Consider the following 144,179-nt stretch of genomic DNA (forward strand, 5'->3'; position numbering starts at 1 on the left):
TGCTTTATTAAATTGTATTTATGTTGTTTTATCCTATGCTTTATTAAATTGTGTTTATTTTGTTTTATCCTATGCTTTATTAAATTGTATTTATGTTGTTTTAACACATGTTTTATTAAATTGTATTTATGTTGTTTTATCCTATGCTTTATTAAATTGTATTTATGTTGTTTTATCCTATGCTTTATTAAATTTTATTTATGTTGTTTTGTCCTATGCTTTATTAAATTGTATTAATGTTGTTTTAACCCATGCTTCATTAAATTGTATTTATGTTGTTTTATCTTATGCCTTATTAAATTGTATTTATGTTGTTTTGTCCTATGCTTTATTAAATTGTATTTATGTTGTTTTAACCCATGCTTTATTGAATTGCATTTATGTTGTTTTATCTTATGCTTTATTAAATTGTATTTATGTTGTTTTATCCTATGCTTTATTAAATTGTATTTACAGTTATATGAAAAAGTTTGGGCACCCCTATTAATCTTAAGATTAATTTTTTATAAAAATTGGTGTTTTTGCAACAGCTATTTCAGTTTGATATATGTAATAACTGTTGGACACAGTAATGTTTCTGCCTTGAAATGAGTTTTATTGTACTAACAGAAAATGTGCAATCTGCATTCAAACAAAATGTGACAGGTGCATAAGTATGGGCACCCTTATCATTTTCTTGTTTTAAATACTCCTACCTACTTTTTACTGACTTACTAAAGCAGTTTTTTTGGTTTTGTAACCTCATTGAGCTTTGAACTTCATAGTCAGGTATATGCAGTCATGAGAAAAGCTACTTAAAGTGGCCACTTGCAAGTTGTTCTCCTGTTTGAATCTCCTCTGAAGAGTGGCATCATGGGCTCCTCAAAACAACTGTCAAATGATCTGAAAACAAAAATTATTCAACATAGTTGTTCAGGGGAAGGATACAAAAAGCTGTCTCAGAGATTTATCCTGTCAGTTTCCACTGTGAGGAACATAGTAAGAAAATGGAAGAACACCGGGACAGTTCTTGTTAAGGCCAGAAGTGGCAGGCCAAGAAAAACATCAGAAAGGCAGAGAAGAAGAATGGTGAGATCAGTCAAGGACAATCCTCAGACCACCTCCAGAGAGCTGCAGCATCAATTTGCTGCAGACGGTGTCACTGTGCATCGGTCAACTATACAATGCACTTTGCACAAGGAGAAGCTGTATGGGAGAGTGATGCGAAAGAAGCCGTTTCTGCAAGCACGCCACAAACAGAGTCGGCTGAGGTATGCAAAAGCACATTTGGAGAAGCCAACTTCTTTTTGGAAGAAGGTCCTGTGGACTGATGAAACCAAGATTGAGTTGTTTGGTCATACAAAAAGGCGTTATGCATGGCGGCAAAAAAGCACAGCATTCCAAGAAAAACACTTGCTACCCACAGTAAAATTTGGTGGAGGTTCCATCATGCTTTGGGGCTGTGTGGCCAATGCCAGCACTGGGAATCTTGTTAAAGTTGAGGGACGCATGGATTCCACTCAGTATCAGCAGATTCTTGACAATAATGTTCAAGAATCAGTGACAAAGTTGAAGTTACGCAGGGGATGCATCTTTCAGCAAGACAATGATCCAAAACACCGCTCCAAATCTACTCAGGCATTCATGCAGAGGAACAATTACAATGTTCTGGAATGGCCATCCCAGTCCCCAGACCTGAATATCATTGAACATCTGTGGGATCATTTGAAGAGGGCCTTCCATGCTCGGCGACCATCAAACTTAACTGAACTGGAATTGTTTTGTAAAGAGGAATGGTCAAAAATACCTTCATCCAGGATCCAGGAAATCATTAAAAGCAACAGGAAGCGACTAGAGGCTGTTATTTTTGAAAAAGGAGGATCTACTAAATATTAATGTCACTTTTCTGGTGAGGTGCCCATACTTATGCACCTGACAAATTTTGTTTGAATGCAGATTGCACATTTTCTGTTAGTACAATAAACCTCATTTCAAGGCAGAAACATTACTGTGTCCAACAGTTATTACATATATCAAACTGAAATAGCTGCTGCAAAAACACCAATTTTTATAAAACATTAATCTTAAGATTAATAGGGGTGCCCAAACTTTTTCATATAACTGTATGTTGTTTTGTCCTATGCTTTATTAAATTGTATTTATGTTGTTTTAACAATGCTTTATTAAATTGTATTTATGTTGTTTTATCCTATGCTTTATTAAATTGTATTTATGTTGTTTTATCCTATGCTTTATTAATTTGTATTTATGTTGTTTTATCCTATGCTTTATTAAATTGTATTTATGTTGTTTTATCCTATGCTTTATTAAATTGTATTTATGTTGTTTTATCCTATGCTTTATTAAATTGTATTTATGTTGTTTTATTCTATGTTTTATTAAATTGTATTTATGTTGTTTTATCCTATGCTTTATTAAATTGCATCTATGTTGTTTTTTCGTATGCTTTATTAAATTGTATTTATGTTGTTTTATCCTATGATTTATTAAATTGTATTTATGTGGTTTTATCCTATGCTTTATTAAATTGCATTTATGTTGTTTTATCCTATGCTTTATTAAATTGTATTTATGTTGTTTTATCCTATGCTTTATTAAATTGTATTTATGTTGTTTAATCATATGCTTTATTAAATTGTATTTATGTTGTTTTATCCTATGCTTTATTAAATTGTGTTTATGTTGTTTTATCTTATGCTTTATTAAATTGTATTTATGTTGTTTTATCCTATGCTTTATTAAATTGTATTTATATTGTTTTATCCTATGCTTTATTAAACTGCATTTATGTAGTTTTATCCTATGCTTTATTAAATTGTATTTATGTTGTTTTATCCTATGCTTTATTAAATTGTATTTATGTTGTTTTATCCTATGCTTTATTAAATTGTATTTATGTTGTTTTATCGTATGCTTTATTAAATTGTATTTATGTTGTTTTATCCAATGCTTTATTAAATTGTGCTTATGTTGTTTTATCCTATGCTTTATTAAATTGTATTTATGTTGTTTTAACCCATGTTTTATTAAATTGTATTTATGTTGTTTTATCCTATGCTTTATTAAATTGTATATATGTTGTTTTATCCTATGCTTTATTAAATTATATTTATGTTGTTTTAACCTATGCTTTATTAAATTGTATTGATGTTGTTTTATCCTATGCTTTATTAAATTGTATTTATGTTGTTTTATCCTATGCTTTATTAAATTGTATTTATGTTGTTTAATCATATGCTTTATTAAATTGTATTTATGTTGTTTTATCCTATGCTTTATTAAATTGTGTTTATGTTGTTTTATCTTATGCTTTATTAAATTGTATTTATGTTGTTTTATCCTATGCTTTATTAAATTGTATTTATATTGTTTTATCCTATGCTTTATTAAACTGCATTTATGTAGTTTTATCCTTTGCTTTATTAAATTGTATTTATGTTGTTTTATCCTATGCTTTATTAAATTGTATTTATGTTGTTTTATCCTATGCTTTATTAAATTGTATTTATGTTGTTTTATCGTATGCTTTATTAAATTGTATTTATGTTGTTTTATCCAATGCTTTATTAAATTGTGCTTATGTTGTTTTATCCTATGCTTTATTAAATTGTATTTATGTTGTTTTAACCCATGTTTTATTAAATTGTATTTATGTTGTTTTATCCTATGCTTTATTAAATTGTATATATGTTGTTTTATCCTATGCTTTATTAAATTATATTTATGTTGTTTTAACCTATGCTTTATTAAATTGTATTGATGTTGTTTTATCCTATGCTTTATTAAATTGTATTTATGTTGTTTTATCCTATGCTTTATTAAATTGTATTTATGTTGTTTTATCCTATGCTTTATTAAATTGTATTTATGTTGTTTTATCCTATGCTTTATTAAATTGTATTTATGTTGTTTTAACCTATGCTTTATTAAATTATATTTATGTTGTTTTAACCTATGCTTTATTAAATTGTATTAATGTTGTTTTATCCTATGCTTTATTAAATTGTATTTATGTTGCTTTAACCTATGCTTTATTAAATTGTATTTATGTTGTTTTATCCTATGCTTTATTAAATTGTATTTATATTGTTTTATCCTATGCTTATTAAATTGTATTTATATTGTTTTAACTTATGCTTTATTAAATTGTATTTATGTTGTTTTATCCTATGCTTTATTAAATTGTATTTATGTTGTTTTATCCTATGCTTTATTAAATTGTATTTGTTGTTTTATCCTATGCTTTTTTAAATTGTATTTATGTTGTTTTAAACCATGCTTCATTAAATTGTAGTTATGTTGTTTTATCTTATGCTTTATTAAATTGTATTTATGTTGTTTTATCCTATGCTTTATTAAATTGTATTTATGTTGTTTTATCCTATGCTTTATTAAATTGTATTATGTTGTTTTATCGTATGCTTTATTAAATTGTATTTATGTTGTTTTATCCTATGCTTTATTAAATTGTGTTTATGTTGTTTTATCCTATGCTTTATTGAATTGTATTTATTTTGTTTTATCGTATGCTTTATTAAATCTTATTTATGTTGTTTTATCCTATGCTTTATTAAATTGTGTTTATGTTGTTTTATCCTATGCTTTATTAAATTGTATTTATGTTGTTTTAACCTATGCTTTATTAAATTGTATTTATGTTGTTTTATCCTATGCTTTATTAAATTGTATTTATGTTGTTTTCTCCTATGCTTTATTAAATTTTATTTATGTTGTTTTGTCCTATGCTTTATTAAATTGTATTTATGTTGTTTTAACCCATGCTTCATTAAATTGTATTTATGTTGTTTTATCTTATGCTTTATTAAATTGTATTTATGTTGTTTTGTCCTATGCTTTATTAAATTGTATTTATATTGTTTTATCCTATGCTTATTAAATTGTATTTATATTGTTTTAACTTATGCTTTATTAAATTGTATTTATGTTGTTTTATCCTATGCTTTATTAAATTGTATTTATGTTGTTTTATCCTATGCTTTATTAAATTGTATTTGTTGTTTTATCCTATGCTTTTTTAAATTGTATTTATGTTGTTTTAACCCATGCTTCATTAAATTGTAGTTATGTTGTTTTATCTTATGCTTTATTAAATTGTATTTATGTTGTTTTATCCTATGCTTTATTAAATTGTATTTATGTTGTTTTATCCTATGCTTTATTAAATTGTATTATGTTGTTTTATCGTATGCTTTATTAAATTGTATTTATGTTGTTTTATCCTATGCTTTATTAAATTGTGTTTATGTTGTTTTATCCTATGCTTTATTGAATTGTATTTATTTTGTTTTATCGTATGCTTTATTAAATCTTATTTATGTTGTTTTATCCTATGCTTTATTAAATTGTGTTTATGTTGTTTTATCCTATGCTTTATTAAATTGTATTTATGTTGTTTTAACCTATGCTTTATTAAATTGTATTTATGTTGTTTTATCCTATGCTTTATTAAATTGTATTTATGTTGTTTTCTCCTATGCTTTATTAAATTTTATTTATGTTGTTTTGTCCTATGCTTTATTAAATTGTATTTATGTTGTTTTAACCCATGCTTCATTAAATTGTATTTATGTTGTTTTATTCTATGTTTTATTAAATTGTATTTATGTTGTTTTATCCTATGCTTTATTAAATTGCATCTATGTTGTTTTTTCGTATGCTTTATTAAATTGTATTTATGTTGTTTTATCCTATGATTTATTAAATTGTATTTATGTGGTTTTATCCTATGCTTTATTAAATTGCATTTATGTTGTTTTATCCTATGCTTTATTAAATTGTATTTATGTTGTTTTATCCTATGCTTTATTAAATTGTATTTATGTTGTTTAATCATATGCTTTATTAAATTGTATTTATGTTGTTTTATCCTATGCTTTATTAAATTGTGTTTATGTTGTTTTATCTTATGCTTTATTAAATTGTATTTATGTTGTTTTATCCTATGCTTTATTAAATTGTATTTATATTGTTTTATCCTATGCTTTATTAAACTGCATTTATGTAGTTTTATCCTATGCTTTATTAAATTGTATTTATGTTGTTTTATCCTATGCTTTATTAAATTGTATTTATGTTGTTTTATCCTATGCTTTATTAAATTGTATTTATGTTGTTTTATCGTATGCTTTATTAAATTGTATTTATGTTGTTTTATCCAATGCTTTATTAAATTGTGCTTATGTTGTTTTATCCTATGCTTTATTAAATTGTATTTATGTTGTTTTAACCCATGTTTTATTAAATTGTATTTATGTTGTTTTATCCTATGCTTTATTAAATTGTATATATGTTGTTTTATCCTATGCTTTATTAAATTATATTTATGTTGTTTTAACCTATGCTTTATTAAATTGTATTGATGTTGTTTTATCCTATGCTTTATTAAATTGTATTTATGTTGTTTTATCCTATGCTTTATTAAATTGTATTTATGTTGTTTAATCATATGCTTTATTAAATTGTATTTATGTTGTTTTATCCTATGCTTTATTAAATTGTGTTTATGTTGTTTTATCTTATGCTTTATTAAATTGTATTTATGTTGTTTTATCCTATGCTTTATTAAATTGTATTTATATTGTTTTATCCTATGCTTTATTAAACTGCATTTATGTAGTTTTATCCTTTGCTTTATTAAATTGTATTTATGTTGTTTTATCCTATGCTTTATTAAATTGTATTTATGTTGTTTTATCCTATGCTTTATTAAATTGTATTTATGTTGTTTTATCGTATGCTTTATTAAATTGTATTTATGTTGTTTTATCCAATGCTTTATTAAATTGTGCTTATGTTGTTTTATCCTATGCTTTATTAAATTGTATTTATGTTGTTTTAACCCATGTTTTATTAAATTGTATTTATGTTGTTTTATCCTATGCTTTATTAAATTGTATATATGTTGTTTTATCCTATGCTTTATTAAATTATATTTATGTTGTTTTAACCTATGCTTTATTAAATTGTATTGATGTTGTTTTATCCTATGCTTTATTAAATTGTATTTATGTTGTTTTATCCTATGCTTTATTAAATTGTATTTATGTTGTTTTATCCTATGCTTTATTAAATTGTATTTATGTTGTTTTATCCTATGCTTTATTAAATTGTATTTATGTTGTTTTAACCTATGCTTTATTAAATTATATTTATGTTGTTTTAACCTATGCTTTATTAAATTGTATTAATGTTGTTTTATCCTATGCATTATTAAATTGTATTTATGTTGCTTTAACCTATGCTTTATTAAATTGTATTTATGTTGTTTTATCCTATGCTTTATTAAATTGTATTTATATTGTTTTATCCTATGCTTATTAAATTGTATTTATATTGTTTTAACTTATGCTTTATTAAATTGTATTTATGTTGTTTTATCCTATGCTTTATTAAATTGTATTTATGTTGTTTTATCCTATGCTTTATTAAATTGTATTTGTTGTTTTATCCTATGCTTTTTTAAATTGTATTTATGTTGTTTTAAACCATGCTTCATTAAATTGTAGTTATGTTGTTTTATCTTATGCTTTATTAAATTGTATTTATGTTGTTTTATCCTATGCTTTATTAAATTGTATTTATGTTGTTTTATCCTATGCTTTATTAAATTGTATTATGTTGTTTTATCGTATGCTTTATTAAATTGTATTTATGTTGTTTTATCCTATGCTTTATTAAATTGTGTTTATGTTGTTTTATCCTATGCTTTATTGAATTGTATTTATTTTGTTTTATCGTATGCTTTATTAAATCTTATTTATGTTGTTTTATCCTATGCTTTATTAAATTGTGTTTATGTTGTTTTATCCTATGCTTTATTAAATTGTATTTATGTTGTTTTAACCTATGCTTTATTAAATTGTATTTATGTTGTTTTATCCTATGCTTTATTAAATTGTATTTATGTTGTTTTCTCCTATGCTTTATTAAATTTTATTTATGTTGTTTTGTCCTATGCTTTATTAAATTGTATTTATGTTGTTTTAACCCATGCTTCATTAAATTGTATTTATGTTGTTTTATCTTATGCTTTATTAAATTGTATTTATGTTGTTTTGTCCTATGCTTTATTAAATTGTATTTATATTGTTTTATCCTATGCTTATTAAATTGTATTTATATTGTTTTAACTTATGCTTTATTAAATTGTATTGATGTTGTTTTATCCTATGCTTTATTAAATTGTATTTATGTTGTTTTATCCTATGCTTTATTAAATTGTATTTGTTGTTTTATCCTATGCTTTTTTAAATTGTATTTATGTTGTTTTAACCCATGCTTCATTAAATTGTAGTTATGTTGTTTTATCTTATGCTTTATTAAATTGTATTTATGTTGTTTTATCCTATGCTTTATTAAATTGTATTTATGTTGTTTTATCCTATGCTTTATTAAATTGTATTATGTTGTTTTATCGTATGCTTTATTAAATTGTATTTATGTTGTTTTATCCTATGCTTTATTAAATTGTGTTTATGTTGTTTTATCCTATGCTTTATTGAATTGTATTTATTTTGTTTTATCGTATGCTTTATTAAATCTTATTTATGTTGTTTTATCCTATGCTTTATTAAATTGTGTTTATGTTGTTTTATCCTATGCTTTATTAAATTGTATTTATGTTGTTTTAACCTATGCTTTATTAAATTGTATTTATGTTGTTTTATCCTATGCTTTATTAAATTGTATTTATGTTGTTTTCTCCTATGCTTTATTAAATTTTATTTATGTTGTTTTGTCCTATGCTTTATTAAATTGTATTTATGTTGTTTTAACCCATGCTTCATTAAATTGTATTTATGTTGTTTTATCTTATGCTTTATTAAATTGTATTTATGTTGTTTTGTCCTATGCTTTATTAAATTGTATTTATGTTGTTTTAACCCATGCTTTATTAAATTGCATTCATGTTGTTTTATCTTATGCTTTATTAAATTGTATTCATGTTGTTTTATCCTATGCTTTATTAAATTGTATTTATGTTGTTTTGTCCTATGTTTTAATAAATTGTATTTATGTTGTTTTAACCCATGCTTTATTAAATTGTATTTATGTTGTTTTATCCTATGCTTTATTAAATTGTATTTATGTTGTTTTATCCTATGCTTTATTAAACTGTATTCATGTTGTTTTATCCTATGCTTTATTAAATTGTATTTATGTGGTTTTATCGTAAGCTTTATTAAATTGTATTTATGTGGTTTTATCCTCTGCTTTATTAAATTGTATTTATGTGGTTTTATCCTATGCTTTATTAAATTGTATTTATGTTGTTTTATCCTATGCTTTATTAAATTGTATTTATGTTGTTTTATCCTATGATTTATTAAATTGTATTTATGTGGTTTTATCCTATGCTTTATTAAATTGTATTTATGTTGTTTTATCCTCTGCTTTATTAAATTGTATTTATGTGGTTTTATCCTATGCTTTATTAAATTGTATTTATGTTGTTTTATCCTATGCTTTATTAAATTGTATTTATGTGGTTTTATCCTATGCTTTATTACATTGTATTTATGTTGTTTTATCCTATGCTTTATTAAATTGTATTCATGTGGTTTTATCCTATGCTTTATTAAATTGTGTTTATGTTGTTTTATCCTATGCTTTATTAAATTGTATTTATGTTGTTTTAACCCATGTTTTATTAAATTGTATTTATGTTGTTTTATCCTATGCTTTATTAAATTGTATTTATGTTGTTTTATCCTATCATTTATTAAATTTTATTTATGTTGTTTTGTCATATGCTTTATTAAATTGTATTTATGTTGTTTTAACCCATGCTTCATTAAATTGTATTTATGTTGTTTTATCTTATGCTTTATTAAATTGTATTTATGTTGTTTTGTCCTATGCTTTATTAAATTGTATTTATGTTGTTTTAACCATGCTTTATTAAATTGTAATTATGTTGTTTTATCCTATGCTTTATTAAATTGTATTTATGTTGTTTTATCCTATGCTTTATTAAATTGTATTTATGTTGTTTTATCCTATGCTTTATTAAATTGTATTTATGTTGTTTTATCCTATGCTTTATTAAATTGTATTTATGTTGTTTTAACCTCTGCTTTATTAAATTGTATTTATGTTGTTTTAATCTATGCTTTATTAAATTGTATTTATGTTGTTTTATCCTATGCTTTATTAAATTGTATTTATGTTGTTTTAACCCATGCTTTATTAAATTGTATTTATGTTGTTTTATCCTATGCTTTATTAAATTGTATTTATGTTGTTTTATCCTATGCTTTATTAAATTTTATTTATGTTGTTTTGTCCTATGCTTCATTAAATTGTATTTATGTTGTTTTGACCCATGCTTCATTAAATTGTATTTATGTTGTTTTATCTTATGCTTTATTAAATTGTATTTATGTTGTTTTGTCCTATGCTTTATTAAATTGTATTTATGTTGTTTTAACACATGCTTTATTAAATTGCATTTATGTTGTTTTATCTTATGCTTTATTAAATTGTATTTATGTTGTTTTATCCTATGCTTTATTAAATTGTATTTATGTTGTTTTGTACTAAGCTTTAATAAATTGTATTTATGTTGTTTTAACCCATGCTTTATTAAATTGTATTTATGTTGTTTTATCCTATGCTTTATTAAATTGTATTTATGTTGTTTTATCCTATGCTTTATTAAACTGTATTTATGTTGTTTTATCCTATGCTTTATTAAATTGTATTTATGTTGTTTTATCTTATGCTTTATTAAATTGTATTTATGTTGTTTTATCCTATGCTTTATTAAATTGTATTTATGTTGTTTTCACCTATGCTTTATTAAATTGCATTTATGTTGTTTTATCCTATGCTTTATTAAATTGTATTTATGTTGTTTTATCCTATGCTTTATTAAATTGTATTTATGTTGTTTTATCCTATGCTTTATTAAATTGTATTTATGTTGCTTTATCCTATGCTTTATTAAATTGTATTTATGTTGTTTTATCCTATGCTTTATTAAACTGCATTTATGTTGTTTTATGCTATGCTTTATTAAATTGTATTTATGTTGTTTTATCCTATGCTTTATTAAATTGTATTTATGTTGTTTTATCCTATGCTTTATTAAATTGTATATATGTTGTTTTATCCTATGCTTAATTAAATTGTATTTATCTTGTTTTGTCCTATGCTTTATTAAATTATATTTATGTTGTTTTAACCTATGCTTTATTAAATTGTATTTATGATGTTTTATCCTATGCTTTATTAAGTTGTATTTATGTTGTTTTATCCTATCCTTTATTAAATTGTATTTATGTTGTTTTATCCTATGCTTTATTAAATTGTATTTATGTTGTTTTATCCTATGCTTTATTAAATTGTATTTATGTTGTTTTAACCTCTGCTTTATTAAATTGTATTTATGTTGTTTTAATCTATGCTTTATTAAATTGTATTTATGTTGTTTTATCCTATGCTTTATTAAATTGTATTTATGTTGTTTTGTCCTATGCTTTATTAAATTGTATTTATGTTGTTTTAACCCATGCTTCATTAAATTGTATTTATGTTGTTTTATCTTATACTTTATTAAATTGTATTTATGTTGCTTTATTCTATGCTTTATTAAATTGTATTTATGTTGTTTTGTCCTATGCTTTATTAAATTGTATTTATGTTGTTTTAATCCATGCTTTATTAAATTGTATTTATGTTGTTTTATCCTATGCTTTATTAAATTGTATTTATGATGTTTTATCCTATGCTTTATTAAATTGTATTTATGTTGTTTTATCCTATGCTTTATTAAATTGTATTTATGTTGTTTTATCTTATGCTTTATTAAATTGGACTTATGTTGTTTTATCCTATGCTTTATTAAATTGTATTTATGTTGCTTTATCCTATGCTTTATTAAACTGCATTTATGTTGTTTTATGCTATGCTTTATTAAATTGTATTTATGTTGTTTTATCCTATGCTTTATTAAATTGTATTTATGTTGTTTTATCCTATGCTTTATTAAATTGTATATATGTTGTTTTATACTATGCTTTATTAAATTGTATTTATCTTGTTTTGTCCTATGCTTTATTAAATTATATTTATGTTGTTTTAACCTATGATTTATTAAATTGTATTTATAATGTTTTATCCTATGCTTTATTAAATTGTATTTATGTTGTTTTATCCTATCCTTTATTAAATTGTATTTATGTTGTTTTATCCTATGCTTTATTAAATTGTATTTATGTTGTTTTATCCTATGCTTTATTAAATTGTATTTATGTTGTTTTAACCTCTGCTTTATTAAATTGTATTTATGTTGTTTTAATCTATGCTTTATTAAATTGTATTTATGTTGTTTTATCCTATGCTTTATTAAATTGTATTTATATTGTTTTAACTTATGCTTTATTAAATTGTATTTATGTTGTTTTATCCTATGCTTTATTAAATTGTATTTATGTTGTTTTATCCTATGCTTTATTAAATTGTATTTATGTTGTTTTGTCCTATGCTTTATTAAATTGTATTTATGTTGTTTTAACCCATGCTTCATTAAATTGTATTTATGTTGTTTTATCTTATACTTTATTAAATTGTATTTATGTTGCTTTATTCTATGCTTTATTAAATTGTATTTATGTTGTTTTATCCTATGCTTTATTAAATTGTATTACTTTGTTTTATAGTATGCTTTATTAAATTGTATTTATGTTGTTTTATCCTATGCTTTATTAAATTGTGTTTATTTTGTTTTATCCTATGCTTTATTAAATTGTATTTATGTTGTTTTAACACATGTTTTATTAAATTGTATTTATGTTGTTTTATCCTATGCTTTATTAAATTGTATTTATGTTGTTTTATCCTATGCTTTATTAAATTTTATTTATGTTGTTTTGTCCTATGCTTTATTAAATTGTATTAATGTTGTTTTAACCCATGCTTCATTAAATTGTATTTATGTTGTTTTATCTTATGCCTTATTAAATTGTATTTATGTTGTTTTGTCCTATGCTTTATTAAATTGTATTTATGTTGTTTTAACCCATGCTTTATTGAATTGCATTTATGTTGTTTTATCTTATGCTTTATTAAATTGTATTTATGTTGTTTTATCCTATGCTTTATTAAATTGTATTTACAGTTATATGAAAAAGTTTGGGCACCCCTATTAATCTTAAGATTAATTTTTTATAAAAATTGGTGTTTTTGCAACAGCTATTTCAGTTTGATATATGTAATAACTGTTGGACACAGTAATGTTTCTGCCTTGAAATGAGTTTTATTGTACTAACAGAAAATGTGCAATCTGCATTCAAACAAAATGTGACAGGTGCATAAGTATGGGCACCCTTATCATTTTCTTGTTTTAAATACTCCTACCTACTTTTTACTGACTTACTAAAGCAGTTTTTTTGGTTTTGTAACCTCATTGAGCTTTGAACTTCATAGTCAGGTATATGCAGTCATGAGAAAAGCTACTTAAAGTGGCCACTTGCAAGTTGTTCTCCTGTTTGAATCTCCTCTGAAGAGTTGCATCATGGGCTCCTCAAAACAACTGTCAAATGATCTGAAAACAAAAATTATTCAACATAGTTGTTCAGGGGAAGGATACAAAAAGCTGTCTCAGAGATTTATCCTGTCAGTTTCCACTGTGAGGAACATAGTAAGAAAATGGAAGAACACCGGGACAGTTCTTGTTAAGGCCAGAAGTGGCAGGCCAAGAAAAACATCAGAAAGGCAGAGAAGAAGAATGGTGAGATCAGTCAAGGACAATCCTCAGACCACCTCCAGAGAGCTGCAGCATCAATTTGCTGCAGACGGTGTCACTGTGCATCGGTCAACTATACAATGCACTTTGCACAAGGAGAAGCTGTATGGGAGAGTGATGCGAAAGAAGCCGTTTCTGCAAGCACGCCACAAACAGAGTCGGCTGAGGTATGCAAAAGCACATTTGGAGAAGCCAACTTCTTTTTGGAAGAAGGTCCTGTGGACTGATGAAACCAAGATTGAGTTGTTTGGTCATACAAAAAGGCGTTATGCATGGCGGCAAAAAAGCACAGCATTCCAAGAAAAACACTTGCTACCCACAGTAAAATTTGGTGGAGGTTCCATCATGCTTTGGGGCTGTGTGGCCAATGCCAGCACTGGGAATCTTGTTAAAGTTGAGGGACGCATGGATTCCACTCAGTATCAGCAGATTCTTGACAATAATGTTCAAGAATCAGTGACAAAGTTGAAGTTACGCAGGGGATGCATCTTTCAGCAAGACAATGATCCAAAACACCGCTCCAAATCTACTCAGGCATTCATGCAGAGGAACAATTACAATGTTCTGGAATGGCCATCCCAGTCCCCAGACCTGAATATCATTGAACATCTGTGGGATCATTTGAAGAGGGCCTTCCATGCTCGGCGACCATCAAACTTAACTGAACTGGAATTGTTTTCTAAAGAGGAATGGTCAAAAATACCTTCATCCAGGATCCAGGAAATCATTAAAAGCAACAGGAAGTGACTAGAGGCTGTTATTTTTGAAAAAGGAGGATCTACTAAATATTAATGTCACTTTTCTGGTGAGGTGCCCATACTTATGCACCTGACAAATTTTGTTTGAATGCAGATTGCACATTTTCTGTTAGTACAATAAACCTCATTTCAAGGCAGAAACATTACTGTGTCCAACAGTTATTACATATATCAAACTGAAATAGCTGCTGCAAAAACACCAATTTTTATAAAACATTAATCTTAAGATTAATAGGGGTGCCCAAACTTTTTCATATAACTGTATGTTGTTTTGTCCTATGCTTTATTAAATTGTATTTATGTTGTTTTAACAATGCTTTATTAAATTGTATTTATGTTGTTTTATCCTATGCTTTATTAAATTGTATTTATGTTGTTTTATCCTATGCTTTATTAATTTGTATTTATGTTGTTTTATCCTATGCTTTATTAAATTGTATTTATGTTGTTTTATCCTATGCTTTATTAAATTGTATTTATGTTGTTTTATCCTATGCTTTATTAAATTGTATTTATGTTGTTTTATTCTATGTTTTATTAAATTGTATTTATGTTGTTTTATCCTATGCTTTATTAAATTGCATCTATGTTGTTTTTTCGTATGCTTTATTAAATTGTATTTATGTTGTTTTATCCTATGATTTATTAAATTGTATTTATGTGGTTTTATCCTATGCTTTATTAAATTGCATTTATGTTGTTTTATCCTATGCTTTATTAAATTGTATTTATGTTGTTTTATCCTATGCTTTATTAAATTGTATTTATGTTGTTTAATCATATGCTTTATTAAATTGTATTTATGTTGTTTTATCCTATGCTTTATTAAATTGTGTTTATGTTGTTTTATCTTATGCTTTATTAAATTGTATTTATGTTGTTTTATCCTATGCTTTATTAAATTGTATTTATATTGTTTTATCCTATGCTTTATTAAACTGCATTTATGTAGTTTTATCCTATGCTTTATTAAATTGTATTTATGTTGTTTTATCCTATGCTTTATTAAATTGTATTTATGTTGTTTTATCCTATGCTTTATTAAATTGTATTTATGTTGTTTTATCGTATGCTTTATTAAATTGTATTTATGTTGTTTTATCCAATGCTTTATTAAATTGTGCTTATGTTGTTTTATCCTATGCTTTATTAAATTGTATTTATGTTGTTTTAACCCATGTTTTATTAAATTGTATTTATGTTGTTTTATCCTATGCTTTATTAAATTGTATATATGTTGTTTTATCCTATGCTTTATTAAATTATATTTATGTTGTTTTAACCTATGCTTTATTAAATTGTATTGATGTTGTTTTATCCTATGCTTTATTAAATTGTATTTATGTTGTTTTATCCTATGCTTTATTAAATTGTATTTATGTTGTTTAATCATATGCTTTATTAAATTGTATTTATGTTGTTTTATCCTATGCTTTATTAAATTGTGTTTATGTTGTTTTATCTTATGCTTTATTAAATTGTATTTATGTTGTTTTATCCTATGCTTTATTAAATTGTATTTATATTGTTTTATCCTATGCTTTATTAAACTGCATTTATGTAGTTTTATCCTTTGCTTTATTAAATTGTATTTATGTTGTTTTATCCTATGCTTTATTAAATTGTATTTATGTTGTTTTATCCTATGCTTTATTAAATTGTATTTATGTTGTTTTATCGTATGCTTTATTAAATTGTATTTATGTTGTTTTATCCAATGCTTTATTAAATTGTGCTTATGTTGTTTTATCCTATGCTTTATTAAATTGTATTTATGTTGTTTTAACCCATGTTTTATTAAATTGTATTTATGTTGTTTTATCCTATGCTTTATTAAATTGTATATATGTTGTTTTATCCTATGCTTTATTAAATTATATTTATGTTGTTTTAACCTATGCTTTATTAAATTGTATTGATGTTGTTTTATCCTATGCTTTATTAAATTGTATTTATGTTGTTTTATCCTATGCTTTATTAAATTGTATTTATGTTGTTTTATCCTATGCTTTATTAAATTGTATTTATGTTGTTTTATCCTATGCTTTATTAAATTGTATTTATGTTGTTTTAACCTATGCTTTATTAAATTATATTTATGTTGTTTTAACCTATGCTTTATTAAATTGTATTAATGTTGTTTTATCCTATGCTTTATTAAATTGTATTTATGTTGCTTTAACCTATGCTTTATTAAATTGTATTTATGTTGTTTTATCCTATGCTTTATTAAATTGTATTTATATTGTTTTATCCTATGCTTATTAAATTGTATTTATATTGTTTTAACTTATGCTTTATTAAATTGTATTTATGTTGTTTTATCCTATGCTTTATTAAATTGTATTTATGTTGTTTTATCCTATGCTTTATTAAATTGTATTTGTTGTTTTATCCTATGCTTTTTTAAATTGTATTTATGTTGTTTTAAACCATGCTTCATTAAATTGTAGTTATGTTGTTTTATCTTATGCTTTATTAAATTGTATTTATGTTGTTTTATCCTATGCTTTATTAAATTGTATTTATGTTGTTTTATCCTATGCTTTATTAAATTGTATTATGTTGTTTTATCGTATGCTTTATTAAATTGTATTTATGTTGTTTTATCCTATGCTTTATTAAATTGTGTTTATGTTGTTTTATCCTATGCTTTATTGAATTGTATTTATTTTGTTTTATCGTATGCTTTATTAAATCTTATTTATGTTGTTTTATCCTATGCTTTATTAAATTGTGTTTATGTTGTTTTATCCTATGCTTTATTAAATTGTATTTATGTTGTTTTAACCTATGCTTTATTAAATTGTATTTATGTTGTTTTATCCTATGCTTTATTAAATTGTATTTATGTTGTTTTCTCCTATGCTTTATTAAATTTTATTTATGTTGTTTTGTCCTATGCTTTATTAAATTGTATTTATGTTGTTTTAACCCATGCTTCATTAAATTGTATTTATGTTGTTTTATCTTATGCTTTATTAAATTGTATTTATGTTGTTTTGTCCTATGCTTTATTAAATTGTATTTATATTGTTTTATCCTATGCTTATTAAATTGTATTTATATTGTTTTAACTTATGCTTTATTAAATTGTATTTATGTTGTTTTATCCTATGCTTTATTAAATTGTATTTATGTTGTTTTATCCTATGCTTTATTAAATTGTATTTGTTGTTTTATCCTATGCTTTTTTAAATTGTATTTATGTTGTTTTAACCCATGCTTCATTAAATTGTAGTTATGTTGTTTTATCTTATGCTTTATTAAATTGTATTTATGTTGTTTTATCCTATGCTTTATTAAATTGTATTTATGTTGTTTTATCCTATGCTTTATTAAATTGTATTATGTTGTTTTATCGTATGCTTTATTAAATTGTATTTATGTTGTTTTATCCTATGCTTTATTAAATTGTGTTTATGTTGTTTTATCCTATGCTTTATTGAATTGTATTTATTTTGTTTTATCGTATGCTTTATTAAATCTTATTTATGTTGTTTTATCCTATGCTTTATTAAATTGTGTTTATGTTGTTTTATCCTATGCTTTATTAAATTGTATTTATGTTGTTTTAACCTATGCTTTATTAAATTGTATTTATGTTGTTTTATCCTATGCTTTATTAAATTGTATTTATGTTGTTTTCTCCTATGCTTTATTAAATTTTATTTATGTTGTTTTGTCCTATGCTTTATTAAATTGTATTTATGTTGTTTTAACCCATGCTTCATTAAATTGTATTTATGTTGTTTTATCTTATGCTTTATTAAATTGTATTTATGTTGTTTTGTCCTATGCTTTATTAAATTGTATTTATGTTGTTTTAACCCATGCTTTATTAAATTGCATTCATGTTGTTTTATCTTATGCTTTATTAAATTGTATTCATGTTGTTTTATCCTATGCTTTATTAAATTGTATTTATGTTGTTTTGTCCTATGTTTTAATAAATTGTATTTATGTTGTTTTAACCCATGCTTTATTAAATTGTATTTATGTTGTTTTATCCTATGCTTTATTAAATTGTATTTATGTTGTTTTATCCTATGCTTTATTAAACTGTATTCATGTTGTTTTATCCTATGCTTTATTAAATTGTATTTATGTGGTTTTATCGTAAGCTTTATTAAATTGTATTTATGTGGTTTTATCCTCTGCTTTATTAAATTGTATTTATGTGGTTTTATCCTATGCTTTATTAAATTGTATTTATGTTGTTTTATCCTATGCTTTATTAAATTGTATTTATGTTGTTTTATCCTATGATTTATTAAATTGTATTTATGTGGTTTTATCCTATGCTTTATTAAATTGTATTTATGTTGTTTTATCCTCTGCTTTATTAAATTGTATTTATGTGGTTTTATCCTATGCTTTATTAAATTGTATTTATGTTGTTTTATCCTATGCTTTATTAAATTGTATTTATGTGGTTTTATCCTATGCTTTATTACATTGTATTTATGTTGTTTTATCCTATGCTTTATTAAATTGTATTCATGTGGTTTTATCCTATGCTTTATTAAATTGTGTTTATGTTGTTTTATCCTATGCTTTATTAAATTGTATTTATGTTGTTTTAACCCATGTTTTATTAAATTGTATTTATGTTGTTTTATCCTATGCTTTATTAAATTGTATTTATGTTGTTTTATCCTATCATTTATTAAATTTTATTTATGTTGTTTTGTCATATGCTTTATTAAATTGTATTTATGTTGTTTTAACCCATGCTTCATTAAATTGTATTTATGTTGTTTTATCTTATGCTTTATTAAATTGTATTTATGTTGTTTTGTCCTATGCTTTATTAAATTGTATTTATGTTGTTTTAACCATGCTTTATTAAATTGTAATTATGTTGTTTTATCCTATGCTTTATTAAATTGTATTTATGTTGTTTTATCCTATGCTTTATTAAATTGTATTTATGTTGTTTTATCCTATGCTTTATTAAATTGTATTTATGTTGTTTTATCCTATGCTTTATTAAATTGTATTTATGTTGTTTTATCCTATGCTTTATTAAATTGTATTTATGTTGTTTTATTCTATGCTTTATTAAATTGTATTTATGTTGTTTTATCCTGTGCTTTATTAAATTGCATCTATGTTGTTTTATCCTATGCTTTATTAAATTGTATTTATGTTGTTTTATCCTATGATTTATTAAATTGTATTTATGTGGTTTTATCCTATGCTTTATTAAATTGCATTTATGTTGTTTTATCCTATGCTTTATTAAATTGTATTTATGTTGTTTTATCCTATGCTTTATTAAATTGTATTTATGTTGTTTAATCATATGCTTTATTAAATTGTATTTATGTTGTTTTATCCTATGCTTTATTAAATTGTGTTTATGTTGTTTTATCCTATGCTTTATTAAATTGTGTTTATGTTGTTTTATCCTATGCTTTATTAAATTGTATTTATATTGTTTTATCCTATGCTTTATTAAACTGCATTTATGGTGTTTTATCCTATGCTTTATTAAATTGTATTTATGTTGTTTTATCCTATGCTTTATTAAATTGTATTTATGTTGTTTTATCCTATGCTTTATTAAATTGTATTTATGTTGTTTTATCCTATGCTTCATTAAATTGTATTTATGTTGTTTTATCTTATGCTTTATTAAATTGTGTTTATGTTGTTTTGTCCTATGCTTTATTAAATTGTATTTATGTTGTTTTAACCCATGCTTTATTAAATTGCATTTATGTTGTTTTATCTTATGCTTTATTAAATTGTATTTATGTTGTTTTATCCTATGCTTTATTAAATTGTATTTATGTTGTTTTGTCCTATGCTTTAATAAATTGTATTTATGTTGTTTTAACCCATGCTTTATTAAATTGTATTTATGTTGTTTTATCCTATGCTTTATTAAATTGTATTTATGTTGTTTTATCCAATGCTTTATTAAATTGTATTTATGTTGTTTTATCTTATGCTTTATTAAATTGTATTTATGTTGTTTTATCCTATGCTTTATTAAATTGTGTTTATGTTGTTTTATCCTATGCTTTATTAAATTGTATTTATGTTGTTTTATCCTATGCTTTATTAAATTGTATTTATATTGTTTTATCCTATGCTTTATTAAACTGCATTTATGGTGTTTTATCCTATGCTTTATTAAATTGTATTTATGTTGTTTTATCCTATGCTTTATTAAATTGTATTTATGTTGTTTTATCCTATCATTTATTAAATTTTATTTATGTTGTTTTGTCCTATGCTTTATTAAATTGTATTTATGTTGTTTTAACCCATGCTTCATTAAATGGTATTTATGTTGTTTTATCTTATGCTTTATTAAATTGTATTTATGTTGTTTTGTCCTATGCTTTATTAAATTGTATTTATGTTGTTTTAACCATGCTTTATTAAATTGTATTTATGTTGTTTTATCCTATGCTTTATTAAATTGTATTTATGTTGTTTTATCCTATGCTTTATTAAATTGTATTTATGTTGTTTTAACCCATGCTTCATTAAATTGTATTTATGTTGTTTTATCTTATGCTTTATTAAATTGTATTTATGTTGTTTTGTCCTATGCTTTATTAAATTGTATTTATGTTGTTTTAACCATGCTTTATTAAATTGTAATTATGTTGTTTTATCCTATGCTTTATTAAATTGTATTTATGTTGTTTTATCCTATGCTTTATTAAATTGTATTTATGTTGTTTTATCCTATGCTTTATTAAATTGTATTTATGTTGTTTTATCCTATGCTTTATTAAATTGTATTTATGTTGTTTTATCCTATGCTTTATTAAATTGTATTTATGTTGTTTTATTCTATGCTTTATTAAATTGTATTTATGTTGTTTTATCCTGTGCTTTATTAAATTGCATCTATGTTGTTTTATCCTATGCTTTATTAAATTGTATTTATGTTGTTTTATCCTATGATTTATTAAATTGTATTTATGTGGTTTTATCCTATGCTTTATTAAATTGCATTTATGTTGTTTTATCCTATGCTTTATTAAATTGTATTTATGTTGTTTTATCCTATGCTTTATTAAATTGTATTTATGTTGTTTAATCATATGCTTTATTAAATTGTATTTATGTTGTTTTATCCTATGCTTTATTAAATTGTGTTTATGTTGTTTTATCCTATGCTTTATTAAATTGTGTTTATGTTGTTTTATCCTATGCTTTATTAAATTGTATTTATATTGTTTTATCCTATGCTTTATTAAACTGCATTTATGGTGTTTTATCCTATGCTTTATTAAATTGTATTCATGTTGTTTTATCCTATGCTTTATTAAATTGTATTTATGTTGTTTTATCCTATGCTTTATTAAATTGTATTTATGTTGTTTTATCCTATGCTTCATTAAATTGTATTTATGTTGTTTTATCTTATGCTTTATTAAATTGTGTTTATGTTGTTTTGTCCTATGCTTTATTAAATTGTATTTATGTTGTTTTAACCCATGCTTTATTAAATTGCATTTATGTTGTTTTATCTTATGCTTTATTAAATTGTATTTATGTTGTTTTATCCTATGCTTTATTAAATTGTATTTATGTTGTTTTGTCCTATGCTTTAATAAATTGTATTTATGTTGTTTTAACCCATGCTTTATTAAATTGTATTTATGTTGTTTTATCCTATGCTTTATTAAATTGTATTTATGTTGTTTTATCCAATGCTTTATTAAATTGTATTTATGTTGTTTTATCTTATGCTTTATTAAATTGTATTTATGTTGTTTTATCCTATGCTTTATTAAATTGTGTTTATGTTGTTTTATCCTATGCTTTATTAAATTGTATTTATGTTGTTTTATCCTATGCTTTATTAAATTGTATTTATATTGTTTTATCCTATGCTTTATTAAACTGCATTTATGGTGTTTTATCCTATGCTTTATTAAATTGTATTTATGTTGTTTTATCCTATGCTTTATTAAATTGTATTTATGTTGTTTTATCCTATCATTTATTAAATTTTATTTATGTTGTTTTGTCCTATGCTTTATTAAATTGTATTTATGTTGTTTTAACCCATGCTTCATTAAATGGTATTTATGTTGTTTTATCTTATGCTTTATTAAATTGTATTTATGTTGTTTTGTCCTATGCTTTATTAAATTGTATTTATGTTGTTTTAACCATGCTTTATTAAATTGTATTTATGTTGTTTTATCCTATGCTTTATTAAATTGTATTTATGTTGTTTTATCCTATGCTTTATTAAATTGTATTTATGTTGTTTTATCCTATGCTTTATTAAATTGTATTTATGTTGTTTTATCCTATGCTTTATTAAATTGTATTTATGTTGTTTTATCCTATGCTTTATTAAATTGTATTTATGTTGTTTTATCCTATGCTTTATTAAATTGTATTTATGTTGTTTTATTCTATGCTTTATTAAATTGTATTTATGTTGTTTTATCCTATGCTTTATTAAATTGCATCTATGTTGTTTTATCCTATGCTTTATTAAATTGTATTTATGTTGTTTTATCATATGCTTTATTAAATTGTATTTATGTTGTTTTATCCTATGCTTTATTAAATTGTGTTTATGTTGTTTTATCCTATGCTTTATTAAATTGTGTTTATGTTGTTTTATCCTATGCTTTATTAAATTGTATTTATATTGTTTTATCCTATGCTTTATTAAACTGCATTTATGGTGTTTTATCCTATGCTTTATTAAATTGTATTTATGTTGTTTTATCCTATGCTTTATTAAATTGTATTTATGTTGTTTTATCCTATGCTTTATTAAATTGTATTTATGTTGTTTTATCCTATGCTTCATTAAATTGTATTTATGTTGTTTTATCTTATGCTTTATTAAATTGTGTTTATGTTGTTTTGTCCTATGCTTTATTAAATTGTATTTATGTTGTTTTAACCCATGCTTTATTAAATTGCATTTATGTTGTTTTATCTTATGCTTTATTAAATTGTATTTATGTTGTTTTATCCTATGCTTTATTAAATTGTATTTATGTTGCTTTGTCCTATGCTTTAATAAATTGTATTTATGTTGTTTTAACCCATGCTTTATTAAATTGTATTTATGTTGTTTTATCCTATGCTTTATTAAATTGTATTTATGTTGTTTTATCCTATGCTTTATTAAATTGTATTTATGTTGTTTTATCTTATGCTTTATTAAATTGTATTTATGTTGTTTTATCCTATGCTTTATTAAATTGTGTTTATGTTGTTTTATCCTATGCTTTATTAAATTGTATTTATGTTGTTTTATCCTATGCTTTATTAAATTGTATTTATATTGTTTTATCCTATGCTTTATTAAACTGCATTTATGGTGTTTTATCCTATGCTTTATTAAATTGTATTTATGTTGTTTTGTCCTATGCTTTATTAAATTGTATTTATGTTGTTTTAACCATGCTTTATTAAATTGTATTTATGTTGTTTTATCCTATGCTTTATTAAATTGTATTTATGTTGTTTTATCCTATGCTTTATTAAATTGTATTTATGTTGTTTTAACCCATGCTTCATTAAATTGTATTTATGTTGTTTTATCTTATGCTTTATTAAATTGTATTTATGTTGTTTTGTCCTATGCTTTATTAAATTGTATTTATGTTGTTTTAACCATGCTTTATTAAATTGTAATTATGTTGTTTTATCCTATGCTTTATTAAATTGTATTTATGTTGTTTTATCCTATGCTTTATTAAATTGTATTTATGTTGTTTTATCCTATGCTTTATTAAATTGTATTTATGTTGTTTTATCCTATGCTTTATTAAATTGTATTTATGTTGTTTTATCCTATGCTTTATTAAATTGTATTTATGTTGTTTTATTCTATGCTTTATTAAATTGTATTTATGTTGTTTTATCCTGAGCTTTATTAAATTGCATCTATGTTGTTTTATCCTATGCTTTATTAAATTGTATTTATGTTGTTTTATCCTATGATTTATTAAATTGTATTTATGTGGTTTTATCCTATGCTTTATTAAATTGCATTTATGTTGTTTTATCCTATGCTTTATTAAATTGTATTTATGTTGTTTTATCCTATGCTTTATTAAATTGTATTTATGTTGTTTAATCATATGCTTTATTAAATTGTATTTATGTTGTTTTATCCTATGCTTTATTAAATTGTGTTTATGTTGTTTTATCCTATGCTTTATTAAATTGTGTTTATGTTGTTTTATCCTATGCTTTATTAAATTGTATTTATATTGTTTTATCCTATGCTTTATTAAACTGCATTTATGGTGTTTTATCCTATGCTTTATTAAATTGTATTTATGTTGTTTTATCCTATGCTTTATTAAATTGTATTTATGTTGTTTTATCCTATGCTTTATTAAATTGTATTTATGTTGTTTTATCCTATGCTTCATTAAATTGTATTTATGTTGTTTTATCTTATGCTTTATTAAATTGTGTTTATGTTGTTTTGTCCTATGCTTTATTAAATTGTATTTATGTTGTTTTAACCCATGCTTTATTAAATTGCATTTATGTTGTTTTATCTTATGCTTTATTAAATTGTATTTATGTTGTTTTATCCTATGCTTTATTAAATTGTATTTATGTTGTTTTGTCATATGCTTTAATAAATTGTATTTATGTTGTTTTAACCCATGCTTTATTAAATTGTATTTATGTTGTTTTATCCTATGCTTTATTAAATTGTATTTATGTTGTTTTATCCAATGCTTTATTAAATTGTATTTATGTTGTTTTATCTTATGCTTTATTAAATTGTATTATGTTGTTTTATCCTATGCTTTATTAAATTGTGTTTATGTTGTTTTATCCTATGCTTTATTAAATTGTATTTATGTTGTTTTATCCTATGCTTTATTAAATTGTATTTATATTGTTTTATCCTATGCTTTATTAAACTGCATTTATGGTGTTTTATCCTATGCTTTATTAAATTGTATTTATGTTGTTTTATCCTATGCTTTATTAAATTGTATTTATGTTGTTTTATCCTATCATTTATTAAATTTTATTTATGTTGTTTTGTCCTATGCTTTATTAAATTGTATTTATGTTGTTTTAACCCATGCTTCATTAAATGGTATTTATGTTGTTTTATCTTATGCTTTATTAAATTGTATTTATGTTGTTTTGTCCTATGCTTTATTAAATTGTATTTATGTTGTTTTAACCATGCTTTATTAAATTGTATTTATGTTGTTTTATCCTATGCTTTATTAAATTGCATTTATGTTGTTTTATCCTATGCTTTATTAAATTGTATTTATGTTGTTTTATCCTATGCTTTATTAAATTGTATTTATGTTGTTTTATCCTATGCTTTATTAAATTGTATTTATGTTGTTTTATCCTATGCTTTATTAAATTGTATTTATGTTGTTTTATCCTATGCTTTATTAAATTGTATTTATGTTGTTTTATTCTATGCTTTATTAAATTGTATTTATGTTGTTTTATCCTATGCTTTATTATATTGCATCTATGTTGTTTTATCCTATGCTTTATTAAATTGTATTTATGTTGTTTTATCATATGCTTTATTAAATTGTATTTATGTTGTTTTATCCTATGCTTTATTAAATTGTGTTTATGTTGTTTTATCCTATGCTTTATTAAATTGTATTTATATTGTTTTATCCTATGCTTTATTAAACTGCATTTATGGTGTTTTATCCTATGCTTTATTAAATTGTATTTATGTTGTTTTATCCTATGCTTTATTAAATTGTATTTATGTTGTTTTATCCTATGCTTTATTAAATTGTATTTATGTTGTTTTATCCTATGCTTCATTAAATTGTATTTATGTTGTTTTATCTTATGCTTTATTAAATTGTGTTTATGTTGTTTTGTCCTATGCTTTATTAAATTGTATTTATGTTGTTTTAACCCATGCTTTATTAAATTGCATTTATGTTGTTTTATCTTATGCTTTATTAAATTGTATTTATGTTGTTTTATCCTATGCTTTATTAAATTGTATTTATGTTGTTTTGTCCTATGCTTTAATAAATTGTATTTATGTTGTTTTAACCCATGCTTTATTAAATTGTATTTATGTTGTTTTATCCTATGCTTTATTAAATTGTGTTTATGTTGTTTTATCCTATGCTTTATTAAATTGTATTTATGTTGTTTTATCTTATGCTTTATTAAATTGTATTTATGTTGTTTTATCCTATGCTTTATTAAATTGTGTTTATGTTGTTTTATCCTATGCTTTATTAAATTGTATTTATGTTGTTTTATCCTATGCTTTATTAAATTGTATTTATATTGTTTTATCCTATGCTTTATTAAACTGCATTTATGGTGTTTTATCCTATGCTTTATTAAATTGTATTTATGTTGTTTTATCCTATGCTTTATTAAATTGTATTTATGTTGTTTTATCCTATCATTTATTAAATTTTATTTATGTTGTTTTGTCCTATGCTTTATTAAATTGTATTTATGTTGTTTTAACCCATGCTTCATTAAATTGTATTTATGTTGTTTTATCTTATGCTTTATTAAATTGTATTTATGTTGTTTTGTCCTATGCTTTATTAAATTGTATTTATGTTGTTTTAACCATGCTTTATTAAATTGTATTTATGTTGTTTTATCCTATGCTTTATTAAATTGTATTTATGTTGTTTTATCCTATGCTTTATTAAATTGTATTTATGTTGTTTTATCCTATGCTTTATTAAATTGTATTTATGTTGTTTTATCCTATGCTTTATTAAATTGTATTTATGTTGTTTTATCCTATGCTTTATTAAATTGTATTTATGTTGTTTTATCCTATTCTTTATTAAATTGTATTTATGTTGTTTTATTCTATGCTTTATTAAATTGTATTTATGTTGTTTTATCCTATGCTTTATTAAATTGCATCTATGTTGTTTTATCCTATGCTTTATTAAATTGTATTTATGTTGTTTTATCATATGCTTTATTAAATTGTATTTATGTTGTTTTATCCTATGCTTTATTAAATTGTGTTTATGTTGTTTTATCCTATGCTTTATTAAATTGTGTTTATGTTGTTTTATCCTATGCTTTATTAAATTGTATTTATATTGTTTTATCCTATGCTTTATTAAACTGCATTTATGGTGTTTTATCCTATGCTTTATTAAATTGTATTTATGTTGTTTTATCCTATGCTTTATTAAATTGTATTTATGTTGTTTTATCCTATGCTTTATTAAATTGTATTTATGTTGTTTTATCCTATGCTTCATTAAATTGTATTTATGTTGTTTTATCTTATGCTTTATTAAATTGTGTTTATGTTGTTTTGTCCTATGCTTTATTAAATTGTATTTATGTTGTTTTAACCCATGCTTTATTAAATTGCATTTATGTTGTTTTATCTTATGCTTTATTAAATTGTATTTATGTTGTTTTATCCTATGCTTTATTAAATTGTATTTATGTTGTTTTGTCCTATGCTTTAATAAATTGTATTTATGTTGTTTTAACCCATGCTTTATTAAATTGTATTTATGTTGTTTTATCCTATGCTTTATTAAATTGTATTTATGTTGTTTTATCCTATGCTTTATTAAATTGTATTTATGTTGTTTTATCTTATGCTTTATTAAATTGTATTTATGTTGTTTTATCCTATGCTTTATTAAATTGTGTTTATGTTGTTTTATCCTATGCTTTATTAAATTGTATTTATGTTGTTTTATCCTATGCTTTATTAAATTGTATTTATATTGTTTTATCCTATGCTTTATTAAACTGCATTTATGGTGTTTTATCCTATGCTTTATTAAATTGTATTTATGTTGTTTTATCCTATGCTTTATTAAATTGTATTTATGTTGTTTTATCCTATCATTTATTAAATTTTATTTATGTTGTTTTGTCCTATGCTTTATTAAATTGTATTTATGTTGTTTTAACCCATGCTTCATTAAATTGTATTTATGTTGTTTTATCTTATGCTTTATTAAATTGTATTTATGTTGTTTTGTCCTATGCTTTATTAAATTGTATTTATGTTGTTTTAACCATGCTTTATTAAATTGTATTTATGTTGTTTTATCCTATGCTTTATTAAATTGTATTTATGTTGTTTTATCCTATGCTTTATTAAATTGTATTCATGTTGTTTTATCCTATGCTTTATTAAATTGTATTTATGTTGTTTTATCCTATGCTTTATTAAATTGTATTTATGTTGTTTTATCCTATGCTTTATTAAATTGTATTTATGTTGTTTTATCCTATGCTTTATTAAATTGTATTTATGTTGTTTTATTCTATGCTTTATTAAATTGTATTTATGTTGTTTTATCCTATGCTTTATTAAATTGCATCTATGTTGTTTTATCCTATGCTTTATTAAATTGTATTTATGTTGTTTTATCCTATGATTTATTAAATTGTATTTATGTGGTTTTAACCTATGCTTTATTAAATTGCATTTATGTTGTTTTATCCTATGCTTTATTAAATTGTATTTATGTTGTTTTATCCTATGCTTTATTAAATTTTATTTATGTTGTTTAATCATATGCTTTATTAAATTGTATTTATGTTGTTTTATCCTATGCTTTATTAAATTGTGTTTATGTTGTTTTATCATATGCTTTATTAAATTGTATTTATATTGTTTTATCCTATGCTTTATTAAACTGCATTTATGGTGTTTTATCCTATGCTTTATTAAATTGTATTTATGTTGTTTTATCCTATGCTTTATTAAATTGTATTTATGTAGTTTTATCCTATGCTTTATTAAATTGTATTTATGTTGTTTTATCCTATGCTTCATTAAATTGTATTTATGTTGTTTTATCTTATGCTTTATTAAATTGTGTTTATGTTGTTTTGTCCTATGCTTTATTAAATTGTATTTATGTTGTTTTAACCCATGCTTTATTAAATTGCATTTATGTTGTTTTATCTTATGCTTTATTAAATTGTATTTATGTTGTTTTATCCTATGCTTTATTAAATTGTATTTATTTTGTTTTGTCCTATGCTTTAATAAATTGTATTTATGTTGTTTTAACCCATGCTTTATTAAATTGTATTTATGTTGTTTTATCCTATGCTTTATTAAATTGTATTTATGTTGTTTTATCCTATGCTTTATTAAATTGTATTTATGTTGTTTTATCTTATGCTTTATTAAATTGTATTTATGTTGTTTTATCCTATGCTTTATTAAATTGTGTTTATGTTGTTTTATCCTATGCTTTATTAAATTGTATTTATGTTGTTTTATCCTATGCTTTATTAAATTGTATTTATATTGTTTTATCCTATGCTTTATTAAACTGCATTTATGGTGTTTTATCCTATGCTTTATTAAATTGTATTTATGTTGTTTTAACCTATGCTTTATTAAATTATATTTATGTTGTTTTAACCTATGCTTTATTAAATTTTATTTATGTTGTTTTGTCCTATGCTTTATTAAATTGTATTTATGTTGTTTTAACCCATGCTTCATTAAATTGTATTTATGTTGTTTTATCTTATGCTTTATTAAATTGTATTTATGTTGTTTTGTCCTATGCTTTATTAAATTGTATTTATGTTGTTTTAACCCATGCTTTATTAAATTGCATTCATGTTGTTTTATCTTATGCTTTATTAAATTGTATTCATGTTGTTTTATCCTATGCTTTATTAAATTGTATTTATGTTGTTTTATCCTATGCTTTATTAAATTGTATTTATGTTGTTTTATCCTATGCTTTATTAAATTGTATTTATGTTGTTTTATCCTATGCTTTATTAAATTGTATTTATGTTGTTTTATCCTATGCTTTATTAAATTGTATTTATGTTGTTTTATTCTATGCTTTATTAAATTGTATTTATGTTGTTTTATCCTATGCTTTATTAAATTGCATCTATGTTGTTTTATCCTATGCTTTATTAAATTGTATTTATGTTGTTTTATCATATGCTTTATTAAATTGTATTTATGTTGTTTTATCCTATGCTTTATTAAATTGTGTTTATGTTGTTTTATCCTATGCTTTATTAAATTGTGTTTATGTTGTTTTATCCTATGCTTTATTAAATTGTATTTATATTGTTTTATCCTATGCTTTATTAAACTGCATTTATGGTGTTTTATCCTATGCTTTATTAAATTGTATTTATGTTGTTTTATCCTATGCTTTATTAAATTGTATTTATGTTGTTTTATCCTATGCTTTATTAAATTGTATTTATGTTGTTTTATCCTATGCTTCATTAAATTGTATTTATGTTGTTTTATCTTATGCTTTATTAAATTGTGTTTATGTTGTTTTGTCCTATGCTTTATTAAATTGTATTTATGTTGTTTTAACCCATGCTTTATTAAATTGCATTTATGTTGTTTTATCTTATGCTTTATTAAATTGTATTTATGTTGTTTTATCCTATGCTTTATTAAATTGTATTTATGTTGTTTTGTCCTATGCTTTAATAAATTGTATTTATGTTGTTTTAACCCATGCTTTATTAAATTGTATTTATGTTGTTTTATCCTATGCTTTATTAAATTGTATTTATGTTGTTTTATCCTATGCTTTATTAAATTGTATTTATGTTGTTTTATCTTATGCTTTATTAAATTGTATTTATGTTGTTTTATCCTATGCTTTATTAAATTGTGTTTATGTTGTTTTATCCTATGCTTTATTAAATTGTATTTATGTTGTTTTATCCTATGCTTTATTAAATTGTATTTATATTGTTTTATCCTATGCTTTATTAAACTGCATTTATGGTGTTTTATCCTATGCTTTATTAAATTGTATTTATGTTGTTTTATCCTATGCTTTATTAAATTGTATTTATGTTGTTTTATCCTATCATTTATTAAATTTTATTTATGTTGTTTTGTCCTATGCTTTATTAAATTGTATTTATGTTGTTTTAACCCATGCTTCATTAAATTGTATTTATGTTGTTTTATCTTATGCTTTATTAAATTGTATTTATGTTGTTTTGTCCTATGCTTTATTAAATTGTATTTATGTTGTTTTAACCATGCTTTATTAAATTGTATTTATGTTGTTTTATCCTATGCTTTATTAAATTGTATTTATGTTGTTTTATCCTATGCTTTATTAAATTGTATTCATGTTGTTTTATCCTATGCTTTATTAAATTGTATTTATGTTGTTTTATCCTATGCTTTATTAAATTGTATTTATGTTGTTTTATCCTATGCTTTATTAAATTGTATTTATGTTGTTTTATCCTATGCTTTATTAAATTGTATTTATGTTGTTTTATTCTATGCTTTATTAAATTGTATTTATGTTGTTTTATCCTATGCTTTATTAAATTGCATCTATGTTGTTTTATCCTATGCTTTATTAAATTGTATTTATGTTGTTTTATCCTATGATTTATTAAATTGTATTTATGTGGTTTTAACCTATGCTTTATTAAATTGCATTTATGTTGTTTTATCCTATGCTTTATTAAATTGTATTTATGTTGTTTTATCCTATGCTTTATTAAATTTTATTTATGTTGTTTAATCATATGCTTTATTAAATTGTATTTATGTTGTTTTATCCTATGCTTTATTAAATTGTGTTTATGTTGTTTTATCCTATGCTTTATTAAATTGTGTTTATGTTGTTTTATCATATGCTTTATTAAATTGTATTTATATTGTTTTATCCTATGCTTTATTAAACTGCATTTATGGTGTTTTATCCTATGCTTTATTAAATTGTATTTATGTTGTTTTATCCTATGCTTTATTAAATTGTATTTATGTAGTTTTATCCTATGCTTTATTAAATTGTATTTATGTTGTTTTATCCTATGCTTCATTAAATTGTATTTATGTTGTTTTATCTTATGCTTTATTAAATTGTGTTTATGTTGTTTTGTCCTATGCTTTATTAAATTGTACTTATGTTGTTTTAACCCATGCTTTATTAAATTGCATTTATGTTGTTTTATCTTATGCTTTATTAAATTGTATTTATGTTGTTTTATCCTATGCTTTATTAAATTGTATTTATTTTGTTTTGTCCTATGCTTTAATAAATTGTATTTATGTTGTTTTAACCCATGCTTTATTAAATTGTATTTATGTTGTTTTATCCTATGCTTTATTAAATTGTATTTATGTTGTTTTATCCTATGCTTTATTAAATTGTATTTATGTTGTTTTATCTTATGCTTTATTAAATTGTATTTATGTTGTTTTATCCTATGCTTTATTAAATTGTGTTTATGTTGTTTTATCCTATGCTTTATTAAATTGTATTTATGTTGTTTTATCCTATGCTTTATTAAATTGTATTTATATTGTTTTATCCTATGCTTTATTAAACTGCATTTATGGTGTTTTATCCTATGCTTTATTAAATTGTATTTATGTTGTTTTAACCTATGCTTTATTAAATTATATTTATGTTGTTTTAACCTATGCTTTATTAAATTTTATTTATGTTGTTTTGTCCTATGCTTTATTAAATTGTATTTATGTTGTTTTAACCCATGCTTCATTAAATTGTATTTATGTTGTTTTATCTTATGCTTTATTAAATTGTATTTATGTTGTTTTGTCCTATGCTTTATTAAATTGTATTTATGTTGTTTTAACCCATGCTTTATTAAATTGCATTCATGTTGTTTTATCTTATGCTTTATTAAATTGTATTCATGTTGTTTTATCCTATGCTTTATTAAATTGTATTTATGTTGTTTTGTCCTATGTTTTAATAAATTGTATTTATGTTGTTTTAACCCATGCTTTATTAAATTGTATTTATGTTGTTTTATCCTATGCTTTATTAAATTGTATTTATGTTGTTTTATCCTATGCTTTATTAAACTGTATTCATGTTGTTTTATCCTATGCTTTATTAAATTGTATTTATGTGGTTTTATCCTAAGCTTTATTAAATTGTATTTATGTTGTTTTATCCTCTGCTTTATTAAATTGTATTTATGTGGTTTTATCCTATGCTTTATTAAATTGTATTTATGTTGTTTTATCCTATGCTTTATTAAATTGTATTTATGTTGTTTTATCCTATGATTTATTAAATTGTATTTATGTGGTTTTATCCTATGCTTTATTAAATTGTATTTATGTTGTTTTATCCTCTGCTTTATTAAATTGTATTTATGTGGTTTTATCCTATGCTTTATTAAATTGTATTTATGTTGTTTTATCCTATGCTTTATTAAATTGTATTTATGTGGTTTTATCCTATGCTTTATTACATTGTATTTATGTTGTTTTATCCTATGCTTTATTAAATTGTATTCATGTGGTTTTATCCTATGCTTTATTAAATTGTGTTTATGTTGTTTTATCCTATGCTTTATTAAATTGTATTTATGTTGTTTTAACCCATGTTTTATTAAATTGTATTTATGTTGTTTTATCCTATGCTTTATTAAATTGTATTTATGTTGTTTTATCCTATCATTTATTAAATTTTATTTATGTTGTTTTGTCATATGCTTTATTAAATTGTATTTATGTTGTTTTAACCCATGCTTCATTAAATTGTATTTATGTTGTTTTATCTTATGCTTTATTAAATTGTATTTATGTTGTTTTGTCCTATGCTTTATTAAATTGTATTTATGTTGTTTTAACCATGCTTTATTAAATTGTAATTATGTTGTTTTATCCTATGCTTTATTAAATTGTATTTATGTTGTTTTATCCTATGCTTTATTAAATTGTATTTATGTTGTTTTATCCTATGCTTTATTAAATTGTATTTATGTTGTTTTATCCTATGCTTTATTAAATTGTATTTATGTTGTTTTATCCTATGCTTTATTAAATTGTATTTATGTTGTTTTATTCTATGCTTTATTAAATTGTATTTATGTTGTTTTATCCTGTGCTTTATTAAATTGCATCTATGTTGTTTTATCCTATGCTTTATTAAATTGTATTTATGTTGTTTTATCCTATGATTTATTAAATTGTATTTATGTGGTTTTATCCTATGCTTTATTAAATTGCATTTATGTTGTTTTATCCTATGCTTTATTAAATTGTATTTATGTTGTTTTATCCTATGCTTTATTAAATTGTATTTATGTTGTTTAATCATATGCTTTATTAAATTGTATTTATGTTGTTTTATCCTATGCTTTATTAAATTGTGTTTATGTTGTTTTATCCTATGCTTTATTAAATTGTGTTTATGTTGTTTTATCCTATGCTTTATTAAATTGTATTTATATTGTTTTATCCTATGCTTTATTAAACTGCATTTATGGTGTTTTATCCTATGCTTTATTAAATTGTATTTATGTTGTTTTATCCTATGCTTTATTAAATTGTATTTATGTTGTTTTATCCTATGCTTTATTAAATTGTATTTATGTTGTTTTATCCTATGCTTCATTAAATTGTATTTATGTTGTTTTATCTTATGCTTTATTAAATTGTGTTTATGTTGTTTTGTCCTATGCTTTATTAAATTGTATTTATGTTGTTTTAACCCATGCTTTATTAAATTGCATTTATGTTGTTTTATCTTATGCTTTATTAAATTGTATTTATGTTGTTTTATCCTATGCTTTATTAAATTGTATTTATGTTGTTTTGTCCTATGCTTTAATAAATTGTATTTATGTTGTTTTAACCCATGCTTTATTAAATTGTATTTATGTTGTTTTATCCTATGCTTTATTAAATTGTATTTATGTTGTTTTATCCAATGCTTTATTAAATTGTATTTATGTTGTTTTATCTTATGCTTTATTAAATTGTATTTATGTTGTTTTATCCTATGCTTTATTAAATTGTGTTTATGTTGTTTTATCCTATGCTTTATTAAATTGTATTTATGTTGTTTTATCCTATGCTTTATTAAATTGTATTTATATTGTTTTATCCTATGCTTTATTAAACTGCATTTATGGTGTTTTATCCTATGCTTTATTAAATTGTATTTATGTTGTTTTATCCTATGCTTTATTAAATTGTATTTATGTTGTTTTATCCTATCATTTATTAAATTTTATTTATGTTGTTTTGTCCTATGCTTTATTAAATTGTATTTATGTTGTTTTAACCCATGCTTCATTAAATGGTATTTATGTTGTTTTATCTTATGCTTTATTAAATTGTATTTATGTTGTTTTGTCCTATGCTTTATTAAATTGTATTTATGTTGTTTTAACCATGCTTTATTAAATTGTATTTATGTTGTTTTATCCTATGCTTTATTAAATTGTATTTATGTTGTTTTATCCTATGCTTTATTAAATTGTATTTATGTTGTTTTAACCCATGCTTCATTAAATTGTATTTATGTTGTTTTATCTTATGCTTTATTAAATTGTATTTATGTTGTTTTGTCCTATGCTTTATTAAATTGTATTTATGTTGTTTTAACCATGCTTTATTAAATTGTAATTATGTTGTTTTATCCTATGCTTTATTAAATTGTATTTATGTTGTTTTATCCTATGCTTTATTAAATTGTATTTATGTTGTTTTATCCTATGCTTTATTAAATTGTATTTATGTTGTTTTATCCTATGCTTTATTAAATTGTATTTATGTTGTTTTATCCTATGCTTTATTAAATTGTATTTATGTTGTTTTATTCTATGCTTTATTAAATTGTATTTATGTTGTTTTATCCTGTGCTTTATTAAATTGCATCTATGTTGTTTTATCCTATGCTTTATTAAATTGTATTTATGTTGTTTTATCCTATGATTTATTAAATTGTATTTATGTGGTTTTATCCTATGCTTTATTAAATTGCATTTATGTTGTTTTATCCTATGCTTTATTAAATTGTATTTATGTTGTTTTATCCTATGCTTTATTAAATTGTATTTATGTTGTTTAATCATATGCTTTATTAAATTGTATTTATGTTGTTTTATCCTATGCTTTATTAAATTGTGTTTATGTTGTTTTATCCTATGCTTTATTAAATTGTGTTTATGTTGTTTTATCCTATGCTTTATTAAATTGTATTTATATTGTTTTATCCTATGCTTTATTAAACTGCATTTATGGTGTTTTATCCTATGCTTTATTAAATTGTATTCATGTTGTTTTATCCTATGCTTTATTAAATTGTATTTATGTTGTTTTATCCTATGCTTTATTAAATTGTATTTATGTTGTTTTATCCTATGCTTCATTAAATTGTATTTATGTTGTTTTATCTTATGCTTTATTAAATTGTGTTTATGTTGTTTTGTCCTATGCTTTATTAAATTGTATTTATGTTGTTTTAACCCATGCTTTATTAAATTGCATTTATGTTGTTTTATCTTATGCTTTATTAAATTGTATTTATGTTGTTTTATCCTATGCTTTATTAAATTGTATTTATGTTGTTTTGTCCTATGCTTTAATAAATTGTATTTATGTTGTTTTAACCCATGCTTTATTAAATTGTATTTATGTTGTTTTATCCTATGCTTTATTAAATTGTATTTATGTTGTTTTATCCAATGCTTTATTAAATTGTATTTATGTTGTTTTATCTTATGCTTTATTAAATTGTATTTATGTTGTTTTATCCTATGCTTTATTAAATTGTGTTTATGTTGTTTTATCCTATGCTTTATTAAATTGTATTTATGTTGTTTTATCCTATGCTTTATTAAATTGTATTTATATTGTTTTATCCTATGCTTTATTAAACTGCATTTATGGTGTTTTATCCTATGCTTTATTAAATTGTATTTATGTTGTTTTATCCTATGCTTTATTAAATTGTATTTATGTTGTTTTATCCTATCATTTATTAAATTTTATTTATGTTGTTTTGTCCTATGCTTTATTAAATTGTATTTATGTTGTTTTAACCCATGCTTCATTAAATGGTATTTATGTTGTTTTATCTTATGCTTTATTAAATTGTATTTATGTTGTTTTGTCCTATGCTTTATTAAATTGTATTTATGTTGTTTTAACCATGCTTTATTAAATTGTATTTATGTTGTTTTATCCTATGCTTTATTAAATTGTATTTATGTTGTTTTATCCTATGCTTTATTAAATTGTATTTATGTTGTTTTATCCTATGCTTTATTAAATTGTATTTATGTTGTTTTATCCTATGCTTTATTAAATTGTATTTATGTTGTTTTATCCTATGCTTTATTAAATTGTATTTATGTTGTTTTATCCTATGCTTTATTAAATTGTATTTATGTTGTTTTATTCTATGCTTTATTAAATTGTATTTATGTTGTTTTATCCTATGCTTTATTAAATTGCATCTATGTTGTTTTATCCTATGCTTTATTAAATTGTATTTATGTTGTTTTATCATATGCTTTATTAAATTGTATTTATGTTGTTTTATCCTATGCTTTATTAAATTGTGTTTATGTTGTTTTATGCTATGCTTTATTAAATTGTGTTTATGTTGTTTTATCCTATGCTTTATTAAATTGTATTTATATTGTTTTATCCTATGCTTTATTAAACTGCATTTATGGTGTTTTATCCTATGCTTTATTAAATTGTATTTATGTTGTTTTATCCTATGCTTTATTAAATTGTATTTATGTTGTTTTATCCTATGCTTTATTAAATTGTATTTATGTTGTTTTATCCTATGCTTCATTAAATTGTATTTATGTTGTTTTATCTTATGCTTTATTAAATTGTGTTTATGTTGTTTTGTCCTATGCTTTATTAAATTGTATTTATGTTGTTTTAACCCATGCTTTATTAAATTGCATTTATGTTGTTTTATCTTATGCTTTATTAAATTGTATTTATGTTGTTTTATCCTATGCTTTATTAAATTGTATTTATGTTGCTTTGTCCTATGCTTTAATAAATTGTATTTATGTTGTTTTAACCCATGCTTTATTAAATTGTATTTATGTTGTTTTATCCTATGCTTTATTAAATTGTATTTATGTTGTTTTATCCTATGCTTTATTAAATTGTATTTATGTTGTTTTATCTTATGCTTTATTAAATTGTATTTATGTTGTTTTATCCTATGCCTTATTAAATTGTGTTTATGTTGTTTTATCCTATGCTTTATTAAATTGTATTTATGTTGTTTTATCCTATGCTTTATTAAATTGTATTTATATTGTTTTATCCTATGCTTTATTAAACTGCATTTATGGTGTTTTATCCTATGCTTTATTAAATTGTATTTATGTTGTTTTGTCCTATGCTTTATTAAATTGTATTTATGTTGTTTTAACCATGCTTTATTAAATTGTATTTATGTTGTTTTATCCTATGCTTTATTAAATTGTATTTATGTTGTTTTATCCTATGCTTTATTAAATTGTATTTATGTTGTTTTAACCCATGCTTCATTAAATTGTATTTATGTTGTTTTATCTTATGCTTTATTAAATTGTATTTATGTTGTTTTGTCCTATGCTTTATTAAATTGTATTTATGTTGTTTTAACCATGCTTTATTAAATTGTAATTATGTTGTTTTATCCTATGCTTTATTAAATTGTATTTATGTTGTTTTATCCTATGCTTTATTAAATTGTATTTATGTTGTTTTATCCTATGCTTTATTAAATTGTATTTATGTTGTTTTATCCTATGCTTTATTAAATTGTATTTATGTTGTTTTATCCTATGCTTTATTAAATTGTATTTATGTTGTTTTATTCTATGCTTTATTAAATTGTATTTATGTTGTTTTATCCTGAGCTTTATTAAATTGCATCTATGTTGTTTTATCCTATGCTTTATTAAATTGTATTTATGTTGTTTTATCCTATGATTTATTAAATTGTATTTATGTGGTTTTATCCTATGCTTTATTAAATTGCATTTATGTTGTTTTATCCTATGCTTTATTAAATTGTATTTATGTTGTTTTATCCTATGCTTTATTAAATTGTATTTATGTTGTTTAATCATATGCTTTATTAAATTGTATTTATGTTGTTTTATCCTATGCTTTATTAAATTGTGTTTATGTTGTTTTATCCTATGCTTTATTAAATTGTGTTTATGTTGTTTTATCCTATGCTTTATTAAATTGTATTTATATTGTTTTATCCTATGCTTTATTAAACTGCATTTATGGTGTTTTATCCTATGCTTTATTAAATTGTATTTATGTTGTTTTATCCTATGCTTTATTAAATTGTATTTATGTTGTTTTATCCTATGCTTTATTAAATTGTATTTATGTTGTTTTATCCTATGCTTCATTAAATTGTATTTATGTTGTTTTATCTTATGCTTTATTAAATTGTGTTTATGTTGTTTTGTCCTATGCTTTATTAAATTGTATTTATGTTGTTTTAACCCATGCTTTATTAAATTGCATTTATGTTGTTTTATCTTATGCTTTATTAAATTGTATTTATGTTGTTTTATCCTATGCTTTATTAAATTGTATTTATGTTGTTTTGTCATATGCTTTAATAAATTGTATTTATGTTGTTTTAACCCATGCTTTATTAAATTGTATTTATGTTGTTTTATCCTATGCTTTATTAAATTGTATTTATGTTGTTTTATCCAATGCTTTATTAAATTGTATTTATGTTGTTTTATCTTATGCTTTATTAAATTGTATTTATGTTGTTTTATCCTATGCTTTATTAAATTGTGTTTATGTTGTTTTATCCTATGCTTTATTAAATTGTATTTATGTTGTTTTATCCTATGCTTTATTAAATTGTATTTATATTGTTTTATCCTATGCTTTATTAAACTGCATTTATGGTGTTTTATCCTATGCTTTATTAAATTGTATTTATGTTGTTTTATCCTATGCTTTATTAAATTGTATTTATGTTGTTTTATCCTATCATTTATTAAATTTTATTTATGTTGTTTTGTCCTATGCTTTATTAAATTGTATTTATGTTGTTTTAACCCATGCTTCATTAAATGGTATTTATGTTGTTTTATCTTATGCTTTATTAAATTGTATTTATGTTGTTTTGTCCTATGCTTTATTAAATTGTATTTATGTTGTTTTAACCATGCTTTATTAAATTGTATTTATGTTGTTTTATCCTATGCTTTATTAAATTGTATTTATGTTGTTTTATCCTATGCTTTATTAAATTGTATTTATGTTGTTTTATCCTATGCTTTATTAAATTGTATTTATGTTGTTTTATCCTATGCTTTATTAAATTGTATTTATGTTGTTTTATCCTATGCTTTATTAAATTGTATTTATGTTGTTTTATCCTATGCTTTATTAAATTGTATTTATGTTGTTTTATTCTATGCTTTATTAAATTGTATTTATGTTGTTTTATCCTATGCTTTATTAAATTGCATCTATGTTGTTTTATCCTATGCTTTATTAAATTGTATTTATGTTGTTTTATCATATGCTTTATTAAATTGTATTTATGTTGTTTTATCCTATGCTTTATTAAATTGTGTTTATGTTGTTTTATCCTATGCTTTATTAAATTGTGTTTATGTTGTTTTATCCTATGCTTTATTAAATTGTATTTATATTGTTTTATCCTATGCTTTATTAAACTGCATTTATGGTGTTTTATCCTATGCTTTATTAAATTGTATTTATGTTGTTTTATCCTATGCTTTATTAAATTGTATTTATGTTGTTTTATCCTATGCTTTATTAAATTGTATTTATGTTGTTTTATCCTATGCTTCATTAAATTGTATTTATGTTGTTTTATCTTATGCTTTATTAAATTGTGTTTATGTTGTTTTGTCCTATGCTTTATTAAATTGTATTTATGTTGTTTTAACCCATGCTTTATTAAATTGCATTTATGTTGTTTTATCTTATGCTTTATTAAATTGTATTTATGTTGTTTTATCCTATGCTTTATTAAATTGTATTTATGTTGTTTTGTCCTATGCTTTAATAAATTGTATTTATGTTGTTTTAACCCATGCTTTATTAAATTGTATTTATGTTGTTTTATCCTATGCTTTATTAAATTGTATTTATGTTGTTTTATCCAATGCTTTATTAAATTGTATTTATGTTGTTTTATCTTATGCTTTATTAAATTGTATTTATGTTGTTTTATCCTATGCTTTATTAAATTGTGTTTATGTTGTTTTATCCTATGCTTTATTAAATTGTATTTATGTTGTTTTATCCTATGCTTTATTAAATTGTATTTATATTGTTTTATCCTATGCTTTATTAAACTGCATTTATGGTGTTTTATCCTATGCTTTATTAAATTGTATTTATGTTGTTTTATCCTATGCTTTATTAAATTGTATTTATGTTGTTTTATCCTATCATTTATTAAATTTTATTTATGTTGTTTTGTCCTATGCTTTATTAAATTGTATTTATGTTGTTTTAACCCATGCTTCATTAAATGGTATTTATGTTGTTTTATCTTATGCTTTATTAAATTGTATTTATGTTGTTTTGTCCTATGCTTTATTAAATTGTATTTATGTTGTTTTAACCATGCTTTATTAAATTGTATTTATGTTGTTTTATCCTATGCTTTATTAAATTGTATTTATGTTGTTTTATCCTATGCTTTATTAAATTGTATTTATGTTGTTTTATCCTATGCTTTATTAAATTGTATTTATGTTGTTTTATCCTATGCTTTATTAAATTGTATTTATGTTTTTTTATCCTATGCTTTATTAAATTGTATTTATGTTGTTTTATCCTATGCTTTATTAAATTGTATTTATGTTGTTTTATTCTATGCTTTATTAAATTGTATTTATGTTGTTTTATCCTATGCTTTATTAAATTGCATCTATGTTGTTTTATCCTATGCTTTATTAAATTGTATTTATGTTGTTTTATCATATGCTTTATTAAATTGTATTTATGTTGTTTTATCCTATGCTTTATTAAATTGTGTTTATGTTGTTTTATGCTATGCTTTATTAAATTGTGTTTATGTTGTTTTATCCTATGCTTTATTAAATTGTATTTATATTGTTTTATCCTATGCTTTATTAAACTGCATTTATGGTGTTTTATCCTATGCTTTATTAAATTGTATTTATGTTGTTTTATCCTATGCTTTATTAAATTGTATTTATGTTGTTTTATCCTATGCTTTATTAAATTGTATTTATGTTGTTTTATCCTATGCTTCATTAAATTGTATTTATGTTGTTTTATCTTATGCTTTATTAAATTGTGTTTATGTTGTTTTGTCCTATGCTTTATTAAATTGTATTTATGTTGTTTTAACCCATGCTTTATTAAATTGCATTTATGTTGTTTTATCTTATGCTTTATTAAATTGTATTTATGTTGTTTTATCCTATGCTTTATTAAATTGTATTTATGTTGCTTTGTCCTATGCTTTAATAAATTGTATTTATGTTGTTTTAACCCATGCTTTATTAAATTGTATTTATGTTGTTTTATCCTATGCTTTATTAAATTGTATTTATGTTGTTTTATCCTATGCTTTATTAAATTGTATTTATGTTGTTTTATCTTATGCTTTATTAAATTGTATTTATGTTGTTTTATCCTATGCCTTATTAAATTGTGTTTATGTTGTTTTATCCTATGCTTTATTAAATTGTATTTATGTTGTTTTATCCTATGCTTTATTAAATTGTATTTATATTGTTTTATCCTATGCTTTATTAAACTGCATTTATGGTGTTTTATCCTATGCTTTATTAAATTGTATTTATGTTGTTTTGTCCTATGCTTTATTAAATTGTATTTATGTTGTTTTAACCATGCTTTATTAAATTGTATTTATGTTGTTTTATCCTATGCTTTATTAAATTGTATTTATGTTGTTTTATCCTATGCTTTATTAAATTGTATTTATGTTGTTTTAACCCATGCTTCATTAAATTGTATTTATGTTGTTTTATCTTATGCTTTATTAAATTGTATTTATGTTGTTTTGTCCTATGCTTTATTAAATTGTATTTATGTTGTTTTAACCATGCTTTATTAAATTGTAATTATGTTGTTTTATCCTATGCTTTATTAAATTGTATTTATGTTGTTTTATCCTATGCTTTATTAAATTGTATTTATGTTGTTTTATCCTATGCTTTATTAAATTGTATTTATGTTGTTTTATCCTATGCTTTATTAAATTGTATTTATGTTGTTTTATCCTATGCTTTATTAAATTGTATTTATGTTGTTTTATTCTATGCTTTATTAAATTGTATTTATGTTGTTTTATCCTGAGCTTTATTAAATTGCATCTATGTTGTTTTATCCTATGCTTTATTAAATTGTATTTATGTTGTTTTATCCTATGATTTATTAAATTGTATTTATGTGGTTTTATCCTATGCTTTATTAAATTGCATTTATGTTGTTTTATCCTATGCTTTATTAAATTGTATTTATGTTGTTTTATCCTATGCTTTATTAAATTGTATTTATGTTGTTTAATCATATGCTTTATTAAATTGTATTTATGTTGTTTTATCCTATGCTTTATTAAATTGTGTTTATGTTGTTTTATCCTATGCTTTATTAAATTGTGTTTATGTTGTTTTATCCTATGCTTTATTAAATTGTATTTATATTGTTTTATCCTATGCTTTATTAAACTGCATTTATGGTGTTTTATCCTATGCTTTATTAAATTGTATTTATGTTGTTTTATCCTATGCTTTATTAAATTGTATTTATGTTGTTTTATCCTATGCTTTATTAAATTGTATTTATGTTGTTTTATCCTATGCTTCATTAAATTGTATTTATGTTGTTTTATCTTATGCTTTATTAAATTGTGTTTATGTTGTTTTGTCCTATGCTTTATTAAATTGTATTTATGTTGTTTTAACCCATGCTTTATTAAATTGCATTTATGTTGTTTTATCTTATGCTTTATTAAATTGTATTTATGTTGTTTTATCCTATGCTTTATTAAATTGTATTTATGTTGTTTTGTCATATGCTTTAATAAATTGTATTTATGTTGTTTTAACCCATGCTTTATTAAATTGTATTTATGTTGTTTTATCCTATGCTTTATTAAATTGTATTTATGTTGTTTTATCCAATGCTTTATTAAATTGTATTTATGTTGTTTTATCTTATGCTTTATTAAATTGTATTTATGTTGTTTTATCCTATGCTTTATTAAATTGTGTTTATGTTGTTTTATCCTATGCTTTATTAAATTGTATTTATGTTGTTTTATCCTATGCTTTATTAAATTGTATTTATATTGTTTTATCCTATGCTTTATTAAACTGCATTTATGGTGTTTTATCCTATGCTTTATTAAATTGTATTTATGTTGTTTTATCCTATGCTTTATTAAATTGTATTTATGTTGTTTTATCCTATCATTTATTAAATTTTATTTATGTTGTTTTGTCCTATGCTTTATTAAATTCTATTTATGTTGTTTTAACCCATGCTTCATTAAATGGTATTTATGTTGTTTTATCTTATGCTTTATTAAATTGTATTTATGTTGTTTTGTCCTATGCTTTATTAAATTGTATTTATGTTGTTTTAACCATGCTTTATTAAATTGTATTTATGTTGTTTTATCCTATGCTTTATTAAATTGTATTTATGTTGTTTTATCCTATGCTTTATTAAATTGTATTTATGTTGTTTTATCCTATGCTTTATTAAATTGTATTTATGTTGTTTTATCCTATGCTTTATTAAATTGTATTTATGTTGTTTTATCCTATGCTTTATTAAATTGTATTTATGTTGTTTTATCCTATGCTTTATTAAATTGTATTTATGTTGTTTTATTCTATGCTTTATTAAATTGTATTTATGTTGTTTTATCCTATGCTTTATTAAATTGCATCTATGTTGTTTTATCCTATGCTTTATTAAATTGTATTTATGTTGTTTTATCATATGCTTTATTAAATTGTATTTATGTTGTTTTATCCTATGCTTTATTAAATTGTGTTTATGTTGTTTTATCCTATGCTTTATTAAATTGTGTTTATGTTGTTTTATCCTATGCTTTATTAAATTGTATTTATATTGTTTTATCCTATGCTTTATTAAACTGCATTTATGGTGTTTTATCCTATGCTTTATTAAATTGTATTTATGTTGTTTTATCCTATGCTTTATTAAATTGTATTTATGTTGTTTTATCCTATGCTTTATTAAATTGTATTTATGTTGTTTTATCCTATGCTTCATTAAATTGTATTTATGTTGTTTTATCTTATGCTTTATTAAATTGTGTTTATGTTGTTTTGTCCTATGCTTTATTAAATTGTATTTATGTTGTTTTAACCCATGCTTTATTAAATTGCATTTATGTTGTTTTATCTTATGCTTTATTAAATTGTATTTATGTTGTTTTATCCTATGCTTTATTAAATTGTATTTATGTTGTTTTGTCCTATGCTTTAATAAATTGTATTTATGTTGTTTTAACCCATGCTTTATTAAATTGTATTTATGTTGTTTTATCCTATGCTTTATTAAATTGTATTTATGTTGTTTTATCCTATGCTTTATTAAATTGTATTTATGTTGTTTTATCTTATGCTTTATTAAATTGTATTTATGTTGTTTTATCCTATGCTTTATTAAATTGTGTTTATGTTGTTTTATCCTATGCTTTATTAAATTGTATTTATGTTGTTTTATCCTATGCTTTATTAAATTGTATTTATATTGTTTTATCCTATGCTTTATTAAACTGCATTTATGGTGTTTTATCCTATGCTTTATTAAATTGTATTTATGTTGTTTTATCCTATGCTTTATTAAATTGTATTTATGTTGTTTTATCCTATCATTTATTAAATTTTATTTATGTTGTTTTGTCCTATGCTTTATTAAATTGTATTTATGTTGTTTTAACCCATGCTTCATTAAATTGTATTTATGTTGTTTTATCTTATGCTTTATTAAATTGTATTTATGTTGTTTTGTCCTATGCTTTATTAAATTGTATTTATGTTGTTTTATCCTATGCTTTATTAAATTGTATTTATGTTGTTTTGTCCTATGCTTTAATAAATTGTATTTATGTTGTTTTAACCCATGCTTTATTAAATTGTATTTATGTTGTTTTATCCTATGCTTTATTAAATTGTATTTATGTTGTTTTATCCTATGCTTTATTAAATTGTATTTATGTTGTTTTATCTTATGCTTTATTAAATTGTATTTATGTTGTTTTATCCTATGCTTTATTAAATTGTGTTTATGTTGTTTTATCCTATGCTTTATTAAATTGTATTTATGTTGTTTTATCCTATGCTTTATTAAATTGTATTTATATTGTTTTATCCTATGCTTTATTAAACTGCATTTATGGTGTTTTATCCTATGCTTTATTAAATTGTATTTATGTTGTTTTATCCTATGCTTTATTAAATTGTATTTATGTTGTTTTATCCTATCATTTATTAAATTTTATTTATGTTGTTTTGTCCTATGCTTTATTAAATTGTATTTATGTTGTTTTAACCCATGCTTCATTAAATTGTATTTATGTTGTTTTATCTTATGCTTTATTAAATTGTATTTATGTTGTTTTGTCCTATGCTTTATTAAATTGTATTTATGTTGTTTTAACCATGCTTTATTAAATTGTATTTATGTTGTTTTATCCTATGCTTTATTAAATTGTATTTATGTTGTTTTATCCTATGCTTTATTAAATTGTATTTATGTTGTTTTATCCTATGCTTTATTAAATTGTATTTATGTTGTTTTATCCTATGCTTTATTAAATTGTATTTATGTTGTTTTATCCTATGCTTTATTAAATTGTATTTATGTTGTTTTATCCTATGCTTTATTAAATTGTATTTATGTTGTTTTATTCTATGCTTTATTAAATTGTATTTATGTTGTTTTATCCTATGCTTTATTAAATTGCATCTATGTTGTTTTATCCTATGCTTTATTAAATTGTATTTATGTTGTTTTATCATATGCTTTATTAAATTGTATTTATGTTGTTTTATCCTATGCTTTATTAAATTGTGTTTATGTTGTTTTATCCTATGCTTTATTAAATTGTGTTTATGTTGTTTTATCCTATGCTTTATTAAATTGTATTTATATTGTTTTATCCTATGCTTTATTAAACTGCATTTATGGTGTTTTATCCTATGCTTTATTAAATTGTATTTATGTTGTTTTATCCTATGCTTTATTAAATTGTATTTATGTTGTTTTATCCTATGCTTTATTAAATTGTATTTATGTTGTTTTATCCTATGCTTCATTAAATTGTATTTATGTTGTTTTATCTTATGCTTTATTAAATTGTGTTTATGTTGTTTTGTCCTATGCTTTATTAAATTGTATTTATGTTGTTTTAACCCATGCTTTATTAAATTGCATTTATGTTGTTTTATCTTATGCTTTATTAAATTGTATTTATGTTGTTTTATCCTATGCTTTATTAAATTGTATTTATGTTGTTTTGTCCTATGCTTTAATAAATTGTATTTATGTTGTTTTAACCCATGCTTTATTAAATTGTATTTATGTTGTTTTATCCTATGCTTTATTAAATTGTATTTATGTTGTTTTATCCTATGCTTTATTAAATTGTATTTATGTTGTTTTATCTTATGCTTTATTAAATTGTATTTATGTTGTTTTATCCTATGCTTTATTAAATTGTGTTTGTGTTGTTTTATCCTATGCTTTATTAAATTGTATTTATGTTGTTTTATCCTATGCTTTATTAAATTGTATTTATATTGTTTTATCCTATGCTTTATTAAACTGCATTTATGGTGTTTTATCCTATGCTTTATTAAATTGTATTTATGTTGTTTTATCCTATGCTTTATTAAATTGTATTTATGTTGTTTTATCCTATGCTTTATTAAATTGTATTTATGTTGTTTTGTCCTATGCTTTATTAAATTGTATTTATGTTGTTTTAACCATGCTTTATTAAATTGTATTTATGTTGTTTTATCCTATGCTTTATTAAATTGTATTTATGTTGTTTTAACCCATGCTTTATTAAATTGCATTTATGTTGTTTTATCTTATGCTTTATTAAATTGTATTTATGTTGTTTTATCCTATGCTTTATTAAATTGTATTTATTTTGTTTTGTCCTATGCTTTAATAAATTGTATTTATGTTGTTTTAACCCATGCTTTATTAAATTGTATTTATGTTGTTTTATCCTATGCTTTATTAAATTGTATTTATGTTGTTTTATCCTATGCTTTATTAAATTGTATTTATGTTGTTTTATCTTATGCTTTATTAAATTGTATTTATGTTGTTTTATCCTATGCTTTATTAAATTGTGTTTATGTTGTTTTATCCTATGCTTTATTAAATTGTATTTATGTTGTTTTATCCTATGCTTTATTAAATTGTATTTATATTGTTTTATCCTATGCTTTATTAAACTGCATTTATGGTGTTTTATCCTATGCTTTATTAAATTGTATTTATGTTGTTTTAACCTATGCTTTATTAAATTATATTTATGTTGTTTTAACCTATGCTTTATTAAATTTTATTTATGTTGTTTTGTCCTATGCTTTATTAAATTGTATTTATGTTGTTTTAACCCATGCTTCATTAAATTGTATTTATGTTGTTTTATCTTATGCTTTATTAAATTATATTTATGTTGTTTTGTCCTATGCTTTATTAAATTGTATTTATGTTGTTTTAACCCATGCTTTATTAAATTGCATTTATGTTGTTTTATCTTATGCTTTATTAAATTGTATTTATGTTGTTTTATCCTATGCTTTATTAAATTGTATTTATGTTGTTTTGTCCTATGCTTTAGTAAATTGTATTTATGTTGTTTTAACCCATGCTTTATTAAATTGTATTTATGTTGTTTTATCCTATGCTTTATTAAATTGTATTTATGTTGTTTTATCCTATGTTTTATTAAACTGTATTTATGTTGTTTTAACCCATGTTTTATTAAATTGTATTTATGTTGTTTTATCCTATGCTTTATTAAATTGTATTTATTTTGTTTTATCCTATGATTTATTAAATGTTATTTATGTTGTTTTGTCCTATGCTTTATTAAATTGTATTTATGTTGTTTTATTCTATGCTTTATTAAATTGTATTTATGTTGTTTTATCCTATGCTTTATTAAATTGCATCTATGTTGTTTTATCCTATGCTTTATTAAATTGTGTTTATGTGGTTTTATCCTATGCTTTATTAAACTGCATTTATGGTGTTTTATCCTATGCTTTATTAAATTGTATTTATGTTGTTTTATCCTATGCTTTATTAAATTGTATTTATGTTGTTTAATCATATGCTTTATTAAATTGTGTTTATGTTGTTTTATCCTATGCTTTATTAAATTGTATTTATGTTGTTTTAACCCATGTTTTATTAAATTGTATTTATGTTGTTTTATCCTATGCTTTATTAAATTGTATTTATGTTGTTTTATCCTATGATTTATTAAATTGTATTTATGTTGTTTTATCCTATGCTTTATTAAATTGTATTTATGTTGTTTTAACCCATGTTTCATTAAATTGTATTTATGTTGTTTTATCTTATGCTTTATTAAATTGTATTTATGTTGTTTTGTCCTATGCTTTATTAAATTGTATTTATGTTGTTTTATCCTATGCTTTATTAAATTGTATTTATGTTGTTTTATCCTATGCTTTATTAAATTGTGTTTATGTTGTTTTATCCTATGCTTTATTAAATTGTATTTATGTTGTTTTATCCTATGCTTTATTAAATTGTATTTATATTGTTTTATCCTATGCTTTATTAAACTGCATTCATGGTGTTTTATCCTATGCTTTATTAAATTGCATTTATGTTGTATTAACCTATGCTTTATTAAATTGTATTTATGTTGTTTTATCCTATGCTTTATTAAATTGTATTTATGTTGTTTTATCCTATGCTTTATTAAATTGTATTTATGTTGTTTTATCCTATGCTTTATTAAATTGTATTTATGTTATTTTATCCTATGCTTTATTAAATTGTATTTATGTTGTTTTATCCTATGCTTTATTAAATTGTATTTATGTTGTTTTATCCTATGCTTTATTAAATTGTATTTATGTTGTTTTGTCCTATGCTTTATTAAATTGTATTTATGTTGTTTTAACCATGCTTTATTAAATTGTATTTATGTTGTTTTATCGTATGCTTTATTAAATTGTATTTATGTTGTTTTATCCTATGCTTTATTAAATTGTATTTATGTTGTTTTATCCTATGCTTTATTAAATTGTATTTATGTTGTTTTATCCTATGCTTTATTAAATTGTATTTATGTTGTTTTATCCTATGCTTTATTAAATTGTATTTATGTTGTTTTATCCTATGCTTTATTAAATTGTATTTATGTTGTTTTATTCTATGCTTTATTAAATTGTATTTATGTTGTTTTATCCTATGCTTTATTAAATTGCATCTATGTTGTTTTATCCTATGCTTTATTAAATTGTATTTATGTTGTTTTATCATATGCTTTATTAAATTGTATTTATGTTGTTTTATCCTATGCTTTATTAAATTGTGTTTATGTTGTTTTATCCTATGCTTTATTAAATTGTGTTTATGTTGTTTTATCCTATGCTTTATTAAATTGTATTTATATTGTTTTATCCTATGCTTTATTAAACTTCATTTATGGTGTTTTATCCTATGCTTTATTAAATTGTATTTATGTTGTTTTATCCTATGCTTTATTAAATTGTATTTATGTTGTTTTATCCTATGCTTTATTAAATTGTATTTATGTTGTTTTATCCTATGCTTCATTAAATTGTATTTATGTTGTTTTATCTTATGCTTTATTAAATTGTGTTTATGTTGTTTTGTCCTATGCTTTATTAAATTGTATTTATGTTGTTTTAACCCATGCTTTATTAAATTGCATTTATGTTGTTTTATCTTATGCTTTATTAAATTGTATTTATGTTGTTTTATCCTATGCTTTATTAAATTGTATTTATGTTGTTTTGTCCTATGCTTTAATAAATTGTATTTATGTTGTTTTAACCCATGCTTTATTAAATTGTATTTATGTTGTTTTATCCTATGCTTTATTAAATTGTATTTATGTTGTTTTATCCTATGCTTTATTAAATTGTATTTATGTTGTTTTATCTTATGCTTTATTAAATTGTATTTATGTTGTTTTATCCTATGCTTTATTAAATTGTGTTTATGTTGTTTTATCCTATGCTTTATTAAATTGTATTTATGTTGTTTTATCCTATGCTTTATTAAATTGTATTTATATTGTTTTATCCTATGCTTTATTAAACTGCATTTATGGTGTTTTATCCTATGCTTTATTAAATTGTATTTATGTTGTTTTATCCTATGCTTTATTAAATTGTATTTATGTTGTTTTATCCTATCATTTATTAAATTTTATTTATGTTGTTTTGTCCTATGCTTTATTAAATTGTATTTATGTTGTTTTAACCCATGCTTCATTAAATTGTATTTATGTTGTTTTATCTTATGCTTTATTAAATTGTATTTATGTTGTTTTGTCCTATGCTTTATTAAATTGTATTTATGTTGTTTTAACCATGCTTTATTAAATTGTATTTATGTTGTTTTATCCTATGCTTTATTAAATTGTATTTATGTTGTTTTATCCTATGCTTTATTAAATTCTATTCATGTTGTTTTATCCTATGCTTTATTAAATTGTATTTATGTTGTTTTATCCTATGCTTTATTAAATTGTATTTATGTTGTTTTATCCTATGCTTTATTAAATTGTATTTATGTTGTTTTATCCTATGCTTTATTAAATTGTATTTATGTTGTTTTATTCTATGCTTTATTAAATTGTATTTATGTTGTTTTATCCTATGCTTTATTAAATTGCATCTATGTTGTTTTATCCTATGCTTTATTAAATTGTATTTATGTTGTTTTATCCTATGATTTATTAAATTGTATTTATGTGGTTTTAACCTATGCTTTATTAAATTGCATTTATGTTGTTTTATCCTATGCTTTATTAAATTGTATTTATGTTGTTTTATCCTATGCTTTATTAAATTTTATTTATGTTGTTTAATCATATGCTTTATTAAATTGTATTTATGTTGTTTTATCCTATGCTTTATTAAATTGTGTTTATGTTGTTTTATCCTATGCTTTATTAAATTGTGTTTATGTTGTTTTATCATATGCTTTATTAAATTGTATTTATATTGTTTTATCCTATGCTTTATTAAACTGCATTTATGGTGTTTTATCCTATGCTTTATTAAATTGTATTTATGTTGTTTTATCCTATGCTTTATTAAATTGTATTTATGTAGTTTTATCCTATGCTTTATTAAATTGTATTTATGTTGTTTTATCCTATGCTTCATTAAATTGTATTTATGTTGTTTTATCTTATGCTTTATTAAATTGTGTTTATGTTGTTTTGTCCTATGCTTTATTAAATTGTATTTATGTTGTTTTAACCCATGCTTTATTAAATTGCATTTATGTTGTTTTATCTTATGCTTTATTAAATTGTATTTATGTTGTTTTATCCTATGCTTTATTAAATTGTATTTATTTTGTTTTGTCCTATGCTTTAATAAATTGTATTTATGTTGTTTTAACCCATGCTTTATTAAATTGTATTTATGTTGTTTTATCCTATGCTTTATTAAATTGTATTTATGTTGTTTTATCCTATGCTTTATTAAATTGTATTTATGTTGTTTTATCTTATGCTTTATTAAATTGTATTTATGTTGTTTTATCCTATGCTTTATTAAATTGTGTTTATGTTGTTTTATCCTATGCTTTATTAAATTGTATTTATGTTGTTTTATCCTATGCTTTATTAAATTGTATTTATATTGTTTTATCCTATGCTTTATTAAACTGCATTTATGGTGTTTTATCCTATGCTTTATTATATTGTATTTATGTTGTTTTAACCTATGCTTTATTAAATTATATTTATGTTGTTTTAACCTATGCTTTATTAAATTTTATTTATGTTGTTTTGTCCTATGCTTTATTAAATTGTATTTATGTTGTTTTAACCCATGCTTCATTAAATTGTATTTATGTTGTTTTATCTTATGCTTTATTAAATTATATTTATGTTGTTTTGTCCTATGCTTTATTAAATTGTATTTATGTTGTTTTAACCCATGCTTTATTAAATTGCATTTATGTTGTTTTATCTTATGCTTTATTAAATTGTATTTATGTTGTTTTATCCTATGCTTTATTAAATTGTATTTATGTTGTTTTGTCCTATGCTTTAGTAAATTGTATTTATGTTGTTTTAACCCATGCTTTATTAAATTGTATTTATGTTGTTTTATCCTATGCTTTATTAAATTGTATTTATGTTGTTTTATCCTATGTTTTATTAAACTGTATTTATGTTGTTTTAACCCATGTTTTATTAAATTGTATTTATGTTGTTTTATCCTATGCTTTATTAAATTGTATTTATTTTGTTTTATCCTATGATTTATTAAATGTTATTTATGTTGTTTTGTCCTATGCTTTATTAAATTGTATTTATGTTGTTTTATTCTATGCTTTATTAAATTGTATTTATGTTGTTTTATCCTATGATTTATTAAATGTTATTTATGTTGTTTTGTCCTATGCTTTATTAAATTGTATTTATGTTGTTTTATTCTATGCTTTATTAAATTGTATTTATGTTGTTTTATCCTATGCTTTATTAAATTGCATCTATGTTGTTTTATCCTATGCTTTATTAAATTGTGTTTAGGTGGTTTTATCCTATGCTTTATTAAACTGCATTTATGGTGTTTTATCCTATGCTTTATTAAATTGTATTTATGTTGTTTTATCCTATGCTTTATTAAATTGTATTTATGTTGTTTAATCATATGCTTTATTAAATTGTGTTTATGTTGTTTTATCCTATGCTTTATTAAATTGTATTTATGTTGTTTTAACCCATGTTTTATTAAATTGTATTTATGTTGTTTTATCCTATGCTTTATTAAATTGTATTTATGTTGTTTTATCCTATGATTTATTAAATTGTATTTATGTTGTTTTATCCTATGCTTTATTAAATTGTATTTATGTTGTTTTAACCCATGTTTCATTAAATTGTATTTATGTTGTTTTATCTTATGCTTTATTAAATTGTATTTATGTTGTTTTGTCCTATGCTTTATTAAATTGTATTTATGTTGTTTTATCCTATGCTTTATTAAATTGTATTTATGTTGTTTTATCCTATGCTTTATTAAATTGTGTTTATGTTGTTTTATCCTATGCTTTATTAAATTGTATTTATGTTGTTTTATCCTATGCTTTATTAAATTGTATTTATATTGTTTTATCCTATGCTTTATTAAACTGCATTCATGGTGTTTTATCCTATGCTTTATTAAATTGCATTTATGTTGTATTAACCTATGCTTTATTAAATTGTATTTATGTTGTTTTATCCTATGCTTTATTAAATTGTATTTATGTTGTTTTATCCTATGCTTTATTAAATTGTATTTATGTTGTTTTATCCTATGCTTTATTAAATTGTATTTATGTTATTTTATCCTATGCTTTATTAAATTGTATTTATGTTGTTTTATCCTATGCTTTATTAAATTGTATTTATGTTGTTTTATCCTATGCTTTATTAAATTGTATTTATGTTGTTTTGTCCTATGCTTTATTAAATTGTATTTATGTTGTTTTAACCATGCTTTATTAAATTGTATTTATGTTGTTTTATCCTATGCTTTATTAAATTGTATTTATGTTGTTTTATCCTATGCTTTATTAAATTGTATTTATGTTGTTTTATCCTATGCTTTATTAAATTGTATTTATGTTGTTTTATCCTATGCTTTATTAAATTGTATTTATGTTGTTTTATCCTATGCTTTATTAAATTGTATTTATGTTGTTTTATCCTATGCTTTATTAAATTGTATTTATGTTGTTTTATTCTATGCTTTATTAAATTGTATTTATGTTGTTTTATCCTATGCTTTATTAAATTGCATCTATGTTGTTTTATCCTATGCTTTATTAAATTGTATTTATGTTGTTTTATCATATGCTTTATTAAATTGTATTTATGTTGTTTTATCCTATGCTTTATTAAATTGTGTTTATGTTGTTTTATCCTATGCTTTATTAAATTGTGTTTATGTTGTTTTATCCTATGCTTTATTAAATTGTATTTATATTGTTTTATCCTATGCTTTATTAAACTTCATTTATGGTGTTTTATCCTATGCTTTATTAAATTGTATTTATGTTGTTTTATCCTATGCTTTATTAAATTGTATTTATGTTGTTTTATCCTATGCTTTATTAAATTGTATTTATGTTGTTTTATCCTATGCTTCATTAAATTGTATTTATGTTGTTTTATCTTATGCTTTATTAAATTGTGTTTATGTTGTTTTGTCCTATGCTTTATTAAATTGTATTTATGTTGTTTTAACCCATGCTTTATTAAATTGCATTTATGTTGTTTTATCTTATGCTTTATTAAATTGTATTTATGTTGTTTTATCCTATGCTTTATTAAATTGTATTTATGTTGTTTTGTCCTATGCTTTAATAAATTGTATTTATGTTGTTTTAACCCATGCTTTATTAAATTGTATTTATGTTGTTTTATCCTATGCTTTATTAAATTGTATTTATGTTGTTTTATCCTATGCTTTATTAAATTGTATTTATGTTGTTTTATCTTATGCTTTATTAAATTGTATTTATGTTGTTTTATCCTATGCTTTATTAAATTGTGTTTATGTTGTTTTATCCTATGCTTTATTAAATTGTATTTATGTTGTTTTATCCTATGCTTTATTAAATTGTATTTATATTGTTTTATCCTATGCTTTATTAAACTGCATTTATGGTGTTTTATCCTATGCTTTATTAAATTGTATTTATGTTGTTTTATCCTATGCTTTATTAAATTGTATTTATGTTGTTTTATCCTATCATTTATTAAATTTTATTTATGTTGTTTTGTCCTATGCTTTATTAAATTGTATTTATGTTGTTTTAACCCATGCTTCATTAAATTGTATTTATGTTGTTTTATCTTATGCTTTATTAAATTGTATTTATGTTGTTTTGTCCTATGCTTTATTAAATTGTATTTATGTTGTTTTAACCATGCTTTATTAAATTGTATTTATGTTGTTTTATCCTATGCTTTATTAAATTGTATTTATGTTGTTTTATCCTATGCTTTATTAAATTCTATTCATGTTGTTTTATCCTATGCTTTATTAAATTGTATTTATGTTGTTTTATCCTATGCTTTATTAAATTGTATTTATGTTGTTTTATCCTATGCTTTATTAAATTGTATTTATGTTGTTTTATCCTATGCTTTATTAAATTGTATTTATGTTGTTTTATTCTATGCTTTATTAAATTGTATTTATGTTGTTTTATCCTATGCTTTATTAAATTGCATCTATGTTGTTTTATCCTATGCTTTATTAAATTGTATTTATGTTGTTTTATCCTATGATTTATTAAATTGTATTTATGTGGTTTTAACCTATGCTTTATTAAATTGCATTTATGTTGTTTTATCCTATGCTTTATTAAATTGTATTTATGTTGTTTTATCCTATGCTTTATTAAATTTTATTTATGTTGTTTAATCATATGCTTTATTAAATTGTATTTATGTTGTTTTATCCTATGCTTTATTAAATTGTGTTTATGTTGTTTTATCCTATGCTTTATTAAATTGTGTTTATGTTGTTTTATCATATGCTTTATTAAATTGTATTTATATTGTTTTATCCTATGCTTTATTAAACTGCATTTATGGTGTTTTATCCTATGCTTTATTAAATTGTATTTATGTTGTTTTATCCTATGCTTTATTAAATTGTATTTATGTAGTTTTATCCTATGCTTTATTAAATTGTATTTATGTTGTTTTATCCTATGCTTCATTAAATTGTATTTATGTTGTTTTATCTTATGCTTTATTAAATTGTGTTTATGTTGTTTTGTCCTATGCTTTATTAAATTGTATTTATGTTGTTTTAACCCATGCTTTATTAAATTGCATTTATGTTGTTTTATCTTATGCTTTATTAAATTGTATTTATGTTGTTTTATCCTATGCTTTATTAAATTGTATTTATTTTGTTTTGTCCTATGCTTTAATAAATTGTATTTATGTTGTTTTAACCCATGCTTTATTAAATTGTATTTATGTTGTTTTATCCTATGCTTTATTAAATTGTATTTATGTTGTTTTATCCTATGCTTTATTAAATTGTATTTATGTTGTTTTATCTTATGCTTTATTAAATTGTATTTATGTTGTTTTATCCTATGCTTTATTAAATTGTGTTTATGTTGTTTTATCCTATGCTTTATTAAATTGTATTTATGTTGTTTTATCCTATGCTTTATTAAATTGTATTTATATTGTTTTATCCTATGCTTTATTAAACTGCATTTATGGTGTTTTATCCTATGCTTTATTATATTGTATTTATGTTGTTTTAACCTATGCTTTATTAAATTATATTTATGTTGTTTTAACCTATGCTTTATTAAATTTTATTTATGTTGTTTTGTCCTATGCTTTATTAAATTGTATTTATGTTGTTTTAACCCATGCTTCATTAAATTGTATTTATGTTGTTTTATCTTATGCTTTATTAAATTATATTTATGTTGTTTTGTCCTATGCTTTATTAAATTGTATTTATGTTGTTTTAACCCATGCTTTATTAAATTGCATTTATGTTGTTTTATCTTATGCTTTATTAAATTGTATTTATGTTGTTTTATCCTATGCTTTATTAAATTGTATTTATGTTGTTTTGTCCTATGCTTTAGTAAATTGTATTTATGTTGTTTTAACCCATGCTTTATTAAATTGTATTTATGTTGTTTTATCCTATGCTTTATTAAATTGTATTTATGTTGTTTTATCCTATGTTTTATTAAACTGTATTTATGTTGTTTTAACCCATGTTTTATTAAATTGTATTTATGTTGTTTTATCCTATGCTTTATTAAATTGTATTTATTTTGTTTTATCCTATGATTTATTAAATGTTATTTATGTTGTTTTGTCCTATGCTTTATTAAATTGTATTTATGTTGTTTTATTCTATGCTTTATTAAATTGTATTTATGTTGTTTTATCCTATGCTTTATTAAATTGCATCTATGTTGTTTTATCCTATGCTTTATTAAATTGTGTTTATGTGGTTTTATCCTATGCTTTATTAAACTGCATTTATGGTGTTTTATCCTATGCTTTATTAAATTGTATTTATGTTGTTTTATCCTATGCTTTATTAAATTGTATTTATGTTGTTTAATCATATGCTTTATTAAATTGTGTTTATGTTGTTTTATCCTATGCTTTATTAAATTGTATTTATGTTGTTTTAACCCATGTTTTATTAAATTGTATTTATGTTGTTTTATCCTATGCTTTATTAAATTGTATTTATGTTGTTTTATCCTATGATTTATTAAATTGTATTTATGTTGTTTTATCCTATGCTTTATTAAATTGTATTTATGTTGTTTTAACCCATGTTTCATTAAATTGTATTTATGTTGTTTTATCTTATGCTTTATTAAATTGTATTTATGTTGTTTTGTCCTATGCTTTATTAAATTGTATTTATGTTGTTTTATCCTATGCTTTATTAAATTGTATTTATGTTGTTTTATCCTATGCTTTATTAAATTGTGTTTATGTTGTTTTATCCTATGCTTTATTAAATTGTATTTATGTTGTTTTATCCTATGCTTTATTAAATTGTATTTATATTGTTTTATCCTATGCTTTATTAAACTGCATTCATGGTGTTTTATCCTATGCTTTATTAAATTGCATTTATGTTGTATTAACCTATGCTTTATTAAATTGTATTTATGTTGTTTTATCCTATGCTTTATTAAATTGTATTTATGTTGTTTTATCCTATGCTTTATTAAATTGTATTTATGTTGTTTTATCCTATGCTTTATTAAATTGTATTTATGTTATTTTATCCTATGCTTTATTAAATTGTATTTATGTTGTTTTATCCTATGCTTTATTAAATTGTATTTATGTTGTTTTATCCTATGCTTTATTAAATTGTATTTATGTTGTTTTATCCTATGCTTTTTTAAATTGTATTTATGCTGTTTTATTCTATGCTTTATTAAATTGTATTTATGTTGTTTTATCCTATGCTTTATTAAATTGCATCTATGTTGTTTTATCCTATGCTTTATTAAATTGTATTTATGTTGTTTTATCCTATGATTTATTAAATTGTATTTATGTGGTTTTATCCTATGCTTTATTAAATTGCATTTATGTTGTTTTATCCTATGCTTTATTAAATTGTATTTATGTTGTTTTATCCTATGCTTTATTAAATTGTATTCATGTTGTTTAATCATATGCTTTATTAAATTGTATTTATGTGGTTTTATCCTATGCTTTATTAAATTGTGTTTATGTTGTTTTATCCTATGCTTTATTAAATTGTATTTATGTTGTTTTATCCTATGCTTAATTAAATTGTATTTATATTGTTTTATCCTATGCTTTATTAAACTGCATTTATGGTGTTTTATCCTATGCTTTATTAAATTGTATTTATGTTGTTTTATCCTATGCTTTATTAAATTGTATTTATGTTGTTTTATCCTATGCTTTATTAAATTGTATTTATGTTGTTTTATCCTATGCTTTATTAAATTGTATTTATGTTGTTTTATCATATGCTTTCTTAAATTGTATTTATGTTGTTTTATCCAATGCTTTATTAAATTGTTTTTATGTTGTTTCATTATATGCTTTATTAAATAGTATTTATGTTGTTTTATCCTATGATTTATTAAATTGTATTTATGTGGTTTTATCCTATGCTTTATTAAATTGCATTTATGTTGTTTTATCCTATGCTTTATTAAATTGTATTTATGTTGTTTTATCCTATGCTTTATTAAATTGTATTTATGTTGTTTAATCATATGCTTTATTAAATTGTATTTATGTTGTTTTATCCTATGCTTTATTAAATTGTGTTTATGTTGTTTTATCCTATGCTTTATTAAATTGTATTTATGTTGTTTTATCCTATGCTTAATTAAATTGTATTTATATTGTTTTATCCTATGCTTTATTAAACTGCATTTATGGTGTTTTATCCTATGCTTTATTCAATTGTATTTATGTTGTTTTATCCTATGCTTTATTAAATTGTATTTATGTTGTTTTATCCTATGCTTTATTAAATTGTATTTATGTTGTTTAATCATATGCTTTATTAAATTGTATTTATGTTGTTTTATCATATGCTTTCTTAAATTGTATTTATGTTGTTTTATCCAATGCTTTATTAAATTGTTTTTATGTTGTTTTATCCTATGCTTTATTAAATAGTATTTATGTTGTTTTAACCCATGTTTTATTAAATTGTATTTATGTTGTTTTATCCTATGCTTTATTAAATTGTATATATGTTGTTTTATCCTATGCTTTATTAAATTATATTTATGTTGTTTTAACCTATGCTTTATTAAATTGTATTTATGTTGTTTTAACCTATGCTTTATTAAATTGTATTTATGTTGTTTTAACCTATGCTTTATTAAATTGTATTTATGTTGTTTTATCCTCTGCTTTATTAAATTGTATTTATGTTGCTTTAACCTATGCTTAATTAAATTGTATTTATGTTGTTTTATCCTATGCTTTATTAAATTGTATTTATGTTGTTTTATCCTATGCTTTATTAAATTGTATTTATATTGTTTTAACTTATGCTTTATTAAATTGTATTTATGTTGTTTTATCCTATGCTTTATTAAATTGCATCTATGTTGTTTTATCCTATGCTTTATTAAATTGTATTTATGTTGCTTTAACCTATGCTTAATTAAATTGTATTTATGTTGTTTTATCCTATGCTTTATTAAATTGTATTTATGTTGTTTTATCCTATGCTTTATTAAATTGTATTTATATTGTTTTAACTTATGCTTTATTAAATTGTATTTATGTTGTTTTATCCTATGCTTTATTAAATTGCATCTATGTTGTTTTATCCTATGCTTTATTAAATTGTATTTATGTTGTTTTATCCTATGATTTATTAAATTGTATTTATGTTGTTTTATCCTATGCTTTATTAAATTGTATTTATGTTGTTTTATCATATGCTTTCTTAAATTGTATTTATGTTGTTTTATCCAATGCTTTATTAAATTGTTTTTATGTTGTTTCATCCTATGCTTTATTAAATAGTATTTATGTTGTTTTATCCTATGATTTATTAAATTGTATTTATGTGGTTTTATCCTATGCTTTATTAAATTGCATTTATGTTGTTTTATCCTATGCTTTATTAAATTGTATTTATGTTGTTTTATCCTATGCTTTATTAAATTGTATTTATGTTGTTTAATCATATGCTTTATTAAATTGTATTTATGTTGTTTTATCCTATGCTTTATTAAATTGTGTTTATGTTGTTTTATCCTATGCTTTATTAAATTGTATTTATGTTGTTTTATCCTATGCTTAATTAAATTGTATTTATATTGTTTTATCCTATGCTTTATTAAACTGCATTTATGGTGTTTTATCCTATGCTTTATTCAATTGTATTTATGTTGTTTTATCCTATGCTTTATTAAATTGTATTTATGTTGTTTTATCCTATGCTTTATTAAATTGTATTTATGTTGTTTAATCATATGCTTTATTAAATTGTATTTATGTTGTTTTATCATATGCTTTCCTAAATTGTATTTATGTTGTTTTATCCAATGGTTTATTAAATTGTTTTTATGTTGTTTTATCCTATGCTTTATTAAATAGTATTTATGTTGTTTTAACCCATGTTTTATTAAATTGTATTTATGTTGTTTTATCCTATGCTTTATTAAATTGTATATATGTTGTTTTATCCTATGCTTTATTAAATTATATTTATGTTGTTTTAACCTATGCTTTATTAAATTGTATTTATGTTGTTTTAACCTATGCTTTATTAAATTGTATTTATGTTGTTTTAACCTATGCTTTATTAAATTGTATTTATGTTGTTTTATCCTATGCTTTATTAAATTGTATTTATGTTGCTTTAACCTATGCTTAATTAAATTGTATTTATGTTGTTTTATCCTATGCTTTATTAAATTGTATTTATGTTGTTTTATCCTATGCTTTATTAAATTGTATTTATATTGTTTTAACTTATGCTTTATTAAATTGTATTTATGTTGTTTTATCCTATGCTTTATTAAATTGCATCTATGTTGTTATATCCTATGCTTTATTAAATTGTATTTATGTTGCTTTAACCTATGCTTAATTAAATTGTATTTATGTTGTTTTATCCTATGCTTTATTAAATTGTATTTATGTTGTTTTATCCTATGCTTTATTAAATTGTATTTATATTGTTTTAACTTATGCTTTATTAAATTGTATTTATGTTGTTTTATCCTATGCTTTATTAAATTGCATCTATGTTGTTTTATCCTATGCTTTATTAAATTGTATTTATGTTGTTTTATCCTATGATTTATTAAATTGTATTTATGTGGTTTTATCCTATGCTTTATTAAATTGTATTTATGTTGTTTTATCCTATGCTTTATTAAATTGTATTTATGTGGTTTTATCCTATGCTTTATTAAATTGTATTTATGTTGTTTTATCCTATGCTTTATTAAATTGTATTTATGTGGTTTTATCCTATGCTTTATTAAATTGTATTTATGTTGTTTTATCCTATGCTTTATTAAATTGTATTTATGTGGTTTTATCCTATGCTTTATTAAATTGTATTCATGTTGTTTTATCCTATGCTTTATTAAATTGTATTTATGTTGTTTTATCCTATGCTTTATTAAATTGTATTTATGTTGTTTTATCCTATGCTTTATTTTAATTGTATTTATGTTGTTTTATCCTATGCTTTATTTAATTGTATTTATGTTGTTTTATCCTATGCTTTATTAAATTGTATTTATGTTGTTTTATCCTATGCTTTATTAAATTGTATTTATGTTGTTTTATCCTATGCTTTATTAAATTGTATTTATGTTGTTTTATCCTATGCTTTATTAAATTGTATTTATGTTGTTTTATCCTATGCTTTATTAAATTGTATTTATGTTGTTTTATTCTATGCTTTATTAAATTGTATTTATGTTTTTTTAACCTATGCATTATTAAATTGTATTTATGTTGGTTTTTTTTTTAAGTATATGGGAATCTAGGACGAAAATTACATAGTAAGGGCTGCAAAGTTATGAGATGATACACTACACTTGGCCCTGTATCTAATTTCAGCATTACTCTAAAAGTATCTAATCGCAGCACATGATACACTCCATGAATCTAACAACTTCATCTTATGATACAGGAAGCAGCACCAGCTAACAGAATTAATGCTGCCAGCTGTCCTCTGACACTGTACTTGTCAGTAACACTTTGCAGTCACTAACAAAATGGCTCCACACTGTGATCCTAAACTTCATCCTTTCTTATCCTTTTCCAAACACTCAGAATGGGAGGAGGGGTGAGGTCCCACACATGTGTGCAGATCCAGCCCACATTCACTGCAATTGTATTGTGAACTGGCACTATACTAGGTTTTTATGGCAAATTTCAGCAGCTGCTCCTCCTAGTGTTAAAAAGAGGAAATATAAAAACTTTTAAAATTATGTTTAATATTTTACTTATTTATAAACAAAAGATAATAATTGAAAAAAAAATTCAGGCTGTATGCACACTATGCCTTTTTTTAAGCATTTCCGCAGCGGCAATTCCGCTGCAGAAACGCTTAAAAACGCTTGGCAGAAGGTCTGCCATGTTCCCCAATGATAATCCGCATGTGCTGTGCACATCCTGCGGAAATTTCCACTGCGGGTTATCATTGCGGAAAAATCCGCAGCACTACCAATTATTTTGCGGAATCGCGGAATTTTCGCTGCCATTAACTTGCATTGGACCGCATGACATCCACATCACTATGTGGCACCCCAGGGGTCTGGTTGCCACAGTAATAGAAATATTATGTCTGAGAGCAAGTGGGAGGTTTCTCTGGTCAGGAGCCCTAAGCATGCAACATGACCCACCCAGACCTGGGAGGGGAGGAATCTGCCCTTATAAACTGGGTCTGGGGCGGGATTAGGGAGTGAAGTCCCAGACAGAGATGCAGTCTGGTCTGGAGGACAGCAGACACAGGGAAAGCAAGAACTAGGAGCTCTGTAGGAGCAGGAGCAGAAGACCAGGGGCTGGAAGCAGAGATATAGCTCGCCCTGGGAGATCAACTTAGTAACCGGACACCGGAGTCCGAGGCTGTGGGGACTGATATACACCCAGCAGCAGAAACCAGCTGGCAGGGGATTCCAGGTCCTCTGGCCATAGAAGCCTGGAGGCTCAGTCACAAAGAAGGGACCAGCGCCGCCATCCAGGAGCGGAGGCTAACAGAAGGCCCCAAGTCACCAGCCATACGGGTGAGCACCACACAGTATTCTCAGAGACGTGGGCTACTTGTAACCGCTTACAGCAAGGTAGCCAGGAAGAATGCAGATAGACGGGGAGGCCTACAACTCCGCCTGGCCAGGGGAGATACTGCTTGCTCACAGACTGACCAGGCCCCTTATACTAGCCAGTACTCCCGGGAGGGTCTGCCTTATAACATCAGTAAAGACCCTGAACTGCAACCACACGTCTCTGTGTTTCATCGCCGCACCAGCACCATTAGTACTGGGATGTTCCCACCATCACTACCATCATTCACTCTAGCTGCCCTGAGGCAATACTTCTCCCGTGGGGAGTCATCCCATTCTTGGCTGCGCATATAACATCAGCCTCAGCGGTCTGCAGCGCAGCGGCGGTCCCCGCTGACCGCAATCCACGGGTGGCGTAGTCGGACAATTACAATACCAATAGACTGCCACTGGCTTGACCACCCTGAGCCACGGACCAGGTCACCGCCACACGGAGACTACAACCCCCAGAATCCTACAACAGGCCCGGTTCCGGGTTCCCAGCACAGGCCCAGGGGGTGAGTCAACTTTGGCGTAGTCGGCAGGATTTCGTGCCCGCAACCACCGGGTACTGCGTGCCTGAAAAAGACTTTTGTAACTTACCTGTGGCGAAGTTTCCCGCCGTCCGGAGTCGTTTACCGCCATCCGGAGCCGATTCCCGCCATCAGATGCCATCTTGGACCGTTTCCCGCCGTCTTCTGCCGTCTTCCTGCCATCCGCAGCTGCTTCCCGCCATCGGACGCCATCTTCAGGACGCCGAGCAGGAAGAAGAGGGGCGTGGACGCCGAAAGCGCGCGAGACCCGAAGCTCCGCCCCACGCTCTGACGCTGTGCAAGGTCCTGGAAGGGAGGAAGAGCGACGCTGACGTCATCGGAGCGCGATGCCAGGTCCTCGACCCCGACGATCGACTGTGGAGCCACGGCCTACGGAAGAAGAGCATCGCAAGGTAGGCCACGGTCCACTAGGGGGGAAGGAGGATGTCGGACACCGAGGGGAGCTCCACCGCCACACCGGCCGCCAGCGCAACCGCTGCTGCGGTCATGCCTTTCACCATGCCCTATATCCCGGGGGCAACCTGGCTACCCCAGTACTCAGGGGAGTCACCTACCCTAAGTGACTTTAGGGAAAGACTGGATAGCCTCTTCCAGGTATACCCCCTCACGGAGGAGCAAAAAGTAAGCATCCTGGTGACCCAGTTAATCGGGGCAGCCCAAAGGGAGGTAAAGTCCTGGCCACCTAGGAGGAAGAGAACTGTCAGAGAAATACTAGCCCGGCTGAAAGAGACACTTGACACCCGCACCTCAGCTGAAATAAAGCTCCGATTTTACGGGTGCAAACAGTGGGCACATGAGAGTATAAGAGACTATGCTCTAAACTTACAAGAGGCCCTGAGAGCCATTAAGCAGGCAGACCCTGACAGCGTGGGAAATGAAGACAAACTGTTGACCGAACAATTTATTGAGGGTCTACTGTGCAATGCCCACCGAACCCAGTTGCGGGCAATGGCCTTACAGGACCCTGACCTGGACTTTGCACAGTTCAAGGACAGAGCCATCCGGGTGCTCCGAGAACCGGCACCAGGTGGCGCTGTGACCCACAGGCACCCTGTTATCACTTACCACCAGGAGACGGCGCCCTTGTCTGCAGGGCCTGTGGGAGCTGATGCGCAGGCTTTAAACAGTGACCCGGCTACAGACCTGCAACATCAGGTCCAAGAGCTGACTAAGAGCGTTGCCGCGCTAACCAGAACTGTGCAGTCTTTACAGGTCTCTTCTCCAGGAAAGATCCAGCTGGCATCCGGACCGAAGGACGTCCCGTGGTGCCGACTGAGGAGGACCCCACTGGCCAGAGGAAGACCCAGCGACAGATACAACGAGGACGGACGACCCATCTGCCGCCGCTGCAATCAACCCGGACATATGGCAAGGTACTGTCATTTAAAAGGGCACAACCTGGGGTAGAGGGCCAACCCCCAGGCATAAGATCATCAGGCCCATCAAACTGGCATGATAAATACGTAGGGGGACGTCCAATCTTGCCTGTGGTACTGGATGGCATTCCTATGAGTGCCCTACTAGACACTGGGTCACAGGTGACCACCATCCCGTACGTGCTCTTTAAGCAGTACTGGAATGACTCGGACATAACCCGCTACCCAGATGACGACCTGAGGCTCAGTCACAAAGAAGGGACCAGCGCCGCCATCCAGGAGCGGAGGCTAACAGAAGGCCCCAAGTCACCAGCCATACGGGTGAGCACCACACGGTATACTCAGGGACGTGGGCTACTTGTAACCCCTTACAGCAAGGTAGCCAGGAAGAGTGCAGATAGACGGGGAGGCCTACAACTCCGCCTGGCCAGGGGAGATCCTGCTTGCTCACAGACTGACCAGGCCCCTTATACTAGCCAGTACTCCCGGGAGGGTCTGCCTTATAACATCAGTAAAGACCCTGAACTGCAACCACACGTCTCTATGTTTCATCGCCGCACCAGCACCATTAGTACTGGGACGCTCCCACCATCACTACCATCATTCACTCTAGCTGCCCTGAGGCAATACTTCTCCCGTGGGGAGTCATCCCATTCTTGGCTGCGCATATAACATCAGCCTCAGCGGTCTGCAGCACAGCGGCGGTCCCCACTGACCGCAATCCACGGGTGGTGTAGTCGGACAATTACAATACCAATAGACTGCCACTGGTTTGACCACCCTGAGCCATGGACCGGGTCACCGCCACACGGAGACTACAACCCCCAGCATCCTACAACAGGCCCGGTTCCAGGTTCCCAGCACAGGCCCAGGGGGCGAGTTAACTTCATATGCACATGCGGATATCATGCGGTTCAATGTGCGGATGGTAACCGGGTTTGGAGAAGAGGAGACTCTCCTCCAGACTCGGGTACCATAGTACCTGTAAAAAAAAAAGAATAAAATAAAAAGTATACATTATACTTACCTTCTGATGGCCCCCGGTGTTCTTATCAGATCCGTTCTGACTTGCCGTCAGCTCGCGATGGGCTTAAAGGACCTGCCATGACGTCATTTAGTCATGTGACAGGTCACGCAACCGCCGTCAGCGGTCGAGTGACCCATCACATGACTAAATGACGTCATGGCAGGTCTTTTAGACCATCGCGAGCTGCCGGCAAGCCAGGACGGATCGGATAAGGACACCGGGGGCCATCAGAAGGTAAGTATAATATTTATTTTTTGCCATTATTTTACGGTCACACTATATAGATCCATGCCGGTTGCATGGATTTATATAGTGTGACCAAGTTGTCAAGCATTTTCCAAGTGATGCTAAAATCGCTTGGAAAGCGCTTGACAACCCGCATGAGGAAATGCATGTGAAAAACGCTTCACATCCGCTTGACCCTGGCAGGAAAAGCATTTTTTTTTCTGCCAGGGAGATGCAGAAACGCTCCGGAAAAATCCAGAGCATTTCGGCATCGTGGGCACATTGTCTTACTTGTATTTAGTTTTAAAAATAATGTATGGCTCTCATGGAACTACATTTTAAAATATGTAGCATTCATGGCTCTCTCCAAAGGTTCTTGACCCCTGCTCTATGCGTTTCTCCTGCAAATCGGCTCATCAGGAGTCACAAACAATATAAATTCCTAAGATGCAAGATGCATAATCAAAAGTCGACTTAGCTTTTGGTGATTGTAATGGCATTCTTGATAGAGTACATTGTGCATGCCCATCTGCAGTATACCAGTGGCGTTATTAATAAAGTGCCTCATGCATCCTCTGGATCAAATGTTCAAATAATGGTGCAGATATCGCCAAATGGCAGTAAAAAGCACTAGACCCCACCCGGCTTTTTTGTGGTCCGTTTATGGGTATTTACTACATGCACAACAACTATGTGCTGTATGTTGAAGGACTATTGTCTAATATAGAATATACAAGAGGTAATAGTGTTCTCAGGATATCACACAGACTTTCCTGGATATTTTTCACCACATCTGCATGTTGCAGGTACAGTGGTGAGTTGGTTGCGGTGTCCGGAATCAGCTGTCTGGTTACTTTTTTTCTGCCCCTCTCACCTCTGTACGGAATCCCATCAACTTCCATCTGCTCAGGGCCTAATGGTATCCTTTGGAGAGAGCCGTCGAGGAGCGGAGGCGCCATTTGCGTTCAAGAGGGTGCCAACCTCCGCTGACTGGTAGGGATAGACCAGTGTAAGGTATCCAACTCCCCCCCATCCACTTGTATTATCCAGTTTTGGTTATATACTGGCTTTTGTTTTTTGAGGGAATTTTGTCTTTGATATTTTTAATTGATACTAATAAATTATAAGTTTTATGTGTATTATCTGTGAGTCTCAAGAACAGGTGAGCCCCAAATTTTGACTGGCACTGTAGGTTACACTCCCAAATATGGCTTTGTGCCACTGCAACATCGCAGCAAAATGCAGTGACATTGAGTACCGCGACAAGCAGAAGTCTAAGGGTATGTGCAGACGTATCTCCCAGCCTGCGGCCCCAATGCTACGGAGGAGCTGATATGCAAATGAGCTTCGCTTTTTTTTTTTACCTACAGACTTTTCTCATAGAGATTAGGTCTATGGGGAAAGTCCACAAGCGGACCCGCATGAGAAATTGACATGCTGCGGTCTGGAAAGACGCGCCGCATGTCAGTTTCCGCGGGTGCACAGAGATGCACAGTGGACATGGGATTTGTACAAATCCCATCCACTATGCTGTAACAGCTGGCAGCTGCGGTTTGATGTTGCATAAGTCCGCAACGTAAAACCCTCAGCAGCTCTGGATCGTCTGCACACACCCTCAGTTAGCCTTTCTGTGACTTGCTCCTTGTGGTATCCTAGGCGCTGCAATGCAATCCCATTGACCTGCATTACGCTGTGATGTACTGTAGTAATGGCACATAGTGATCTCTGGCCGTCTGACCTGGGTCTCGGCCAAAGTCACAGTGTAACTAGCCCCAGTCTTAGGCTAAGTGCCCACGATGCAGAAATGCTGCATATTTTTTCCATTTCTCCCTTGCAGGAAAAACGCATGTGGCTATTACATGCGTTTTTCCCGCCAGGTAGAAGCGTTTGTCAAGCGTTTTTGCATGCATTTCTGCATGCCGGTTATCAAGCATTTTTCCAAGCGATTTTAGCATCACTTGAAAAAGTGCTTGACAACTTTGTCACACTATATAAATCCATGCAACCGGCATGGATTTATGTAGTGTGACCAAGTAATAGTTAAAAAAATGAATAAGAATGGTAAAAAATAAAAAATAAACATTATACTTACCTTCCGATGGCCCGCGGTCTCCTTTTCCGATGCGTCCGGTCTCCCCGGTGTCTCACGGTTGTGTAAAAGGACCTGCCATGACGCCATTGAGTCAAGTGACAGGTCACGCAACCGCCGACGTCAGCGGTCGCGTGACCTGTCACATGACTAAATGACGTCATGTCAGGTCCTCACACCACCACGAGCTGCCCAACACATCGCACGCATCGCTGAGGAGACCGGGGGCCATCGGAAGGTAACTATAATCTTTATTTTTTATTCTTTTTATTTTACAGGTACTATGGTACCCGGGTCTGGATGAGAGTCTCCTCTTCTCCAGACCTGGGTACCATCTGCACATTGAATTGCTTCATATCCGCGTGTGCACATGTAGTGATGAGGATATCAAGCATTTCAATGCAAGTCAATGGCGGCAATTACGCTGCGTGTTCGCAAAATTAATGGACATGCTGCGTATTTTTCTGCAATGATAAAACACAGCGGAAATTTCCGCAGCATGTGCACAGCACATGCGGATTATCATTGGGGACCATGGGGCACGTATTACCGGGACATACTAAACTGCATATTGGGATGATGGGATAATGGGCTGCAATGCTAGACTCGACCACTAGATGGCAGCACATTTTTCAAATGCAGACCAGGAAATGACTTCTGGCCTTTATACTGGATTAGAAGAAGCTGCAGTTTTTAACTCTTGACCTGTAATATAGAAAGAAATCAGAGGGAATTCAATGGAAATACTTAAATGAATCAGAACATCCACAGGGCTGAATTAAAGTTTAATAATAGAACCAGGGAAAAAAGATTGTAACTATTTGGGATTATGTGTAGAATATCAGGGTTACACACGTCTGGTGATATATCTCATCAACAACTCATAGGAATATAGGTATAGTTATTGTTCTGTATGGGGATTATGGCTAAAATATCACAAATACACATGCCCAGGAACATATTTCATCTACATTCAATAGGAATATGGGTATAACTATTGTTCTGTTTGGGGATTATGGGTGAAATATCACAAATACACATGCCCAGGAATATATTTCATCTACATTCAATAGGAATATGTGTATAACTATTGTTCTTTATGGGGATTATGGGTGAAATATCAAAAATACACATGCCCAGGAACATATTTCATCTACATTCAATAGGAATATGTGTATAACTATTGTTCTGTATGGGGATTATGGGTGAAATATCACAAATACACATGCCCAGGAACATATTTCATCTACATTCAATAGGAATATGGGTATAACCATTGTTCTGTATGGGGATTATGGGTGAAATATCACAAATACACATGCCCAGGAACATATTTCATCTACATTCAATAGGAATATGTGTATAACTATTCTTCTGTATGGGGATTATGGGTAAAGTATCACAAATACACATGCCCAGGAACATATTTCATCTACTTCTGATAGAAATAAGGGTATAACTACTGTTCTGTATGGGGATTATGGGTGAAATATCACAAATACACATGCCCAGGAACATATTTCATCTACTTCTGATAGAAATATGGGTATAACTACTGTTCTGTATGGGGATCATGGGTGAAATATCACAAATACACATGCCCAGGAAGATATTTCATCTACTTCTGATAGAAATATGGGTATAACTATTGTTCTGTATGGGGATTATGGGTGAAATATCACAAATACACGTGCCCAAGAACATGTTTCATCTACATTCAAGCATCTGGAGGATGGCGCGGAGCTGAAAATGACAGGTAAGTAAAAAGTACACTGACTCTTTAAACAGATCAAAAACAAGGAAGATTGATATTTTTAGCCTGGAATCCAGAATTTTACAAGTAATTTGTATTCTATGGGCGCTTTAGACTTTCATTATTTTCCAAAAGTGCCCATAAAATACAGTAAAGAGTGTATAAAGGCTCTGAATTGGTATAATGTGTGTTCTGTACATCAGGAACGAATGTGCTGAACATAGGACTTTTTGATGGTGGCACAGCTAAACTGTGCAATCAGGGAGGCAGTGAGGGCAGAGGGAGAGGGGTGGGTAGGTCTGCCCACCGCCAATCCCTATTGCAGTGGAGAGGGAGGATGATATCTGTGACCTATGTCAGGCAGACATCATCCTCCCTTGATGTCCACCCCTCCACATGAGTGTTCCGGCAGAGGTCAGAATTCTCTTGAAGAAGTAGAAGGAAATATGCCACCCACTGGACCGGGGTTTCCGACGCACAGCAGAGGATGATAGTGGCAGCACAGAAACGGACACACACACAAAAAAAAATCTGCCCTGTATAGCGGGGAACAATATGAAAGTTTACATTCCCATTCAAGTGAACCTGGATGGAAAACAGGCACATAAGATTCAATTATGCCTTGCCTACTGACTAAGAAGCAATACCGAGTCCTATATCAGACATGTGAAGGTAAGCAGGATAATTTATTGTTCCACGAAAGCTATTTTGTTGTATTTGTTATGATGGGCTTCGTATTAACCTAGAGACCAGTATACACTAAAATACATGTTCCATTTCCAAATTATTTGGTTAAGATAAACCTATTATTTTATTAAAAGTTGTTTAAAAAAAATTCTATATATCTCCATTAAAAGTTATTGATGTCAACAAACCAAAGTAACCAATAAAACCCTCCAAAAGATCCAACATCCTATAAAGAACAATGTGTTGAGAATAATATCTAAATATATAATTGTCTTATCCCGTCTGTCTGTCTGTCTTTCTGTCTGTCTGTCCAGGAAATCCCGCGTCGCTCATTGGTCCGGGCGCTGTCTGTCCAGGAAATCCCGCGTCGCTCATTGGTCCGACCGTGGCCAATCAGCGAAACGGGATTTCAGAACAAAGATGGCAGCTGTTAGCGGCTCATCTGCCGCATGGAAGTCAGCGGCGATGCAGCCGGGAGATGAGCGGCGCTAACCGCAGAACTACCCCGACCGGCGGCGCCGCTGACCTCCATGCGGCTAACGTCGGGAGACATCCCGACGGCAAGTGTGAACGGAGGACCGGGGAGCGGTGCCACCATTCGGGATGCTTCTGCTGCGAGCAGCCACTCATCTCCCAGCTGCTCGCAGCGGAAGTACCCGCACAAGCAGGGCCGCTCCCCGGTCCTCGCTAATACGACGCTGATTGGTCGCAGCCGCCGGACGCGACCAATCAGCGATATGGCTGGCAAATTTAAACGCCGCTCTGCTGATTGGTCGCGGCCGCCAGCCGCGACCAATCAGCGAGATTGGCGCCAAATTTAAACAACGCTCTGCTGATTGGTTGCGGTCGCCAGCCGCGACCAATTAGCGAGATTGGCGCCAAGTTTAAACACCGCTCTGCTGATTGGTCGCGGCCGTCAGCCGCTACCAATCAGCGAGATTGGCGCCAAATTTAAACACCCCTCTGCTGATGGGTCGCCGTTGCTGGCCGCAACCAATCAGCGATATTGGCACCAAATTTAAACATCCCTCTGCTGATTGGTCGCGACCGCCGGCCGCGACCAATCTGCATTATTGGCGCCAAATTTAAACACCGCTCTGCTGATTGGTCGTGGTTGCCGGCCGCGACCAATCAGCAATATTGGCGCCAAATATAAACACCGCTCTGCTGATTGGTCGCGACCGCCGGCCGCAACCAATCAGCGACATTGGCGCCAAATTTAAACATCGCTCTGCTGATTGGTCGCCCGTCGCAAACAATCAGCATTATTCGCGCCAAATTTAAACCCCGCTCTGCTGATTGGTTGCCACCGCCAACCGCGACCAATCAGCGATATTGGCACCAAATTTAAACACCGTTTTGCTGAGTGGTCACGACTAATCAGCGATTTTATCGCCAAATTTAAACAAGCTCTCCGGTCCTCACTAACACAGTTCGCTGATTGGTCGCGGCCGCCACCCGCAACCAATCACCGATATTGCCGCCAAATTTAAACACTGTTTTGCTGATTGGTCGCGGTTGCCGGCCGCGACCAATCAGCGATTTTGGCGCCAAATTTAAACAACGTTCTGCTGATTGCGCCCGGTCGGCCGCATACATATTCTAGAATACCCGATGCGTTAGAATCGGGCCACCATCTAGTAGGTATATAAGCAAGAAGTATGGTGCAAGACTGCTCATCACTCTGACATGACCAGCCTATCTAATAAGGAGGTGGGAACACTGGGTCAAAGAGCTATGATGCCAGGGCTCACATCTCCCAGGGGTGGGAGAAGTCAATGGACATGTAATCCTGTCAGATGTAAATAGGTTACAGGATCTGTATATCCATGGCATTCCGACCATAACCCCATATAGAATAATAAATATACCCATATTCTTACCGGAAGTTAATGAAATGTTTCAACATGTGAATTCATCATATTTTACCAATAATCAACATATAAAACAATAATTGTACACATATTCTTACCGGGAATTGATCGAATATGACACTGGGCATGTGTATTCATGATATATCACCTATAATACCCACAAAGAACAATTATACCCATATTCCTAGCAGAAGTAAATCATATATGTTACTGGGCATGTATATTCATTGTATTTCAACCATAATTCCCAGTAAAAATATTTATACCCTGTGACGACTTCAGTCTCGGGATCGCCGCCTAGCATCTCCAGGCGGATGGCACTCTTCAATTAAAGGCACTTCACATGGGTTTTAAAGGTAATTCTGTCTCCTGTATTTGTGATATTTCACCCATAATCCCCATACAGAAAAATATTTATACCCATATTCCTATGAGAAGTAGATGAAGTATGTTCCTAGGCATGTGTATTTGTGATATTTCAACCATAATCCCCATACAGAACAATAGTTATACCCATATCCCGAGGAGAAGTAGATGAAATATGTTCCTGGGCATGTGTATTTGTGATATTTCACCCATAATCCCCATACAGAACAATAGTTATACACATATTCCTATTGAATGTAGATGAAATATATTCCTGGGCATGTGTATTTGTGATATTTCACCCATAATCCCCATATAGAACAATAGTTATACCCATATTCCTATTGAATGTAGATGAAATATGTTCCTGGGCATGTGTATTTGTGATATTTTACCCATAATCCCCATACAGAACAATAGTTATACACATATTCCTATTGAATGTAGATGAAATATGTTCCTGGGCATGTGTATTTGTGATATTTTAGCCATAATCCCCATACAGAACAATAGTTATACACATATTCCTATTGAATGTAGATGAAATATGTTCCTGGGCAGGTGTATTTGTGATATTTTAGCCATAATCCCCATACAGAACAATAGTTATACCCATATCCCAATGAGAAGTAGATGAAGTATATTCCTGGGCATGTGTATTTGTGATATTTCACCCATAATCCCCATAAGGAACAATAGTTATACCCATATTCCTATCAGAAGTAGATGAAGTATGTTCCTGGGCATGTGTATTTGTGATATTTCACCCATAATCCCCATATAGAACAATAGTTATACCCATATTCCTATTGAATGTAGATGAAATATGTTCCTGGGCATGTGTATTTGTGATATTTCACCCATAATCCCCATAAGGAACAATAGTTATACCCATATTCCTATCAGAAGTAGATGAAGTATGTTCCTGGGCATGTGTATTTGTGATATTTCACCCATAATCCCCATATAGAACAATAGTTATACCCATATTCCTATTGAATGTAGATGAAATATGTTCCTGAGCATGTTCATTTGTGATATTTCACCCATAATCCCCATAAAGAACAATAGTTATACACATATTCCTATTGAATGTAGATGAAATATATTCCTGGGCATGTGTATTTGTGATAATTCACCCATAATCCCCATATAGAACAATAGTTATACCCATATTCCTATTGAATGTAGATGAAATATGTTCCTGGGCATGTGTATTTGTGATATTTTAGCCATAATCCCCATACAGAACAATAATTATACCTATATTCCTATGAGTTGTTGATGAGATATATCTCCAGACGTGTGTAACCCCAATATTCTACACATAATCCCAAATAGTTACAATCTTTTTTCCCTGGTTCTATTATTAAACTTTAATTCAGCCCTGTGGATGTTCTGATTCATTTAAGTATTTCCATTGAATTCCCTCTGATTTCTTTCTATATTACAGGTCAAGAGTTAAAAACTGCAGCTTCTTCTAATCCAGTATCAAGGCCAGAAGTCATTTCCTGGTCTGCATTTGAAAAATGTGCTGCCATCTACTGGTCGAGTCTAGCATTGCAGCCCATCATCTCATCATCCCAGTATGCAGTTTAGTATGTCCCTGTATTACCAAGCGTTTTTTAAGCGATTTCGATGCGGAAATTCCGTGGCAAAAACGCTTGAAAAACGCATAGTGGGCACGCAGCGTTACAATGTCAGGCAATCTAACAGAACATGCCTCTGTCAAACGCCTTACATACCAATGCATAAAAAATAAAATTACAAAATCGTTATTGCAGTAATCGTTCAGATCTGGAGAATCATGTTTCCAGGTATTTTTTATCACACTAAATGCTCTAAAAACAAAATGGCAGAATTGTATTTTGTTCAAATTACTTGAAAATTGTAAAAAATATGACTCTTGGAAGAGAAGGAAAAAGCAAAAGCGCAAAGAAATAATCACCTGGTGTGGAAAGGAAGCTGCATGCTACATCTAAACACTAATGAGCAAAATCCTGTCAGGTAAAAGTGTCCGAAATGCCACAATTTCCAGCCGCCGCCGCACAGAGATCTCTGCAGAGACAAGGAGGCAGAGAAGGACCCTTGTGCCAAACTGAGTAACTTCTGACATCTTTTATTCACACAAGATCCATTCTAGAGATTTTACAAATGGGGCAAGTAAAATGCTCCAACAACTCTCATTCTATTACACATAACACAGCATGAAATGGGCTAAACAAATACGGGGCCCAACTCAGATTTTTTACAGTAACTCTTCTATTAATCTTACTACATTTAGCATGCACTATGTGTCAAGAGCATTGCATACTCATTTCCACCTTTTCTGTAGTAGTGCAATAAATAAAGTAGAAAAGTACTGAGCATTAGTAGCACCTAGCTATTTCCAGAATCGATCGGATTTGCAGCTCATTTCTTTCTATAATAAATGATAAGGCGCAGGGGCGCCATTTAGCTATCGCTCTTCCCGCCATTTTCTGTGAGTGGGCGGAGCCTTGTGGTTTCTCCTGAGCACGTCTCACTCCCGCCATAATAAAACCTTTCTAATGCACCCACAACTAGTATGAAAGCAGAACCAGCGACAGTAACAGTCTCTACCTCGCGCTGCAGTGTAACCAGCCACTAGTCAGCCATATCCCCGCACATTGCCCAGCTCCTCACCAGCTCCTGTCGGCTCCTTGCTGACAGCTTCCAGACATGGCGAGGAGCTGTGAGGGGAAACCCTTCCGTTACGTCTATCCTCCACTGTGCTAGTCGGTGCTGTGGTGACGACCCCCTCACAGCTCCAGGCTGTATTACAGGGGGGCAGATACTGAACAGTGACACGTGTGAGGGGGGCTGTCCTCTCATCTCTGAGTGCTGCCATAATGGCTTCCTACAGCAGTATGCTGATAGAATATGGAACACAGTGCAGGGGTATAGACACATCCCCCTAAAACTCACTGGTGCTTCTTATTCATCCATTAAAATGTTATTCTCTAATTCTTTTATGGATAAATTACAAAGTGTTTGGGAAAAAACAACTTTGCAACTAGCTTCTTATTAAGGGGATATTCTGAGCAGAACAATAAAAAAGCATTGAGAAAAGCCCCCGAGAATCTAGTGGGGGCATGAGAGAAGTATAGAAATGGTGGTCAGGTGTCCACCCTCTGGTGCTGGCAATACAGGAGAATGGTGACTGTGAAACCCAGCTGTGCTTGATATCACAAATCCTAGAAGGGTGTATTGAAGGATTCCTCCACAAGAGGCCCCCATACCATTCACACATCTCCACCTTCCATCTCAGACCACCAGAGGGAGCTCCTTAGGGAGATATAAAAGGGAAGGTGGAGCCAGGCAGCCGTTAGTCTAGACTGGAATTGACAGAAAGTAAGTCTGTTGAGAGAGTTCCTGCAGTGCAAAAGCCTGAGAGAGGTTAGTCTGCAGTGGAGCACAGTCGAGACTCAGTTGTAGCTCAGAGGAGTGAGCTTTAGGTGTGCCGGCGCCATAAGATCGGTGAAGTGCGGCACGCTGCCGTTAGTGTGAGTAGCCTATTGAGGGTCCGAGTAGGCCAAAGGCGACGAGTAGAGAGTTAGCTCATAGGGGGCAGAGGAGCTTAATTAGCTCACCGCGAAGAAGAAGTAGTTACCAGACACCGGGTCCGAAGCTTGCCGGGATCTCCACGACCCAGCAAGATAAACCGGAATCCCTGGAGAACTACAAGTCCCAGGATCGCTAAAGTGCTGATACGTACCAGAGCCAGGAGACACATAGGCCCCGTAGGTCGGGAGCGTGCACTCCAAGAGAAGGCGATACCACAAGGTCAGCCAGCGCAGGACAGAGACAAAGTTAGGCCTAGCTCCAGGCAGGTCAGAAACTTACTATGCAGAAGCCGGAGGCCCAAAACCTGCTCATTGGGGAGGATCCGGACATACACCTTTCACCCTACCGTGCTCCGGGGAGTGCCTGAAATTCCACCAGTAAAAGGTACTGAAGTAACTATTGTGTCCGTCCCTGTTCTTGCTTTGGCCCTGCGGTGTTTCTTTGTCCTGCATCCCCGTTCCTATACTGCCCTGAGGCCCAGCTCCACCTGTGGGGAGCTATACCATCAAGCTGCCTTATCATCGGCCTCAGTGGACTGCGCAGCGCTGGTGATCCTCACCAGAAGCCACAGGTGGCGTCACAAACTCTTTCTATTATAAACGTTACCTATATCAAACCCCTTTTTTTTAAAAGAGCGGCCCAGGGTACGGGCCCGGGAGCCGACCACCGCGACATCCCTAAAGGCCAGGCTAAAGGCCCGGGTACCGAGTCATCCCCATTCCCCTGAGCTAGTCATGACAGTGTGCGCATTGCACATTGTCGCCAGTCGTCAGTCCCTGTTCACACACAAAGTGACAAGTGCAGGCATTTCTAATCACCCTAGAAATCCCTTGTAATCCCATTCCTGATACAACCATTTCCTTTTTTGTGCTTTTTTTTCTCCCTTTCATCCAAGAGCCATCATTTTTTTATTTTTTTTCAATCCACATAGCTGTATGAGGGCTTGTTTTTTTGCAGGATTTTTTTTTATGGGAATAACATCAATCATTTGACTTTGACCATACATTGTATTGGAGACCGGGGGGAAAAAATCTTAAGTGTAATGAAAATGCAAAAATAAACCTACACAATTCCAACATTGTTTTTAAGGTTTAGTTTTTACAGCTTTCATGTTGCAGTAAAAATGACCTTACGATCCAAGTCAGTATGATTACAGCAATATCAAACTTCCGCAGTTTTTTATTATTATTTTAGTGGTGAAAACAAAAATTCAGAAATTTGTGCAAAAAATAAAACATTTTTTTGTTTGTGTCACCATTTTTCGAGGCCTGTCATCTTTCCGTTTTTCAGTCGATACAGTTGTGTGAGGCCTTGTTTTTTGCATGGCGACCTGAAAATTGTATTAACCCCTTAAGGACCGAGCCATTTTGTAGGTTAATGACCAGGCCATTTTTTTCAATTCCGACCAGTGTCCATTTATGAGGTAATTACTCTGGAACGCTTCAACGGATCCTGCTGATTCTGAAATTGTTTTTTCATGACATATTGTACTTCATGATAATGGTAAAATTTCTTCGATATCACTTGCGTTTATTTGTGAGAAAAAAAAGAGAAATTTGGTGAGAATTTTGAAAATTTTGCAGTTTGCAAACTTTGAATTGTTATGCCCTGAAATCATTTTTTTATTTTCATAAGGGTAACAGATAAAAATGGACCCCAAAATGAATTTGTATTGTACAATTTCTCCTGAGCATGCTGATACCCCATATCTAGCGGAAAACCACTGTTTGGGCGCACGGCAGGGTTCGGAAGGGAAGGAGTGCCATTTGACTTTTTAAATTCAAAATTTGCTGGAATAATCAGCAAACGCCATGTCGCATTTGGAGAGCCCCTGATGTGCCTAAACAGCGGAAACCCCCCACAAGTGACCCCATTTTGGAAACTAGACCCCTCAATGAACTTATCTAAATGTGTGGTGAGCACTTTGAACCCCCAGGTGCTTCACAGGAGTTTATAAAGTGGAGCCATGAAAATATAAAAATCACAAAAATTTTCTTTTAGCCCTAATTTTTTTATTTTCACAAGGGTAAGAGGAGAAAATGGACCCCAAAACTTGTTATGAAATTTATCCTGAGCACGGCTATATCCTATATGTGGATGAAAAACACTGTTTGAGCGCATGGCAGGGTTCGGAAAGGAAGGAGCGCCATTTGACTTTTTGTACGCAAAATTGGCTGGATTTTAGAGCGGACGCCATGTCGCATTTAAAGAGCCCCTGTTGTGCCTAAACAGCGGAAACCCCACCCCCCACAAGTGAACCCATTTTGAAAACTAGACCTCTCAATGAACAAATTTAGATGTGTGGTGAGCACTTTGAACCCCCAGGTGCTTCACAGAAGTTTACAACGTAGAGCCGTGAAAATAAAAAAATCACAAAAATTTTCTTTAAGCGCCAAATTTTTTATTTTCACAAGGGTACTAGGAGAAAAATTGACCTCCTGAGTACGCCAATACCCTACATGTAATTATGAACTACTTTTGAGGCACAGTGCAAAGATCAGAAAGGAAGGAGCACCAATTATAGTGCAGATTTTACTGTTGTAGTTTGCAGGTGACATGACCCACTGGGAGAGCCCCTGAGGTGTCAGACAGCAGATTCCCCCATAAATGACCCCATTTTACAAACTACACCTCTCAATGAAATCATCTAGGGGTGCAGTGATCATACTAACACCAAGGGTGTGTCACAGAATTTTATACCATTGGGCAGTGAGTAAAAATAATTACATTTTTACCGCAAAAAAATTGTTTTAGCCCCAGATTTTACATTTTCACACACTGGGATAATGATTAAAAATGGCACAAAAATTTGTCCCATAATTTCTGCTGAATGTGGCAATACCTCATATGTGACTGTACAGTGCTGCTTAGCCACATGGCGACACTCGGGAGGGACAGAACACTATTTGCCTGCTGGAGCATAGATTTTCCTAGAATAGTTTGCGGACTCCATATAGAAAGCCCTTAAGTGCTAGAAGAGCAGAATCGCCCCTCAAGTGACCCCATTTTGAAAATTATACCCCTGCCAAACATATGGACACTAAATGTGGTTTAGACACACTGCGGTGCTCAGAAGGGAGGGGGGATTTGGATTTGGCAGCGCAGAATTTGCTGAATATCTTTTGGGGGGCGAGGAGCCATTCTGCTTTTCCAGAGCCTTTGTACTACCAGTAACGTGGAAGCCCCCTATATTTCCATTAACACATGACAGACCTGAGTGGGGGCTTTTATGTGAAGCCTTTATTGGAAACATTTTACATAACATTTTAGATCACATTTATCCGGCGCTCTACGCTGAGCACTTACTTTGGGGTTTCCATCTAAATCTCCGAATGACGTGATTCAGATGAAACCCCTGAGGGATCCATTCACTATAATGAGATGAGGCAGCAGAGTTACTCTGGACTCTGTCTAGCCTCTGTTCAGCGTTGTCCTTCTTTTCAGAGGTGCACAAAGTTGTGGCCGACAGCGCATTTATCTACGCCTTAAAACATGGACACCGCCAGATAAGGATTCTCGACCGATGGTGTATAGGCCTGCACTACCCCCATGCTGTTTAACCCCCTAAATGCTGCTATTGATATCGATCGCAACATTTAAGAGGCTGGTAGAGGTTCTGTCAGTGCACTACTGACAGGTATAATGCATTGCAATGCTACTACTAAAAAGTGGAAAAAAACAAGATCAAAAAGATTAATGTAAATAAAAATGGTATAGCTGAAAATGCCATCTTGTCCCGCAAAAATACAAGCCACAATACAGCTCCACCAGTGGAAAAATAAAAAAGCTACAGCTCTCAGAATACAGCAATGTAAAAAAAACAATTCTTTTTTTCCATAAAATAGTTTTTATTGTGCAAAAGCTGCAAACATAAAAAATATAGAACTGTGGTATAACTGTAATCCTACTGACCCAAAGAATAAAGCTTCCTTATCAATTTCATATAATGAGGCAGAAGGAGATACTGTGGACGTTTGTGTCACCCTGGCCTGGATGCCACAAATATAATAAAGCTGTGTCTGAGAGCAAGGGGGAGGTTCTCTAGTCAAGGATCATTAGCATGCAGCACCTCCTGTCCCAGGCCAGTAGGGGGAGCAGGCTGCCCCTATAAAAGCTGGAGCTGGGGGCAGGGTTAGAGAGAACCGGACAACCTGTCTCTGGATTGAGAGGTGTCCCAGAGCAGGGCCTGACAGTTGTGTTGCAGCCTAAGAGGACGTGTGGCAGTAGGAGAGCCACGAGCCAGGGACAAGAGGCGAAGTGAGCCTGTCCTGGCAGATAAAGAAACTGATCTACCAGACTTTGGTGTCTGAGGCTGGAAGGATTCCAAGTCCTACAGCAGATAACCAGTCCGCAGGGGACTGTATGTTCCTTGGCCTAAGAAGCCCGGAGGCTCCGCCACAGCAGAAGGGACCAGCAAAGCCGTACCAGGCCGGGAGTAGAAAGGGACCCAAGTTGCAAGCCATACGGGCGAGAGGACACGGTGAGCTCGGGAACGTGGGCTGTTACACTATAAGGAAGGAAATAGACAGAAGGAGTGCAATGACCGGAGGTCCGAGAGAGATCCAGTGAGTCACAAATTGAGACAGAGACAGAAATAAACAACACTTTCTTTACTAAAACAGGGATTAGGCTAAAATTCAGTATTGAAAGAATCAGTCTCACGTTCTACCTGGGACACTGTCTCTACTAAATACACACAATCAGCAAAAGCTGAAATCAATGTGCCAATCTCAAGGTTTCCAGCTTGTGTGAATTATTCTAGAGATCTGGAACAATTTTACCTAAACACTGTGTCAGTCTAGTGAGGACGGTCTATGGGGACCCCCTGAGATGGCACACTGCATACAATCCTACCACTATGAACAATAATAATGCATGAAACTATATCAATTGCTCTTATACCCTTATTATCAGGATATCCGGATATCTTAAAGTTATGGTACCGTTAACCTCAGATGCAGTCTATCACAGGCCTGTGAATCGCGGTGGCTGCAGCTAGTCCCGGAAAACTTTGGCGCCAAAACAAAAACAAAGTTCACAAAACAGCAAAAATTCCTTGTCTTGTTGGCCGATGCCGAGCCCACACGCCGGGGACTTTAGTCCTGTAGCCTCAGATTAAGGTCTGGAAAGATCTCTTCACAAAGTCTTGTCAATATCCTCTCAGTGGAAATGGCACCAGAAACCTACATTCCTCCCGAAGTCTCTCACTGTTATCCAGGACACCAAACGCGTGCTCAGTCACAGAAATGGATTTCTCAGTCCCTTCATCACTCGACACGTGACTCCTCCAGCACAAAGTCTATAATCCACTCAGCATGGACTTCCACAAAACTCCACAGAGCCACACAGCTTCCCCAACTCAGCACTTGTCCTTAAACAGAGTTAGGGGTAAACAAACTCCACACAGAAGAGTGTAAAGACAGCTTCTTCTTGCAGCTCCTTTTCACAGACTTCCTGTCTAGACTCATACATCAGAGACTCTAAGAATACACACAGTTTCTAGCACTGCCCCTCCTCTGAGCCCAGCCAGGCAAAAGTCACAGGGTCCTAGTGCTCTCCTGCTGTTATCACATTTCACACTCTCACAGGAGCACAGAGAGTACGGTAGGCCTACATCCTCACCTTGACCAGGGCCAGCTTCCCACTTGTTCTCAGACATCCAGGCCCCCTCCTAGCCGGGCCTGTTTCCGGGTCATTTTACCTGTTCTAATAAAGACCCTGAACTGTTTAAGAGGCCTCCGTTTCCTGGCTATCGCGGTCGGAATCATCCCCTCCATCATCCATTATATACTGCCCTGGGGCCATACTCCTCCCGTGGGGAGTTGTACTATTCAGTGCTGCACATTTATATCAGCCCCAGCGGTCTGCACTGCAGCGGCGGTTAGCCCTGACCGCAATCCACGGGTGGCGTAGTCGGACATTACTTAAAACTTATAAAGGACTGCCACTGGTCTGACCACCCTGAGCCACGGACCGGGTTGCCACTACTACCCTCATCGTTTCCCTGTTGCCCGGCTCCGAGTGCCCCACGGCCCAGGGGGCAAGTCACGTTGGCTGACCTATGATTCAGCAGTGTGTCTTTTTAAGCGTACATAAAAGAGCGGTCCGCCACAGTTTTGTGCACCTCTGAAAAGAAGGACAGCGCTGAAAAGAGGCCAGAGGGATTACAGAGTAACTCAGCTGTCTCATTATAGTGATTGGATCCGTCGGGGGTTTCATCTTAATTACATCATTCGGAGATTTAGGCCAAGTTCACATGTTCAGTATTTGGTCAGTATTAAACTGTTTCTCTGATTGTTCCACTCCTGATTTTGGCTTACAAATACTGATGTAAAATAGAAACATGTGCACCACTTCTGAATTTTTCACCCATTTCTGATTTTGGTTTACAAATACTGATGTGAAATACTGACCAAATACTGAATGTGTGAACGTGGTCTTAGATGGAGACCGCGATGTAAGTGCTCAGTGTGGAAAACAGGATAAATGTGATCCAAAATGTTATGTAAAATGTTCCCAATAAAAGCTTCAACTCAATCCACAAAAAAAGAAAGTCCCCACTCAGGACAGTCATCTCTTAACAGAAATATAGGGGTCTTCCACATTACTGGTAACACAAAGAAAAGTGAAATGGCTCCTCGCTCCCTAAAAGAAATCCAGCGAATTCTGAACTCCTAAATCCAAATACCCCCCTCCTTTTTGAGTCCCAGTGTGTCTAAATCACATTTAGCGTCCACATTTTTGGCATTTCTGTAGTGATAAGAGCCCACCTAATTTATGAGTGCATGTCTCCAGAAGCATGAGCTGGGCATAATGTATGGGCACTACAATGTATGAGCACTGCAACGACAGATTTGTAATTTTCACTCGGCAACATCCACTGCTGCTTGTTTCTGGAAAACACCCATTAAGCCAAATTGTCATTACATCTGTAGATATATTCCCAATAAGGTCACTTGAGGGGTGATTCTGCTCTTCTAGCACTTGGGGGCTCTATATATGGAGTCCGCAAACTTTTTTTGGAAAATCTGTGCTCCAGGAGTCAAATATTGCTCAGTCTCTCCCGAGTCTCGCTGTATGGGTAAGCAGTACTGTACAGGCACATATGGGGTATTTTCACATTCAGCAGAAATTGTGAGACACATTTTGGTGCCATTTTACCCTTTTCTCAGTGTGAAAATGAAAAATCTGGGGCTAAAACAATGTTTTTTGAGGCAAAAATGTAATTATTTTTTCTATACTGCACAATGGTATAAAATACTGCGACACACTTATGATGTCCCCAGTTCTGTTTCCTTGGGGCTCTTCCAGTTGGTAATGGCACTCACAAACCATAACAGTAAAATTTGCACTATAATATGGCGCTCCATCCCTTCTGAGCTTTGTACTGTGCCTGAAAAGTATTTCTCGATTCCTAGAGGAAGAAGTCATGATGTTATTGGCTAGCACCACTCCTAGAGGCAGAAGACATGGGGTTACTGGCTAGCATCACTCCTAGAGGCAGAAGACATGGGGTTACTGGCTAGCACTACTCCTAAAGGCAGAAGACATGGGGTTACTGGCTAGCACCATTCCTAGAGGTAGAAGACATGGGGTTACTGGCTAGCACCACTCCTAGTGGCAGAAGACATTGGGTTTCTGGCTAGCGTCCCTCCTAGATGCAGACTACATGTAGTTAATGGCTAGCACCATTCCTAGAGACAGAATACATGTGGATAATGGCTAGCACCACACCTAGAGGCAGAAGACATGGGGATACTGGCTAGAACCACTCCTAGAGGCAGAAGACATGGGATTACTGGCTAGAACCACTGCTATAGGAAGAATACATGTGGTTACTGGCTAGCACCATCCTAGAGGCAGAATACATGGGGTTACAGGCTAGCACTAGTCCTAGAGGCAGAAGACATGGGGTTACTGGCTAGCACCACTCCTAGAGGCAGAAGACATTGGGTTACTGACTAGCATCACTCCGAGAGGCAGAAGACATGTGGTTACTGACTAGCACCACTGCTATAGGAAGAATACATGTGGTTACTTTCTAGCACCATTCCTAGAGGCAGAATACATGGGGTTACTGGCTAGCACCACTCCTAGAGGCAGAAGACATGAGGTTACTGACTAGTGCCATTCCTAGAGGCAGAAGACATGAGTTTACTGGCTAGCACCACTTCTAGAGGAAGAAGTCATGGGGTTATTGGCTAGCACCACTACTAGAGGCAGAAGACATGGGGTTACTGGCTAGCACCACTCCTAAAGGCAGAAGACATGGGTTTACTGGCTAGCACCATTCCTAGAGGTAGAAGACATGGGGTCACTGGCTAGCACCACTCCTAGTGGCAGAAGACATTGGGTTTCTGGCTAGCATCCCTCCTAGATGCAGACTACATGTAGTTAATGGCTAGCACCATTCCTCGAGACAGAATACATGTGGATAATGGTTAGCACCACACCTAGAGGCAGAAGACATGGGGATACTGGCTAGCACCACTCCTAGAGGCAGAAGACATGGGATTACTGGCTAGCACCACTGCTATAGGAAGAATACATGTGGTTACTGGCTAGCACCATCCTAGAGGCAGAATACATGGGGTTAAAGGCTAGCACTACTCCTAGAGGCAGAAGACATGGGGTTACTGGCTAGCACCACTCCTAGAGGCAGAAGACATGGGGTTACTGGCTAGCACCACTCCTAGAGGCAGAAGACATTGGGTTACTGGCTAGCACCACTCCTAGAGGTAGAAGACATTGGGTTACTGACTAGCATCACTCCTAGAGGCAGAAGACATGGGGTTACTGGCTAGCACCACTGCTATAGGAAGAATACATGTGGTTACTTTCTAGCACCATTGCTAGAGGCAGAATACATGGGGTTACAGGCTAGCACTACTCCTAGAGGCAGAAGACATAGGGTTACTAGCTAGCACCACTCCTAGAGGCAGAAGACATGGGGTTAATGGCTGGCACCACTCCTAGTGGCAGAATACATGGGGTTACTGGCTATCATCACTCTAGAACAGAATACATGGGGTTACTGGCTAGCACCACTCCTGGAGGCAGAAGATATGGGGTTACTGGCTAGTATCACTCCTAGAGGCAGAAGATGTGTGCTTACTGGCTAGCACCACTCCTAGGGCAGACGACATGGGGCTACTGGCTAGCACCACTACTATAGGAAGATAACGTGTGGTTACTGGCTAGCACCACTCCTAGTGGCAGAAGACATGGGGTTACTGGCTAGCACCACTCCTAGAGACAGAAGACATGGGGTTACTGGCTAGCACCATTCCTAGATGCGGACTACATGTGGTTACTGGCCAGCACCACTACTATATGCAGACTACATGAGGTTACTGGCTAACCTCACTCATAGAGGCAGAAGACATGAGGTTACTGGCTAGTACCATTCCTAGAGGCAGAAGACATGAGTTTACTGGCTAGCACCACTTCTAGAGGAAGAAGTCATGGGGTTATTGGCTAGCACCACTACTAGAGGCAGAAGACTTGGGGTAACTGGCTAGCATCACTCCTGGAGGCAGAAGACATGAGGTTACTGGCTAGCACCACTCCTAGAGGAAGAATATGTGTGGTTACTGGCTAGCACCATTCCTAAATACAAAAAAATCACTGCACACCCTAAAGTGGTGCTCAAGAAGGGACCGTGCCCTGTCACATGCGAAAATAACCTTGGCACTCGAAAAAATTCTGCTTAAGAAAATTTATTGCAGTCCATATTAATATACAGTGAACATACGTTAACGTTTCGGTCTACACGACCTTCTTCAGTTGACCGCATATTCGTATCAATGATATAAGGGAAGATAAGCTGGAGGAGTCAACTAGGACAGCCTGCTAAGGAGCTCAAAAGGGACTCAGGACCGGCAGCGCGGCATCCACCATCTAGCGGTGGATGCCGCGCTGCGGGTCCTGAGTCCCTTTTGAGCTCCTTAGCAGGCTGTCCTAGTTGACTCCTCCAGCTTATCTTCCCTTATATCATTGATACGAATATACGGTCAACTGAAGAAGGTCGTGTAGACCGAAACGTTAACGTATGTTCACTGTATATTAATATGGACTGCAATAAATTGTCTTAAGCAGAATTTTTTCGAGTGCCAAGGTTATTTTAGCACCATTCCTAAAGGCAGAAGACATGGGGTTACAGGCTAGCACCACTCCTAGAGGCAGATTTCATGGGGTTACTGGCTAGCAAAACTCCTAGAGGTAGAAGACATGGGGTTACTGGCTAGCACCACTCCTAGTGGCAGAAGACATTGGGTTTCTGGCTAGCACCACGCCTAGATGCAGACTACATGTAGTTACTGGCTAGCACCATTCCTAGAGGCAGAATACATGTGGATAATGGCTAGCACCACACCTAGAGGCAGAAGACATGGGGATACTGGCTAGCACCCCACCTAGAGGCATTATACATGGGGATTCTGGCTAGCACCACACCTGGAGTCAGAATAAATGGGGGTACTGGCTAGCACCACTACTAGAGGCAGACTACATGAGGTTACTGGCTAGCAGCACTCCTAGTGGCAGAAGATATGGGGTTACTGGCTAGCACCACTCCTAGAGACAGAAGACATGGGGTTACTGGCTAGCACCACTCCTAGATGCAGACTACATGAGGTTACTGGCTAGCACCACTCCTATTGGCAGAAGACATGGGGTTACTGGTTAGAACCGCTCCTAGAGACATAAGACATGGGGTTACTGGCTAGCACCACTCCTAGATGCAGACTACATGAGGTTACTGGCTAGCCTCACTCCTAGAGGCAGAATACATGAGGTTGGCTAGCACCACTCCTAGAGGCAAAAGACATGAGTTTACTGGCTAGCACCACACCTAGAGGCACATTACAAGGGGTTACTGGCTAGCACCACTCCTAGAGGCAGAAGACATTGGGTTACTGGCTAGCACCACTCCTAGAGGCAGAAGACATTTGGGTTACTGGCTACCACCACTCCTAGAGGCAGAAGACATGGGGTTACTGGCTAGTACCACTCCTAGATGCAGACTACATGAGGTTACTGGCTAGCCTCACTCCTAGAAGCAGAATACATGAGGTTACTGGCTAGCATCACTCCTAGAGGCAAAAGACATGAGTTTACTGGCTAGCACCACACTTAGAGGCACATTACAAGGGGTTACTGGCTAGCACCACTCCTAGAGGCAGAAGTCATTGGGATACTGGCTAGCACCACTCCTAGAGGCAGAAGACATGGGGTTACTGGCTAGCACCACTCCTATAGGCAGAAGACATGGGAATACTGGCTAGCACCACTCCTAGAGGCAGAATACATGGGGGTACTGGCTAGAACCACTCCTAAATACACAGTAATTGTGGTTTTTGGCTAGCACCACTCCTAGATGCAGACAACATGTTGTTACTGGCTAACATCACTCCTAGTGGCAGAATACATGGGGTTACTGGTAGCACCACTCCTAATGGCACAATACATGGGGTTACTGGCAAGCACCACTCCTTGATGCGGACTACATGTGCTTACTGGCTAGCACCACTCCTAGTGGCAGAATACATGGGGTTTCTGGCTAGCATCATTCCTAGAGCACAATACATCGGGGTACTTGCTAGCACCACTCCTACATGCAGACTCCATGTGGTTAATGGTTAGCACCACTCCTAGAGGCAGAATACATGGGGTTACTGGCTATCACCGCTCCTAGAAGTAGACAACATGTGGTTATTGGCTAGCTCCACCCCTAAAGGCAGAAAACATAGGGATACTGGCAGGCAGAAGACATAGAGGCAGAAGACATAGGGATAGTGTCTAGCATCACTCCTAGAGGCAGAAGACATAGGGATACTGGCTAGCATCAATCCTAGAGGCAGAAGATGTGAAGTTACTGGCTAGCAACACTCCTAGTGGCAGAATACATGGGGGTACTGACTAGCACCACTCCTAGAGGCAAAAGACGTGCGGTTACTGGCTAGCACAGTCCTAAAGGTAGAATCCCTGATGTTACTGGCTACCACCATCCATGGAGACAAAGGACCTGTGATTAATAGCTATCACCACTCCTAGAGGCAAGAATACATGTGGTTAATGGCTAGCACCACTCCTAGAGGCAAAACACATGTGGTTACTGGCTAGTATCAGTCCTAGATGCAGAAGACGTGCAGTTACTGGTTAGCACCCCTCCTAGAGGTAGAAGAAATGGTGGTACTGGCTAGCACCACACCTAGAGGCAGAATAAATGGGGGTACTGGCTAGCACCACTCCTAGAAGCAGAAGACATGCGGTTACTGGCAAACACCACTCATAGAAGCAGAATACATGCGGTTACTGGCTAGCACCACTCCTAGAGTCATAATACAAGGGGTTACTTACTAGCATTATCCCTAGAGGAAGAAAACGTGGGGTTACTGGCTAGCACCACTCATAGAGGCAGAAGACATGTGTTACTGGCTAGCACCACTCCTAGAGGAAGCAGTCATGGGGTTACTGGATAGCACCACTCCTAGATGTAGACTACATGTGGTTACTGTCTAGCACCACTCCAGGAGCAAGAAGACATGGGGTTACTGGCTTGCACCACTCCTAGTGGCATTAGACATGGGGTTACTGGCTAGCACCACTCCTAGATGCAGACTACATGTGGTTACTGGCTAGCACCACACCTAGAGGCAGAATGCATTGGATAACAGGCTAGCATGACTCCTACAGTCAGACTACATGTGGTTACAGGCTGGCACCACTCATAGAGGCAGAAGACATGAGGTTACTGGCTAGCACCACTCCTAGAAGCAGAATGCATGTGGTTACTGGTAGTGTTGAGCCTCCCCCGTAATGTTCGGGTTCGGATCAGTTCGTCGAACACCGGTATGTTTGCTGATCTGCTTGTCGAACTGTTCGTCGAACACCGTTAAAACCAATGGCAGGCAAACAAAAACACATAGAAACACATAGAAAACACCTTCAAAGGTGTCCAAAAGCTGACAAACTGCTCAGAAGACACAACTAACACATGGAAAAGTGACAAGTACATATAGTCATTCGAAAAGAAAAGAGGTGGAGGAGTAAAAGGAGGGTGAGACACAGATATAGGCATGTCATGCCCTTCTAAAATCAAGAAAGGCTGGAGTAAAAATCTAAATCAGCCTACCAACACCCAGACGTCGTGACAAGAAAATTAAAAAAAGAAATATCTTTAGGTAGAATGGCGGTTCCATTCAGAACATTTTCCTTACAAGACGTAGTGGTATCCCCGTTGTGAGTTGTGCCAAAAACGGAACCCAATACATTCGGACTAATCCACCATTTGTCATATCCAAGGGGCAGGTCAGTAAACGACAACATCGACGCGGAACCAAGTACAGTAGTATATACTGTACATCCTTTGACAAGTCAATCAGGCGGATCAAGAAGTTGGGAAGGGTCACCCTAATGGCCAAAACAGACATTGATGTGGCGTTCCGGTTACTTAGTACCTGTGCCTCCGAATAGTGTCCACCTATTGGGCTGCTTCTGGGAAGGAGCATACTATATAGATCGCTGTTTGCCCATGGGGTGGTCGAGACCTGCTCACTATTTGAGGCGTTTAGTTGCTTCCTCGAATAGGTTGTAATGGACGTTTCTAAGGGGGCACATATTATCCATTACCTCGACAACTTCTTATGCCTGGGCCCAAAAGATTCGCCACAGTGTGAATACACGCGGTAGACCACCTGTGAGAAGGAGAGAGCTGGAGGGAGAGTGGACACCACAGAGCCAAGGGGTTAGATGGAGAACAGAAGAAGGAAAGAAGGCGAGGGAGGTAAGGGAGTACAGTGGAAGGCCGACCTGAGCTCCCCCACGTTCCTGCTGGGCGGGGAACAGCCCTGGGAAGAAAAGCCGCTTGCGCATCCCTTTGAGGTTACGGGCGCGAGCGGGCAGAGGGACTACGCTGGAGTGCAAAGCCGACACGGCCAGTCCGTTACTGCCCGTGTCACCTCCATGTCGCCGGGTTTGTGCCAGAGCCACGGTGGACCCTGATGGCCAGCCCCCCTCTCCGAATACTGGTGCCTGTCTGCTGGTGGGTCGAGCCCCCCCGCGGTGGGGACGGGTAACATCTGCAGAAGAAAGAACATCTTCCAGCCACACTAAGATGTCTACTTCTTTTCGTGGACAATGTGATACAATCCCTTTCTTACGGACACGCCCATCGCTACAAATTCCAGATGAGGCACAGCAGGTGCTTCAACGGATATCAAGTGCTCCTACAAGTGGGCTCTCCTCCACCTCAACTTCAACATCACAAATACTCCAGTCCTCAGAGGTGTCACCCCAATCGCACTTGCTTCCTCACAGCTCCCAAGTCTCCAGCTGCCCGTGTGAGTATGGCGTAACACAGATGGTTGAGTCTGCACAGCTGTTTACTCTTATATAACCTGGGAAACGGAGGTCTGCTCCAGAGCTTCGGTTAATCCAGAGGAGGAAATGATCTCCACTGATGCCCAGAATATTTATGAGTCGGATCCAGGACCAGATGAAGAAGGTTCTGAGCATAATGTAGACCCTCGTTCCCAAACTGTAACTCCTGTTGGTGGAGACAATGATGAAGACGATGATAAGACTCAAATACCTGATTGGAGCGACAACTTGACTTTTCGGTCAGGGCAGGAAGAGGTTGGCTCTGAGGATGACGGGTGTGAGAACACAGGGTGATGATGACGAGGTTGGAAATCCCACTTACTGTCAACCCACAGTCAGCCAGTCGATGAGGTCAGCAGAGGAGGTGGAGGAGGATGCTATTGACAACGAGGTTAGGTTGCGCCTTCCTGGAGAGAGACACAGTACTGGAAGCACGTCAACAACTGCATCCTCAAACACAACTCTGTCTCTGACCAGAAGTCGTGGTGGCTCTTCAGCTCGCATGGGCTCTAAGCCTTGCATAGTCTGGGCATTTTTTCAGATCGATAAGGATGACCCAACTCGTGTTATCTGTAATATTTGTCACCAAAAGCAAAGTAGAGGCCAAAAAATCCATAGTTTGAGTACTTCATGCATGAACCGTCACATGGATATGAAGCATAAGTTGCAGTGGGAAGCTCACTGTGCTACAATGCGGCCTAGCGGGCCGGGCCAACCACCGTCTGCCCCATCTTGTGCATCCGCGGCCTCTTCATCCTCTGTGGCTGGGGGGACAGCAGTCACACATGTTTTTGGACGCAGACCTGCCACCTCTTTACCCGCAGCAGCCAGTGTGATTGGCAGGTCATCATTTCATTTGGAAGTGGAAACACCAGCTGGTGTTGAGCGCTCTCCAACATCAAGAGCACCACCTTTGGATCAAGGCAACCTAACTTTTCCGCCTGCATCTTCCTCACAGACTGGCAGTTTGCCGGGGACTCCCTACTCAACCCCGTCTAAGCACAACAGCCAGCCCTCGGTCCCTCAGATGTGGACAAGTAAAAGACCATTTCCTCCTAGCCATGACAAAGCTAAGAGGTTGAATTTCACCATCAGCAAGCTGTTGGCTACAGAAATGCTGCCTTTCCGCCTGGTGGACACAGAGGATTTTTGAAACCTTATGTCCGTCGCAGTGCCCCAGTACCAGATGCCCAGTCGGCACTACTTCTCAAAGAAAGGTGTGCCTGCGCTCCACCAGCATGTCGCACACAACATCATCACTTCTTTGAGAAACTCTGTGTGTGACAGGGTGCATTTCACCACAGACACTTGGGACAGGAGTGTTACATGTCGCTGACTGGGCACTGGGTAACTATGATGACAGCAGGACAAGGGGCTGCTGTCCAAGTCTTGCCGTCCCCACGAATTGTGTGTCAATCCTCTTTATCGAGAAGTTCCTCCACTGCTTCTGCCTCCTCAACCTCCTCTTGGTCCTCCACCTGCACCCAAAGCCTGTCTGGTAATGCCACCCGCTTTCTAACTGCGCAGAAGGAATCCTGCACACCTCCTTACTATGCTGGCAGCAGGGCTCAACGGCATCAGGCAGTGTTTACTTTGAAATGTCTGGGAAATGTGAGTCACACAGCTGAGGAGTTGTGGTCAGCTCTGGAGACCCAGTTTCATGAATGGTTGTCTCCACTGGACCTGCAACCAGGGAAGGCCGTGTGCGACAATGCTGCAAACCTGGGTGCGGCCCTTCGCCGGGGCAATGTCACACATGTGCCTTGTATGGCTCACGTGTTGAACCTGGTTGTCCAGCAATTTTTAGCCCACTATCCTGGACTAGATGGCTTTCTGCAGAGGGCACAGTCACTGTGTGCTCACTTCCGCCGTTCGCATCCCGCAGCTCAACGACTTACTTCTCTACAGAAGTCGTTGGGCCTGCCAGTTCACCAGCTGAAATGCGATGTGCCAACATGGTGGAATTCAACTCTGCACATGTTGCAGCGACTGTGGCAGCACCGACAAGCCCTGGTGCAATACATTCTGATGTATAGCCTGGGCCAACGAGATCCAGAGGTGGGGCAAATCACGCTTCAGGAGTGGTCTCAGATCAAGGACCTATGCACCCTTCTGCACAGTTTTGAAATTGCGACGAAGATGTTTAGTGCTGACGATGCCATTATCAGCATGACTATTCCAGTGATTTACATGCTGGAGCACACGTTAAACAGAATTCGGAGTCAGGTGGTGGGACAAGAGGAGGTGGAGGAAGTAGAGGAGGAGTCGTATGCGGAAGGGATAACATCTCCAAGGTCCAGACGGTCGGCAGCACCAAGGCGGCAGGCATGGGAGGGTGGGAGAGAGGGATTAACCAGGGCGCATGTCAGCAGCCAAACTGCTAAGGAAGGTGCAGGAGTTGTGGAAGAAGTGGAGGACGAACTGGCGATGGGCATGTAAGACTCATCAGATGAGGGAGACCTTGATCACATTTCTGTTGTGCGAGGTTGGGGGGAGAGGGCAGAGGAAGGAAGCATGATTCTTACCTCGCTACCAACACAACAAGGACTTGGTCCTCCTGGATGCACAAGACACATGAGTGCCTTCTTGCTGCACTACCTGCAACATGACCCTCGGATTGTCAGAATTCGAAGTAATCCCGACTACTGGGTTGCCACACTCTTAGATCCCCGGTACAAAAGTAAATTTGCCGAAATAATTCCTGCCATAGAAAGGGATTCACGCATGCAGGAGTATCAGCAGAGGCTGTTGCAGAATCTTACATGTGCTTTTCCACAAAACACCAGTGGTGCATGTAGTGAATCTCACAGTTCTAACTTGCCAACCGTGGGACTGTCGAGTCTTCATCGCTCAAACCATAACAGTAACACTGCATCTGCTGGTAGCAGAATTGTTTCACCACTTTTTTAGACCATCCTTTGCAAGGCCACAGGAGACAAGAAGTCTGACACATAGTCAACGTCTAGAGAGGATGGTACAGGAGTATCTCCAAGTGAACATCAAAGCCATTTCCGGTGACTACCTCTTGCAGCTCATCAAGAGAATGCCAAGAGTGTGCAATGCAGTCATCACAGCAAAAGGTGGCTACTTTGAAGAACCTAGAATATAAGACATATTTTCAGTTGTTTCACACTTTTTTGTTAAGTATATAATTCCACATGTGTTAATTCATAGTTTTGATGCCTTCAGTGTGAATGTACAATTTTCACAGTCATGAAAATACAGAAAAATCTTTAAATGAGAAGATGTGTCCAAACTTTTGGTCTGTACTGTATATACGAGTGGCCTATCACCCACACTGTTGGCTTAGCGTCACCTGTAAAAGAAACAAACCACGTTAGGATAACAAGTCCGGTCTTATGTATCTCGTCAAACATGTGGATCGCCATCTCCCTATCCTCTGAACTTCCGTTTCTGACAGTCCTGCTCTTGCTGCTTCTGTGGCTGCGCCTATGCGGAATGAGTGTGTCCTGTAATCTTTGGGGTGGTTCCCTGCCGATGTTAGGCATTTATTAAATATAGCTTGGAACTGGTATCTTGATAATGGCGTTCCATCAATGTGTGATAGGAAGAAATTACTTTGTGATCTGATGGTTATATATGTTTTTACTATTGTTACCCGACTCAGTGTACCGTTTGTGGGTTGTAGAAGTACCCAAGTGCCCCTGCCCGCTGGAACCGTTTTCGATTTGCGTATGCGTAGACGTATTGCATTATTGGCTATGACTAAGTCCTGGTGTAATAAGCCTCCACTGTTGCTTCAAATTGTGAGTGTCATGTTAATGGTGTTAGGGATATGATGTGAGAAATCAGTTTTAGTGACACGGGACGGGACGTCTACACTCCTGACTTGGCTGACCCCTTTTTCACCCTTTCATGGATTGTCTGATAATGAATCTCTTTGTCACATCTCCCCAATTCAGTAGTTGGAAGAGAAATGCTACTCCGGTCAGCCACCGCTGCGCTGATATTCCCCTCATCATTAGCTGGTGGAGAAATTATATGGTGACTTGTAGTGTTGAGCGAGCACTAAAATGCTCGGGAGCTCGAAGCTCGGGTCGAGCTCGTCGTGATACTCGGGTGCTCGACCCGAGCAACGAGCCCAATGTTAGTCTATGGGAGACTCGAGCATTTTTGCGGTGGCACCCCCGGCAGTCTTTTAAAAGCCTAACAAGTGCCCAAAACGATAGTGACAGTGCTCAAATGACATGGGGACAGCATGGGGATCGCCCCAGGAAGCATTTCTGACCCCCAGGTCACTGCTGTCAACAACGTGGTCAGAGGTATTAAGCCACTTTTACAGGCTCACAATAAAACGAAAGTGAAACTTTTTTCCTGTGAAATATGTTAAGGAACATCTTTTCCAGGGAAAAGACTTGTGTATAAGTTAAAATAAATGACCAGAAACAAAAATACTCCTCCACACCTTCGGCTATGTTCACAAGTAGTATTTTTTATGCGTTTTTGCACTTTTGTATTGCTTTCAACTATGACAAATTCATTCACCGGAAAATGTCATTTTAACATTTTACAACCTTATCTGGCCATGTGCTGTGTGACACATGCATAAAGTGCTGAAAAGACATGGGAACAGCATGGGGAAGACCCCTTGAAGCATCTCTGACACCCAGGTCACTGTCTAAAAGTGTGCCCATCATAAGTGATCCTTGCCGCATCAGAAGATGCAGATTGCAACTATCCCTATTCAAGTCCTTGTCCCAGTGCAGTGTTCAATTGTACCTCTCCCATTCCTTGCAATGCAAGCGCAAGTATGCAGCCTGCCACCCACCCACCCCCAGGCTGCAATACCATACTGCTTGCTTGCTTGCACTTTAAATTGGGCCTTTTAGGCATGTGGAGGCGGAATCTGGCCACCACGCCATGGCTGTGTCGGCGGCCTGGTATCCATACTCAGTCCCCAGCCGCCTGGTGGCCGGGTGTCCCCGCTTGCTCCCCAGCCTCTAGGGGGTGGCCGGGTGTCCATACTCGGTCCCCAGCCACCCCTATTTGTACCGGTAACCTTTCCCACACTTTTCTTAGCCTGGCCTGCTTTAGGGCAGCATTGGCCGAGCCCACCGGACTATCAGACTCCTCCGGTGGGCCCTGGCTTCTCCATCAGGGGAGTTGAGAGTGCCAAGGTGAGGAGCATGATGAGGATGATAGAAGTTAGCATCTGCTTTGTTTTGTTGTAATGCAAGCGCATGTATGTAGTAGCGGCTAGGCCTGAGGAGGTCAGTGTTTTGGCGCATATCCTACCTCCTCCGAGGATTGCTATATGTTTTCCTTCTACTATCCAAGTTCTATGACTCCCGTTAAAACAAAGCTTCAGGTGATAAATTATGGATGAGGTACTGGCAAAGGAGAAAGAGCAGGAGGAACAGGGACCATTCACATCAATATCAGGCCAGTCAACCAGATATGTCTTGCAGGATATGTTTCTGTAACAAAAGGAGCGGTTCGGCTACACAGTTATAGGGCATACAGTGAGTGCAATGCCTACCAAAAATTTCGAGGCACTCCAATGCCCCTTAGAAATGACATGGAGGTCAGAGGGCATTAACTAAACCTTTTTTTCCATTTATAGCAACTGGGTCTCCTGTGCACTGTTGGCCTAAGCAGTGAATGGAATGCTTTCCAAAAATTATGAGGTACTGCAATGCCCCTTACAAGAGCCATGTGTGGCACCCCAGGGGTCTGGTCACCACAGTAATAGAGATTACGTCGGAGAGCAAGTGGGAGGTTTCCTGGTCAGGATCCCTTAAACATGCAACATCCTCCTGCCCCAGTCCTGGGAGGGGAGAATTCTGCCCTTATAAACTGGATCTGGGGTGGGGTTGAGTGAGTCAGAGAACAGAGAACAGTCAGAGTCAGAGTGAGAGCAAGGGAAAGTAACAGCAAGGAGCTCTGTAGGAGCTAGGAGCTAAAGACGAGGGTCTGGAAGCTGAGCAGAGCTCGCCCTGGCAGAAGACAATAGGAACCGGACACAGGAGTCCGAAGCTGTGAGGACTTATATATCCAGCAGCAGAAACCAGCCGGCAGGGGATTTCAGGTCCTCTGGCCATAGAAGCCCGGAGGCTCAGTCACAAGCAAGGGACCAGCACCGCCGTCGTGGAGCGGAGGCTAACAGAAGGCCCCAAGTCACCAGCCATACGGGTGAGCACTACACGGTACACTCAGGGACGTGGGCTACTTCTACCCGCTTACAGCAAGGTAGCCAGGAAGAGTGCAGACAGACGGGGAGGCCTACAACTCCACTTGGCCAGGGGAACTCCTGATTGCTCACAGACTGACCAGGCCTCTTATGCTAGCCAGTACTCCCGGGAGGGTCTACCTTATAATCATCAGTAAAGACCCTGAACTGCACTGCAAAGACTCTGAGTCATTCCTGCTGCGCTCGTGCACCATCACCCCCATCATCCACACTGCCCTGAGGCTATACTCCTCCCGAGGGGAGTTATCCCATTTTATTCTGCGCACACAACACCAGCCTCAGCGGTCTGCCTCGCAGCGGTGGTACTCCCTGACCGCAATCCACGGGTGGCGCAGTCGGACATTTAACCTCAAAACCTAAGAAAGATTGCCACTGGTTTGACCAGCCTGAGCCACGGGACCGGGTCACCGCCACGGAGACTACAGACCCCAGAGACCCGGCACCGGGTATCCCACACACGTGTACACACGGCCCAGGGGGCGCATCACATGCAGTACAGCATATTACAAATATAAGTCCCATTATTGGGGAGTGGGTGTCCCATAGTATTTGCTTATGCCTTGCAAGCAAAAACTGCCAAAAATTAGGACGGAGCAACTTGCAATGCCCCTTACAAGAGCCATGCAGTACAGCATATTACAAACATAAGTCCCATTATTGGGGAGTGGGTCTCCCATAGTATTTGCTTATGCTTTCCCAGCAAAAGCTGACAAAAATTAGGACGGAGCAACTTGCAATGCCCCTTACAAGAGCCATGCAGTACAGCATATTACAAACATAAGTCCCATTATTGGGGAGTGGGTCTCCCATAGTATTTGCTTATGCTTTCCCAGCAAAAGCTGCCAAAAATTAGGATGGAGCAACTTGCAATGCCCCTTACAAGAGCCATGCAGTACAGCATATTACAAACATAAGTCCCATTATTGGGGAGTGGGTCTCCCATAGTATTTGCTTATGCTTTCCCAGCAAAAGTTGCCAAAAATTAGGACGGAGCAACTTGCAATGCCCCTTACAAGAGCCATGCAGTACAGCATATTACAAACATAAGTCCCATTATTGGGGAGTGGGTCTCCCATAGTATTTGCTTATGCTTTCCCAGCAAAAGCTGCCAAAAATTAGGATGGAGGAACTTGCAATGCTGGCACCCTGGTGGTATAGTGGTGGTGGAGGCTGAGGATAAGGAGAAGAAGATTAAACAGCCGAAACGAGGAAGCGTATGCCCATGTGTGGGTGTGAAGCGGTGCATGTGAATACACCTCCCGAAATAACACAGTGGATTTGACTTTATGTTACTCTGCTGTCATTTGGTGGCGATGAGAAGTCTGGCCCAATCCAGCCCTTGTTCATTTTGATAAAGGTCAGCTTGTCAGCATTGTCAGTTGACAGGCGAGTGCGCTTATCAGTTATAATTCCCCCAGCGGCACTAAAACCACGCTCCGATAACACGCTAGCGGCAGGGCAGGCCAGGACCTCCAAGGTGTACAGAGCGAGTTCATTCCAAGTGTCCAGCTTGGATACCCAATAATTAAAAGGTACAGAGGAATCACGGAGGACGCTGGTACGATCGGCAAGGTACTCCCTCACCATCTTTTGAAACTTTCTACTCCTTGTGAGAGTAGCCCGTGCCTCAGGGCCTGTAAGCTGGGCGGGTGTCAGAAAACTGTCCCAGAACGTTGACAGTGTTCCCCTGCCTCTGCTGGATTGGAGTTGCATCTCTCTCGCCTGTACGCCTTGGTTTGGCAACGAACTGTGACCTCTGCCGCTAGCGTGTTCAGATGGGAATTTTTTTAAGAGTTCTGCAGCAAGGGCCTTCTGGTATTGCCCCATTTTTGTAGACCCCTCCACCTCAGGAATAAGAGAGTGAAAGTTCTCCTTGTAGCGGGGGTCTACAAGTGTCACCAACCAGTAATGACTGTCACCCAACATTTTGACAACGCGAGGGTCACGGTTAAGGCAGCGTAACATAAAGTCAGCCATGCGTGCCAGACTGGTAACGGGCAAGATTTCCGTGTCCTCACCAAGATGACGACTGACCATGCTCTCCTCCTCCTCCTCCTCTTCCTCCTCCCCCCTGTCCTCAGGCCACCCACGCTGAACCGAAGGTATGAAACTTGTACAGGTACTACCGTCTACAACGCATGATAGCAGCTCCTGTTCTTCCTCCTCCTCCTCCTCCTCCTCCTCCTCTCCCTCATTGTCCCCCAATGCACGTTGGGATGAGATGAGGCTGGGCTGTGTGTAATCGCCCGCTACGGCTTCTTGATCCATCTCATCATACTCTGGCTGCAATGCCTCCTCTTTAATTCTCTGCAGAGAGCGTTGCAAAAGACAGACAAGTGGGATGCTGACACTAATGATGGCGTCATCGCCACTCACCATCTTGGTGGCCTCCTCAAAGTTTGTCAGGATGGTACATATGTCAGACATCCAGGTCCACTCCTGAGGTCTTATGTGTGGAGTCTGACCTGAATATCGACGGCCTTGTTGCAGCTGGTACTCCACAACTGCTCTCTTCTGCTCACAAATCCTTTGCAACATGTGGAGGGTAGAGTTCCAACGTGTGGGGACATCACACACCAGTCGGTGTGCCGGAAGCTGCAAACGCTGCTGCAACACAGCAAGGGCGGCGGAAGCTGTAGCCGACTTGCGAAAATGAGCTGACAGGCGGCGTACTTTCACGAGCAGATCTGGCAACTCGGGGTACGATTTAAGAAACCGCTGAACCACGAGGTTAAGCACATGAGCCAGGCATGGTACGTGTGTGATCTCACCTCGCCTCAGAGCAGCCACCAGGTTACGGCCATTGTCACACACGACGATGCCGGGATGTAGGTTCAGCGGTCTCAGCCACAGATCTGCCTGCTCTTTCACAGCTGTCCACAACTCACAAGCAGTGTGAGGTTTATCACCTAAGCTTATGAGTTTCAGCACAGCCTGTTGCCGCTTGGCAGAGGCAGTACTGCAATGCTTCCAGCTTGTAACTGATGTGGTGATATCTGAGATGGAGGCTGAACATGAGGAGGAGGAGGAGGAGGAGGATGCGCTGGAGCTGTACACTGTGGGGGCAACTCTGACTGACATAGGGCCCGCAATCCTCGGTGTGGGGAGGATGTGTTCCGTCCCAAGGTCCGACTGGGTCCCGGCTTCCACTATGTTTACTCAGTGTGCCGTCAGAGAGATGTACCGTCCCTGGCCACAAGCACTTGTCCACGTGTCCGTTGTCAGGTGGACTCTCCCAGTAACTGCGTTGTTGAGGGCACGGCAGATGCTTTGGGACACGTGCTTGTGTAGTGCAGGGATGGCACACCGGGCAAAATAGTGTCGGCTGGGGACCGAGTACCGAGGGACGGCCACCGCCATAAGATTGCGGAAGGATTCCGTCTCCACCAGCCTAAAAGGCAGCATTTCCAATGCAAGCAGTCGTGAAATGTGCGAATTTAGGACTGTGGCCTGTGGGGCGTTAGCTGCGAATTTCCGCTTTCGTTCAAAGGTCTGGGATATGGACAATTGAACGCTGCGGTGGGACGTGGACGTGGACGTTGATGCTGTTTCTTGAGAAACTGCCATAACAAGTGAAGACTGAGAGGAGGGGGCATCTTTACATGCAGTATGGACAGGGGATTGCCTTGCACACACAACAGGGGGTTCTATTGCACGCACAACAGTGGAAGAAGCACTGGTGACACCCGCTGACACTGGTCGTGGACCCTGGGTTTCGCCTCACAAAGTCGGGTACTTTGCTGCCATGTGCCTGATCATGCTGGTGGTGGTCAGGCTGGTAGTTTTGTCACCCCTGCTGATGCTGGCATGGCAGGTGGAACATATGGCCTTTTTGGGGTTATCAGCAGAGTCTTTAAAAAAATTCCAGACTCTGGAAGACCTACCGCTTGTACTGGCAACGTCCCTCGTGTTGGTGTTACGGGGAACGGTTGCCGGCCTTCTGTCTGCGGCCACCACACTGCTTCTTCCTGCCTGTTGGGGTACTCTGCCTCCCTCCCCCTGTGTGCTGCTGGCCTCACTCTGCATGTCCTCCTTCCACATTGGGTCAGTTACTAGATCATCCACCACCTCCTCCTCTTCCACTTGCGCACCACGTTCCTCCTCCTCACTTCCTGGCAATTGTGTCTCGTCATCGTCCACCTCTTGTGACAGATTGCCAACGTCGACTTCCTGTGGCCGTGGCTGTTCAAATATTTGGGCATCGCAACATGGGATCTCCTCTTCCACCACTTCAAGCGTATCAGGCGAGGGGCCCAAATATGGAAATGGACCAGTGAACAGCTCCTCAGAGTGTCCAAGTGTGGGATCACTTGCTGTCTGACGACACTCAGCATGGTGGGAGGAAGGAGCATCAGGGTGAGGAGGAGTATGCGGTCGAGACTCACGGCTACTAAGAGTTGACCGTGTGGAAGACAGACCGGAGGTGGTGGTGCCCAGGTAACTGGAAGTATTGTCTGCTATCCAATTAATAACCTGTTCACACTGATCAGTTCTCAATACTGGTGTTGTTCTGTGCTTCCCTAGTAATTCGGTCAAGAAGTGGGAGCGAGAAGATGTGGCTGTTGGTTGTGGCACATTTTCACCTTGGCCACGGCCCCGTCCTCTGCACGAACCATCACCAGAACGTCCACTTCCACGTCCCTTGCCACGCGCCTTGCCCATTGTAAATGAAGTAAAATAGCTTACACTTGCACTATCAATGGAAAAAGGGTAATAAAGAGTAGATTAGAACCGTGGAAGAGGAAAACCACAGTTATTGTTTACTGGGGTATACCACACTTTTTTAAATAGAGATATTTGCGGCTGAACAGTGAGCGACACACTCAAACTGCTTTTTTTTTAGATACCAAAGGCCCAAAACTGGATAGTACAGCGATTTGACCCGTGGAACTGCGAAACCACACTGGGATGTCGGGCCTACACAAGACTATTTTCAACAGATATATTTTTGTGTCACAACAGTCAGGAGACACTACTGTTTTTCTTTACGGAAAAAACTACCAAAACCTGAATAATAGAGATTTTTTACCGTGGAACAGCAAAACCACAGTTATAATTTACTGGTGTATACCAGGCTTTTTAAAATATATATATATTTGCGGCTGAACAGTGAGCGACACACTCAAACTGGTTTTTTTAGATACAAATGGCCCAAAAGTGCATAATACAGAGGTTTGTACCGTGGAACTGCAAAACCACACTTGTATTTCTCGGGCCTACACCAGACTATTTTCAACAGATATATTTGTGTCTGAAAAATCAGGGAGACACTATTTTTTTTTTTTTTTACAGCAAAAAATGCAAAAAGCAGGATAATAGAGATTTTTTACCGTGGAACAGCAAAAGCACACTTCTGTCTCTCTGGCCTACACCAGACTATTTTCAACAGATATATTTGTGTCTGAAAAATCAGGGAGACACTATTATTATTTTTATACAGCAAAAAATGCCAAAAACAGGATAATAGAGATGTTTTACAGTGGAACATCAAAACCACAGTAATAATTTACTGGTGTATACCAGGCTTTTTAAAATATATATATATATTTGCGGCTGAACAGTGAGCGACACACTCAAACTGTTTTTTTTAGATACAAATGGCCCAAAAGTGGATAATACAGAGGTTTGTACCGTGGAACTGCAAAACCACACTTGTATTTCTCGGGCCTACACCAGACAATTTTCAACAGATATATTTGTGTCTGAAAAATCAGGGAGACACTATTTTTTTTTTTTTACAGCAAAAAATGCAAAAAGCAGGATAATAGAGATTTTTTACCGTGGAACAGCAAAAGCACACTTCTGTCTCTCTGGCCTACACCAGACTATTTTCAACAGATATATTTGTGTCTGAAAAATCAGGGAGACACTTATTATTTTTATACAGCAAAAAATGCCAAAAACAGGATAATAGAGATGTTTTACCTTGGAACATCAAAACCACAGTAATAATTTACTGGTGTATACCAGGCTTTTTAAAATATATATATATTTGCGGCTGAACAGTGAGCGACACACTCAAACTGTTTTTTTTAGATACAAATGGCCCATAGAACTGCAAAACCACACTTATATTTCTCTGGCCTACACCAGATTATTTTCAACAGATATATTTGTGTCTGAAAAATCAGAGGCACACTTTTTTTTTTTGGGGGGGGGCACCAAAAGGTTAATAAGATGGGCATTTGTACATTGTGAAGGAGAAAAAAAAAAAGAGGATTTAGATAAAAAAAAAGGTTTTTTACTGGCCCCCGGGACCTGGAACTAAGTCCAGCAATTTCAGCAACAGGAGCAGCACACAGGACTGTAATGCAGCATTTGCTGGTATAACCACTGCGTCTCCTATACAGCCTGCCTGCCTGCCTGCCTGATATACCTGGGATGGATATTAGTCCTGAGAAGGACTGTTTGTTTGATCTGGCAGCCTTTACAGACCCTACACTAACTATTTTGCAGGATATATCTCTACCTAAATCAGCTGCGCTGTCCCTACACTGTCTGATCCGGAGCGACTGTGTCCAAGAGGGCGGCGCCCGGTTTTAAATACTCGAGGTGATGCTGTGCGGCCAGCCAATCACTGTAATGCCCACAAACAACATGGCTGCGGCATTACAGTGACTGGCTGGCAATCCCTGCATGTTCATTGGCTCTGTAAAGAGCGCCAAACATGCAGGTCGGAGACCCGAGCTCCCGCCCGAGTAACCCGGAAATGCTCGGTGCTCGCCGAACATCCCGAGTAGCGTGATGCTCGGGCGAGTACCGAGCAGTGTCGAGCATGTTCGCTCAACACTAGTGACTTGTAATCTGGCTTGTTCACATTGGTCAACCCGTCTGCCTGCTACTAGTCGTGACCACTCTTCCCATGCCTTACCGTATGCTTCCCATGTCGACAGGGCAACTGACGCTCTGACTAATGGCATCAACTATTCGCCACTAGATCCCATAGGGAGGGTGGGTAACTGTTGCCCGATGGGTGGGCGTTGGGGAGGAGCTCTGTGAAAATCTGCCTATTGAATTGTGATAAAGCGTTTGCAGCAGCGTTAGACCCCTCAGCATCGTGGCTAGCGCGGACCGATACATTGTGTTTTAGGCACAGGAATGCTAGCCGGCGTAGTAGGCCTAGCACTGGGAGAGACGATGATGCCATCTTATTAATGCAGTGTGCTAGGCTGGTGTTTTTTGTTATGAAGGGTATATTTTTGTTAAACAGGCGCGCGCCACATATTTCTATTTCTACCACTATTGGGAAGAAAAATTATTTTCCTGGCTAGATGCAGCTAAAAATTATTATTTATTTCAAAGCTGGTGGAGCTTGGTATAGATGGCCTAATACAATGAGTACCACACACTGCTACTATGCCCAAAATTGTTTTCCGGGCTAGATGCAGCTAAAAATTATTATTAATTTCAAAGCTGGTGGAGCTTGGTATAGATGGCCTAATACAATGAGTACCACACACTGCTACTATGCCCAAAATTATTTTCCGGGCTAGATGCAGCTAAAAATTATTATTAATTTCAAAGCTGGTGGAGCTTAGTATAGATGGCCTAATAGAATGAGTACCACACACTGCTACAGGCCCAAAATTATTTTCCAGGTTAGATGCATCTAAAAATTATTATTAATTTCAAAGCTGGTGGAGCTTGGTATAGATGACCTAATACAATGAGTACCACACACTGCTACTATGCAAAAAATTATTTTCCGGGCTAGATGCAGCTAAAAATTATTATTAATTTCAAAGCTGGTGGAACTTAGTATAGATAGCCTAATAGAATGAGTACCACACACTGCTACATGCCCAAAATTATTTTCCGGGCTAGATGCAGCTAAAAATTATTATTAATTTCAAAGCTGGTGGAGCTTGATATAGATGGCCTAATACAATGAGTACCATACACTGCTACTATGCCCAAAATTATTTTCCGGTCTAGATGCAGCTAAAAATTATTATTAATTTCAAAGCTGGTGGAGCTTGGTATAGATGGCCTAATACAATGAGTACCACACACTGCTACTATGCCCAAAATTATTTTCCGGGCTAGATGCAGCTAAAAATTATTATTAATTTCAAAGCTGGTGGAGCTTGGTATAGATGGCCTAATACAATGAGTACCACACACTGCTACTATGCCCAAAATTATTTTCCGGGCTAGATGCAGCTAAAAATTATTATTAATTTCAAAGCTGGTGGAGCTTGGTAGAGATGGTCTAATACAATGAGTACCGCACACTGCTACTATGCCCAAAATTATTTTCCGGGCTAGATGCAGCTAAAAATTATTATTAATTTCAAAGCTGGTGGAGTTTGGTATAGATGGCCTAATACAATGAGTACCACACACTGCTACTATGCCCAAAATTATTTTCCATACTAGATGCAGCTAAAAATGATTATTAATTTCAAAGCTGGTGGAGTTTAGGATAGATGGCCTAATACAATGAGTACCACACACTGCTGCTATGCCCAAAATTATTTACCGGGCTAGATGCAGCTAAAAATTATTATTAATTTCAAAGCTGGTGGAGCTTAGTATAGATGGCCTAATAGAATGAGTACCACACACTGCTACAGGCCCAAAATTATTTTCTGGGCTAGATGCAGCTAAAAATTATTATTAATTTCAAAGCTGGTGGATCTTGGTATAGATGGCCTAATACAGTGAGTAACACACACTGCTACTATGCCCAAAAGGTTTTACTTGGCTAGGTGCAGTACAAAATTCATATTACATACACAGGTGGTGTAGCTTGCAACACAGATAGGCTACTCTACTGACCTACACACACTGCAAGAGGCCCAAAAGGATTTGCTTAGCTAGATTTAGCCAAATGCTGTGAAAAACACTTGCACACCACTAAAACAGACCTGCCTGGCAAAAAGACCTAGGAAATGCTGTAACCTAGCCCTCAAAAGGGCTGCAATTACAATTAGTCCCTACTCCCAACCTATCTGTCTATTTAAGAGCAAATTCGCTTGCAATTCACACAATTAGAAAGTATAGCGCACACAGCAGCAGCGGTGCCGTATAACAGTCAGTTGCAGCAGTGAGAAAATGGTGGCGACGTGGAAAATGGCTGGCTCTTATAGGGCAAGGACATGTGACATACAAAGCCAATGACACATGCCCTTGCTTGTGTGAAAAAAAGCACTTCGCTGCATGTGTGCGCTGCTGATAGGCTGACAGACTGCACCTCCGTAATGTAAATGCGGGAAAGAAAAAAAATGGAGATCTTCATTATTTCTGCAGAGATTCATCCCCTGCCCCTCCCCCCGCCCATTGTACACTCAAACTGTGTATTAACATTGTTTAACAGCATTACTGTGAAAAAATCCAGTTACGATTTTGGTGCACTAACAGTTATCGAACATAACCTAGAACAACTGGATTTTTTACAAATCATTTGTGTTCGTTGAACGGCTCGAACACCGCCCAAAACAGCTCGAATTTGAGATTGGCGAACAGTTCGAGTCGAACACCTCTCATCTCTAGTTACTGGCTAGCACCACTCCTAGAGCCATAATACAAGGGGTTACTGACTAGCATCACTCCTAGAGGCAGAAAACGTGCGGTTACTGGCTAGCATCACTCATAGAGGCAGAAGACATGTGGTTACTGGCTAGCACCACTCCTAGTGGAAGAAGTCATGGGGTTACTGGATAGCACCACTCCTAGATGTAGACTACATCTGGTTACTGCCTAGCACCACTCCAGGAGCGAGAAGACATGGGGTTACTGGCTTGCACCTCTCCTAGTGGCATTAGACATGGGGTTACTGGCTAGCACCACTCCTAGATGCAGACTACATGTGGTTACTGGCTAGCACCACACCTAGAGGCAGAATGCATGGGATTACAGGCTAGCACCACTCCTACAGTCAAACTACATGTGGTTACAGGCTGGCACCACTCCTAGAGGCAGAAGACGAGTGGTTACTGGCAAGCACCACTCCTAGAGGCAGAAGACATGGAGTTACTGGCTAGCATCACTCCTAGAGGCAGAAGACATGGGGTTACAGCCTAGCACCACTCCTAGAGGCATAAGACATGGGGTTACTGGCAAGCACCACTCCTTGAAGCAGAATACATGGGGTTACTGGCAAGCACCACTCCTAGAGGCAGAAGATGTGTGATTACTGGCTAGCGCCACTTCTACAGGCAGAATACATGGGGTTGCTGGCTAGCATCACACCTAGATGCAGAAGACATGGGGTTACTGGCTTGCATCACTCCTAGAGGCAGAAGACGTGCGCTTACTGGCTAGCACCACTCCTAGTGGCAGAATACATGGGGTTACTGGCTATAATCACTCCTAGAGCAAAATACGTGGGGTTACTGGCTAGCATTACTCCTAGAGCAAAATAAATGGGGTTATCGGCTAGCATCTCTCCTATAGGAAGAGTACATGTGGTTACTGGCTAGCATCAATCCAAAAGGCAGAATACGTGGGGTTACTGGCTAGCGCCGCACCTAGAGGAAGAACACATGGGGTTACTGGCTAACACCACTCCTAAAGGTAGAATACTTGGGGTTACTGGCTAGCACCACTCCTAGATGCAGACTACATGTGGTTACTGGCTAGCACCACTCCTATATGCAAACTGCATGAGGTTACTGGCTAGCATCACTCCTAGAGGAAGAATACATGGGTTTACTGGATAGCACCACTCCTAGAGGTAGAAGACATGGGATTACTGGCTGGCACCAATCCTAGAGGCAGAAGACATAGGATTATTGGCTAGCACCACTCCTAGATGAGGACTACATGTGGTTACTGGCTATGACCACTCCTAGAGGTAGCATACATGGGGTTACTGGCTAGCATCACTCCTAGAGCAAAATACATGGGGTTACTGGCTAGCAGCACTCCTAGAGGCAGAGTACATGTCATTACTGGCTAACACCACTCCTCGAGGCAAAATACATTGGGTTACTGGCTAGCATCACTCTAAAAGGCAGACTACAGAGGGTTACTGGCTAGCATCACTCCTAGTGGCAGAAGATGTGCGCTTACGAGCTAGCGCCACTCCGAGAGGAAGAATACATTTTGTGATGGCTAGCGCCACTCCTAGAGGCAGAAGACATGGGGTTACTGGCTAGTGCCATTCCTAGAGGCAGAAGACATGGGGATACTGGCTAGCACCTCTACTGGAAGGAAAAGACGTGCGGTTACTTGCTAGCACCACTCCTAAAGTCAGAAGGCATAGAGATACTGGCTAGCACCACACCTAGAGGCAGAATAAATGGGGCTACTGGGTAGTAACTGTTAGAACTCTCCTGTTAGGTTTTTTCTATCTTGCTGGTCACATGACCTTTTTTGCCTATTTAATCCTGCTCTGCCCTTCTGGCCTTGCTGGACTTCATAGTAATTTCTACTCTTGAGCTAGCTTGGTGCTCTGTTATCTTTCTCAGTCAGTTTTGCTAGGTCTTCGGACCTCTATGTTCTATGTTGTTTGTTTGTCTTTTTACTGCTACAATTTCTGCTAGGAGGTGTCCATCTTTCTCCCAGTCCCTAGTTCTTGTAGGGATCCCTTCCTCACATCTATAGGTCTTCGTTCAGACTAGCCGAGGACTTTAGCGGGTCTGATCGCAGGATCAGGTTCCCCGTTACAACGTAGGGATCCAGCTTAGTTCTATTGTAGGGACAGATCTCCTGTCTTTCCTTAGTGCTTGTAGCAGATCATAACAGTAACACTCCTAGAGGCAGAAGACATGGGGTTACTGGTTAGCACCACTATTAGAGGCAAAACACATGGGGTTAATGGCTAGCACCACTCCTAGATGCAGACTACATGAGGCTACTGGCTAGCACCACTGCTAGAGGCAGAAGACATTGGGTTACTGGCTAGCATCACTGCTAGAGGCAGAAGATGTGCTCTTACTGGCAAGCACCACTCCTAGTGGCAGAATACATAGAGTTACAGGACAGCATCATTCCTAGAGGCAGAAGACATGTGGTTACTGGCTAGCACCACTTCTAGATGCAGACAACATTAGGTTACTAGCTAGCACCACTCCTAGTGGCAGAATACATGGAGTTACTGGCTAGCATCACACCTAGAGGCAGAAGACATGGGGTTACTGGCTAGCATCACTCCTAGAGGCAGAAGACGTGCAGTTAGTGGCTAGCACCACTCCTAGATGCAGACTACATTAGGTTACTGGCTGGCACCGCTCCTCGAGGCAAAATACTGGCTATCATCACTCCAAAAGGCAGACTACATAGGGTTACTGGTTAGCATCACTCCTAGAGGCAGAAGATGTGCGCTTACGGGCTAGTGCCACTCCGAGAGGCAGAATACATTTGGTTACTGGCTAGCACAAGTCCTAGAGGTAGAAGACGTGCGCTTACGGGTTAGTGCCACTCCTAGAGGCAGAAGACATGGGGTTACTGGATAGTGCCATTCCTAGAGGCAGAAGACATGGGGATTCTGGCTAGCACCTCTACTAGGAGGAGGAGACATGCGGTTACTTGTTAGCACCACTCCTAAAGTCAGAAGACATAGAGATACTGGCCAGCACCACACCTAGAGGCAGAATAAATGGGGCTACTGGGTAGCACCACTACTAGAGGCAGAAGACATGGGGTTACTGGCTAGCGCCACTCCTAGAGGCAAACTACATGGGGTTACTGGCTAGAACCACTTGTGGATGCAGACTACAGGAGGTTACTGGCTGGCACCTCTCCTAGAGGCAGAAGATGTGCGCTTACTGGCTAGCACCACTCCTAGTGGCAGAATACATAGAGTTACAGGACAGCATGACACCTAGAACAGAATACATGGAGTTACTGGCAAGCACCACTCCTAGATGCAGACTAAATGTGGTTACAGGCAGACACCACTCCTAGGGGCAGCATACATGGGGTTACTGGCTAGCATTGCTCATAGAGGCACAGGACATGGGGTTACTGGCTAGCATCACTCCTAGAGGCAGAAGACGTGTGGTTGCTGGCTAGCACAACTCCTAGAGGAAAAATACATGGGGTTACTGGACAGAGCCACACCTAAAGGCATAAAATATGGGGTTACTGGCTAGCGCCACTCCTAGAGGCAGAAGACATGGGGTTACTGGCAAGCACCACTCCTTGAAGCAGAATGCATGGGGTTACTGGCAAGCACCACTCCTAGAAGCAGAAGATGTGTGATTACTGGCTAGCGCCACTTCTACAGGCAGAATACATGGGGTTGCTGGCTAGCATCAAACCTAGATGCAGAAGACATGGGGTTACTGGCTAGCATCACTCCTAGAGGCAGAAGACGTGCGCTTACTGGCTAGCACCACTCCTAGTGGCAGAATACATGGGGTTACTGGCTATAATCACTCCTAGAGCAAAATACGTGGGGTTACTGGCTAGCATTACTCCTAGAGCAAAATACATGGGGTTACTGGTTATCATCTCTCCTATAGGCAGAGTACATGTGGTTACTGGCTAGCATCAATCCAAAAGGCAGAATACGTGGGGTTACTGGCTAGCACCGCACCTAGGGAAAGAACACATGGGGTTACTGGCTAACACCACTCCTAAAGGTAGAATACTTAGGGTTACTGGCTAGCACCACTCCTAGATGCGGACTACATGTGGTTACTGACTAGCACCACTCCTATATGCAAACTGCATGAGGTTACTGGTTAGCATCACTCCTAGAGGAAGAATACATGGGTTTACTGGATAGCACCACTCCTAGAGGTAGAAGACATGGGATTACTGGCTAGCACCAATCCTAGAGGCAGAAGACATAGGATTATTGGCTAGCACCACTCCTAGATGAGGACTACATGTGGTTACTGGCTATCACCACTCCTAGTTGGTAGCATACATGAGGTTACTGGCTAGCATCACTCCTAGAGCAAAATACATGGGGTTACTGGCTAGCATCACTCCAAGAGGCAGAGTACATGTCGTTACTGGCTAGCACCACTCCTCGAAGCAAAATACATGGGGTTACTGGCTAGCATCACTCCAAATGCAGACTACATAGGGTTACTGGCTAGCATCACTCCTAGTGGCAGAAGATGTGCGCTTACGGGCTAGCGCCACTCCGAGAGGTAGAATACATTTGGTGACTGGCTAGCGCCTCTCCTAGAGGCAGAAGACATGAGGTTACTGGCTAGTGCCATTCCTAGAGGTAGAAGACATGGGGATACTGGCTAGCAACTCTACTGGAAGGAAAAGACGTGCGGTTACTTGCTAGCACCACTCCTAAAGTCAGAAGGCATAGAGATACTGGCTAGCACCACACCTAGAGGCAGAATAAATGGGGCTACTGGGTAGTAGCACTCCTAGAGGCAGAAGACATGGGGTTACTGGTTAGCGCCACTCTTAGAGGCAAAACACATGGGGTTAATGGCTAGCACCACTCCTAGATGCAGACTACATGAGGCTACTGGCTAGCACCACTCCTAGAGGCAGAAGACATTGGGTTACTGGCTAGCATCACTATTAGAGGCAGAAGATGTGCTCTTACTGGAAGCACCACTCCTAGTGGCAGAATACATAGAGTTACAGGACAGCATCATTCCTAGAGGCAGAAGACATGTGGTTACTGGCTAGCACCACTTCTAGATGCAGACTACATTAGGTTACTAGCTAGCACCACTCCTAGTGGCAGAATACATGGAGTTACTGGCTAGCATCACACCTAGAGGCAGAAGACATGGGGTTACTGGCTAGCATCACTCCTAGAGGCAGACTACATTAGGTTACTGGCTGGCACCACTCCTCGAGGCAAAATACATGGGGTTACTGGCTAGCATCACTCCAAAAGGCAGACTACATAGGGTTACTGGTTAGCATCACTCCTAGAGGCAGAAGATGTGCGCTTATGGGCTAGCGCCACTCCGAGAGGGAGAATACATTTGGTTACTGGCTAGCACAACTCCTAGAGGTAGAAGACGTGCAATTACGGGTTAGTGCCACTCCTAGAGGCAGAAGACATGGGGTTACTGGCTAGTGCCATTCCTAGAGGCAGAAGACATGGGGATACTGGCTAGCACCTCTACTGGAAGGAAAAGACGTGCGGTTACTTGCTAGCACCACTCCTAAAGTCAGAAGGCATAGAGATACTGGCTAGCACCACACCTAGAGGCAGAATAAATGGGGCTACTGGATAGTAACACTCCTAGAGGCAGAAGACATGGGGTTACTGGTTAGCGCCACTCTTAGAGGCAAAACACATGGGGTTAATGGCTAGCACCACTCCTAGATGCAGACTACATGAGGCTACTGGCTAGCACCACTCCTAGAGGCAGAAGACATTGGGTTACTGGCTAGCATCACTATTAGAGGCAGAAGATGTGCTCTTACTGGAAGCACCACTCCTAGTGGCAGAATACATAGAGTTACAGGACAGCATCATTCCTAGAGGCAGAAGACATGTGGTTACTGGCTAGCACCACTTCTAGATGCAGACTACATTAGGTTACTAGCTAGCACCACTCCTAGTGGCAGAATACATGGAGTTACTGGCTAGCATCACACCTAGAGGCAGAAGACATGGGGTTACTGGCTAGCATCACTTCTAGAGGCAGACTACATTAGGTTACTGGCTGGCACCACTCCTCGAGGCAAAATACATGGGGTTACTGGCTAGCATCACTCCAAAAGGCAGACTACATAGGGTTACTGGTTAGCATCACTCCTAGAGGCAGAAGATGTGCGCTTATGGGCTAGTACCACTCCGAGAGGCAGAATACATTTGGTTACTGGCTAGCACAACTCCTAGAGGTAGAAGACGTGCACTTACGGGTTAGTGCCACTCCTAGAGGCAGAAGACATGGGGTTACTGGATAGTGCCATTCCTAGAGGCAGAAGACATGGGGATTCTGGCTAGCACCTCTACTAGAAGGAGGAGACATGCAGTTACTTGTTAGCACCACTCCTAAAGTCAGAAGACATAGAGATCCTGGCCAGCACCACACCTAGAGGCAGAATAAATGGGGCTACTGGGTAGCACCACTACTAGAGGCAGAAGACATTGGGTTACTGGCTAGCATCACTATTAGAGGCAGAAGATGTGCTCTTACTGGAAGCACCACTCCTAGTGGCAGAATACATAGAGTTACAGGACAGCATCATTCCTAGAGGCAGAAGACATGTGGTTACTGGCTAGCACCACTTCTAGATGCAGACTACATTAGGTTACTAGCTAGCACCACTCCTAGTGGCAGAATACATGGAGTTACTGGCTAGCATCACACCTAGAGGCAGAAGACATGGGGTTACTGGCTAGCATCACTCCTAGAGGCAGACTACATTAGGTTACTGGCTGGCGCCACTCCTCGAGGCAAAATACATCGGGTTACTGGCTAGCATCACTCCAAAAGGCAGACTACATAGGGTTACTGGTTAGCATCACTCCTAGAGGCAGAAGATGTGCGCTTATTGGCTAGCGCCACTCCGAGAGGCAGAATACATTTGGTTACTGGCTAGCACAACTCCTAGAGGTAGAAGACGTGCCCTTACTGGTTAGTGCCACTCCTAGAGGCAGAAGACATGGGGTTACTGGCTAGTGCCATTCCTAGAGGCAGAAGACATGGGGATACTGGCTAGCACCTCTACTGGAAGGAAAAGACGTGCGGTTACTTGCTAGCACCACTCCTAAAGTCAGAAGGCATAGAGATACTGGCTAGCACCACACCTAGAGGCAGAATAAATGGGGCTACTGGGTAGTAACACTCCTAGAGGCAGAAGACATGGGGTTACTGATTAGCGCCACTCTTAGAGGCAAAACACATGGGGTTAATGGCTAGCACCACTCCTAGATGCAGACTACATGAGGCTACTGGCTAGCACCACTCCTAGAGGCAGAAGACATTGGGTTACTGGCTAGCATCACTATTAGAGGCAGAAGAGGTGCTCTTACTGGAAGCACCACTCCTAGTGGCAGAATACATAGAGTTACAGGACAGCATCATTCCTAGAGGCAGAAGACATGTGGTTACTGGCTAGCACCACTTCTAGATGCAGACTACATTAGGTTACTAGCTAGCACCACTCCTAGTGGCAGAATACATGGAGTTACTGGCTAGCATCACACCTAGAGGCAGAAGACATGGGGTTACTGGCTAGCATCACTCCTAGAGGCAGACTACATTAGGTTACTGGCTGGCACCACTCCTCGAGGCAAAATACATGGGGTTACTGGCTAGTATCACTCCAAAAGGCAGACTACATAGGGTTACTGGTTACCATCACTCCTAGAGGCAGAAGATGTGCGCTTATGGGCTAGCGCCACTCCGAGAGGCAGAATACATTTGGTTACTGGCTAGCACAACTCCTAGAGGTAGAAGACGTGCACTTACGGGTTAGTGCCACTCCTAGAGGCAGAAGACATGGGGTTACTGGATAGTGCCATTCCTAGAGGCAGAAGACAAGGGGATTCTGGCTAGCACCTCTACTAGAAGGAGGAGACATGCAGTTACTTGTTAGCACCACTCCTAAAGTCAGAAGACATAGAGATCCTGGCCAGCACCACACCTAGAGGCAGAATAAATGGGGCTACTGGGTAGCACCACTACTAGAGGCAGAAGACATGGGATTACTGGCTAGCGCCACTCCTAGAGGCAAACTACATGGGGTTACTGGCTAGCACCACTTGTGGATGCGGACTACATGATGTTACTGGCTGGCACCTCTCCTAGTGGCAGAAGATGTGCGCTTACTGGCTAGCACCACTCCTAGTGGCAGAATACATAGAGTTAAAGGACAGCATGACACCTAGAACAGAATACATGGAGTTACTGGCTAGCACCACTCCTAGATGCAGATTAAATGTGATTACAGGCAGGCACCACTCCTAGGGGCAGCAGACACGGGGTTACTGGCTAGCATTGCTCATAGAGGCACAGGACATGGGGTTACTGGCTAGCATCACTCCTAGAGGCAGAAGACGTGTGGTTGCTGGCTAGCACAACTCCTAGAGGAAGAATACATGGGGTTACTGGATAGAGCCACACCTAGAGGCAGAAAACATGGGGTTACTGGCTAGCGCCACTCCTAGAGGCAGAAGACTTGCACTTACTAGCTAGCATCTCTCCTAGAAGCAGAATATTTGGGGTTATTGGCTAGCACCACTAATAGAGGCAGAGTACATGGGGTTACTTGCTAGCATCTCTCCTAGAGGCAGAATACATGGGGTTAATGGCTAACACCACTCCTAGAGGCAGAATTCATGGGATTACGGTCTAGCGCCACTTATAAAGACAGAATACGTAGGGTTACTGGCTACCACCACTCCTAGATGCAGACTGCATGAAGTTACTGGCTAGTACCACTCCTAGAGGCAGAATTTATGGGGTTACTGGCTAGCACCACTCCTAGAGGCAGAAGACATGGGGTTTCTTACTAGCACCTCTCCTATAAGCAGACAACATGTGGTTAGTGGCTTGCACCACTCCTAGAGGCAGAATTCATGGGGTTACTGGCTAGCACCACTCCTAGAGACAGAATACATGGAGTTACTTAATAGCACCACTCCTAAATGCAAAGTACTTGTAGTTACTGGCTCGCACCACTCTTAGATGCATAATATATGTGGTTAGTGGCTAGCATCACTCCTAGAGGCAGAAGACGTGCAGCACCACTCCTAGAGGAAGAATAAATGGGTTTACTGGCTAGAACCAATCCTAGAGGCAGAAGATATGGGTTTACTGGCTGCCACCACTCCTAGATGCAGAGTACTTGTGGTTCCTGACTAGCACCACTCCTTGATGCAGACTACATGTGGTTACTGTCTAGCACCACTCCTAGATGCACTCTACATAGGGTTAATGGCTAGCATCCCTCATAGAGGCAGAACACGTGCGCTTACTAGCTTCTTCACTCCTAGAGGCAGAATACATGTGGTTACTGGCTAGCACCACTCCTAGAGGCAGAAGACAAGGGGTTACTGGCTAGCACCACTCCTAGAGGCAGAAAGCATGGGGTTACTGGGAAGCACCACTCTTAGAGGCGGACTAATTGTGTTTACTGGCTAGCACCAATCCTAGATGCAAGAACACATGGGGATACTGGCTAACACCACTCCTAGATGAAGACTACATGTGGTTACTGGCTAGCACCACTCCTAGAGGCAGCATACATGGGGTTACTGGCTAGCACCACTCCTAGAGGCAGAACACATGGGGTTACTGGCTAGCACCCCTCCTAGATGCAGACTACATGAGGTTACTGGCTAGCACCACTCCTAGATGCAGACTACATATGGTTACTGGATAGCACCTCTCCAAGAGGCAGAATACATGGGGTTACTGGCTAGTGTCACTCATAGAGGCAGAAGATGTGCGCTTACTAGCTACATCACTCCTAGAGCCAGAATACATGTGGTTACTGGCTAGCACCACTTCTAGAGGCAGAAGGCATGGTGTTACTGGGAAGCACCACTCTTAGAGGCGGACTAAATGTGTTTACTGGCTAGCACCGATCCTAGACGCAGGACACATGGGGATACTGGCTAGCACCACTCCTAGAGGCAGAATACATGGAGTACTGGCTAACACCACTCCTAGATGAAGACTACATGTGGTTACTGGCTAGCACCACTCCTAGAGGCAGCATACATGGGGTTACTGGCTAGCACCACTCCTAGAGGCAGAACACATGGGGTTACTTGCTAGCACCACTCCTAGACGCAGACTACATGAGGTTACTGTTTAGCACCACTCCTAGAGGCAGAATACATGGGGCTACTGGCTAGCATCACTCCACGAGGCAGAATACATGGGGGTACTGTCTAGCATCACTCCTAGAGGCAGAAGACGTGCAGAAACCAGCTATCACCACTCCTAGTGGCAGAATACATGGTGTTACAGGCTAGTGCCACTCCTAAAGGCAGAACACATAGGGTTACTAGCACCACTCCTAGATACAGACTACATAAGGTTACTGGCTAGCAACACTTCTAGAGTCAGAATACATGGGGTTACTGGCTAGCACCACTCCTAGATGCGGACTACATGTAGTTACTGGCTAGCACCACTCCTATATGCAGACTGTAATATCCCTGGCGGCGTGCTTACATGGCTTACCACCTCTCACCATGCAAGACCGCAATCTTACCTATCAGGCCAGGCTGCACACTTTGCTCCAGTACCTGCTGTTTGTTTGTCTCTTGTCTGCTGGCTTAGGGAGGCGCTGTTTCTTCTTGATTCTTAAAGCTACAGTGTGCTCAGTGGTAATGCATCCCCAGCCTATTGCTGTGAGTCACTGGATACTTAAACCCCCTCCACCCAGTAGGAGGTGCCTGAGCAACACTTTAATTCAGTGTGTTCTGTGCAACTGAGTTGCCAGGTCTTGTCCTGTATCTAGTCTGTTTCTGCCACCCTGGGGGCTGTATACCCAGGCCTGTTACCTGTACCTGTGACTTTTAGTCATTTTCCGCCACCCTAGGGGCTGAGTTCCCAGGCTCTTTCCTGTATCTTGTTCCTGGTTCAGATCCTGTCTGATCAGTGTCCTAGTCCGTTACCTGTTTGTCTCTATGTCTGCACCTTCCCCTTTTCCTGGAGAATCTGAACCTGCACCTAACTCCTACTCGTTGTTTCTCTACTTCTGTTTGTGAGTTTTGTGTCCACTCGCTACTTCATTGCAAGTACTTTGTGTGTATCTGGTTCTGCTCATTCTGTTTCCCTGCCTCCGTATCTAACTCTTGTGTTTTCCAGTCTGTTCCATGTGAACAGTGCCCTGTCCTGTCTACCACATCTGCGGGTTTTGCTTTGCTCTACTTGTTCACACCACCTGCGGTTTTGCTCTGCTTTGCTTGTTCACCGCATCTGCGGGTTTTGCTTTGCTCTGCTTGTTCAACGCACCTGCGGTTTTGCTCTGCTTTGCTTGTTCACCACATCTGCGGTTTTGCTATCCATGTGAACAGTGCCCTGTCCTGTCTACTGCATCTGCGGGTTATGCTTTGCTCTGCTTGTTCACCGCACCTGCGGTTTTGTTCTGCTTTGCTTGTTCACCGCATCTGCGGTTTTGCTATCCATGTGAACAGTGCCCTCTCCTGTCTACTGCATCTGCGGGTTATGCTTTGCTCTGCTTGTTCACCGCATCTGCAGTTTTGCTCTGCTCCGCTTGTTCACCACATCTGCGGGTTTTGCTCTGCTCTGCTTGTTCACCAAATCTGTGGTTTTGCTCTGCTCTGCTTGTTCACCGCATCTGCGGGTTTTGCTCTGCTCTGCTTGTTTACCGCACCTGCGGTTTTGCTCTGCTCTGCTTGTTCACCGCATCTGCGAGCTTTGCTTTGCTCTGCTTGTCTGCCGCACTTGCGGGTTTTGCTCTGCTCCGCTTGTCTACCGCACTTGCGGGTTTTGCTTTGCTCTGCTTGTCTACCGCACCTGTGGATTTTGCTTTGCTCTGCTTGTCTACCGCACCTGCGGGTTTTGCTTTGCTCTGCTTGTTCACCGTACCTGCAGTTTTGCTCTGCTTTGCTTGCTCACCACATCTGCAGGTTTTGCTCTGCTTTGCTTGTTCATCGCATCTGCGGTTTTGCTATCCATGTGAACAGTGCCCTCTCCTGTCTACTGCATCTGCGGGTTATGCTTTGCTCTGCTTGTTCACCGCATCTGCAGTTTTGCTCTGCTCCGCTTGTTCACCACATCTGCGGGTTTTGCTCTGCTCTGCTTGTTCACCAAATCTGTGGTTTTGCTCTGCTCTGCTTGTTCACCGCATCTGCGGGTTTTGCTCTGCTCTGCTTGTTTACCGCACCTGCGGTTTTGCTCTGCTCTGCTTGTTCACCGCATCTGCGAGCTTTGCTTTGCTCTGCTTGTCTGCCGCACTTGCGGGTTTTGCTCTGCTCCGCTTGTCTACCGCACTTGCGGGTTTTGCTTTGCTCTGCTTGTCTACCGCACCTGTGGATTTTGCTTTGCTCTGCTTGTCTACCGCACCTGCGGGTTTTGCTTTGCTCTGCTTGTTCACCGTACCTGCAGTTTTGCTCTGCTTTGCTTGCTCACCACATCTGCAGGTTTTGCTCTGCTTTGCTTGTTCACCGCATCTGCGGTTTTGCTATCCATGTGAACAGTGCCCTGTCCTGTCTACTGCATCTGCGGGTAATGCTTTGCTCTGCTTGTTCACCGCACCTGCGGTTTTGTTCTGCTTTGCTTGTACACCGCATCTGCGGGTTTTGCTTTGCTCTGCTTGTTCACTACACCTGCGGTTTTGCTCTGCTTTGCTTGTTCACCGCATCTGCGGGTTTTGCTCTGATTTGCTTGTTCACTGCATCTGCGGTTTTGCTTTGCTCTGCTTGCTGACCACATTTGCGGGTTTTGCTCTTCTTTGATCGTTTACAGCACCTTTGGTTTTGCTTTGCTTTGCTTGTTCACCGCATCTGCGGGTTTTGCTCTGCTTTGCTTGTTCACCGCATCTGCGGTTTTGCTCTGCTCCGCTTGTTCACCGCATCTGCGGGTTTTGCTCTGGTTTGCTTGTTCACCATATCTGCGGGTTTTGCTCTGCTTTGCTTGTTCACCGCATCTGCGGGTTTTGCTTTGCTCTGCTTGTCTACCGCACTTGCGGGTTTTGCTCTGCTCCGCTTGTTTACCGCACTTGCAGGTTTTGCTTTGCTCTGCTTGTCTACCGCACCTGCGGATTTTGCTTTGCTCTGCTTGTCTACCGCACCTGCGGGTTTTGCTCTGCTTTGCTTGTTCACCACATCTGCGGTTTTGCTCTGCTCCGCTTGTTCACCCCATCTGCGGGTTTTGCTCTGCTCTACTTGTTCACCGCATCTGTGGTTTTGCTCTGCTCTGCTTGTTCACCTCATCTGCGGGTTTTGCTCTGCTCTGCTTGTTTACCGCACTGCGGTTTTGCTCTGCTCTGCTTGTTCACCGCATCTGCGGGTTTTGCTCTGCTCTGCTTGTTTACCGCACCTGCGGTTTTGCTCTGCTCTGCTTGTTCACCGCATCTGCGGTTTTTGCTTTGCTCTGCTTGTCTACCGCACTTGCGGGTTTTGCTTTGCTCCGCTTGTCTACCGCACTTGCGGGTTTTGCTTTGCTCTGCTTGTCTACCGCACCTGCGGATTTTGCTTTGCTCTGCTTGTCTACCGCACCTGCAGGTTTTGCTCTGCTTTGCTTGTTCACCGAATCTGAGGTTTTGCTCTGCTCCGCTTGTTCACCGCATCTGCGGGTTTTGCTCTGCTCTACTTGTTCACCGCATCTGTGGTTTTGCTCTGCTCTGCTTGTTCACCTCATCTGCGGGTTTTGCACTGCTCTGCTTGTTTACCGCACTGCGGTTTTGCTCTGCTCTGCTTGTTCACCGCATCTGCGGGTTTTGCTTTGCTCTGCTTGTCTACCGCACTTGCGGGTTTTGTTCTGCTCCGCTTGTCTACCGCACCTGCGGATTTTGCTTTGCTCTGCTTGTCTACCGCACCTGCGGGTTTTGCTCTGCTTTGCTTGTTCACCGCATCTGCGGTTTTGCTCTGCTCCGCTTGTTCACCGCATCTGCAGGTTTTTCTCTACTCTGCTTGTTCACCGCATATGCGGGTTTTGCTCTGCTCTGCTTGTTTACCGCACCTGCGGTTTTGCTCTGCTCTGCTTGTTCACCGCATCTGAGGGTTTTGCTTTGCTCTGCTTGTCTAACGCACCTGCGGTTCCGTTCCTGTATCCCAGTCTGTACTGGACCCTATCCTGCTTACGTTCCTACCTGCCAGTACCCGAGTCTCTGCATGTCAGCCGTGCCTGACGGTGCCCACCTGTCTGCACGCCAACCGTGCCTACCAATGCCCACCTGTCTGCATACCAGCTGTGCCTGTCAATATCCACCTGTCTGCATACCAGCCGTGCTTGCCAGTACCCACCTGTCTATATGCAAGTCTAACCTGCCTGTTCCTGCATTCCCCGGTGTGGGTCAACAGCTGTGACCGGGATCTGACCTGGAGTAGCACCTGGTCCCTCTGCTCGGTTCCTCCCTGTTTCACGGAGTTGACTGAGCCGCCGTGCGACCTTGGTCGGACCAGGTTGATACTTAGTTACGCCCCTCCAGGCACTCCTCGGTTCATGGTCCAGTGGGATCACTAATCACGCTCACGCCAGTCAGTCCCGGTGCGAGCGTAACACAGACAACATGTGATTAGTGGCTAGCACCACTCCTAGTAGCAGAATTCATGAGGTTACTGGCTAGCACCACTCCTAGAGGTAGAAGACATGCGGTTACTGGCTAGCACAACTCCTACAGGAAGACTACATGTGCTTACTGGCTAGCACCACTCCTAGAGGAATAATACATGGGGTTACTAGCTAGCATCACTCCTAGATAGAGACTACATGTGGTTACTGGCTAACACCACTACTATAGGCACAATACATGAGGTTACTGGATAGCATCAATCCTCAAGGCAGACGACGTGCACTTACTGGCTAGCACCACTCCTAGAGGCCGAAGACATGAGGTTACTGGCTAGTGCCATTCAAAAAGGCAGAGTACATAGGGTTACTGGCTAGCACCACTCCTATATGCAGACGACATGTGGTAACTGGCTAGAACCACTCCTAGAGGCAGAAGACATGGGTTTACTGGCTAGCTCCACTCCTAAAGGCAGAAGACATGGGGTTACTGGCTAGCACAACTCCTAGAGGCAGAAGACATGGAGTTACTTGCTAGCACCACTCCTAGAAGCAGAATACATGAGGATAAAGGCTAGCACCACTCCTAGAGGCATAATACATGTGGTTACTGGCTAGCACCACTGCTAGAGGCAGAAGACATGTGGTTACTGGCTAGCACAACTCCTAGAGGCAGAAGACATGAGGTTACTTGCTAGCACAACTCCTAGAGGCAGAATACACGAGGATAAAGGCTAGCACCACTCCTCAAGGCAGAATACATGTGGATAATGGCTAGCACCACTCCTCGAGGCAGAATACATGGTGTTACTGGTCAGCACCACTACTATAGGTAGAAGACGTGCGGTAACTGGCTAACACCACTATTATAGGCATAACACATGAGGTTACTGGATAGCATCAATCCTAAAGGCAGAAGACGTTCATTTATTAGCTAGCACCACTCCTAGAGGCCGAAGACATGAGGTTATTGTCTAGTGCCATTCCTAGAGGCAGAGTACATGTGGTTACTGGCTAGCACTACTCCTAGAGGCAGAAGACATGGGGTTACTGGCTAGCACCACTCCTATATGCAGACTACATGTGATTACTGGCAAGCACCAGTGGAATAAAAAGACAATATCAATGCCCCTTGGAAGAGTGGTGGAGGTCGCAGTGGAATAAAAAGACAATATCAATACCCCGTGGAAGAGACGTGGAGGTCATAGTAGCTTAACAAGACGGTTTTAATGCCCCTTGGAACAGACGTCGAGGTCACAATAGCTTAACAAGATGGTTTTAATGCCCCTTGGAAGAGTGGTGGAAGTTACAGTAGAATACAAAGACAATACCAATGCCTCGTGGAAGAGACATGGAGGTCACAGTAGCTTAACAAGATGGTTTTAATGCCCCTTGGAAGAGAGGTCGAGGTCACAATAGCTTAACAAGATGGTTTTAATGCCCCTTGGAAGCAGTGGTGGAAGTTACAGTGGAATACAAAGACAATATCAATGCCCCGTAGAAGAGACGTGGAGGTCACAGTAGCTTAACAAGACTGTTTTAATGCCGCTTGGAAGAGTGGTGGAGGTTGCAGTCAAATAAAAAGACAATATCAATGCCCCTTGGAAGAGTGGTGGAGGTTGCAGTGGAATAAAAAGACAATATCAATGCCCCGGGGAAGAGACATGGAAGTCACAGTAGCTTAACAAGACAGTTTTAATGGCCCTTGGAAGATTGGTGGAGGTTACAGTGGAATGAGAAGGCAATATCAATGCCCTGTGGAAGAGACGTGGAGGTCACAGTAGCCTAACAAGATGATTTTACTGCCCCTTGGAAGAGTGCTGGAGGTCGCAGTGGAATAAGAAGACAATATCAATGCCCGTGGAAGAGATATGGAGGTCACAGTAGCTTAACAAGATGGTTTTAATGCCCCTTGGAAGAGCTGTGGAGTTCAGAGTAGTTTAACAAGATGGTTTTTATGCCCCTTGGATGAGACGTGGAGGTCACAGTAGCTTAACAAGACGGTCTTAATGCCCCTTGCAAGAGTGGTGGAGGTCGCAGTGGAATAAAAAAACAATATCATTGCGCTTGGAAGAGTGGTGGAGGTCGCAATGGAATAAATAGACAATATTAATGCCCCGTGTAAGAGACGTGGAGGTCACAGTAGCTTAACAAGACGGTTTTAATGCCCCTTGGTAGAGTTGTGGAGATCAGAGTGGTTTAACAAGATGGTTTTAATGCCCCTTGGAAGAGACGTGGAGGTCACAGTAGCTTAACAAGACGGTTTTAATGCCCCTTGGAAGAGTGGTGGAGGTTGCAGTCAAATAAAAAGACAATATCAATGCCCCTTGGAAGAGTGGTGGAGGTCACAGAGGAATAAAAAGACAATATCAATGCCCCGGGGAAGAGACATGGAAGTCACAGTAGCTTAACAAGACGGTTTTAATGCCCCTTGGAAGATTGGTGGAGGTTACAGTGGAATGAAAAGGCAATATCAATGCCCTGTGGAAGAGACGTGGAGGTCACAGTAGCCTAACAAGATGATTTTAATGCCCCTTGGAAGAGTGCTGGAGGTCGCAGTGGAATAAGAAGACAATATCAATGCCCGTGGAAGAGACATGGAGGTCACAGTAGCTTAACAAGACGGTTTTATTGCCCATTGGTAGAGCTGTGGAGTTCAGAGTGGTTTAACAAGATGGTTTAATGCCCCTTGGAAGAGACGTGGAGGTCACAGTAGCTTAACAAGACGGTTTTAATGCCCCTTGGAAGAGTGGTGGAGGTCGCAGTGGAATAAAAGACAATATCAATGCCCCTTAGAAGAGTGGTGGAGGTCGCAGTGGAATAAAACGACAATATCAATGCCTCTTGAAAGAGTGGTGGAGGTCGTATTGGAATAAAAAGACAATATCAATACCCCGTGGAAGAGACGGGGAGGTCACAATAGCTTAACAAGATGTTTTTAATGCCCTTTGGAAGAGTGGTGGAGGTTACAGTGGAATAAAAAGACAATATCAATGCGCCGTGGAGTAGACGTGGAGGTCACAGTAGCTAAACAAGATGGTTTTAATGCCTCTTGGAAGAGGGGTGAAGGCCGCTGTGGAATTTAAAGACAATATCAATGCCCCGCGGAAGAGACGAGGAGGTCACAGTAGCATAACAAGACAGTTTTAATGCCCTTTGGTAGAGCTGTGGAGTTCAGAGTGGTTTTACAAGATGGTTTTAAAGCCCCTTGGAAGAGACGTGGAGGTCACAGTAGCTTAACAAGACGGTTTTAATGCCCCTTGGAAGAGTGGTGGAGGTTACAGTGGAATAAAAAGACTACATCAATGCCCCATGGAAGACATGTGGAGATCACAGTAGCTTAACAAGACGGTTTTAATGACCCTTGGAAGAGTGGTGGAGGTCACAGTGGAGATAAAAGACAATATCAATGCCCCTTGGAAGAGTGGTGGAGGTCGCAGTAGAATAAAAAGACAATATCAATGCCACGAGGAAGAGACATGGAGGTCACAGTAGCTTAACAAGATGCTTTTAATGCCCTTTGGAAGATGGATGGAGGTCGCAGTGGAATAAAAAGACAATATCAATGCACGTGGAAGAGACGTGGAGGTCGCAGTAGCTGAACAAGATGGTTTTAATGCCCCTTGGAAGAGTGGTGGAGTTCGCTGTGGAATAAAAAGACAATATCAATGCCCCATGGAAGAGACATGGAGGTCACAGTAGCTTAGCAAGATTCTTTTAATGCCCTTTGGAAGATGGATGGAGGTCGCAGTGGAATAAAGAGACAATACCAATGCCCGTGGAAGAGACGTGGAGGTCACAGTAGCTTAACAAGACGGTTTTAATGCCCCTTGGAAGAGTGGTGGAGTTCGCTGTGGAATTAAAAGACAATATCAATGCCTCGTGGAAGAGACGTGGAGTTCACAGTAGCTTAACAAGACGGTTTTAATGCCCCTTGGTAGAGCTGTGGAGTTCAGAGTGGTTTAACAAGATGCATTTAATGCACCGTGGAAGAGACATGGAGGTCACAGTAGCTTAACAAGACGGTTTTAATACCCCTTGGAAGAGTGGTGGAGGTCGCAGTGGAATAAAAAGACAATATCAATGCCCCTTGGAAGAGTGGTGGAGGTCGCAGTGGAATAAAAAGACAATATCAATGCCTCTTGAAAGAGTGGTGGAGGTCGCAGTGGAACAAAAAGACAATATCAATACACCGTGGAAGAGACGTGGAGGTCAAAGTAGCTTAACAATATGTTTTTATTGCCCCTTGGAAGAGTGATGGAGGTCGCAGTGGAATAAAAAGACAATATCAATGCCTCTTGAAAGAGTGGTGGAGGTCGCAGTGGAATAAAAAGACAACATCAATACACCGTGGAAGAGACGTGGAGGTCAAAGTAGCTTAACAATATGTTTTTTAATGCCCCTTGGAAGAGTGGTGGAGGTTACAGTGGAATAAAAAGACAATATCAATGCCCCGTGGAATAGACGTGGAGGTTACAGTAGCTTACCAAGATGGTTTTAATGCCCCTTGGAAGAGTGGTGAAGGTAGCTGTAGAATTTAAAGACAATACCAATGCCCCATGGAAAAGACGAGGAGGTCACAGTAGCTTAACAAGACAGTTTAAATGCCCCTTGGTAGAACTGTGGAGTTCAGAGTGGTTTAACAAGATGGTTTTAGTGCCCCTTGGAAGAGACGTGGAGGTCACAGTAGCTTAACAAGACGGTTTTAATTCCCCTGGGAATTGTGGTGGAGGTTACAGTGGAATAAAAAGACAATATCAATGCCCCGTGAAAGAGACGTGGAGGTCACAGTAGCTTAACAAGACGGTTTTAATGCCCCTTGGTAGCGCTGTGGAGTTCAGAGTAGTTTAACAAGATGGTTTTAATGCCCATTGGAAGAGACGTGGAGGTCATAGTAGCTTAATAATATGGTTTAATGCCCCTTGGAAGAGTGGTGGAGGTTACAGTGGAATAAAAGACAATATCAATGGCCCATTTAAGAGACGTGGAGGTCACAGTAGCATAACAATGTGGTTTTAATGCCACTTGGAAAAGTGGTTAAGGTCGCTGTGGAATTTAAAGACAATATCAATGCCCCGTGGAAGAGACGTGGAGGTCACAGTAGCTTAATAAGACGGTTTCAGTGCCCCTTATTAGAGCTGTGGAGTTCAGAGGGGTTTAACAAGATGGTTTTAATGCCCCTTGGAAGAGACGTGGAGGTCACAGTAGATTAACAAAACGGTTTCAATGCCCCCTGGTAGAGCTGTGGAGTTCAGAGTGGTTTAATAAGATGATTTTAATGCCCATTATAAGAGTGGTGGAGGTCTCAATGGAATAAAAAGACAATCAATGCCGCTTGGAAGAGTGGTGGAGGTCGCAGAGGAATAAAAAGACAATATGAATGCCCCTTGGAAGAGTGGTGGAGGTCGCAGTGGAATAAAAAGGCAATATCAATACTCCGTGGAAGAGACCTGGAGGTCACAGTAGCTTAATAAGACGGTTTTAATGCCCCTTGGAAGAGATGTGGAGGTCACAATAGCTGAACAAGATGTTTTTAATGCCCCTTGGAAGAGTGGTGGAGGTTACAGTGGAATAAAAAGACAATATCAATGCCCCGTGGAAGAGACGTGGAGGTCACAGTAGCTTAAAAAGACGGTGTTAATGCCCCCTGGTAGAGATGTGGAGTTCAGAGTGGTTTAGCAAGACTGTTTTAATGCCCCATGGAAGAGTGGTGAAGGTCGCAGTGGAATAAAAAGACAATATCCATGCCCCTTGGAAGAGTGGTGGAGGTCGCAGTGGAATAAAAAGACAATATCCATACCCCCTGGAAGAGACGTGGAGGTCACAGTAGCTTAACAAGATGGTTTTAATGCCCCTTGGAAGAAACGTGGAGGTCAAAATAGCTTAACAGGACGGTTTTAATGCCCCTTGGAAAAGTGGTGAAGGTTACAGTAGAAAAAAAAGACAATATCAATGCCCCGTGGAAGAGACGTGGAGGTGACAGTAGCTTAACAAGATGGTTTTAATTACCCTTGGAAGAGTGGTGAAGGTTGCTGTGGAATTTAAAGACAATAACAATGACCCGTGGAAGAGAAGTGGAGGTCACAGTAGCTTAATAAGACGGTTTTAGTGCCCCCTGGTAGAGCTGTGGAGTTCAGAATGGTTTCACAAGACGATTTTAATGCCCATTGGAAGAGTGGTGGAGGTCTCAGTGGAATAAAAAGACAATATCAATGCCGCTTGGAAGAGTGGTGGAGAAAGCAGTGGAATAAAAAGACAATATGAATGCCCCTTGGAAGAGTGGTGGAGGTCGCAGTGGAATAAAAAGACAATATCAATACTCCGTAGTAGAGACGTGGAGGTCACAGTTGCTTAACAAGACGGTTTTAATGCCCCTTGGAAGAGATGTGGAGGTCACAATAGCTGAACAAGATGTTTTTAATGCCCCTTGGAAGAGTGGTGGAGGTTACAGTGGATTAAAAAGACAATATCAATGCACCGAGGAAGAGACGTGGAGGTCACAGTAGCTTAACAAGACAATATTAATACCCCTTGGAAGAGTGGTGGAGGTCGCAGTGGAATAAAAAACAATATCAATGCCGCTTGGAAGAGTGGTGGAGGTCGCAGTGGAATAAATAGACAATATTAATGCCCCGTGTAAGAGACGTGGAGGTCACAGTAGCTTAACAACATGGTTTTAATGCCCCTTGGAAGAGTGGTGGAGTTCAGAGTGGTTTAACATGACGGTTTTAATGCCCCTTGGAAGAGACGTGGAGGTGACAGTAGCTTAACAAGACGGTTTTAATTCCCCTGGGAAGCGGGATGGAGTTTACAGTGGAATAAAAAGACTATATCAATGACCCATGTAAGAGACTTGCATATCACAGTAGCTTAACACAACGGTTTTAATGCCCCTTGGAAGAGTGGTGGGGGTCGCAGTGGAAGAAAAAGAGAATATCAATGCTCCTTGGAAGAGTGGTGGAGATCGCAGTGGAATGAAAAGACAATATCAATGCCCCGAGGAAGAGACGTTAAGGTCACAGTAGCTTAACAAGATGGTTTTAATTCCGCTTGGAAGAGTGGTGGAGGTCGCAGTGGAATAAAAAGACAATATCAATGTCCCGTGGAAGAGACGTAGAGGTCACAGTAGCTTAACAAGACGTATTTAATGCCCCTTGGAAGAGCTGTGGATTACAGAGTGGTTTAACAACACGGTTTTAATGCCCTTTGGATAAGATGTGTTGGTCACAGTAGCTTAATAAGACGGTTTTAGTGCCCCCTGGTAGAGCTGTGGAGTTCAGAATGGTTTCACAAGACGATTTTAATGCCCATTGGAAGAGTGGTGGAGGTCTCAGTGGAATAAAAAGACAATATCAATGCCCCTTGGAAGAGTGGTGGAGAAAGCAGTGGAATAAAAAGACAATATGAATGCCCCTTGGAAGAGTGGTGGAGGTCGCAGTGGAATAAAAAGACAATATCAATACTCCGTAGTAGAGATGTGGAGGTCACAGTTGCTTAACAAGACGGTTTTAATGCCCCTTGGAAGAGATGTGGAGGTCACAATAGCTGAACAAGATGTTTTTAATGCCCCTTGGAAGAGTGGTGGAGGTTACATTTGGTTAAAAAGACAATATCAATGCCCCGTGGAAGAGACGTGGAGGTCACCGTAGCTTAACAAGACGATATTAATACCCCTTGGAAGAGTGGTGGAGGTCGCAGTGGAATAAAAAACAATATCAATGCCGCTTGGAAGAGTGGTGGAGGTCGCAGTGGAATAAATAGACAATATTAATGCCCCGTGTAAGAGACGTGGAGGTCACAGTAGCTTAACAACATGGTTTTAATGCCCCTTGGAAGAGTGGTGGAGTTCAGAGTGGTTTAACATGACGGTTTTAATGCCCCTTGGAAGAGACGTGGAGGTGACAGTAGCTTAACAAGACGGTTTTAATTCCCCTGGGAAGCGGGATGGAGGTTACAGTGGAATAAAAAGACTATATCAATGACCCATGCAAGAAACTTGCATATCACAGTAGCTTAACACGACGGTTTTAATGCCCCTTGGAAGAGTGGTGGGGGTCACAGTGGAAGAAAAAGAGAATATCAATGCTCCTTGGAAGAGTGGTGGAGATCGCAGTGGAATGAAAAGACAATATCAATGCCCCGAGGAAGAGACATTAAGGTCACAGTAGCTTAACAAGCTGGTTTTAATTCCGCTTGGAAGAGTGGTGGAGGTCGCAGTGGAAAAAAAAGACAATATCAATGTCCCGTGGAAGAGACGTAGAGGTCACAGTAGCTTAACAAGACGGATTTAATGCCCCTTGGAAGAGCTGTGGAGTTCAGAGTGGTTTAACAACACGGTTTTAATGCCCTTTGGATAAGATGTGGAGGTCACAGTAGCTTAACAAGACGGATTTAATGCCCCTTCGAAGTGATGTGGAGTCCAGAGTGGTTTAACAAGACGGTATTAATGCCACTTGGATGAGAAGTCGAGGTCACAGTAGCTTAACAAAACGGTTTTAATACCCCTTGCAAAATTGATGGAGGTTACACTGGAATAAAAAGACAATATCAATGCCCCGTGGAAGAGACGTGGAGGTCACAGTAGCTTAACAAGATGGTTTTAATGCACCTTGGAAGAGTGCTGGAGGTCGCAGTGTAATAAAAAGACAATATCAATGTCCCGTGGAAAATACGTGGAGGTCACAGTAGCATAACAAGATGGTTTTAATGCCCCTTGGAATAGACGTGGAGGTCACAGTAGCTTAACAAGACGGTTTTAATGCCCCTTGGAAGAGTGGTGGAGGTTACAGTGGAATAAAAAGACAATATCAATGCCCCATGGTAGAAACTTGGAGGTCACAGTAGCTTAACAAGAAGTTTTTAATGCCCCTTGGAAGAGTGGTGGAGGTCGCAGAGGATTAAAAAGACAATATCAATGCCGCTTGGAAGAGTGGTGGAGGTCGCAGTGAAATAAATAGACAATATTAATGCCCCGGTAAGAGATGTGGAGGTCACAGTAGCTTAACAACATGGTTTTAATGCCCCTTGGAAGAGTGGTGGAGTTCAGAGTGGTTTAACAAGACGGTTTTAATGCCCCTTGGAAGAGACGTGGAGGTGATAGTAGCTTAACAAGACGGTTTTAATTCCCCTGGGAAATGTGATGGAGGTTACAGTGGAATAAAAAGACAACATCAATGCCCCCTGTAAGAGACTTGAAGGTCACAGTAGCTTAACACGACGGTTTTAATGCCCCTTGCAAGAGTGGTGGGGGTCGCAGTGGAAGAAAAAGAGAATATCAATGCCCCTTGGAAGAGTGGTGGAGATCGCAGTGCAATGAAAAGGCAATATCAATGCCCCGAGGAAGAGACGGTAAGGTCACAGTAGCCTAACAAGATGGTTTTAATTCTGCTTGGAAGAGTGGTGGAGGTCGCAGTGGAATAAAAAGACAATATCAATGCCCCGTTGAAGGGACGTGGAGGTCACAGTAGCTTAACGAGATGCTTTTAATGCCCTCTGGAAGAGGGATGGAGTTCGTAGTGGAATAAAAAGACAATATCAATGCCCGTGGAAGAGACGTGGAGGTCACAGTAGCTTAACAAGACAGTTTTAATGCCCCTTGGAAGAGTGGTTGAGGTCACTGTGGAATAAAAAAACAATATCAATGCCCCGTGAAAGAGACGTGGATGTCACAGTAGCTCAACAAGACGGTTTTAATGCCCCTTGGAAGAGATGTGGAGTTCAGAGTGGTTTAACAAGATGGTTTTAATGCCCCTTGGAAGAGACGTGGAAGTCACAGTAGCTTATCAAGATGGTTTTAATGCCCCTTGGAAGAGTGGTGGAGGTCGCAGGGGAATAAAAAGACAAAATCAATACTCCTTGGAAGAGACGTGGAGGTCACAGTAGCTTAACAAGACGGTTTTAATGTCCCTTGGAAAGGTGGTGGAGGTTGCAGTGGAATAAAAACACAATACCAATGCCACGTGGTAGAGATGTGGAGGTCACAGTAGCTTAACAAGACGGTTTTAATGCACCTTGTAAGAGCTGTGGAGATAAGAGTGGTTTAACAAGACAATATCAATGCCCCTTGGAAGAGACGTGGAGGTCACAGTAGATTAACAAGACTGTTTTAATGCCCCTTGGTAGAGCTGTGGAGTTCAGAGTGGTTTAACAAGATGGTTTTAATGCCCCGTGGAAGAGACATGGAGGTCACAATAGCTTTACAAGACGGTTTTAATGCCCCTTGGAAGAGTGGTGGAGTTCGCAGTGGATTAAAAAGACAATATCAATGCCTCGTGATAGAGTGGTGGAGGTAGCAGTGGAATAAAAAGACATTATCATTACCCCGTGGAAGAGACTTGGAGGTCAAAGTAGCTTAACAAGATGTTTTTAATGCCCCTTGGAAAAGTGGTGGAGGTTACAGTGGAATAAAAAGACAATATCAATGCCCCGTGGAATAGACATGGAGGTCACAGTAGCTTAACAAGATGGTTTTAATGCCCCTTGGAAGAGTGGTGAAGGTCGCTGTGGAATTTAAAGACAATATCAATGCCCCGTGGAAGAGACGAGGAGGTCACAGTAGCTTAGCAAAACGGTTTTAATGCCCCTTGGTAGCGCTGTGGAGTTCAGAGTGGTTTAACAAGATGGTTTTAATGCCCCATGGAAGAGACGTGGAGGTCACAGTAGCTTAACAAGACGGTTTTAATGCCCCTTGGAAGAGTGCTGCAGGTCGCAGTGGAAAAAAAGTCAATATCAATGCCCAGTGGAAGAGACGTGGAGGTCAAAGTAGCTTAACAAGATGTTTTTAATGCCCCTTGGAAACGTGGTGGAGGTTACAGTGGAATAAAAAGACAATATCAATGTCCATGGAAGAGACGTGGAGGTCACCGTAGCTTAACAAGATGGTTATAATGCCCCATGGAAGAGTGGTTGAGGTCGCTGTGGAATAAAAAGACAATTTCAATACCCAGTGGAAGAGACGTGGATGTCACAGTAGCTCAACAAGATGGTTTTAATGCCCCTTGAAAGAGCTGTGGAGTTCAGAGTGGTTTAACAAGATGGTTTTAATGCCCCTTGGAAGAGACGTGGAGGTCACAGTAGCTTATCAAGATGGTTTTAATGCCCATTGGAAGAGTGATGGAGTTCGCAGTGGAATAAAAAGAGAAAATCAATGCTCCTTGGAAGAGACGTGGAGGTCACAGTAGCTTAACAAGATGGTTTTAATGCAATTTGTAAAAGCTATGGAGTTCAGAGTGGTTTAGCAAGACAGTATCAATGCCCCGTGGAAGAGACGTGGAGGTCACAGTAGCTTAACAAGACGGTTTTAATGCCCCTTGTTAGAGCTGTGGAGTTCAGAGTGGTTTAACAAGATGGTTTTAATGCCCCGTGGAAGAGACATGGAGGTCACAGTAGCTTTACAATACGGTTTTAATGCCCCTTGGAAGAGTGGTGGAGGTCGCAGTGGAATAAAAAGACAATATCAATGCCCCTTGTAAAAGTGGTGGAGTTCGCAGTGGAATAAAAAGACAATATCAATACCCCGTGGAAGAGACGTGGATGTCACAGCAGCTCAACAAGATGGTTTTTATGCCCATTGAAAGAGCTGTGGAGTTCAGAGTGTTTTAACAAGATGGTTGTAATGCCCCTTGGAAGAGACGTGGAGGTCACAGTAGCTTATCAAGATTGTTTTAATGCCCCTTGGAAGAGTGATGGAGTTCGCAGTGGAATAAACAGAGAAAATCAATACTCCTTGGAAGAGACGTGGAGGTCACAGTAGCTTAACAAGACGGTTTTAATGCAACTTGTAAGAGCTATGGAGTTCAGAGTGGTTTAACAAGACACTATCAATGCCCCGTGGAAGAGACGTGGAGGTCACAGTAGTTTAACAAGACGATTTTAATGCCCCTTGGTAGAGCTGTGGAGTTCAGAGTGGTTTAACAAGATGGTTTTAATGCCCCGTGGAAGAGACATGGAGGTCACAGTAGCTTTACAAGACGGTTTTAATGCCCCTTGGAAGAGTGGTGGAGGTCGCAGTGGAATAAAAAGACAATATCAATGCCCCTTGGAAGAGTGGTGGAGTTTGCATTGGAATAAAAAGACAATATCCATACCTCTTGATGGAGTGGTGGAGGTCGCAGTGGAATAAAAAGACAATATCAATACCTCGTGGAAGAGACGTGGAGGTCAAAGTAGCTTAACAAGATGTATATAATGCCCCTTGGAAACGTGGTGGAGGTTACAGTGGAATAAAGAGACAATATCAATACCCGTAGAATAGAAGTGGAGGTCATAGTTGCTTAACAAGATAGTTTTAATGCCCCTTGGAAGAGTGGTGAAGGTCGCTGTGGATTTTAAAGACAATATCAATGCCCCGTGGAAGAGACGAGGAGGTCACTGTAGCTTAACAAGACGGTTTTAATGCCCCTTGGAAGAGATGTGGAGGTCACAATAGCTGAACAAGATGTTTTTAATGCCCCTTGGAAGAGTGGTGGAGGTTACAGTGGGTTAAAAAGACAATATCAATGCCCCGTGGAAGAGACGTGGAGGTCACCGTAGCTTAACAAGACGATATTAATACCCCTTGGAAGAGTGGTGGAGGTCGCAGTGGAATAAAAAACAATATCAATGCCGCTTGGAAGAGTGGTGGAGGTCGCAGTGGAATAAATAGACAATATTAATGCCCCGTGTAAGAGACGTGGAGGTCACAGTAGCTTAACAACATGGTTTTAATGCCCCTTGGAAGAGTGGTGGAGTTCAGAGTGGTTTAACATGACGGTTTTAATGCCCCTTGGAAGAGACGTGGAGGTGACAGTAGCTTAACAAGACGGTTTTAATTCCCCTGGGAAGCGGGATGGAGGTTACAGTGGAATAAAAAGACTATATCAATGACCCATGCAAGAAACTTGCATATCACAGTAGCTTAACACGACGGTTTTAATGCCCCTTGGAAGAGTGGTGGGGGTCGCAGTGGAAGAAAAAGAGAATATCAATGCTCCTTGGAAGAGTGGTGGAGATCGCAGTGGAATGAAAAGACAATATCAATGCCCCGAGGAAGAGACATTAAGGTCACAGTAGCTTAACAAGATGGTTTTAATTCCGCTTGGAAGAGTGGTGGAGGTCGCAGTGGAAAAAAAAGACAATATCAATGTCCCGTGGAAGAGACGTAGAGGTCACAGTAGCTTAACAAGACGGATTTAATGCCCCTTGGAAGAGCTGTGGAGTTCAGAGTGGTTTAACAACACGGTTTTAATGCCCTTTGGATAAGATGTGGAGGTCACAGTAGCTTAACAAGACGGATTTAATGCCCCTTCGAAGTGATGTGGAGTCCAGAGTGGTTTAACAAGACGGTATTAATGCCACTTGGATGAGAAGTCGAGGTCACAGTAGCTTAACAAAACGGTTTTAATACCCCTTGCAAAATTGATGGAGGTTACACTGGAATAAAAAGACAATATCAATGCCCCGTGGAAGAGACGTGGAGGTCACAGTAGCTTAACAAGATGGTTTTAATGCACCTTGGAAGAGTGCTGGAGGTCGCAGTGTAATAAAAAGACAATATCAATGTCCCGTGGAAAATACGTGGAGGTCACAGTAGCATAACAAGATGGTTTTAATGCCCCTTGGAATAGACGTGGAGGTCACAGTAGCTTAACAAGACGGTTTTAATGCCCCTTGGAAGAGTGGTGGAGGTTACAGTGGAATAAAAAGACAATATCAATGCCCCATGGTAGAAACTTGGAGGTCACAGTAGCTTAACAAGAAGTTTTTAATGCCCCTTGGAAGAGTGGTGGAGGTCGCAGAGGAATAAAAAGACAATATCAATGCCGCTTGGAAGAGTGGTGGAGGTCGCAGTGAAATAAATAGACAATATTAATGCCCCGGTAAGAGATGTGGAGGTCACAGTAGCTTAACAACATGGTTTTAATGCCCCTTGGAAGAGTGGTGGAGTTCAGAGTGGTTTAACAAGACGGTTTTAATGCCCCTTGGAAGAGACGTGGAGGTGATAGTAGCTTAACAAGACGGTTTTAATTCCCCTGGGAAATGTGATGGAGGTTACAGTGGAATAAAAAGACAACTTCAATGCCCCCTGTAAGAGACTTGAAGGTCACAGTAGCTTAACACGATGGTTTTAATGCCCCTTGCAAGAGTGGTGGGGGTCGCAGTGGAAGAAAAAGAGAATATCAATGCCCCTTGGAAGAGTGGTGGAGATCGCAGTGCAATGAAAAGGCAATATCAATGCCCCGAGGAAGAGACGGTAAGGTCACAGTAGCCTAACAAGATGGTTTTAATTCTGCTTGGAAGAGTGGTGGAGGTCGCAGTGGAATAAAAAGACAATATCAATGCCCCGTTGAAGGGACGTGGAGGTCACAGTAGCTTAACGAGATGCTTTTAATGCCCTCTGGAAGAGGGATGGAGTTCGTAGTGGAATAAAAAGACAATATCAATGCCCGTGGAAGAGACGTGGAGGTCACAGTAGCTTAACAAGACAGTTTTAATGCCCCTTGCAAGAGTGGTTGAGGTCGCTGTGGAATAAAAAAACAATATCAATGCCCCGTGAAAGAGACGTGGATGTCACAGTAGCTCAACAAGACGGTTTTAATGCCCCTTGGAAGAGATGTGGAGTTCAGAGTGGTTTAACAAGATGGTTTTAATGCCCCTTGGAAGAGACGTGGAAGTCACAGTAGCTTATCAAGATGGTTTTAATGCCCCTTGGAAGAGTGGTGGAGGTCGCAGTGGAATAAAAAGACAAAATCAATACTCCTTGGAAGAGACGTGGAGGTCACAGTAGCTTAACAAGACGGTTTTAATGTCCCTTGGAAAGGTGGTGGAGGTTGCAGTGGAATAAAAACACAATACCAATGCCACGTGGTAGAGATGTGGAGGTCACAGTAGCTTAACAAGACGGTTTTAATGCACCTTGTAAGAGCTGTGGAGATAAGAGTGGTTTAACAAGACAATATCAATGCCCCTTGGAAGAGACGTGGAGGTCACAGTAGATTAACAAGACTGTTTTAATGCCACTTGGTAGAGCTGTGGAGTTCAGAGTGGTTTAACAAGATGGTTTTAATGCCCCGTGGAAGAGACATGGAGGTCACAATAGCTTTACAAGACGGTTTTAATGCTCCTTGGAAGAGTGGTGGAGTTCGCAGTGGATTAAAAAGACAATATCAATGCCTCGTGATAGAGTGGTGGAGGTAGCAGTGGAATAAAAAGACATTATCATTACCCCGTGGAAGAGACTTGGAGGTCAAAGTAGCTTAACAAGATGTTTTTAATGCCCCTTGGAAAAGTGGTGGAGGTTACAGTGGAATAAAAAGACAATATCAATGCCCCGTGGAATAGACATGGAGGTCACAGTAGCTTAACAAGATGGTTTTAATGCCCCTTGGAAGAGTGGTGAAGGTCGCTGTGGAATTTAAAGACAATATCAATGCCCCGTGGAAGAGACGAGGAGGTCACAGTAGCTTAGCAAAACGGTTTTAATGCCCCTTGGTAGCGCTGTGGAGTTCAGAGTGGTTTAACAAGATGGTTTTAATGCCCCATGGAAGAGACGTGGAGGTCACAGTAGCTTAACAAGACGGTTTTAATGCCCCTTGGAAGAGTGCTGCAGGTCGCAGTGGAAAAAAAGTCAATATCAATGCCCAGTGGAAGAGACGTGGAGGTCAAAGTAGCTTAACAAGATGTTTTTAATGCCCCTTGGAAACGTGGTGGAGGTTACAGTGGAATAAAAAGACAATATCAATGTCCATGGAAGAGACGTGGAGGTCACCGTAGCTTAACAAGATGGTTATAATGCCCCATGGAAGAGTGGTTGAGGTCGCTGTGGAATAAAAAGACAATTTCAATACCCAGTGGAAGAGACGTGGATGTCACAGTAGCTCAACAAGATGGTTTTAATGCCCCTTGAAAGAGCTGTGGAGTTCAGAGTGGTTTAACAAGATGGTTTTAATGCCCCTTGCAAGAGACGTGGAGGTCACAGTAGCTTATCAAGATGGTTTTAATGCCCATTGGAAGAGTGATGGAGTTCGCAGTGGAATAAAAAGAGAAAATCAATGCTCCTTGGAAGAGACGTGGAGGTCACAGTAGCTTAACAAGATGGTTTTAATGCAACTTGTAAAAGCTATGGAGTTCAGAGTGGTTTAGCAAGACAGTATCAATGCCCCGTGGAAGAGACGTGGAGGTCACAGTAGCTTAACAAGACGGTTTTAATGCCCCTTGTTAGAGCTGTGGAGTTCAGAGTGGTTTAACAAGATGGTTTTAATGCCCCGTGGAAGAGACATGGAGGTCACAGTAGCTTTACAATACGGTTTTAATGCCCCTTGGAAGAGTGGTGGAGGTCGCAGTGGAATAAAAAGACAATATCAATGCCCCTTGTAAAAGTGGTGGAGTTCGCAGTGGAATAAAAAGACAATATCAATACCCCGTGGAAGAGACGTGGATGTCACAGCAGCTCAACAAGATGGTTTTTATGCCCATTGAAAGAGCTGTGGAGTTCAGAGTGTTTTAACAAGATGGTTGTAATGTTCCTTGGAAGAGACGTGGAGGTCACAGTAGCTTATCAAGATTGTTTTAATGCCCCTTGGAAGAGTGATGGAGTTCGCAATGGAATAAACAGAGAAAATCAATACTCCTTGGAAGAGACGTGGAGGTTACAGTAGCTTAATAATACCGTTTTAGTGCCCCCTGGTAGAGCTGTGGATTCAGAGGGGTTTAACAAGATGGTTTTAATGCCCCTTGGAAGAGACATGAAGGTCACAGTAGCTTAACAAAATGGTTTTAATGCCCCTGGTAGAGCTGTGGAGTTCAGAGTGGTTTAACAAGACGATTTTAATGCCCATTGGAAGAGTGGTGGAGGTCTCAGTGGAATAAAAAGACTATCAATGCCACTTGGAAGAGTGGTGGAGGTCGCAGTGGAATAAAAAGACAATATGAATGCCCCTTGGAAGAGTTGTGGAGGTCGCAATGGAATAAAAAGACAATATCAATGCCCCGTGGAAGAGACATGGAAGTCACAGTAGATTAAAGAGATGCTTTTAATGCCCCTTGGAAGAGCTGTGGAGTTCAGAGTGGTTTAACAAGATGGTTTTAATGCCCCTTGGAAGAGACAGGGAGGTCACAGTAGCTTAACAAGACGGTTTTAATGCCCCTTGGAAGAGATGTGGAGTTCAGAGTGGTTTAAAAAGATGGTTTTAGTGCCACTTGGAAGAGACGTGGAGGTCATAGTAGCTTATCAAGATGGTTTTAATGCCCCTTGGAAGAGTGGTGGAGGTCGCAGTGGAATAAAAAGACAATATCAATGCCCCGTGGAGGAGACGTGGATGTCACAGTAGCTCAACAAGATGGTTTTAATGCCCCTTGGAAGAGCTGTGGAGTTCAGAGTGGTTTAACAAGATGGTTTTAATGCCCCTTGGAAGAGACGTGGAGGTCATAGTAGCTTAACAAGATGGTTTTAATGCCCCTTGGAAGAGTGGTGGAGGTTACAGTGGAATAAAAGACAATATAAATGCCCCGTTTAAGAGACGTGGAGGTCACAGTAGCTTAACAAGATGGTTTTAATGCCACTTGGAAAAGTGGTGAAGGTCGCTGTGGAATTTAAAGACAATATCAATGCCCGTGGAAGAGACGTGGAGGTTACAGTAGCTTAATAAGACTGTTTTAGTGCCCCCTGGTAGAGCTGTGGAGTTCATAGTGATTTATCAAGATGGTTTTAATGCCCCTTGGAAGAGACGTGGAGGTCACAGTAGCTTAACAAAATGGTTTTAATGCACCCTGGTAGAGCTGTGGAGTTCAGAGTGGCTTAACAAGATGGTTTTAATGCCCCTTGGAAGAGTGTTGGAGGTCGCAGTGGAATAAAAAGACAATATGAATGCCCCTTGGAAGAGTGGTGGAGGTCGCAGTGGAATAAAAAGACAATATCAAAACCCCATGGAAGAGACGTGGAGGTCACAGTAGCTTAACAAAACGGTTTGAATGCCCCTTGGAAGAGACTTGCAGGTCACAGTAGCTTAACAAGATCCTTTTAATTCCCCTAGGAAGTGTGGTGGAGGTTACAGTGGAATAAAAAGACAATATCAATGCCCCGTGGAAGAGACGTGGATGTCACAGTAGCTCAACAAGACGGTTTTAATGCCCCTTGGAAGAGCTGTGGAGTTCAGAGTGGTTTAACAAGATGGTTTTAATGCCCCTTGGAAGAGACATGAAGGTCACAGTAGCTTAACAAAATGGTTTTAATGCCCCTGGTAGAGCTGTGGAGTTCAGAGTGGTTTAACAAGACGATTTTAATGCCCATTGGAAGAGTGGTGGAGGTCTCAGTGGAATAAAAAGACTATCAATGCCACTTGGAAGAGTGGTGGAGGTCGCAGTGGAATAAAAAGACAATATGAATGCCCCTTGGAAGAGTTGTGGAGGTCGCAATGGAATAAAAAGACAATATCAATGCCCCGTGGAAGAGACATGGAAGTCACAGTAGATTAAAGAGATGCTTTTAATGCCCCTTGGAAGAGCTGTGGAGTTCAGAGTGGTTTAACAAGATGGTTTTAATGCCCCTTGGAAGAGACAGGGAGGTCACAGTAGCTTAACAAGACGGTTTTAATGCCCCTTGGAAGAGATGTGGAGTTCAGAGTGGTTTAAAAAGATGGTTTTAGTGCCACTTGGAAGAGACGTGGAAGTCACAGTAGCTTAACAAGACAGTTTTAATGCCCCTTGGAAGAGTGGTGGAGGTTACAGTGGAGAAAAAAGAAAATATCAATGCCCCATGGAAGAGACGTGGATGTCACAGTAGCTCAACAAGACGGTTTTAATGCCCCTTGGAAGAGCTGTGGAATTCAGAGTGGTTTAACAAGATGGTTTTAATGCCCCTTGGAAGAGACGTGGAGGTCACAGTAGCTTATTAAGATGGTTTTAATGCCCCTTGGAAGAGCTGTGGAGTTCAGAGTGGTTTAACAAGATTGTTTTAATGCCCCTTGGAAGAGACGTGGAGGTCACAGTAGCTTATTAAGATGGTTTTAATGCCCCTTGGAAGAGTGTTGAAGGTTGCAGTGGAATAAAAAGACAATATCAATGCCCCGTGGAAGAGACGTGGATGTCACAGTAGCTCAACAAGATGGTTTTAATGCCCCTTGGAAGAGCTGTGGAGTTCAGAGTGGTTTAACATGATGGTTTTAATGCCCCTTGGAAGAGACGTGCAGGTCATAGTAGCTTAACACGATGGTTTTAATGCCCCTTGGAAGAGTGGTGGAGGTTACATTGGAATAAATGACAATATCAATGCCCCGTTTAAAAGACGTGGAGGTCACAGTAGCTTAGCAAAATGGTTTTAATGCCCCTTGGAAAAGTGGTGAAGGTCGCTGTGGAATTTAAAGAAATTATCAATGCCCGTGGAAGAGACGTGGAGGTCACAGTAGCTTAATAAGACTGTTTTAGTGCCCCCTGGTAGAGCTGTGGAGTTCATAGTGGTTTAACAAGATGGTTTTAATGCCCCTTGGAAGAGACGTGGAGGTCACAGTAGCTTAACAAAATGGTTTTAATGCCCCCTGGTATAGCTGTGGAGTTCAGAGTGGTTTAACAAGATGGTTTTAATGCCCCTTGGAAGAGACGTGGAGGTCGAAGTGGAATAAAAAGACAATATGAATGCCCCTTGGAAGAGTGGTGGAGGTCGAAGTGAAATAAAAAGACAATATCAATACCCCATGCAAGAGACGTGGAGTTTACAGTAGCTTAACAAGACGGTTTGAATGCCCCTTGGAAGAGACGTGGAGGTCACTATAGCTGAACAAGATGTTTTTAATGCTGTTTGGAAGAGTGGTGAAGGTGACATTGAAATAAAAAAACCATATCAATTCTCCGTGGAAGAGACGTGGAGGTCACAGTAGCTTAACAAGATGGTTTTAATGCCCTTGGAAGAGTGGTGAAGGTCGTTGTGGAAATGAATTACAATATCAATGCCCCGTGGAAGAGATGTGGAGTTCACAGTCGCTTAACAAGACCGTTTTAATGCCCCTTGGAAGAGTGGTGGAGTTCAGAGTGGTTTAACAAGACGGTTTCAATGCCCCTTGGAAGAGACGTGCAGGTCATAGTAGCTTAACAAGACGGTTTTAATTCCCCTAGGAAGTGTGGTGGAGGTTACAGTGGAATAAAAAGACAATATCAATGCCCTGTGGAAGAGACTTGGAGGTCACAGTAGCTTAACAAGACTGTTTTAATGGCCTTGGAAGAGTGGTGGAGATCGCAGTGCAATAAAAAGACAATATCAATGCCCCTTGGAAGAGTGGTGGAGGTCGTATTGGAATAAAAAGATATTAACAATGCCCTGGGGAAGAGACTTGGAGGTCACAGTAGCTTAACAAGATGGTTTTAATGCCCCTTGGAAGAGTGGTGGAGGTTACAGTGGAATAAAAAGACAATATCAATTCCCCGTGGAAGAGACGTGGAGGTCATAGTAGCTTAACAAGTCGGTTTTAATGCCCCTTGGAAGAGTGGTGGAGGTCGCAATGTAAGAAAACAACAATATCAATGACCCGAGGAAGACACATGGAGGTCACAGTAGCTTAATAATACGATCTTATTACCCATTGGAAGAGTGCTGGAGGTCGCAGTGGAATAAAAAGACAATATCAATGCCCCGTGACAGAAATGTGAAGGACACAGTAGCATAACAAGATGGTTTTAATGCCCCATGGAAGAGCTGTGGAGTTCAGAGTGGTTTAACCAGACGGTTTTAATGCCCCTTGGATGAGACGTGGAGGTCACAGTAGCTTATGAAGATGGTTTTAATGTCCCTTGGAAGAGTGGTGGAGGTTACAGTGGAATAAAAAGACTATATCAATGCCCCATGGAAGAGACGTGGAGATCACAGTAGCTTAACAAGATGGTTTTAATGCCCCTTGTAAGGGTGGTGGAGGTCGCAGTGGAATAAAAAGACAATATCAATGCCCCGTGGTAGAGAGCTGGAGGTCACAGTAGCTTAACAAGATGGTTTTAATGCACCTTGTTAGAGCTGTGGAGTTTAGAGTGGTTTAACAAGATGGTTTTAATGGCCCGTTGAAGAGACATGGAGGTCACAGTATCTTTACAATACGGTTTTAATGCCCCTTGGAAGAGTGGTGGAGGTCGCAGTGGAATAAAAAGACAATATCAATGCCCCTTG

The sequence above is a fragment of the Phyllobates terribilis genome, unplaced genomic scaffold, assembly GCF_046119375.1.
Source record: "Phyllobates terribilis strain yellow unplaced genomic scaffold, ASM4611937v1 Scaffold_23__1_contigs__length_19252631, whole genome shotgun sequence".
Taxonomy (NCBI): Eukaryota; Metazoa; Chordata; class Amphibia; order Anura; family Dendrobatidae; genus Phyllobates; species Phyllobates terribilis.